Source organism: Heterodontus francisci, chromosome 38, assembly GCF_036365525.1.
Source record: "Heterodontus francisci isolate sHetFra1 chromosome 38, sHetFra1.hap1, whole genome shotgun sequence".
Taxonomy (NCBI): domain Eukaryota; kingdom Metazoa; phylum Chordata; class Chondrichthyes; order Heterodontiformes; family Heterodontidae; genus Heterodontus; species Heterodontus francisci.
In genome coordinates this window covers 33,161,323-33,305,501 of record NC_090408.1, presented here as the reverse complement: position 1 = coordinate 33,305,501, position 144,179 = coordinate 33,161,323, and the positions used below count along the sequence as shown (strand labels likewise).

Genomic DNA, 144,179 nt, shown 5'->3' with positions numbered 1-144,179 from the left:
CTCCAGGTGCGGTCTCACCAATACTCTGTATAATTGCAGCAGGATTTCTTTACTCCTGACTCAAATCCTCTTGCAACAAAGGCCAACATATCCTTTGCCTTCCCAATTGCTTATAGCATCTGCATGTTAGCTTTCTGTGACTCATGAACGAGGACACCCAGGTCCCTTTCGACATCAACACTTCCCAATCTCTCACCATTTAAGAAATACTCTGCATTTCTGCTTTCCTACCAAAGTGGATAACTTCACATTTTTCCACATTATATTCCATCTGCCATGTTCTTGCCAACTCACTTAGCCTGTCTAAATCCCCTTGAAACCTCTTTGCATCCTCTTCACAACTCACATTCCCACCTAGTTTTGTATCATCAGCAAACTTGGAAATATTACATTTGGTCACCACATCCAAACCAGTGATATAGATTATGAATAGTTGAAGTCTAGTTTAGAGATACAGCACTGAAACAGGCCCTTCGGCCCGAGTCTGTGCCGACCATCAACCACCCATTTATACTGATCCTACACTAATTCCATATTCCTACCACATCCCCACCTGTCCCTATATTTCCCTACCACCTACCTATACTAGGGGCAATTTATAATGGCCAATTAACCTATCAACCAGCAAGTCTTTGGCATGTGGGAGGAAACCGGAGCACCCGGAGGAAACCCACGCAGACACAGGGAGAACTTGCAAACTCCACGCAGGCAGTACCCAGAATTGAACCCGGGTCGCTGGAGCTGTGAGGCTGCGGTGCTAACCACTGCGCCACTGTGCCGCCCACAGTGCTTGGAAGACATCTTACTAATACCAAAAGTCTAAAAAATATAAAGACCAAAGGGGGTTATTTGTCACAATACTGGAGTCCTTTACACCTTTTAATACTCTTGCCAAGCCTAGCTATCAGAACTATGCTATATTTTAGTAACAACTCAAACTTTTAGCTATTCTTGGTTATAAGCTTTTGAGTTAAATTTATGGTTTTTCTTACAATATTTGAGCAGCAACAGTGATCCAGGGGATGAATAGTATCTAGAAACCTTTGTATTTAGTATTAACTTCAACAGTAATGCACCCCTCCAATCAACTAAAATAAATAAACATTGCTAGATTCTGACCGGAAAGGACTTCTTTCATAGCTTCATGCAAAGTCAGATTGTTTTCTTTACTTTTTCCTATTCACAAATGTATGGGCAAGCAGTGATCCTTGCAGTACCCCACCAGTCACAGCCTGCCAACCTGAGAATGACCCATTTATTCCTACTCTCTGTTTTCTGTCCTTTAACAAATTCTCAATCCATGCCAGTATATTACCCCAATCCCATGTGACTAATTTTATTTACTAACCTTTTGTTTTGGTCCGTATTGAAAGCCTTCTGAAAATCCAATTACACCATACACTCCTTATCTATTCTACTCATTACATCCTTAAAAAACTCCAACAGGTTTGTCAAACATGATTTCCCTTTTATAAATCCATGTTGACTGCCCAATCCTACCATTATTTCTAAGTGTCCAGTTATCACATCCTTTATAGCAGATTCCAGCATTTTTTCTTACTACTGATGTCAGGCTAACAAGTCTGTAGTTCCTCGTTTTCTCTCTTCTTCCTTTCTTAAATAGTGGGGTTCCACTATTTTTGCTACCTTCCAATCTTCAGGAACCGTTCCAGAATCTATAGAATGTTTTTGTTTCAGTGACAAAGAGGGCAAGTTAGAAGACAGACTAAACAGAGATCAGAGAAGAGAATAGGAGAAAAAAAAAGAGAAAAACACAGACGGATGGATCACAGAGAGAGACAGACAAATAGGAGAACAGGAAGAATAAGAGAAAGATACAGAGGGAGAAAGAGAGGGAGACGGATAGAAAGGATGAAAAGAGCTCAGATTGTTCTCATTGATCCATGCTGAGTACAGATTACATCTTTCATCTCATGATGCAGAATAAATCTATTACATCATTGTTAATTACAGTGTTTGAACAGTTAAAATGATTCTTTTGTTTGAATAGATTAATGGTGCAGATTTGCCAGCTTTTTTGTTTGAGAGTGGGAGACACAGTGATATTGTAGCTGTGTGTGACATGAAGTTACCCAGGAGAGAGGGGACTTAACCTATTAGAGGCTGATGCATTATGTTTGTACAATTTCAAAATCCTTTTAATCTGGAAAAAGTTGTCAATTCTGGTGAGAAGATCCAATGTCGAAAACCCAATAATCTTGTCCCTGGGATCTGTTCTCCAATTCTGTTGCTGTAAACTTTAAAAAAAAATTATTTTGGGTAATATTAAGACAGACAGGTGACACAGATCTCTCCAGAAAGGAGGTTTCTCAAAATATGTAAATTTTCTGTGTGTACGGAATCAAGAATAAAGTTCCCCAATGGCTCAATTGATAAATATACCACCTGATGTGGTATTGATTGATGAAGGCTTGAAGAAAAGAACTTGCATTTATATACGACTTGCATTGATATAGTACCTTTAACATAGCAAAATGTCCCAAAGCACCTCACAGGTGCAGTATCAAACAAGGTCTAAAGGAGCCACGTAAGGAGATATTAGGACGGATGACAAAAAGGCTTAGTCAAAGAGGTAGGTTTTAAGGAGTGTCTTAAAGGAGAGAGAGGTAGAAAGGTGGAGAAGTTAGGAAAGGAGTTCCAGAGCTTAGGACCTAGGTAGCTGATGGCAAGGCCATCAGTAGTGGAGCGATGAAAATTGGGGATGTACACATGGCCAGAATTAGAGGGGTGCAGAGATCTTGGAAGGTGATCGAGCTGGAGGAAGTTACAGAGATGGGAGGGGTAAGGCGGAACCCCCATCGCAACCCCCATCCTGCGGAACCCCTTCCGCCCTGACTCACCTGTGGCCTGGGTCCAGCACCTCCGGTGGGTCCATTACCGGCTGCTATGGTGGTGCTGCTCAGTAAAAGAGCTGCCGGCCTCTGATTGATCAGCAGGTCTTAGCAGGCGGGACTTCCGTCGCTGGGGTCCTTAATCCCGGGGAAGGCCTGTCGCTGTCCACTTAAGTGCCTAATTGGCATGTACTGCAGTGAGTCTTCCCCAGAGGAGGCGACACAGGGCTCTTGCCAGTGCTTCAGCCGATGGCTGAGACTCCCATCACCCATATAAAATAGTCCCCTGATGACTTATTTCCACGTCACGTTAGATTCAAGCATTGGATAAGTACTTGAAAAGGAAAAATTTATAGGGCTATTCCAAAAGAGCAGGGCAGTGGGACTAATTGGATAGTTCTTTAAAACAGACTGTACAGGCATATTGGGCTGAATGGCCTCCTTCTGTGCTGTATCATACTATGTTTTAGATCTGGCATTTTTCATGGTTGAGTAAAAGTGATAATTAAGTGTCTAGAGAGGTGGTATCTGTGTACATACTGACAGAAAGTCATGACTGGGTAGAATACATGACAGATTCTTTAGTTAATGAGTAAAACAAGACCTGGAACATTTCTGAATGGAAAATTACGTCAATCTTAAAATAAGCCAATTATATTTTTAAAGTCATTTCTTTAGAATAGAATGACTGTTCTAAAAGTAGAAAAGGAAGAGAGTACAATTTTTCCAAAATGATCCAATTTTCAAACACAAGGAGCAAACCAATTTTAAAAATCAAAAAACAGTTTCTCAAATGATTGTCAAGCTTCTGACAATGAAACAAGGCAAGGAGATTTGACAAAAAGCATTTGCTAATTTGTCTTGGAGATTTAGGTACTAAATACAGGAACAAAATGTTTTTTGTAATCTCTGCTATCTCTTTGCTTCTCTGCTTACCAATACTCTGTCTCTTAGCCACCTACTTAACCACACACTGTCTCTTTGCCCTTCATACACCAAATTTTCTTTTTCTTTGTCATCCATTCATCCACATTCCTCCTTTAAGAACCTCGCTGACCCCTTATAGTTTACATGTAGACTTCACATCAGTCAATTTTCATTTTGTTTGCCTGACAGAAAGCAGCGAGCCAGAGGAAATAGATATTTTTCAATTGGTGGAACATAGTTAGTAATGTCTCCTGAAAATTAGTGCTGGGACAAATTCATTCACAGAACTGGTCTGGTCAGAGGCATAAGACAAGTTATAGTGAAGTTTGCGGACATTACCAAATTTCAGCAGCATAGCAAACCCTGAGGAAGAATGCTGGAGATTGCAGGACAGAGAGTTTGGCAGGATGAGCAGCTAAGTGGTGAACACAGAGAAATATGACTTGGTACATTTTGGGAAAAAGAATGGTGAAAGGAAGCGTACCTTAAATAGTAAAAATCTTAATAAAGAAACAGAGTGATCTAGGAATGCAAATACATAGATCCTTATGAGTTTGAGGGAGAAAAGGGAAATGAGTTTCGGGTTTTTTTTATATATAGGGGCATTGAATATGAAAGCAAAGAAACAATGTTGAATTTGTACAAGAATTGATAGGCTGTTTTTGGAGAATTCTGTGCACTTTAGACAGTTCATTAGAGTGAGGGTATTAGAGCCATCAAAGGGGGACAGTAAAGATTCATAAGGATATTATCAAGGATGAAAGATTATAGTTAAGAAAGGCTCAAAAATGTTTTGGTCCACTGGAACAGAGAAGATTAAGGAGGTATTTAATAGAGATTTTCCAAATTACAAAAGGTTTAGAGAGGGTAAATAATGAAAGATTGTTTCCAATGGTTATAAAATTAGTCATAAATTCAGGATTATCATGAGAAGAACGGAGGAGGAAGTTATAAAAATGTTTTCAAACAGAGTTATTAGAACAAGAAATGTTTTATCATAAGTGGCTATGGAAGCAAAGACTTCATATAAAATGAAATTGGAAATTTGAGAAAGGAGAATACAAAAGACAATGGGGGAAGGGCAGGGAAATGGCAATACAGTAAATAGCTCCAGTTGAGAACCTACCATGACACAGGTCTCCTTCTTTGATGTAATTGCTATGTTGACTTATGAAGAAGGTCCTTTGGTCCTTTTGATCCCATCTTCCTGGAAAATCAACTGGACCATCTTCTCATTATGGCCTTTAACATGCAACTGACCTCGATTTAACCTGTCAGTTGAAGAACGCTGTACAATGCTGTACTCACTGTACTCGTACGGCACTGGGGTGATAATGTTGTTCTTCTCCAGTACTGCACTGGAGTGTTAACTTGGATTATAACCTTTGACCCAGAGGGAAGAGTGCTTCCAGTTGAACCAAGTTGACAACACACTTGGAATGAGAATGGAATTGCTGTTAGCAATTTCAGGTGAAATCTTCATTCAGAAGGGAACTCATTTCTTTCTTCTGCTTAACTTTGGTCCATTGAGCGACTACAGTAATAAGGATTTCAGAAGTCCAGGAAAAGAAGCAAGAATTGAGAAAATCTGAGCTTCAGTTTGTTCAGTCAGATGTATGTATCCGGAGCTGTGAGGCAGACTGTGATTTGTTGCCGAGTCTCATTTTACAACAACAAAATCACTAGTCTTCCACAAAGTGCCAGATGATTGATCAGTCAATAATGTACCACCCAAAGCAATGTCTGTTCTCTTTGACCTTTAACCCTCTGGGCCCATTGAACATTTGCTGACATAATGGAGGCTGAAAGAAACCAACATCCTATGAATTGGAACATATTTTCTATATTCTTGGCATATTTAACTACACATTTATGTAAATAGGAGACAGACACACACACATATACATAAACCTCAGAGACAACTGCAGACACATACAAAAACATAACAGGTGAAGACAAACACCACAGGTGTGTGTGAGAAAGAAAGAGAGATCAATCAGAGATCTCATAGAACATCACATGATTCTATTATCCCAGAAATAGGATTGGGTGCACTAGCCCTGAGTTAAAGATATAACGTGGACAAAGTGAAAGTAAATTTTATTTCCTTTTACTAGCAAGTTAAGAGTCCAAGATCCAACAATTCCGGTTTGCTAATTTTGGAAAAGTAGATGGAAATGTAAAACAGGGAACCAGTTCTTTATACTCATTAAAGTGAGGTATATCCCATGCTGGCCTGTGTGAATAAATATGAACAAAAACTGTTAGAGATAAACAAATGAATTTTCCCCCAAATTTTCACCATAAACATGTCATTTATTAGTTTCCATGTGATTTTTTTTTAAAAACAAACTTGGATTAATAATAAAAACTGAAAAGTTTTGTCTTTTAATTATCTAAGTGTGTGTGCTGAGCAAGGTGACATCTCCTTTCACTTAATAATTTCAGTCAATGGGCATGCTGTACCACTGGATGAGCATATCACCAGGAAAATGTGTCATTGTGTGCGCAACAGCCTCAATGACCTTGTGTGAGTTTAAAAAAAATTATTTCATTAGAGGAGGCTCATTTTCAGAGCCGGTCAGCTGAGTCACTGCACTTACTGCTCTCAGTCTTTTCATTTCAGTTGCCACTGACCTGGAAGAGACTGCTGATGAAATAAGATGAAGATCACCCACCTCCCTTCACATTCACCAAACCAGAACAATACACTGATTGATTTCCTGTGATGGAATCAGTCTCAAATTAATACCGCCTGTATTTTGTATTTAACAATTGTCTCATATAAAGGTAATAGAAAACACAGGCCCTAAGAATGCACTGGGGCATTTATGCTATAAATTTGCCCTTGAACTGAGGCTTGAGCTCACCATGACCCAGTGCTGACCCTGCCATAAATTGTGGGATCAGCTTACCTAAACATCCATTGGCGATTCAGTAGCACAAATGCTATGTGGAACAGGACTGGTTCATGGGGAAGGTTGTGGGAGCCTTAAAAAGCCAAGAATGGCTGAACATTAGAGAAGCTGCCGGTTAATGGAAAAATGTTTGGCTCAGTGCGAGCTGTATGCCAGGTAGCAGTAATGGATCCTGCGCATATGATTTTGTGCCACTTTTTTAAAGCTATCTTCAAGGGGAGGTCCTGCCAGAAGGGAGTAGGGCTGAAGGCTAGATTTCCAATGAGACTGACCCAATGAGACTGACACTCTTGGAGGAAATAAAACAAAGGGTCCCCATAGAAGGAAACTGCATGAAAATGTCTTGCACACCATTTGGAAGGAGGTGGTAATGGCATTGAATATGGCCTCTCTCATGCTCACTACTGCAGACCAGTGCTGGAAAAGGTTCAATCTCCTGGCAAGGGCAGGTAGTGTAACTCAGGGACCACTCTTCTTTCAATACCAACTATCTGTTCACTCGATAAAATTCATACATGCACAAGTAACCCTTCATACAGCACAGTGCTTAAGTGGAATAGTAACTCTGGATCTGACGATGTGTGCCACCATCTCCCCTAACAGCAATAACTTGCATGCAATCCCTACCTCCAATTTTACAGCAATATACCAACAGAAAAAATTACATGTCCTCAGAGGCTTCCCACTCAGTCATGTTGCAGAGGAAATTTGCGTGCTATGCCTGCTAGAGGTAAGGAATCTGAGGGGACATTCTGGAACTCAGAGAACTGACTCCCTAGAGAGAGTGAGACATGGAGTTGCAGGTGCTCTAGCCGTGGGAGAGGTGAGATTGGTGGGGTAATGCAGCCAATAGTTTAGAGGGTGCATGCCTACACATCCACTATGGGAACTTAGTGAACCACCAACTGTCTACCACACCCTCTCTGCCTCATTAGTCCCAATGGGATTATAGGGGAGGACAGAGGAGCAGGACAACAAGGAAGGTAGGAGGATAAGGAGGGAAGGAAATTCTTCCTCCAAGCCTATAACAATGAGGATGATGATTTGGAGGAAAAAGAGGTTGAAGATAATGCTACACTGGAGTCCCATGTTTCTCTACCATAACCTCTTTGATAACACCTCACCCACCCCACTATCATTCACTTTTTCAATTATGAAACACACGCTGTCAAGTACTTTCCTCCGTGGGAATTAGACAGTGTCCATGATGATTTTCAACAGGGGATTCATTGAGCACAAGGGATCTGGAGGAATGGTGTGGATGAAGATCTGCCAGCTTCCCAGCAGAGGCCAAAGAACCCATGGCTTTATAGTTGTGGCATCACACCTCATAGATGTTCACCTGAAAAGAAGGATGTGCAGACTCTGAGGACAGTCTTGGAAATGTACAACAACTGATGGCTGTGATTTGAGTCCATAGCCCTCATTTGTGTGAACATCAGGGAGTCTTGCGATTCCTTACGGGAATCAATGCAGCTGCATTGTAATCTGCAACAAGCCCCAGTTCAGAAATAGCCCAGGACCACTTAGCACCTCCATAGAAGCGCAGACTGCTGCCTAGGCGTGGGACAAATTAGACCTTTAATTTTTGCCTTCAAACCTTTGGTAGCTGTAATGTAGGCTGCTGTCTCTCTGGGCTTTCAGGATCAGATAGTTGTCATAAGACCAGCCAGCCTGTTGAGCAGTAGCGACACAAAACCAGGGCCCACTGAAATAGTGAATGTTGAAGGCATAAGCCTACCATTTCTCAGGATATCAGCTTGTGCCAGACATCTGGCCTTCTCCTCACAGCACCACACCAGTAGCACACAGCAGGTGACACCAAGTTGCCCAGGCAGAAACTCCAGGGATATTGCCAGCCTCTACAACTATGTAGGACACATGATCTGAAGCATGTTGCAGAATCCCTCCTGATTTAATCGAGGCAGGAAAAAGGCAAAAACGACAGACCGAAAAGAAATGAGAATCTTTGTCCAATTTAGAGGAGTAATTCTATGAAATTTCTGATTCATGAAATCATGTTCCCAAGGTGGACCCTCCATTGGCCTCGTATGGCCACCATTGGTGCAGAACACACACCCTAATTTCTGGCATGGTGCCTGCCGAGCAAGGTTCCACAGCAGGAGGGTGATCTTAAAAACCTGTAGACATCCAAAAGCTAGGCAAGTGGCAGCACTACAGACTTCATGGAATGAAAAGCTCCCTCATAAGTAGAGCTACAGAGCTTTAATTCTCTGTTTAATATCTATTTGTCAGAATGTTCAGCTCTTTCTCTCTCCCACTTTGAGTTTATCTCCCCTTTCTACCTCCATCCCCACCCTCACCCCCCTCCAGTTTCTCCCTCTATGCAAACCGATGCTATTTATCACACTGACTCAAACTTTACTCTCTAAAGAGAGATTCTGTGAGTGCTGTACACCCAGCAAGTGGCTGATAATCTTGAGCGTGAAGCTGTGACTACTGTAAGACAGGGAAGGAGTTCTTCCACTTACGGAGGCAGGAGCTGTTCCTTTGCGCAGCTGTCTAATTAATGGCACACTTATGTGCTTGCACTAAGGCAGAAAATTGGCTGGTACTCAACATGTCTTGTTTATTTTGCAGATATTTGTATTGAACGAAAATATCTAAACCAGCCAGGCTGATCTGTTGATAAATCACGTTAAAAGCAGGCTGCATATAAAAAAAAATTGGCCACTAATGCTTTTTGTGTTCCTTAGCAGTTTAGTTGGGAACCTGCTGTCAAACCCTCAGTTGCCCTGAGACTGCCTGCCTGTGGCCTCCGCCTGAAATGCTGTAATCTCTCTGCTCACAGTGTGGCTGCTTTCACTGGAGAATCAAAAGGTTTGGAATTAAATGGAAATTAAATACATTAAGAGCCACAGGCTAAAGCAAGGGATTAGCTTATTTCTTTTAATGAAGGAAGGATAAGAATAGAAAGGCAGTTGACATTTGGAAAATGAGTTGAATTTAAATACATATTTACTGCTGTAACGTATAAATGCTGCTAGATATGTGAGCAGATTTAATGCCATTTAAGGTTGGTTAAAAGGCCGTGCTTATGAATTTACATCACTTGTTCAGGTTTTATGTTTGGAAAGATAAGGCTGATATGAAGACTAAAGATGAGACTTGCATTTTGGCAGTGCCTGAACACACCAGCCCATGATATTCCATCTATGGAAAATCACTGGGATGCACAATGCCTTAATATTCGTATCTAGCATGTGTTAACAGTGGCCCAATGGAAAATCTCCCCTTATGCCTTGAAGACAAGTTAAGGGACCTCCCTCCCCAGTTTTCTCCCTAACTCCTACTAAAGATATGGACTGTCACTTGGGGTGGAATTTCATGTCATGGAATTTTAGCTTTCCTTCAGGAATATCAGGAGGACATTTGACAGTAGAGACCATGACAGCCAAGTCTGATCTTGTCCTCAGCTGGGGTGGTTTGTTCGGAGGGAGAAATATCATCTCTCCTCTAGGAGTAGCAAAGACATAAAAAGGACCAGGTCACCATTATTGCCCATTCACTGTTGACTGATCTGAGCAGACACTATATTCCATCCACTGTTTTTCATGTCCTCTCAGTCAATGTCAGCGTGACCTGGGTACTACCTGTGCGGAGTTTGCAAGTTCTCCCTGTGACCGCATGAGTTTCCGTCAGGTGCTCCGGTTTCCTCCCACAGCCAAAGACTTGCAGGTTGATAGGTAAATTGGCCATTGTAAATTGCCCCTAGTGTAGGTAGGTGGTAGGAGAATTGAGGGAAGGTGGGGATGTGGTCGGGAATATGGGATTAATGTAGGATTAGTATAAATGGGTGGTTGATGGTCGGCACAGACTCGGTGGGCCGAAGGGCCTGTTTCAGTGCTGTATCTCTTTCTGACCTTTGGATCCATTTGTTTGGATAAATTAAACAATTTTTTTTTAAGTGCATGTATTCATATTAAAATCTTACCATGGAAAATTTTTTTTCTCCTCCCACTCCAACTATTCTGACTCCTGACTGTACTGGGTGTTGTACGCTGAGCATCCACCTCTGTCTACCTCACTCAATCTTTAGATCTCTGATATTGTCATTGCTTAGGGAAATAAAGAGTGAATTTTAAAGGGGGAGTAATGGGTTAAAATTAACCAAAGCAAAAGGAGTCACTTTTTATAATTGTATAAAAATAAATTGTTCCTTTCTGCCCTCATTTTTCCCCTCTTACAGGTTTTCACATCAGTTCACAAGCTCCTCCAGCTGTGAACAAAATCAATCACTAACTGGTCAAAGCTTTGCCCAACTCAAATATAACGTTCTGCCTTGGAGTTGCCACCTAATTCAAAGCTGCATTTTAGTTCACTACGGATTTATGTACTGCCTAACTTTCTAGTTTTTCCAGTTACACTTAATGAATTAAGAGGAAGTAAGGTCATTGGGAGAAGGGAATTTTTCACTTTTACCCATGCTTTGTCACCCATTGTCATCACCAAACATTCCTGGTTAGGTATAAAACTGATCGGATGCAGATTAAAACACCCTCTACACTGTCCCACCAAGCACTCCCAAGTTACGTACAGCATGGGTGAGCTACAAAATAAATCTACAGAACAATTGTCACATCAATATACTTGAAACCAAATTCAAAAGAGCACAAATGTGATTTTACTTACAGTAGCATGTGAATCGGTGCAGAACTGGGGCCAGCAATATGCTTTTGGCCTCGTTACATTCAGGGTCAGGTTTGAGACTGGTTCTTAAAGCAGCAGATGGAGGAGATTTTCAGCCCATCTGCCCGATCTGCATTTGAATCTAAATCCAGAGATGGAAGATTCATGTTAAACTCACCACTGTCCTGAGTCCCCACCACCTTTCAGTTCTAGTGCCTGATCACTGGATGTTCCAGCCCTACTCATGTCAATGAAATATTTTGCAAAGCAGAGTGCTAGAACTGCATAAAGCAACCCACAGAGAGTCAGTTGACCTTTAGTGAGATGGGAAGAATTCACTCAAGCTGTCAATTCCTTTGTATCAATTAGAGACCCAAAATGTAGGAATAAACTTTCACACAACATCTGCATCTGGAAGTAAAATAACACTTACATAAAATATTTTTATATAAAGTCAAACAGTCAGCATCTGCTTAAGTCTCCACAACTATTAGCACAAACGCCAACATCTTAACTCTGACAAGAACAATTGGCTTCTAATGGGTTTTATGTCAGCATATATGAATAAATTAGCAGAACTACATCCCGTATTTTTCGAGTAAAAGTCGATCTCGTGTAAAAGTTGATGTTAGTTGTTCAGGAATAGTAGCCCAACACTTGCAAAATGCAGACAGAACACTCTAATCACACACTTGTATAAATACCCAAACGTTCAGCTGGGAATCCCACATTTAATCAACATGGCAAAAAGGAAGAACAACAAATACACAGCACAGTTTAAGCTGTAAGTAATTGGGCTGGATTTTGTTCTCCCCCAGGCGTCTGGTTCCGTGGCGGGAGGGCCTGAAGATGCCTCCGGGAGAGGGCGCCACGCACCCCAACGCCAGGAGAACACGGCCCAATATTACTGGCAGCGGCGAGGCCTTGTGGTGGCTCCCCCGCCACTTGGCGACAGGACCCCAATTTGAATATTTAAATAAGTTAAAGTGAATGAATGAACGAAACTCACATCGCCGCCTGATGTCCCACTGCGATCTGCGGCCCGGTGGCCGGTGGTATTCCCGTGCCTTCGGATCCCCGTCTGGGGAAATGAGGCGCCACACTGGTGGGGAGAAGGTTTATCTGTACGGGGGGGGGGTGGGGGGGGGGGGGGTGCAGAAACGGGATCAGATTAATGTCATGGATGTAGGGGATGGTGGGAAGGATTGGAGTTGAAAGTTTGTACAGTTTGGGTGGGGTTTGGGGGTGGGGGGGGTAAAACGGCAAATAACTAATTGAATTGCTATTCGAGGGGTGGAAGAGGGGCAAAAGAGATGTATTTATTTGTTTTAATTCCATTTCCCTTTAAATGTTTAAATTTCCCAGTAGGGCTGACAGCCCTTTAAAAATGGCCTCAGTGCCTGCGCACAGGCAGCTGAAGCCATTGCCAGGGACGGACAGCCCGCCCCCTCCATAAGATCGGGGGGGCGGCCCACTGCGGGGTTGCAAATGAGCCGCCGCATGGAAGTTTGCGGCCGCTCTGCGGCCATGTTTTTCACCCACCGCCAAAATCAGCGGTGGGCACATAAAATTCAACCCCTTGCGTCTGCAGAAAAGACGAATAACTGTGCAGCAGCAAGGAAATTCAAAGTATCAGAGAGAAAACATTCACCAGGGGAGTCGGCATGTGAGCACTAGCTGCTATGTGTCAATGAGTTGTGAATGCTTGGAATAAACTCAAAACCGACATTGTCCTGAAATCCTTGAATAAATATGGAATTTCCATTGCACTCGATGGTACAGAGGATGATTATTTGTGGAATGATGAAGCCGATGATGACATAACTGCTGCTAATGATGATCCATATAATGGTGTGGTTCCAGCAGCTGAGTATGAAAAATTATTCGGAGCTGCAGACGATGACGAGAGTGATTTTGATGGATTTTAATGCCTGTTCAGTGCTAATTACTTTTCATTATTAAATTGCCCCATGTACTGTAATAAAAATTGTATAAAATTGCATAAAAGTGTGTATGACTTTTGTTTAAATAAAAAGTGTACACTAATTATGCCTCTCCATGGTGGTTATTTTGTTAATAAAAGTTCAATATTAAAAACAAGAATAGAAGAAAAGCAAAAGGCTGACAACAATCCCATGGGCGTTGGAGAAAGGAGGAGCGAGGTGGTGTTGAGGGAAGGAGGGGGGAGTACTCCTACTGTTGTGATTTCTGTCTTGTCAATAGTCACATAGCCATCTCTTTCCCCCCCTGCCCCACAACATGCACCCCTCACTCTTTGGTTTCAATTGGGCTTTTCTTTCATATTTTGTGAACTCAAAATGAGCATGGATTTCAACCCCTTGAAACTATTACTCATGTAAAACTCGACACCCACCCCTCCCTAAAATTTTAGCCTGAACAAACTAATCTCATAAATTCAACCTTTACACAAGTATACACAGTAACTAATGTTTCACTTATTCATCCATAACTCTATTCTCCAGGCTTCTCCCCACCGCCACCCATACTACATTACAGCTCAATTCCTTCTGTTATATTCTCTCCTCTTCCCAAAGACATTCTATAGGTTCTCCTAGTTCCCAACTGTAACGCCAATGGGAGACCAGTGGAATTGTGAGACACTGAACAAATAGTCATTTGCATATTTTCTCCTGGGGGTTTCAGTGATCTCCCACCTAAGTTAAGGTGGGAATTTTGGAGAAGCTCACAGAATGTCCGCTCACTGACTCTAGCCGGGGTACAGTTCCATGAGTGCCAGCTGCCTCCCATTATCTTGTTCAAATGACCATTCTTCATGTGTGAACCCTAGAAAGTGAGTATTGATGGGCTTTTTGCATAGGGGTTATCAAAATGGGCCCTGATCCTGTCCTCATCAAATTCCCACACATTTTTCAACATGGGTCAATAGTAAGTGAGCAGGTGAGGAAACCTGCCTGATTTTCCCCTCCCGAATCCATTGGCACCAAGGTCAATCCTACTGCTCCTCTGACTCGGATGCACGATATCAGGAGACCAGGAATCAAAATTGGTTTGTGTGCCTCAGTATTGGACAGTGCATCCCAGCCCCAGATTCCATCGCCTCCCTAGAGGCTCATTTAAGTTTAACCTGATGGTGTGCAACCTCAGCGTCTTGCTTGATTTCAGCTTCAACTCCACTTTCAACCTGTCACAAAGACTGCCTATTTACTGACCTTTCCCATCTTCACCTTCCATAAATAAACTACAAGCCATCCAGAATACAAGGTTTAACACCCTCATCCACATGAAGGTCTGTACACTCATGCCACAGTCCATATTTGGTTCTCTGCTGTCCCAGAAGATCCCTGTGCTCTTCTTCAAATCCCTTCATGTCCTTGCCCTCCCTAGACTCATGGTCCTCCTCCAACTTTATGTTCCTGTGCATACCCTCTACCTGTGAGATTGGCCTGCTTCTCATTCCTTGTGCTCTCTGCAGCACCATCAGCAGATACCTCTTCAAGCATTCTGCCCCTGCCCATCTGGAACTCACCCACCTTCCTGAAAGGAGAGGAACAAAAGGTGAGGGGGAACGGACATCAAACAGGCACATGAACAAATGCTCTATAAAAACGTGATTCACATGCAACTGCTGCTCCCGTGGTGTTTGAATTTGCCTTTGATGCTAACACTTTCATTCTCAAATACAGAGCTTGTCCGTCTATCTCTGGCACCATTTCAGCCCCCGTTCCGAGTTCCCTAACACGCCACCACATCTCAGTGTGATTCTAGGCTGCAGTAATGCAATAATGCACATATTTCTCCACCCCTTTCAACCCAGTCTTCCGCAGGCTGTCATGCTCATACAGTCCTGAAGTAGATTCATGAAAAATGACTGTTTTAAAAAAAAACTGAAAAGGTTTTCCAGCACCATGGCATAAATCACAATGAAACACATCATTGTGTCACTGACGTGCAACAAAATTAACAATCGAATCTCATCTCCCAGGAGAAAATTCATTTGCCCAATCTTTTCCAATAAAGATAGCAGCCTTTAATATTATAAAATCAGTCAATAAATTCTTTAAATAGATCAATACATCAAAGGAAGAAAGACTTGTATTTATATTACACATCATCACATCCCAATCCTCTTAAAACACTTCACCCACATTGAATTAGTTCCAAATGCAGTGATTGTAAAGAAAGCAAATGTAGCAGCCATTTTGTACACAACATACAGCAATGGCCAGTCTATCTGTTTTTGGTGCTGATTGAACAAGGAATGTTGTTCAGGGCACCTGGAGCACTCCTTACTTCTCTTTGAACCATGCCATGAAATTCGTTATGCTCAACTGAGCCATCAGAACAGTTGACGAAAATGGTTAATCTCAACAAAGTAACTGCAGTTTTAAGAAAAGGTAGCGCCCCTACCTTTGCCTGCAAATTGTACCTTAAACTTGGCGCTATTAGTATACCTGGTTTATTGACTGAAATCCCACCTGCCCTAGGATGATGATGAATTGTCATATTATTTAATTCAACATCTATTGAAAGCCATTAATGGATTCATTATTGCCTTAATTTTAAAATTCTCATCCTTGTTTTCCAATCCCTCCATGGCCTCACCCCTTCCTATCTTTATAACCTCCTGCAACCCTCCACGATCTCTGCACTCCTCCAATTCTAGTCTCTTGTACATCCCTGATTATCATCTCTCCACTAATGGCCTTCAGCTGCCCAGGCCCCAAACTCTTGAATCCCCTCCCTAAGCCTCTCTTTCCTCCAGTGAGCCACTTCTTAAAACCTATCTCTTTGACCAAGCCTTTGGTCATCTGCTCTAATATCAGCTAATATGGCTCACTGTCAAATTTTGCTTTATGACCCTGCTATCAAGTACCTTGGAACAGTGTATTACATAAAAGGCACAAGTTGTTGTTGTTGATTATATTTTGTTAATCGGAATGACAATGGCAGTGGCTTCTGCCTGATGAAAATAATTACATTTTCCCTAAAACACAAGCTTTTAATTCAGAGATAACAGGCAGATCAGTAAGTGCCTCTGATGTTTGCATTGATTCTCTCTCCCTTTTCCTCTCTGCCGCAGGCAGTTTCCTAGGAAAATTTCTTGGCTGACTTTAGTGGAGATGTTAATTGCTCTCAGGTGCTATCGCACCTTTCACACTATTGCACATTATCAGGAGGAAGCCATGCCAGAAAACTACTGATTGCACCAATAATGAGGAAAACTCATGGCCAAGGAGCATCTGTTTGGCTGCACTGTTAAAACAGAATGAGAAGTCATGACTGGATCTATATAGCCTGCATTTATATTGAGAGTGGCTGCTTAACTCCTTTTGGATCAGCCTGTCCAAATTTCAAGGAAGCCACGCAAAAACTGTGATAAATGAAAATTAAACTATTTACAATTTCTGTCTATCTGATCGGTGCTGGTTGTGGGAGCTTGCTGTGCATAATTTGGCTGCACTACAACAGTACTTCACTAGCTATAAAGCACTCTGGGATGTTCTGAGATCATGAAAGATACTATATTAATAGAATTAACTTGCATCATTCAATATTTAATACTTGATTTTTAAAAAGGCTGTGCATAGTTGTGTGTCTGAAACAATCTTATGCTTCTGAAAAACATTGGTTTCAACTACGCAAGTGAGAGAAGAAATACCCTGCCTTGCTCTGGGTTTGTCCTGGAAGTCAGTTATAGCTCCAAATGTAGAATTAAACTGATTTTTAACTCAGATGATGGGTACTGAACTATTGGACATGGTGGCAAAACTAACTCCTCAAGTGAAACAAAAACAAAGTGCTGGAAACACTCTGCAGGTTGGAAATGAATTAGAGGTTTTGGGGGCAGGTGGAGAGATAATAAAATATTCAAGAACAATAGTCCCTCTGCTGTTGGGAGAAAGATCTATGATGGCATGTGGCCAGAGTTGGACAGTGGAAATGAGAAGCTGGATAAATATATCAGCTTTTTGTGGGATCAGGGAATATTTATACAGAGGTTTCCCTCAGGAGTTGAAATTGATGGGTCGAGTCCATGTGTGGGTTGATGTACATAGGCTTAGGTAGAAGATTAAATGGACAGTTAGAGTCCATGATAGGGTAGATCATACCCAGACTATGGAAGGAGGGCATTAGAGAGTCCATGTTAAGGTAGATGATACATTTGCTGTGGAAAGAGAAGGTTTGATGGGCTGAATTACTCTCATTCAATTCTTTATGCTGTTATATTAAAGCCCAAGCACAGAAAAGCAAAAACTAGTAAACAGTGTAAACAATTCTTCAAAAAATTTAACTTAGACATAGGACATCATGAAAAAAAAACTGCATTTTACTCTATCTGAATGTACTACCTGTTAATTGAAGCACATTATGCACCCTGACATACAAGAAGAGAAAAATGCAACCTCTCTTTCTTTGGTTATAATTACTTTGGCAGAGGCCAGCACATCAGTTTGCCAATTAGTGTATCTCAGTGTCCTGCAGGCCTGTGGAGATTCTGTTTAATGTGTTACAGCTGTAGCCAAAGGCTAATTACCTGAAGCTTCTTCCAGTCATTCATTGAAATACTGTCAACAACCACAAGACCTGTAGCAAACAAGGAAACTCCCCAATTCACAGAACATTGGCAACACAAGAAACATAAGAACAGGAGCGTTTAATGAGACTTAACTCAACGACATGCTCAATCCTTCAAGTAATGAATTTTCCTGGATTCTTTCTACTTAATGTCACCAGAGCTGATCCTGGATTGGAAGGCTTAATGTTAGCCTCACCTTCATCTTATTTTCCTTTTAACAGAAAGGCCTGTTCTGATCTCAGTCAGGGCACGAGAATTGCTTTCTGGAAAGAGAAAAATCAGCCAGGGTTCCTGCTCCTGATTCCTATTCAGAGATGCCCTGCTTGGAAATATTCATGTGTGGATGTCAGTGGGGACAGGGTCAAGTTTCGTCTGTGGTGCCTCTTCTGTGCCTCAGTGTCCAGGCTCTTCCATGAAGAATGGTCACTCGGGCAAAGTGCACGTGAGCAACCAATGCCTTTGAGACGCTCTCTGAGACACGTTCAGTACATTTGGAGAAAAAGGTCAGTAGGGAAAGCCAACAAAAGGGAACTTACAACTAAACCAGTCACTATGACTATTAAACTTTCATACATTGTCTTTCAGGGTTCCTAACGTGGTGCCAGATAATTGTTGATTTATATGCTATGAATTTAAGTCCACTGGGAGCTGAAACTCCTTTTAATTACAGCTTTCACCAGCCATCAACGAGAGGAGATTTCCACTTCATCTGCATGAACTGGCCTCAAACTCACGTCTGAGAGTTGGAAGGGCAGTGCTCTAAATCACCCAATTCCCCATGCTGCAACACAGTCTTCTTGACATTAAGTGTAATGCCAAGTAATACAGCAGTTTTATACAAAGGAATTTTGACGACTTGATTAAACCCCATCACTACTGATTTAACTCTGACTACCAAAAAAGAGAGAGTGAGAGAAACAGCATTAGACGAAGACAAAGACAATACAGCTTGAGATTGGCAGGTGAGATAGAGACTGGCAGAGACAAACAAAGAATGAGAGACAGTTACTCACACATGAGACAGAGAGAGTGACAAAGATAGAGGATGTAGAATGAGAGAGACAAAACAAGGAAGACAAAACTTTAACATACCTATTTGGCTTGGATTCAAATTATCTGAAGGAATATTTATCATTGACTGAAAGAATATCGATTGAATTATTTGAATACATCTACTTGGTTACAGTTTGAGAAATTAAAAACTATTGAATTTTGAACTCGTACCTCTGTGGCACAAAACTCTTGAAGGCAGTTTGTTAGCAGCAGCCTTGACTGACATTGAAACTTCTGCACCCACTCAACAAATCAGGTCCTGAAACAAAATGGCTCATGATGACATAAAAATGGCTGCTGGGTGGCAGGGATAGTGTTACTACAATCGGTGTTTCTCTCAACCTTCCTTTCTTTGTCCAGCTAAGCTTCAAATACAGCAATCTACACATTCTTGCTCCTCCTTGAATCCTGTGCGCATTGAAACCAAATCTCTTATTCTTTCCTAGGCCCTACTAAACTCTTTACTTCCCCTAGATACCCTTATACAATGTACCGGCTTTTAAAACCCATTCATCTAAACACTGCTCATTGTCATCTCTCCTATGCTTTTCCTCCTCAGCGGTGCCCTGCACTTTGGGCCTTGGCCTTTCACACTGACATCTCAATAAGAAAGCCTCAGTTTCCTATCTGGTACTGTAGCGGCAGTTCTGTGCAGTGCATCTTACACAACAGGGTCAGGATAGTGCAAAGTTCAAACAATAGGTGAAGTGGGAGCTGGTAGAAAGAACATGAACCCTTCATTGGCTCCTAAAAGCACAATCAGTCATCACTGATGTACTTGCTGCCTTGTTGTCTAATAAGGCTTGTGCAAATAGATTGGTAGCATGGAGAGGACACAGCGACAAGAACAAAGCAGTCCTAATTGAAGGTGTCCCTCATTTCACCAACCTGGCTGCAGGGGATGCAGTGAAGGGTAAGGATGAAGAAGTGGTTCTTGTGTTGCAGGAACCTCTTCATTGCCAATATATATGCCCTGTTAAAACAGATTTAGGAAATAATGCCACTTACCACTGCAGCTTTGCATGAAGTGTGGAGGGGAAAGTTATCCAAATGCACCAGAAGTTATAATTTCCATCAGCTCTCCTCTCTCTGAGCTTCTAACAATCTCAAACCAACAAACACCTTTTCATATCTGCAAGCATGCCGCTGTTATCATCTTTACACATATTTGGTAAGATTCTGCTCCCAGGCAGCACATTCTACTAGCCATCTGTTCTCTTATTTCAGAAGTTTCCTCATTGCTTTTTAAAAGACTTTTTCCGATAGAATGCTTCTGCCCGCTGTGTACTTTGGTTGTTCTATTTTAACATTGTAAACATATAATATTCCATAATAAACTTTTAATTAAGTAACATCCGATCTGAGTGAATATGGCCCTGGGTTTCTGATATCCTGTTTATATTGTGCAGACACACCAGTGGAAGTCAGTTCCTGAATTTGCTCCATTTATATTGTGGTAACAGTGACTAGCTACACACACGCACAAGATCGTGAAACCTTTCTGCCACCATCCTGTCTGACTGACTATATTTCTATTCATGTTAATTCAACTCCATCACACAATCAGGATCAGTAACTCTAGCTGACCAGCACCCTGTATTACTAACACTATCTTTGTTGCTGCCAATCCAGCACCCTCACACCGTCAAGTGACTTCTCCTGGCTCAATCTCGCTCCAGACAAGAATATTGTAAAATAGCAGAAATGAACAGAATTTTAAATTCCTGGGCATCATTGAACACATTGTCATGTAATAAAACTATTCTGGAGGAGTACTGAGATTGATGGGCTGCAGCCTTGAAGTGGTTTGTGCCCTAAATACTCCCAAATGGGTGTTGAGCTCCAATACGGCCGATATTTCAGGGTTTGCTCTCCATCTTTTCCATTGATCTAACATTACCATTCCTGTAAGACTCACGATTCTCAGGCCTTTACAAAGCTCTCTACTGCAATGCTCATGCCTTCAACATCTACCTTGCTCTCTGCCAGCGATGTCTCTGTCTTTCTGCAGGGAACAAAGGATTCAATATAATGTGGTGCTCACTCTGACAATGAGAAGACGCAGTTTCAATGTGAAATGTCTGTTTGCTGTGAAAGGTTTCCATTCTGTAGGAAGGTGGAAGAGGAAAGAGAAAATCAGAAATGCATTACACAAAGATAAATTACAGTATACTAAAACATCATTGTACAAATTAAAAATGCTCAGGGCCACTGATTACAGGGGCCACATTACAGGCTGAATGACCAGTCGTTAAATAAAGTGCAATCATCCAGTGCACTTGCTGTCTTTCAGAGCTGGGTCACTAATAGTCAAGTGAACTGCCTCTCCGCTCTCTCGTCTATCCCAGTTATCTCCCCTCCGCTTTTGGTGCGTGGACTCTGAGTCAGGTACAACTCCACAGCAACTGGGAACCAAGGGGCCATTCTTCATGTGTGAGCCTAGATGGTCAGGGAGGCATCACAGTCAGATCAGATCCTATCTTCAGCCACTGTCCATGCACACACACACACACATGCAAATATATTTCAGCAGGAGTCACCACTGACGCGCAATGGCAGCAGTGTGTACCTTATAAAAGATGTACTGCAGCAACTCACCACAATTCCTTCGACAGCACCTTGCAAACCCATGACTTCTTCCACCTAGAAGGACAAGGGCAGCAGATGCATGGGAACACCACCACCTACAAGTTCCCCTCCAAGCCACATGCCATCCTGACTTGGAAATAAATTGCCATTCCTTCACTGTCGCTGGGTCAAAATCCTGGAACTCGCTTCCTAACAGCACTGTGGGTGTAATAAAAACAAAAAATGCTGGAAATACTCAGCAGGTCTGGCAGCATCTGTGGAGAGAGAAGCACAGTTAACGTTTCAGGTCTGTGACCTTTCATCAGAACTGATACAGGGTCACTGACCTGAAACATTAACTGTGCTTCTCTCTCCACAGATGCTGCCTAACTTGCTGAGTATTTCCAGCATTTTTTTGTTTTTATTTGAGATTTCCAGCATCTGCAGTATTTTGCTTTTACTATAGCACTGTGGATGTACCTGCACCAGATGGACTGCAGCAGTTCAAGAAGGCAGCTCACCATCTTCTCTAGGGCAATTAGAGATAAGCAACAAACGCTGGCCTTGCCAGTGACGCCTACAACCCATGAAACAAATGAAAAAGAAGTCACTATAATCAGAAGCAGGAACCCCAGCAGATTTTTTTCTCCCCAGTGGCACTACTGTAGTGCCTCTGCTTCCCCATCTCACTAGCTGAGATCAGCTAATTGCACAAACTTGAGGTACAATCTGGCTCCTTTCTGCCTGGTCATTTCTCTACTCTCTACTCTACCCCTTGAATTACTGACAGATTGAATCTGTACTAATTTCACTCAAGCTGATGGCTGCCGCTGATGCAATCTGCATTCACTGCAATTTCTCCCGAACATCTATTTTTAAACCAGTGCTCTGGAAGCTGTCTCCATTGTCAACATCTTGCGCAGACCACGCAACATCCACGAGTCGGGAGATGAAGTCTTGGCCAATGGAACCAGCACACGCGAACAGCACCACTTACCTGCAACACAGACAACGAAATACAAGAACGCTCCCTCGTCAAGCATCTCTTGACAGGGTTACAATGGATGAGTCATCAAGTTTCAGAGCGAGTTCTTTGTTCAAGGGGCCTAGTTGCAACAGCCAGTTTTGTTTTAGTCACCAACACATCAGGCTGCAAGAGGCTTTTGTAAGGAATTTTACACTATTATTTGAATTCTTTAAAAAGTGAAGCACATTGAAAAGAAAATTTCTTGTAAATGAAAAAAAAAACTGGTTATCAAATAATTATATCAATTTGCCAAGAACATACAACAGCTCCTTCAGCTGATATATTGCCACAGCTGGTTCACAAGGAAGAATTGCAAAATATAAAATGTTACATTTAGCACCCCTAATGTTTATTGGTATACTGAGCCACACAGAGGCGGGATACAGATCAGCCATGATCTGATTGAATGAGAGAGCAGGCTTGAGGGATTAAATGGCCTATTCCTGTGTTTCAAGATCACAGAGGTCCCATGTACTGTGTGTGTGTGTGCGCGTGCGTGCGTGTGTGTGTAATGTCCAGTGAGGACAGGATTGGTGATGATTCTGATGCCCCCCTCCATGGTTGAAAAAACAATGCACCTAGTGGCCATGGAACCATGCCTAACCATTTGCAAAGGAGCGGCAGAGGAAAATTAAAATTGCCCAGGTATGTCCTGTCCAAAAAGCAGGATAAATTCAATCCAGCTAACTACCACCCCAGCAGTTTACTCCCAATCATCAGCAAAGTAATGGAAGGTGTCATCAACAGTGCAATCACGCAACACTTACTCACCAATAACCTGCTCACTGATGTTTAGTTTGGGTTCTGCATGACCAGTTGGCTCCAGAACTCATTAGAGTCTTGGTCCAAATCTGAGCAAAAGCACTGAATTCCAACGGTGAGGTGAGAGTGACTGCCCTTGACATCAAGGCTGCATTTGATCATATGTAGCATCAAAGAGCCCGAGTAAAATTGAAGTCAATGGGAATCAATGGGAAAACTTTTCACTGGTTGGAGTCATACCGAGCACAAAGAAAGATGGCTGTGGTTGTTTGAGGCCAATCATCTCAGCCCCAGGACATCACTGCAGGAGTTCCTCAGGGTAGTGTCCGAGGCCCAACCATCTTCAACTGCTCCCTTCCATCAGAAGGTCAGAAGTGGGAATGTTTGCTGATAATTGCACAGTGTTCAGTTCCATTCACAACTCCTCAGATAATGAAGCAGTCCATGCCCACATGCAGCAAGACCTGGACAACATTAAGGCTTGGGCTGATGTGTGGCACGAATGTTACTTGCCACTTAAGAGCCAGGTAAAAACCATCTCCAGCAAGAGGGAATCTAACTACCTGCCATTGACGTTCAATGGCATTACCATATTTCAATCCCCCACTAGCAACATCCTGGGGGTCACCATTGACCAGAAACTGAACTGAACCAGCCACATAAATACAGTGGCTACAAGGAAACGTCAAAGACTGAGTATTCTGCAGCGGGTAACTCACATCCTGACTTCCCAAAAACTTTCCATCATCTACCAGGCACAAATCAGGAGTGTGATGGAATAATCTCCACTTGCCTAAATGAGTGCAGCTCCAACAACACTCAAGATACTGGACACCATCCAGGACAAAGCAGCCTGTTTGATTGGCACCCCATTCACTACCTTAAACATCCTCTCCCTCCACCACTGGTGCACCATGGCTGCAGTGTGTACCATCCACAAGATGCATTGCAGCAACTTGCCAAGACTCCTTAGACAGCAAATTCCAAGCCTGCGATCTCTACCGCCTAGAAGAACAAGGGCAACATGTGTGTGGAAAACACCTGCAAGTTCCCCTCCAAGGCACGTACCATCCTGACTTGGAAATATATCACGGTTCCTTCACTGTCATTAGGTCAAAGTCCTGGAACTCCTTTCCTAATAGCACCGTGGGTGTGCCTACACCACATGGACTGCAGTTGTTCAAGAAAGTGGCTCACCACCACCTTCCCAAGGCCAGTTAGGAATGGGCAATAAATGCTGGCCTTGCCAGCAATGCCCACATCACATGAACAATTAAAAAAAAAATCAGAGGGAAAATAAACATTGCTTTTAGATATTTTCACTCCCATAAAGCCTTCCTTACAAGCATATGCCCTCTGATAGTGGGATGGACAACTTGCCTCCTCTGGTACTGTGTGCAGAATGAAGCTACATTCAGATGCCACCATCACAAGCAGCTTGGATTCAGTTGCTATGGAAGATTGCTCTGATCAAGTAGATTGTTTATTCTACACAACAGTTGCTTTTTCTGATGCTCTCTTCCTCCCCTGAAAGCCCTCTGGAAGGGAAGCAAATAGGTCAGTGGTGAGAGTGATGACCTCAGGATTGTGCTTTGTTTGAACATGGGCGCTTCCCAGTGGGGCTTTCAAAATCAAATGCCATCACTAGGCATTACCGAGTGACAGCTCTGTTGATGGTAAAGGGTTAATGCTGCACCCAGTTGTCCTGTAACGAGACAGAAATGAAATAGAGTGGGCTGCGTGTCACTCACTGGGTCCTGTGAATTTACAGCAGCTCATTAAACCCACAGAGGTCGGTGAATTGGTAACCATGGCAACAAGTGTTTTGCCAGGCAACACACCTTTGTACCTTTGGAAAGTGTTTCTGAAAGCTGCACGGGCCTATTTTCACATAATCATGAATAATTAATTTTTAAATTCAACATATCACAATTGCAGGCTATAGACCTGGGCACGAATATGTAGAGCTAACGTGACTAAAAGAATAGTTATTAGAAAGAATTATATTTATGCCAACTCTATGAATGTTAACACTTGGTAATTATAGTTATTCATGCAGGGGGTGATGACCCGTGCTTTGAGTTCCATTTTACCCAAGTGTTTTCACTCGATAAGTTGATGGAAATTATTTCTGACAACAGCTGAAATCCCTGCTCTTGCTCCCTGAAGAGAAACAAAAAACATGTAACTTCCTTATGAAAAAAAACAAGGAAAATTCCTGGTAGAGGGAGGGGAATGAACCTCCTCAGGGCAGAAACTTGCTTTGAGTGCTGCATCTAGAAAAGCTGAATTTAAGTCACATCTTCTCCCATGTCCCTCTGTGCCTCATGATATGGAGCCATTGGTTATTGATGTTCTCAAAGAATTTTCATTGGCAACAAAACAAAATGTCAGAACTCGAGCCCCAGTTCCGCTTCCTATGTGGCAAAAGTTGACCTGTGAGTAGTCAAAGACTATGGCCTCATTTGAAGTGCCCCAGCACACAAGCAAGTTACCAGTCTTAAAGACCCATCAATTCTTGAACATAGGGACAGAAAGCACAATACTTCTGGTTGGTGTCCCTCAGTGATCAGCTTAGGCCTAGAAGCTGATGAAGCATGCATAGATGCATTTAAGGGAATCTAGATAGGTACTTGAGGGAGAAAGGAATAGAAGAATATGTTAATAGGGTAAGATGAAGTAAGTTGGGGAAGAGATATAGTGGAGCATAAATACCAGTATAGACCTCTTGGGCTGAATGGCCTGTTTCTGTGCTGTAAAATTCTGTGTAACTGTTACGTTATAAACATTATGAAGAATGGAAAAATAGAAATAGAGAGAGGTGCATACAGGGACAGAGAGGAGGAGAGAGAGACACATGGTAAGAGACAGAGATGGAAAAACAGTCAAACACAGATACCAACGAGTCAGAGAAAGACACACAACAACACACACACGGGAGAGAGAATTAGGTAGACAGATATACATATGTACACAGAGATGAGGAGAAAGACAGAGAAGCACACAAACAGAAATATTAAAAAAAGAGGTAGTGAGATAGACAAAGGCAGAGAGACAGACATGGGAAAGGCACACACAGTGCGAGAAAGAAACATGCACTCAAGTGGGGGGTGGGGTGGGGAGGGGAAGAAAGACAAAGTGAGAAAGAGTCAGACACACACACACAGTCAGTGAGTCACAAAGAGGCACACACACACTCATCAATGCACTGTAAGGTGGTAGAGACAGAAATAATGCATTTGCCTAGAAGCTATTTGAATGAGTTAAGGCCACAGTGGTTGTGCAAGTGAGTAAACAGAGTCTTGGAAGCACTTTAGGCTGCATTCTACAATTAATATAAACTCAAACGACCCGATGATTTGAACATCCTCCCATGTCAGGGGTCCATATGTTAAATAAAATTCCCTTTGTTTACTTAGTGCAGAAAAGAAATGGTAATTTATGCTGCTCATATAACCCATTTCCCCCAACTCTCATTTTGCTGTTCCAGCACTTTTAATGTGAAAACATGAAGATTTTTTTACAAATAGAGCCAACTAATATTTAGCCGAGAAAACAAATCGAGCAGAACAGCATCTTGGAGCATCTTAAAACTGTGGAACTCCTCTTCCTCCTCAACCTTCCCTTCCACTTATAATTTTCAGGCTTTTAAAATCTAAGCATGTTTTCATTTAACTCACTACTTCCTTATTTACTTTGCTTTTCTCTTCCTCATTTCAACCTGAGTGATGTCCTGCATTGTGGGCCTCAATTCCCTGGTCGATTCCCTCCCTGACCTCACCCCTCCCTATCTCTGTAACCTCCTCCAGTCCCACAACACTCCAAGATCTCTGCACTCCTCCAATTCGGGCCCATTGAGCATCCCGGATTTTCATTGCTTCGCAGCCGGCCTTTCAGCTGTCTGGACCCTAAGCTCTGGAAGTCTCTCCCTAAATCTCTCACCTTTTAGATTGCTCTTAAACCTAACACTTTGTGAAGTTTTTGGTCACATGACCCAATGTCTTTTCATGAGGCTCGGTGTCAAATTTTGTTTGATAATGCTCCTGTGATAAGCCTTAGGATGTATTACTATGGTAAAGGTGTTATGTATATGCAAGTTGTTGTTAGGTCTTCTCAATAGAATACAGAAGCCCATCGCTACCTAATCCAACTGCCTTCTTTAAAAAAAAGGTACAGTCTATTTCTCAGTACAGATGATTCTCACCTTTGTGAATCTCTGTCTCCTTCGGTTATATTTATGAATTGGGTCCCCTTCCCTCACCTGCTTGTCCTCCGATAGCCCAAGAAACACTCTTGATAACATGACTCATTGTAACGCCCATACTTTTGCACAAATCCCAAGTCTAGCAGCTCAGAAATGGTAAGGTGGATTTATTTATTCTGTACATAGAGCCAGCAAAACAAATACAAATTGAAATTAAGAAAATCGCTTTCCCAAATATTCATTTATATTTTTTTCTAAATCGGCAAAACTGAGAAGTATAATATAATGGAACGACTTGGCATGGTGTCTGTTAAACAAATGCGTCATTGGTGCAGGGAGATTGCCGTGTGCTGGTTGCCAGGCGGTGAGGTTAAGTAGCTCATTTCTTTTATCAGTTGCCTCCGGCTGAAAATCCCAGTGAGCCGAGCCCTGAAGCACACAGCTTTTATCACAGTGTGCCTGGGATTCACAGGCCAGCACCAGAGAAACGCCAGAAACTGGCCAGCTTATTGATAGATGGAGATCTTTTATTAGAGGGGGCTGAACCACTCTTTGATCAAGATACACCCAAAAGGACAAGTAACTGGGTTTCTAATTATCCAGAGAATGTGAGTTCAAATCCTACCACAGTATAATGAGAATTTGAATTCATTTTTTAAAAATCTGGAAATAAAATGCTGATATCAGTAAATAGTGACATTGAAGCTGACATATAGGGAAGCAAACCGGTCATCCTCACTTGGACTGAGCTGTATGTGACCCCAATCCCATACCAATGTAGTTGACTCTGTATTGCCCTCTGAAGTGGTCTAGCAAGCGACGCAGTTGTATCTCGGGATGGACAATAAATGTTGGCCTTGTAGGTGACACCCACTGCCTGATAATCCTTTTTTTTTAAAAACTGAAGTTGTAGGAACTTTCAAACCCTGAAAAGTGTCCCTTATTCTATCCCCTGTTTGTGCTGAGCTCAGCTGGGATGACAGGTAGTACCAGTGTCCTTGGTCTAGGAAGAGGAAAACTGAATCAGCCAAGATACATTGATATCTCAGTGATCCCTACAAGAAACTGCATGGGTTGTCATTTGGAAGAGGTTAGAATCTGGGTCAGCTCTGATGTCATTTAAGGTTGAATGCCCTGCTCACACTTGCTGCCTATGCTCACAAGTGAAAAATGGCCACCTGAGTTGAGGTACCAGAGGGTCACTGGGACCTGCGGTCCCCCCAACCACAACAAGTCTATGTCTGCAGGAGGAAAAAGGGCTGAAATTGAGGGAGAATAATTCCTTTTCCTTGCAGGTACCCATACCTTGTTTCACAATGCATTATCAGAAAGCATGATATGAGAAACAGCCATTAAACATACTATATACAATCTACCCTATCATAGAATTCACCCTAGCCATTTAACTTCTTTCCATACGTGTACAATCCATCCTATCGTGGAGACTATTCCACAATATGCTGTGTGCAATCTACTTTATCATGAACTCTGTCCCACCAATTTAATCCCTTTCCACAGCCATATATAATCTATCTAGCATAGACTCTGTCCCACCCATTTGATCAGCTGAGAGAAAAATTGGTATAAATGCTTCCAGATTCCCAAACAGATTCAATCAAAACACCAGAATATTCATACATCCTCACATCTCTCCTAGTGGTCAGGCTGCCAAATACTGACAAACTCCCTGTTCCCAGCAGTAGCGGGTTCATCGTGCCCTGGGGAATACTTGATTATTTCAGTCAGTCTTCTTTGGCCTCCTTGTCTTGAGAGACAATGGGTAAGCGCCTGGAGGTAGTCAGTGGTGTGTGGAGCAGCGCCTGGAGTGGCTATAAAGGCCAATTCTAGAGTGACAGACTCTTCCACAGGTGCTGCAGAAAAATTTGTTTGTCGGGGCTGTTACACAGTTGGCTCTCTCCTTGCGCCTCTGTCTTTTTTCCTGCCAACTGCTAAGTCTCTTCGACTCGCCACACTTTAGCCCCACCTTTATGGCTGCCCACCAGTCAGCACTTAACCTTATAATCTCCCATCCCATCCCCACGCAGGTACTTCTGCACTGCGTTGTATTTGTTCAAAGAGCTATTTTTGCTCTACCAGTGCCCTCCACTGCAGCATGTTTACAAATTCTGCTTGGAACTAGGCTCAGTTGCACAGATCAACATTTTCAGAAAAACTATCTTTGAGATCTGGATCCTCTTTGGTTGCAACGTGTTAATTTATTTTCCACAGTGCCGCACTTCAGTCATATGTCCAGTATAAATTACCCATATACTTGCAAACAGGTGTCACTAGAAGGCAAACAGGAGCAAGTATGCTGGCTGTTCTTTTTCCCTTCTTGAACTGGGGTTGCGGGGGTGTGCGGTGCTGAGGCCAGTTCTAGTGTCTGAACCAATAGCTGTTATCAGCTAACTCAACACGGCCTAGTTGTGAACCTGGGGCCTATAACAAGTGTGAATTTTTTTTACCTTTTGATTCACAATTTTATCAACCCATTTTGCATTCTCAATCCATCACTGTAGCTCTTTTTCTGATCTCCTGTTGCTAAGGGGGAGACACAGGTAAGGTAAAGGTAAAAACAAGTGGAACTAGGAGATCACCGTTCAGGATACAACTGAATCTGTTAACAAAGCAATCGTTCCCAGACAGAAAATATTTCTTTAATTAGAAATATGACATGCGCTCGTACACGAGGAGGCCAAGAGGTATTAGAGCTGTGACTGAGGTTACCTAGAAACCAAGCAATGATAATTACAGCTCAAAGAGAGGAAAATGACAAAATATATTCAGACTAACCTTTACTGAGAGCATCAAGGGACCTCCTCCTAGCTGCATGGAGTCAGCTCCTAGAGCCTGTGAGCTTTAAAAGGGAAGACATCTGGTTACAATGGAATCAAACACACAAAATTTAAAAAGGTGGGAGGGAAAGATAGGCAGATGGATGCAGATACAAAGGAATACAGAGAGACACACAGACAGCAGGAAAGAAAAAGAGAGAAAGACATACAGGGCGAGAGAGAGTAATAACACATGCATACATACAGAGGGGACATGAAAGAGACAGACACACAAAGAAAGAGATACACAAACACAGGAGAAATAGAGATATACAGAGAGAAAGCACAGGAGACTTGGGAAAAAGAGAGAGATGTAAACAGACACAAGGAAAAAGACATACAGAGAAGGGAGAAAGGGGCCAGAAAACACACACAAACTGAGAGAGGGGGAGAGAGACACACAGAGACAAAAAGAATAAAAAAGAAAACAAAAGACAAACAACAGCGAGGTTGTTATTTTAAAGAATGACACGGTTACCTTGGAAACTGATTAAAAACAATTCCTACGAATCTGCAATGTTTAACCTCATTGCAGCAATTTTAACACTTTAAGGACTGTTGCACCAGACAGGCTTGTGAGACTTGTTGTGGGGGTGGGGGGGGGGAACAATAGAGATTATGAGGCCCTTCTGGGGGAAGGGATCATGCGAGGCATATGAGGCAACTGTTCTGCCATCAATACTAACAGTTGGCCAGAATAGCCCCGTTTACTGTGTTGTTCTTACCTTATTGTGTACTGTATCAATCTGCTTCTTTTTCCATCTCAAAATGCATTGTCCAACAGTGGTGCCTAGCACTGATCCCAAGTGCCACTGGAGAGGCAGGCCCCACTTCTCCGTGCGCAGTCCCTGAACCACAATTCTGTCCACATTCATTAGGACTGAGGTGAGGATAAACTTCTTCACTGATAGGGTTGTGAATCTTTGGAATCCTCTACCCCAGAGTGCTGTGGATGCTCAGTTGGTGACTATAGTCAAGACTGCTAGTGATATATTTTTGGGCAGAAAGGGAATCAAGGGATTTGGGTTAGGGTGGGACAGTTGGATTGTGGTACAAGTTCAGCCATGATCTTATTGAATGGCAGAGTAGACTCGAGGAACTGTATGGCCTATTTCTGCTCATATTTCTTATTTTCTTATAACCTCTGTTGTTTAGATTTGGGTGCAATGCACCTGATGGAAGGGTATTTTGGGGCATTATGCCTATAATTGATTCTGTTTATAAGAGAACATAATAGGACACAAAAAAATATCCCTTAATTATGTTTAGGATGGAACATAATTTGTAGGTGTTGGAGAGTGGGGTGGGTGTGATAGAGTGAATGTGGAGAATGTTTCTCATTTATAACCAGTTTGATGCAACTGCCTCTACAATTTAAAGCTTAGTTTTCTCTCTGACCACTTTATCAGGTTGGCGTGTTCCAGTGGGAAGGCAGTTTCTGCGACACTGCTCTTAACCCAATTTTCTCACTCTTTCTTTGCTAAACACTTGGTATTTTTGTTCTTTTGCTCAGGAACATTCTCATGCAGGCTCCGAGAAGAAGCATTGAAGGAGGGAGGAATCTCAACCCATCTAATGGTCTCGCTCCTCGTTAATAGGGTCGTTGAAAGTTCAGTCAGTGCTGTGAGCCGTATAACCCACACACACCCTTTGATGTTGCACATCACATGGCATCAACAGGAACCAAACACTGCTGCTGCTTTGAAGTTCTCCCTCTCCATCTCCCTCCCCCTGTCCCCCTCCCTGCTGCCAAAATCCTTAAACTGCATCCAATAATTAGACATTGGTCCCAGCAAACCTGTGGCCCTGATGAAGTAACCCTTCAAAGCAGAGACACGTGTTCAGATTCCAATGGGCTGAGTTTTCATTGGGGTGTGTGGAGAGCATTTTGCCTGTTTTTTAATTGCCTGCACATTGAGGAACATTATTCACTCTCTCTCCATGTCTTTAAAAATAATCCATGAGCGATTGGGTCAGAATCACATGTATTGAAAAAAAAACATTCTGGGGTGAGGCAGCTGGCCAATCAGAGTCACTAGGCACTGGGTAACTTTGAATTATGCTCCCATAAACTCCACTTAATGCTGTGTAAAGCGGTGGGTGCATCAAATGAGCAACAAACTCAAATAACACAATTTCATTAAAATAAACTTTAGATTCTTGATAACATTGACAAGAACACATTGTCTGCAGTTAAACATAAGGCCTCAATTTAAAAGCAAGACTGGCCTCAATTAGAGAAGTCATCCAATTTGTTAAACTTGCTAACAAAAATGTCTCAACAATTTCCAAAAGAATTATGGGAGCTCTAATGTTAACTGAAATAAAAATAATAATAATTGTGGATAATTCCAATTAGGCTTTGATTTCACTCATGTATGTGAGTTTCTTCTTCTTTAAAAAGTAAGTGGAATTAAAAAAACAGAAAAATGATCATTTAGCATGATAGAGGAGTTAGGGTTAGGGTGGCAGTTAAGAAAAGCATACTGGTGAAAATTAAAAGTTGTGTGAACAATGAAGAGGGAATAGAGAAAAAACCTTTTGTTTGTTAGCTAGGTATCTAACATGCACAGAAATCCATCACAATATTTAAGAGTCGCCAAATGAAGCTACTAAGAAATCCATGCTGGTAAGATTCTTGTATTCCCAATATGAAACATATACTCTCTGTCCATAGGGACACATCCCACTTACCAAGTCCAGACAGTTTAGGTGCAGGTTGGCAAGAGCCAAGGCTTAGGGATACCTAAAATGAGCCAGAGTTTAACCAGAGCATAGGCAAGATTCATGCTGTTCCCGCCGGGGCCACCTTGCCTATTAAGGCATTGCCTTTCTGGTGTTTCCTGTTGAAAAAGTAAAGCTTGGAACAAATAGATTAACTCTACTGACTTCACTAGAACAGGTGTGTTTAGTTCAAACACACATTGGTTTGATAGCCACAGGACTTGGGGAAAGTAATATAATTATATTGTGACTTTCTCTTTCTGTTACATTAAGATGCTCAGAAGCATAAGGCAAATTCAATGATGCTGTGCTTAGCATGTAGTCTCATTTGACAGGAGTATCAGTCACTGTTACTTCCCTTAACATTATGGGGCTGATTCTATGATCTGCACTCCGGTTGAGTGTGGCTCTGTATTAAAATTAACTCTGGTGTTGTTAAAAGTAAACAACAATTAATCTAGTATCAGTTTACCTCAGTTGGTAGCACTGAGTCAGTAGGTTGTGGGTTAAAGCCCCACTCCGGGACCTGAGCATTGAATCTAGATTGATATTTCAATGCAGCACTGAGGCATTGTGAGCGGTTCTGTCGTTTGGATGAGTCATTAAATCAAGGCCTTGTCTGTCTGTTCAGATGGATGTTAAAGATCCTAAGGCACGATTCAAAGAAAAGCAGGGTGTTGTCCTGATGAACGTTCTCCTCTCATGAGCAAAAATAGCTTATCTGATCGTGCTTTCATTTTCATTTTGTGAGACCTGCTGCATACAAATTGGCTGCCACATTGCTTATATAAGAACAGTGACTGCACTTCAGCAGTAATTCATTTGTTGTGAAGGACTTTACAACTTTAATTTCAGTCCAGGGCAATTTAAGTTGAATTTTCTTTTATCCTCATTACATAATGCTTGGATAATATCCAGCTAACTGTTGATTAAGTGCTGGTGCGTTAACTCACGAAACCAGAAGAGGAATTAGAAGCAATTTTATTTGTCTATATTTCTTGGCAGCCTGGGAGACATAAAACACAAAATGAAGGGGAACAACAGAGAAGCAGAAATCTAAGTAATAAGGGTGGGAGGGAGTATGATTATACAGCGTGAAAGGCCCAGAGAAAGAAAAAAAAAACAGATCAAGGGCAGAGAAAATACACCACCATGTTTTTGGAAGGCTTTGCAGTTCCTGAAACAGCAACCTGCTAAGGATCCAGTAAAAATGTGAGGAATAATGCTTCCAAAACTGATGGAATTAGCTATACTGCCTGAATTAGCAACATGTACAGTATTAGACACTGAACCATGAAATCACAGACTTTTTTTTATTCTTTCATGGGATGTGGAAATTGCTGGCAAGGTCAGCATTTATTGCCCATCACTAATTGCCCTTGAGAAGGTGGCATTCTTGAACTGCTGCAGTCCTTGTGGTGTAGGTACACCCACAGGTTCACATGCAAGATTCCCCTCATAGGACATAACAGAAGTGACCAAGGCCATTAATCACAAAGTAAACATCTTCGAAAAGGAGGGGAAATAAAGTAAAAACCCAGAGGCTCTTGCACTCTTGTTTAATATTCATGCCTAGTCTGTGTTTGCATCCTTTTAATTAATTTCTCTCTACTTATTTATTTTTCCTTTCACGTTGTTACGAGTGCTTCCAATTTTTGTTAAATTTTAGTTTAGTTTAGAGATACAGCACTGAAACAGGCCTTTCGGCCCACCGAGTCTGTGCCGACCATCAATCACCCATTTATACTAATCCTACACTAATCCCATATTCTTATCACATCCCCACCTGTCCCTATATATTTCCCTACCACCTACCTATACTAGGGGCAATTTATAATGGCCAATTAACCTATCAACCTGCAAGTCTTTGGCATGTGGGAGGAAACCGGAGCACCCGGAGGAAACCCACGCAGACACAGGGAGAACTTGCAAACTCCGCACAGGCAGTACCCAGAATCGAACCCGGGTCCCTGGAGCTGTGAGGCTGCGGTGCTAACCACTGCACCACTGTGCCGCCCCATTTAGTTTGGAAGATTTGTGTTTGAAAACTGAAAAGGAGTCCATGGATTTTTTTTTTTTTACAAGCGTGACTGAGAGGTCTGGATTGTAAACAGTAAATGGAAGGCATCTGTCTTCAAATAATTACCCAGCAAGGGTTGTTTTTGACTTGGGGATAGATGTTTACGAAGAAGTGACAGGTAAAGATTTATAAGGGTCAGGAGGCTTGACTCTTGTGACATTGTTTTTGGTTACACTTTGGACAGTGAGTTGGAATATGGACAATGGTTTGAAAAGACAGTTGGAGAAAACTTGCCAATGGGGCAAACCCTACCTCAGTCTGTTCCAGCTCTTTGAAAAAGCCTGCCAATTTTCCATCTCTTGAAGCTGAGAAGCAAGTGTAAGAAACTGCATGAAATTCCTGTTCCTGCATTTTTCCTGGAAAGCCTGCCCAAACTGATCTTCAACATCGCCTGACAAGAACTGTTCTAGTAAGATCCCAGTGACAGCTGTCTTATACGTACTTGGGATGCCAAACCAAAAAGGACAGCTGACATTTTTTCATATCTTCTCTTTTTTTCTTCAAGAATTATCAAGTATTCAGCCAACATATTTGTTTTTGGGTTTTTTGTACTAGAGCTCTAAATAGTAAATCTCTACTTTTTCAGTTAACTGGTGTGTGTGTGTATATGTGTGTGTGTGTGTATGTGAGGGGCTAAGATAAAAAGGGAACTTTTATATTTTGATCTGTGTGTTTATGCTTTGCTCCACTACTGGTTAAGATTTTTTTTTATAATAAACTGATAATTTTGTTGTTTAAATAAAGAAACCTGGCTGGTGTGTTTTATTGTAGGATAAAAATAGAGTCTATGATTGACTGTATCAGTAGGTGGGAAAAAATGTAAATATATGTTGTGACCTGTGGAGAAGAGAAATAAACATGCACTCCCCCCTCCTCAGTTGTAACAATGTTTCTTATTGCCCACTCCTGCTTTATTCGCTCTTGTTTTCTTTCAACTCCCTCAGTCTTTCCTCCTTTTAAATCCAAGACGGGACTGGCATTATGTACCTACTAATTTCTGATTTACCTTATTTTCTCTCCTCTTTTCTACCCTTGCTGCTGTCCTGTACTTTGGCCTTTCATTTGACTTTCTCAATAGCTGAATATAGAACTCCTGCTACTTTCTAACTTGGACATTCTCCTACTTTGCTCTCAGTTTCCTCCCTTGAATTTTCATTGCTGTCCATCTATAGCTTTTAGCTACTGCCATCATGTCTTTTGATCTATTATTCCAGGGCGTTAGTGTATTTTCATAAACATCCACACTATCACAAACACTTCCAAACAGCCCTGTACTTTGCATTGTATCATAAGCCAAGAAAGCATGTAAATTTCAAAAACTTAAATCAAAAGCATTGTATTAATACAGTACTGTGTTCCATATATGATGTTTTTACACCAAAGATCTGATCACATGTAAAAAAAAAGTATGATTTTATCACTTGTTTGTTACGTGGTCAGATACAGCTCATTGTTTAGATATTATGCAACACCACAAGGATGTGACAACAGGAACAGTCACCGTACATAAGCTAGTGGAACTATCCAACAACAGTTATTGATCTTGCAAATCCCTTGATACATAAATCACTCTGTATGTGGGAATATAATCACATCCTGATTAAGAAAGCAAAGGCCATTTACTCTTCCTAATCATATTCTCCAAATGCAATCTTCATTGAGTCAGATCATACTTTTATTATAATTCAGAAATGCTAATGCAATCTTCAAAGAGTTAATTGTTAACAAAATGCTGGCCAAGGATATGTTGTCAATGCACAAAGAAGATGAATTAATTTATAAGGGAACATAAGCAGGGTGGTCCTTCAGAGGAACAAATGTTGTACCAGAGTAATATACTGGAAATTTTATGAACACACAATCATTGCCGTCAACTCAAAATCCCATTTGTCTCAAACTGATCATATAAGGTATATGTGCTTGGGTTTCAGCATGAATTATTCCTTCAGAATGCAATGCATTCTGCTCTACACAGTAGTAAACAAAATCTCCTGTAGGACATAAACAGGATAAGAGCTGTCCAATGCTGGAGGGGTAAGAAGGCTGGACACAGGGAACAAGGAAATGGATACGAGGAGGTTTTCCTTAAATGAAGGCATCCAGGTGAAAGGCCAATGCCCATTGTACAGGATGCCAGCAATGTTGAAAACAGGTAAATCAGGAAGTAGTGATTAGGTTGCACCAAGCTCGGATTTTGAAAGCTTGTAGAATCTAGGAAGAAGACTAAAGGAGTTCCATCGTTTTGAGGCCCAGGGAAGGAATGAGTTGACTGAGGAATGGTGAGGTAGGTCTTCTTTCTAGCAGTAAATGTGTAGGGAGTGAGGAATGGTGTGCATTATTGTATTTTAGGAAAAGCCAGCCAGGGAAGTTCAGATCAGCGCTGATAGGGTAGTATCGGTAACATAGCGAGGGAACAATCAAAGTCACGATGAGAAACGAAATGTTGATGGCTAAAGAGGGATTAACCACCAGAGAACAAATTACTTCCGTATACTGGATTTAAAGATATTGAGCTGATTGATGGCTAGACAGAGGAAGGATGGACAGACAGATTGATTGGTAGTGGACTATTGGATGGTTGGAACATAGGAAGTAGGAGCAGCAGTAGGCCATTCGGCCCTGCCTGGATATAGAGTGGAGAGATGGATGAATAAAAAGAATGGATAGATAGATATTGGACTAATGGATAGATAGATTGGAGCAGAGAAATTGGTGCTGAAAACGGAGAACTGAGCTCGCCCCTGGGCGCTGTCCCTCTCCTGCCGGTGCTGAAACTAGCCGCAAACCTCGCCTTAAACCCCAGTATCAAGGCGGAAGCGCCACGCTGAGTCACTGCTGCACATCCCGGGTACCCCAGCATTCCCTCTGGGAATGTGGGATAATAACTAGAGCTCAGAACAGGGACTGGGGCAGGTCGGGATGTAAATTTAAAAACTCTAACTGCATCTTAAAATAATATTCAGATCCCTCAGTAAACGGCGTTTTACATATTAGCTAGCACGGTTAGTTGAGCTTGACCCGGATTTTTCTTGTCTAAATTCGCTTTATCTGATTTTACAGAGCTTGTGGCCGAATTATGGGAGTTTTATGGAACTCGTCGAGATGTCGCAGGTTTATGAATATGTAAATTGGGCAATAGAGAATAAGTCACTAGGAATCTAAGACTGAGACTCATTTAATGTTGCATTCAGGAGTCCCACTACCACCACCCCAACCAAAAAAAAAATGACTCACCCGTGAAGCACACCCACCAGAATTCGTGCAAGTTGCCAAGAGTTTGAAAAAACGAGGTGATAATAGTGGGGTTTTTTTGTAAGGCAGTGTTCCGGAGCCAGCCGCTGTGTAAGTGGACAAGAGTGTGTTTGCCTTGGACTCAAATGGATTCAGTTTGAACAGCTCAGCTCAAACTCTCAGTAACGGCGTTTTATTATTTGCCGAGAGTAATGAATGTGCGGGATTTTTTTGAAAATATCTGGATATTCTGACAGGGGTTTTTATTTTCTTAAATTCAATCAGCTTATGCTTTATGGATAGTATTCTAAATTACACATTTATTTAATTAGTGTAATACTACAAGAAAACAGCACCACAAAGTTAAAAGTTAGCAGACAAATCTAGCCAGATAACATGGTTTACTGGCCAAAGACAGACACATACAGATATCGAAGGAGACAGACAGACACGGAGAGGCACACACAAGCAGACTCGGAGGCAGTCACGCAGGCAAACATCCAGAAAACGGCTCAAACACACACACACACACCAAAGAGTGCACACATTTTCGGGAGACAGAGAGACACCGAGATACACATTGACAGACATCGAGACAGAGAGACGTATAGAAAGACACATCGACAGACAGAAACAGACACCCAGAGCAAGAGACACAGGTACAAAGAGAGACCCATACAGAAGGCTAAACACTTGGAGACACAGACACACAACGCATAGAACCACATACTAAACGGTCAGAGATCCAACTGGTATTTGGTGCTACTTGACGAACAAGAACTGCGCAAGTGAGAGCATCAAGTCTCCCGAACTAGCCAGTAGATCCTGCTCTGAGAGTGTAGGTCAGTGAAGATTCCCTGTACCTCTATCCTTTTAATATCAGACCCTAGCGTTTAGCTTGGGATGTGAGTATTTGTCTGGTATATGTCTCTGCGACTGAGTATGTGTCTCTCCAGCTCTGTGCGTGCATAGTCCTCTAATTTTATGAACATCTCCCCGGTGCCTCTCCATTCCAGGAATGAAATCCTGGACCATTCTTACAATAAACCACCAGCTAGTTAATCTCCGGGATCTTCCACAGATAGCCCTGTGACCGAATAGAAAAGTTAGAGTGCATTTAGTCCAGTGGCAGAACTTTTCTAGATTGTCACCTTTTCTCCAAGTTTCCTTGACTTGTTTTTTGCTAATACTTCCATGAACTTGTCGTCCACGTTGCAGATGAACTTTCCCAGTAACTGGGAGAAAGTTTAAGAGCTCATGGTTGGATTGGACAGCCAAAGGCCGGAGCTGGAGCTGGACCTATGGCGGCCATACAGAGAGTCGGTGGGCAATCTAAGCCAGAATGAGATGGTGCAATCCGGGCTGATTCAGAGTAAGACAGTTAGCAATCCATTCGAGGTAAAAACAAACGCTGGCGTTTTTGATATGTATATATAGCTTCGACTCCCTAATTTGCAACTACTTTCAGATTATAATTGGAGTGCTCTCTATCCAGTTACAATTACATTTCAACGATGTAAAATATGTGCATTTAAAAAATGAATGTTTGTGTGGGAAACAGATTATAATAATTAATTTAATGCCCGTTAATGCTGCAATACAAATAGTTGGCATGAAAGTTTGCATTGTAAACCCGCTGTCTGCAATTTACAGCCAAATGGAATTTAAAGACGAGACGGACTGTCCGTTTGAAGCCAGGGTATCAATCACCCACGTAGACATTCTATCAACACATTTGGTAAATATACATTGAATATGATTTGAATCAATCACGGTAGAAAACGAGTCCCCCCCCCCCCCCCCCCCTCCTTTCCTTACCTCATTAGAAGCATGTTCTTTTCGGTAACTCACCGTCCAGCCGCGGAGACAGGTCTCTCAATGTCTGTAAGTGTAAGCTGACTCAGGCACAGTGCTGCTGTCAGAGAACTGGAACTGTGCCCCGACAGCACAAGATTGCTGCCTCCTGCCCAGCCTCGCTCTCTGCTTGTCTTTATTAGCGGTGACAGAAGCAATTCAGCCAGGGGGACTGCGCTGGAGATGACAGCCTCCCTTATATGTTAGGCTGGAACAATAGGCAGGACTTTTTTTCCCCTCCCCACCCCCTTTGGCAAGGTACTGTCTGATGAAGCCCCTCTTCCTCCTAATCATCCCACAGGTGGTCTGTCAATTACACGGGAACTCATGGCGTCATCTTAAAGGGAGAATCTCATTTTCAAAAGAAGAGTCTCTGTGTTAAAGCCTCGAAATGCTGGCGGAAGTCCCTGGGTCGTGAACAAGCCGTTTGCCTGAACATTTCACTCCATCAATTGGAAGAATGAATTCAAACCGATGTGTGTGTGTGTGTGTTCTCTCTGCCGGATAACCGTCAAAAACAAGTCAAACAGCGGGCGTGGACTATTTACAAAGGGTGTTCCACACTTATTCTTGATTTTAAAAAATCTACAAAATGAAACCGTCCTGTAGTAATCTTATGTGACCTATTGTATATAATTGACAACTGTACTCATTTTAAGGTACCATTGAGTGTTATCCTTCACTAAAGCACGTTTCAGGGCAGTTCAATATATGTTTAGGGCATTTCAGTGTCAATATAAATCTTTTAATCACACCTTATAAGCTTAAAAGTGTTTATTAAACCAGAGTGACAGAGAAAGCTTGTCTTCTTTATTTTCAATTCTATATTCACATAAAAAACAAATATTCGAGCATGCATCTTATTTCTGCAAACTGCTGCTTCTTTTTAAGTTTGTCTTCGGCAGCATTTCGCGCCCACGCACCCGGGTGGTGCAGGACTAAATCATTCTCCAAAAAAACCACTGCTAAATAAATTCGTAAACCCTTTGGACTAGATCATTTGAGCTGTTTGAAACCTAAGTGTGAAATCCTGGATGCACGCATTTATATTCAGCCCTAAAGCAGAGCTGTGAAAATAATTTAGCACACAAACGTATTTTTGCAACCTGAATGGAGATTGCCCTCTCGCCAGTTCCAGTTAATATAAATCAGTATTGTGTGTGAATTCGATCAATAATCGAGATGTGAACAGGAAAATAATAGAAACCTTCTCTACTGCAAGCTCTATATTAACCCCCTTTTTGCATTATGTTTGTGCCTATTTGGTTGTTCTCAGCCGGAGGCACTGCAATTGACCTCAGCATCTCTAGTTTAGAGAACGGGAAAAATCAGCTAACTTCCCCACTCGGGAATGTTAACCTAACCCGCTGGTTAGGAAACTGACCGGATCGGGTGCAACGCCCGTTTTGCACCATTCCAGAATTTAATGTCCATTGAAGTCACTGGAGAGTAATGTTGGTCTGGGTTTACGCTGGATGAGTTGGTGGATCGCTGTCCACTGAGCATTTGCGGAAAAGTGCATCGGTGTGGGGTTTGGACAAGAGCAAAATAAGGCTTGGCTGTGGAGCCTCTCCTTCCCCATATTGCTCTCCTTCCCCATATTGCCAGTCTCCCAAATTGCCTCTGACCAAGGGCTCATGGTGACTTGAATATGTGGCAAATATGCCATTATGCTGCGGCATCAGACAGCCCCCGAACTAACTTCGTCATCCCTACCCTGCTAAATATAAGCAGGAACTCTACGATTCATGCAACAAGTAAAGGGTCAGCCCTTTACTCTTCCCGATTACAAATAATTACATGGAATATACAGCACAGAAATGGCCATTCTGCCCATGTCGGTGCCTGTACCCCACACAAGCCTCCCCAGACTTCATCTAACACTAGCTGGTTATGCTTCTATTACTCTCGCTCCCGTGTTTGTCTGGCTTCCCCTCAATAAAGCAAAATGTTTTGCCCTTGTCACTTTGAATAAAACGGTAACACGTCAACCGTTCCTCCAGGTTTATCTTATTTATAATAAAGGAGATTTTGCTCAATTAGATCCATGCCACTGCTTGGAGTTGCAGTTGGTGAAATTGCTTAAAACCTGTTAAATCAATTCATCATCATTTCCTGTGTGCACGGATCTCACAGGACGGCAACTCAGATGCTATAATTGGGCTAAATGCCCCTGAGCTAAAAAGGGCAAAAGTTGCCCAAGGTCCCTATTCCTGACCACTAGCCAGTGTCTCCACCCGTACCTGCATAAGAGTGAATATTGGGTGAGTAAAGGAACAAACTCGATCTGATCTCTCCTGTGGTTAACATTCTGTTCACACTCACTCTCAGGTTCACTAGCCTCCCATGGAACGATACCTGACCCGTGCCTTCCTGCAGGGAGCAGAGAAGCAAAAACAGAGCACGAAAAATAGAGCTCGTTGCAGTGTGCACGCTTCATTTTCTCTGAACTCATTTACGAAAGGACATTGGAAGCAAACAACGGCTGCATGACATTTTGGTGTTACTCCTCCAGCCTGCCACCAGCAACATGTGTATGTAACACTAACCAGTGCACACAGTAAGCTCTTCTCAGAAACTCAACATGCTTCTAATTTGATTAAACAGCAGACACACAAGGATTAACTGAACACCTGCTGCACTGTCTCTAGCTTTCCAGCCACTTGGACAGGTAGGGGTGGGGGTGGGGGCAGTGATGTGGTTTGGCACTAACAGGTAAATAAAACCACCATGTAGTTAATGCTTGGAGACAGCCATTGCGGAGTGTACTTGCATTTTATCAATCTAGCAATAAACACACAAATATAGTTCCCCTAGAAGATCTGTATCCAAAACATTAACTTATCTTGTCTCTTCTCCCTTGTGTCAGCTGTGGCTCAGTTGGTACCACTATCAGCTCTGAGACACAAGGTTCAAGCTTCACTCCAGGATCTGAGCACAAAAATCAAGGTCAGCACTCTGGTGCAGTAACTGAAGGGGTGCTGCACTGTGGAAGGTGCTGTCTTTCAGATGAGATGTTAAATCGAGGCCCCATCTGCCATCTTGGGTGGATGTACATCGCACTATTTTCAAAGAAGTCCAGGGGAGTTATCCCCAGTGTCGTGGCCAATATTTATCCTTCAATCAACATCACAAAACCAGACTATCTGGTCATTATCACTTTGCTGTTTGTGGGAGCTTGCTGTGTGCAAATTGGCTGCCGTTTTTTCTACATGACATAAGTACTTCATTGACTGTAAAGCGCTTTGAGTCATCTGGTGGTTGTGAAAGGCACAACATAAATGCAAGTCCGTCTTTTAGTCTTTTTTTCTTTCAGTTGCTCACAGTCCTGTAATGCTTTTCCAGCATTTTCAGTTTTTTTTATTTCCATACTGTATGTGGCTCCCCTGACGGCCCAGGGTAAACGTGGATCCCAAGCCTCAGAGTTGGCGCCAGCTAAATTCAGAGTGAACCAATTTTGAAAAGAGCACCTCAAACAGGTGTTGAGATCACGATACACAAAGGGCCAAATGTATGTTTCAGGCACAGGTTTTAGACTTGTCATTCTTCCCTTAGCAATATGGTGCAGAGTGTTGCACCCACCCTTCCTGCTTTGTTGAATGCTCTGGCGCCCATTTTATGCCTGAGAAAATGGGCATGGCATCAACCAATTTCTAGGCCATTTTGCCCATTTACCCGAGACTTAAAATGTATTCTCTGGCTCTAAGCATGTAACATCATTAACTTGGCTCAGGGCTCTGATTGACAGAACAAAAGCTTCAGGCTGTTTAGCAAAATACTGCGGATCAGATGAAATTAATCACTTTCTCAGATGAAACACACTGCCCTCAGGTCATCATTGTTACTTTGTTGATTTGCAGCCTAATGTTATTTCTCATGGTGTCACAGAGGCAGCTGATTAACACAATCAGCTTCCTGTTAAATACACCTCCCAGTCTGAAACCGACCTTGCAGTGTAGGCAGCTCCCAGATACCATCTCCAGTCTGCAATGAGTTGTGATCACAGTTGGGTTTCAGTTGGGGTACACTGATTATTTTAAATTGTGAGAGTAAGGTAAGTTACACTAGCCTAAAAATCTGGACATGTGATTTGTGGATTCATGGGTGGGGGGTGCAGTGGGGGGTACAGGGTGCGATCCTTGAGCCTGAATGTTGACACCTGAGAGGCCACAATAATGGGCTTCAGGCCTCGGAGAGTGAAAGGCAGCTCACCTGGTGAAGCATTGCTTAGGCTCAGACCACTGTAAATTTACCAGCATCCCTCGAGGGCAAGGGGCACAACCGGGGAAGCAATTGGTTGCCGAGAGTAGTGGGGCGGATGGGGGTAGTCAATAGCTGGGGGATGGAATCACTGACCAGGGAGGTGGTTCTCCAGGGGGAGTGGGGGAGTGAGGCAGGTGGGGGGAATGGAGGAAGTGGTTGCTGGCTGCAGTGGTTGGGGGGGGTGCCCCAATCGGTATCTTGAGGGGGGGGGGGGTAGGTGGGTGATCGGTAGCTGGAGGCAGTGGTGGGGGGGGGGGGTGCCCCAATCGGTATCTTGAGGGGGGGGTAGGTGGGTGATCGGTAGGGGGAGGGTGCCCCAATCGGTATCTTGAGGGGGGGGGTAGGTGGGTGATCGGTAGCTGGAGGCAGTGGTGGGGGGGGGTGCCCCAATCGGTACCTTGATGGGGGGTAGGTGGGTGATCAGTAGCTGGAGGCGGGGGAGAGATTGATCCTGGGGTTGGGGAGGAAGAGATTTGTGGTCAGGTTGTGGGGGAGAGTGTGATTGGTATCCAGGGTCGGAGGGAAAGTGCAGACCACATTCTTTTAATGCATGGTTTGGGGAAGCTCCTCCTGACTCCGTATTCAGGGAAGCTTGGGGGCATTTCTGCCAGCTTGTGCCACATTGAGATCTGTCACATGATGAGTGAAGCGCTGAGGTGTTCAAAAATCAAGGACAGATCCTGCAAGATGCACAGGATCCTAACTTAAATAAATGATTCACACCTTTGACTGACGCCACCACAACTATCTCTACTGGGTGGCAGATTTTCAACCAGAAATGTGTGTGTACATTCTGCCTGCCATATTGGAGGCCAATTGTGCACCAAAAACTGGCACTGCACAGCTGAATGTCTAGGCTCATAGATTCAGTCAAGGAAAAGCAAATTTAGGACACATATTAAGAAGCTATTCTGCCGCAAAGAGTGATTAACACCTGGAATAGACTCCTGAATAGGAGAGTGGAGGCAAAACTCCTGGAAACATTGAAGAGCCAATGTGTTGTTGTATTGGGAGGACATTAGGGTCTTTCTGAATGGATGCACTAACATCGGCAAATGGCTTTCCTTATCCATTACTCCCTTGTGATCCCAGGGATGGAAAAGTCAGCCAGGGTTCCTGCTCCTGTTCACTAACCAGGGATCCTTGCTGTTAACTGCGTGTGTGTGGATATCAGGTACAGACAGGATCAAGGTTAGGCCTGTGGGTTCTGAAGCCAATTGCAGTAGCTTAACCATTTTAAACCTGAGACCTTTCTATGGGTCACGGAAGGAACCCCAGCAGCAATGGCCCCACACCAGGCAAAGCAGCTGCTGACTGAATCTTTGGGGGAACTAGATGTAGCTGCTCCATTAAGTATGCAGCAAACCTAGACAGTAAGAAGATACAGCGGGCTAGATTTAGCAGAGGCGGCAGAGCTCCTTCAGTTAGGGCTGGAAGCTGGGGGAGGGGAGGTGGGGGGGGCAACCCACTTCGGCGGCGGCATGACCCAGGGCTGCATTTTGCTGGCAGCAGCCATTTAATTGGTTGTCACTGGGGCTGCCGCCCTTATTAAGGACAGCAGCCCACCCCCAGGAGTTGCCATCCCAATCACAGGGCCGGCAGCTCAGCAGCGCCACCACTAGTGGTGGCCACTGCTGGGGCTGCACCTGGAGGTTGAGGGCACATCAGTGGCCGTGCACCCTCAAAAGTCAGGTAGGTGAATCTGGGGCACAGGGACCAGTCAGGGAGGCCCCGACGAGGTTGTTGGGGAGGAAGGGGGAGGTCCCTGAGGGCACGTGGTGCCATTGCCACAGGGGCGGCCATTGCCACCAGTGCCCCCTCCGTGGTCCAAAGAGTGTCCAAAAAGGAGGCCCCCACCCAATCCTGGAGCCTGCTGGCAGGCTACCAGGGTTTACTTGATGGTCTCCCCAACGGAGGTGAGAAGAGACACTTAATTGGGCTCCCAGCCGGGGACACCTCTGCCAGCTTTCCCGCCACAGGCAAAATGGCATGGTAACAGGAAGACAACAGGCATGCCACCTGATGCCTTCCCACGCCATTTTGGCAGCCTTCCTGCCTCTCAGACTGTCCCCAGTGGGCTGGTAAAATTCAGCTCAGTGTTCCTCATCTGCTCTACCTGATGCAAAGTAACAAGTGCACTGCATACAATCAAATCTATTTCCTCGCTTTGATGGAAGGAGTTTCATCACTGAATCATTTCATTTCACACTGACCATGCTCCAGAGCAATTAGAACAGTCTCGTTCCTAACTCAATATGGAAACTCGAGCAGACTTTAAGTCTCCACCCATCAGATGGAGTCCTGCAGCACAGATAGATGTTCAAAGCAGCAATAAATTATTCTAAAATGTCATGTGAGGCCAGTGTTTATTTAAATAACATTTTTCTATCCCTTAAACAGTAGCAATTGTGTCTCGAAAGAATAAACTGATTCCAGCCAGTGGCTGGATTCAATCAAAACTTAACCTAAGTGAATGAGAGGTTTCCTGAAAAATTCACAGATCAATTCTAAATATAAATAGGATACATAAGACATAAGTTCCCTGTGTGGTAATGTTTTTTCACTAATTTTCTTCCCTGAAGCCACTCACTTTGACTGGGAATGTCTCCATGGACACTATGGCTCTGCAGTGCCTCAGCCAATTGGTTGTTGTTCATCTGTGAGCCTGAACCATGGGCATCTGAAAGTCAAGGACATTACAGTGTGACCCTGATCCTGCTGTGCACACACACATACTTCTCAGCAATGGTGGCCTGTTGGCAAAAAATGGTAAACTTCTATTGTATTCTCCCCAAAATTCCTGGTGTGGAGCTGGAAAACAGCTGCAGCATTGGGGGAACACTAACATTTTGCCTTCATCCAAAAGTCTGCTGTCCATTCTTTCAAAACTCTGCTGCTGGCATCCTAACTTACACCAAGTCCTGTTCATCCATTTCCCCCATGCTCACTGACCTACATTGGCTCCAGTTTTAAAGTTCTCATCCCTGCCTTCAATTCCCTCCATGGCCTTACCCTTCCCTGGGATGTTTTACTATGTTGAAGCTACTACATAAATGTTGTTCTTCTTGCAGGATCTTCAGGCTGGAACAAATGGAGTTGTGGGGTAGGGGGGAACAACTGGCTTTTGTTGTCACTCCGCTGTGTAAGTTTCTGTAGCATGGTTCCCAGATACCACACAGATTCCCATGTACACAGGAAAACTTCCTCTGCACCAGGGCATCCCTTCCGTCCCCCACCCAATCCCACACTTTGTGAATGTGGCCACTCTACCCCAATTGGGATGCATTGCACAGAGCGTCGTAAGAGCAAAAAATCACAGAGTGCTGGAAATGCACCACAGGTCCATCAGCCCCAGTGAAGAGTAAGGAATCAGGTTAATATTTCAGGTGTGGCCCCTCCAACTGACCTAATGCAGGAAGGAGAACTTCTGTTCTTCAAGATATCATAATAAATAGGAGAAGGAGTTGGGCATTTGGCCCTTCGAGTCTGATCCCCCATTCAATGCCTGACCAGAGGATCATAGGAAATAGGAGCAGGAGTAGGCCATTCGACCCATCGAACCTGATCTGCATTCAAACAGATCTTGCCTGATCATCTACCTCTACGCCATTTTTCCCCACTATCCCCATATCCCTTGATGTCATTAGTATCCAGAAATCTATCGATTTCTGTCATGCGCATGCTCCATGGTTGAGCTTCCACAGCCCTCAGGGGTAGAGAATTCTACAGATTCACTACCCTCTGGGTAAAGAAATTCCTCCTCATCTCAGTATTAAATGGTCTGCCCTATTCTGAGACTGTGTCCCCTGGTTCTAGACTCACCAGCCAGAGGAAACATTCTATCCATATCCACCCTGTCATGCCCTGTAAGAATTTTGTAAGTTACAATGAGATCACCTCTCATCCTTCGAAACTCTAGAGAATACAGGCTCAGTTTCTGCAATCTCTCCTCATAAGACAATTCTGCCATCCCAGGAAATAGTCTGGTGAGCCTCTGTTGCACTCCCTTTATGACAAGTATATCCTTCCTTGGATAAGGAGACCAAAACTGTACACAATACTCCAGGTGCGGTCTCACCAAGACTTTTACACAATTGCAGCAATACATCTTTACTCCTGTACTCAAAGCCCATTGCAATGAAGGCCAATGTACCATTTGCCTTCTTAATTGCTTGTTGCACCTGCATACTAGCCTTTAGTGACTCATGAACAAGGACACTCTTTAGACATTAACACTTCCCAACTTTCACTATTTAAGAAATACTCTGCCTTTCTGCTTTTTCTACCAAAGTGGATCACTTCACACTTATTCATATTATATTCCAACTACCATGTTCTTGCCCATTCACTTAGTCTGTCCAAATCCCCTTGAAGCCTTCTTGCATCCTCACAACTTACATTCTCACTTAGTTTTGTGTCATCAGAAAATTTGGAAATATTACAATTGGTCCCCATATCCAAATCATTTATATAGATTGTGAACAGCTGTGGCTGAAGCACTGATCCTTATGGTACCCCACGAGGAACAGCCTGCCATCCTGAGAATGACCTATTTATTCCTAATCTCTGATTTCTGTCTGTTAACCAATTCTAAATCCATTGCAGTATATTACCCCTAATCCCATGTGCTTAATTTTATTTACTAACCTCCTGTACGGAACCTAATCAAAAGCCTTCTGGTAATCCAAATACACCACATCCACTGGTTCTCCGTTATCTATGCTGCAAGTAATATCCACAAAAAACTCCAACAGTTCGATCAAACATGATTTCCCTTTCACAAATCCATGTTGACTCTGCCCAATCATATCATTATTTTCTAAGTGTCCAGTTATCTCATCCTTTATAATAGATTCTAACATTTTCCCTACTACTGACATCAAACTAACAGGTCGGTAGTTCTACGTTTTCTCTTTCGCTCTCTTAAATAATAGGGTTACATTTGCTACTTTCCAGTCTGTCGGAACCCTTCCATAATCTATAGAATTTTGAAAGATAACCATCAATGTGTCCACTATCTCTACAGCCACATCCTTCAATATGCTGGGATGCAGCTCATCTGGTCCAGGGGATTTATCAACTTTCAATCCAATTAATTTTACAAGTACAACCTCTTTATTGGTACTACTCACTTTCAGTTCCTCATTTTTACAGGTCCATTGGTTCCCTTGTATTTCAGGGAAATTTTCTGTGTCTTCCTCCATGAAGACAGACACAAAGTAATTGTTTAGTCTCTCCGCTACAAACTCTCCTGTCTCTGCCTGCAATGGACCCACATTCATCCCTGCTAATCATTGATCTTCTGTCTTAACTCCACCTTCCTACATTATCCCCATATCCGTTAATTCCTTTAGTATCCAAAAATCTATCAATCTCTGTCTTGACTATATTCAATGACTGAGCATCCACAGCTCTCTGAGGTAGAGAATTCCAAAGATTCACAACCTTTTGAGTGAAAAAATGTCTCCTCATCTCAGTTGGAAATGGCCGACCCCTTATCCTGAGAATGTGACAGTCACACTGTTTTCTTTTTGAACAGTTCGACTGTGATGCTTTCAAAATGTTTAATCTGCTTTCAGTGTTCAACAGACAGAACACAGGAATACTCACGCACAAACAGCTAGGAACACTGGAACTTTATTATAAATAAATAAAGATATATAAATATAAAAAACTGAGAGGGAGAAAGAGAATGGAAGGAAAGAAGAAGCAACATAGGAATGAAGAAAAGGAATAAAAGGAGTGAAAGAAGAAAAGAATGAAACAAAAGAGGGAAGAAATTCAGGGAAGTAGAAAAAGAAGGAATAAGGGAGGAAATGGCTAGAAGACAATTTCCTTCGAATTTAAATTAAAGAGTTAACATTTGGGAGGCACATTTGTTCATTTGGGGAGGGATTAATCAATATCGTTTGCAGCTGCTTTGAACATCAAAACCTGTTAAACAAAATTCTCTTGTTCTGGAAGGAGAACAATAAAGTAATTATTTCTGATTTGCACTCAGTCCGCTGCAGATGAAATACTGGCAGCACCTGAGAAACACGTGATTACCACCACTGATTATCACTGTTACTCTGTTCTTCTTTACTCAGTAAGGTCTTTGATATGGTTCCTCTGGAAAGGCTGGTACTGGAAGTGAAAAAAGCATGAATCAGTAGAAATACTTTAACAATGGATACATAATTTGTTGGCCGTTAGAACCCAGAGGATAGCAGTGCAGAGATTCTCCCTGGGACAGTGTTAAAGGTGGAGTCTTAGGATCTATTAGGTGGGGTGGGGTGAGGGAAGGAGCAGATTCTAGGGGTGAGGGAAAGTTCTGTGGGGGTGGAGCAATTCCTGGGGTGTGAGAGGGAGGAGCAGCTCCTGGGGTGTGGCAGAGGAGGGCAATATCATTGGTATATAATGTCATTCCTGATCCAGTTCCTCTCCCTCAGCACATAGAAACAAATTACAGCGTAAAATGAGGCTATTCGGCCCATTATGTTTGTGCTAGCAGACAGGATGAGCGTTTCTGCCTTTACCACCCTTTCAGACAGTGAGTTCCAGACCCTCACCACCCTCTGGGTGAAAAGATTCTTCTCAATTCCCCTTTAATCCTTCTACCAATTACTTTAAATCTATGCCCGCTGGTTATTGACCTCTCTGCTAAGGGAAATAGGTCCTTCCTATCCACACTATCTAGGCCCCTCGTAATTTATACATCTCAATTAAATCTCCCGTCAGCTTCCTCTGTTCCAAAGAAAACAATCCCAGTCTATTCATTCTTTTCTCATAACTAAAATTCCCCATTCCTGCCCCCCACCCCCGTTAAAAATCCTAAACACCTTTTCTTGCAGGTAGTGTCATTTCTAACTGACTGATCTTCGTGTGTTGGAAGAGCATTTCATGGTGATAAAATGAGTAGCTTTTCAGATGATTGAAGCAGAGACGAGGGGTCTTGACTGTAAAAATGCTGTTTGACTGGTTATCTTATTAAGATGTGTAAAATGGTGAAGAAAACAGAGCAAAAGTAAATGCAGAATATTACTTTAAGTTAAAATGCAAGATTGGGATAAGAGGACAGAGTTTCAAACCAGCAAATGACAAATTAAGATTGATACAAGGAAAAATTATTTAAAAGAAAGCATGATTCAGAATCATAGATGGTGTATTGAATCGAGTTGAGGAGGCAAAACACCTGAATTTTTAGAGAAACAACTGGATGCTGAATTGGGGGGATTTCAGTATCTGTGGATGGTTGAATTAAAATGGGCTGAATGGCATTCCCAATCAGTAGTGACCTTTTGAGAGAGGAAGTTGTTACACCAGGGCAGTTAGAAAGGCTGAAAATGGGACTCAAGGCATTTAATTTTAACAAAGCAGCATGTTCTGCCTCTCCCTGAGTGCCCTGCTGCATCCACGACAGAGACAATCAGATGAGCAGAAAATTTCATTTTGTTCTCATTGTTTTCTTTTTAAGTAGAGAAGCATGTAAATTGTAGCAACTGTCAATTGTTCATAAACTCGGTTAAAACCAATCTTCAGAGAATGGCCTGTGGGCTGTTTATTGAGTGGGTGATCGTCAAGGGGAGAGGAAGAGAGAAAAAAAACCTGTATGATACTTGGAAGCTATAATCAGATTAAGCAGGCAGCAAAACCAATGGGAAGGTCAACATTACCATCTTACAGAGCGCAGGGTCTAAAGGTCCAGGAAACAGATGTTCGCCTGTATCAGTGTTACACAAATAAAGACAAAATGGGCTCCTGTTTGTTTTAACAGATCATGTGTAATTCATTCTGTAAAGTAAGTGAAAATGTTTGATTTAACATGACCAGAGCAGTCCTTCACCACCCCCCTGCCCGCCCCCACCCCCCCTCACCCCATTGCACCATATTCAATTATTCAGTTAGAATCCAAACCTCTTTATGTCATTGCTTAATCAATTGATGTCTTTTACCTCTTCCTCTTATGGTACTGAGCCACATAGACTAGACATTCACCAGGTCCCACCCCTGGTTGGTACTGAGTTAGCTCACCTCAGTCATGTCAGCAGTTTTGGTGGGGTCGGGGGGGGGGGGGGGGGTGGGCGCGGGGGTGTGGGTGGGCTGGGCTAAAAGCAGGGAAAACATCAGACAGGGTGCCTGCTCCTGATCACAATCCAGTCGCCCATGCTTGGAAGTGCACATGTCTGGGGTGGGGGGGGAGTGTCACTGAGGGCATCCCAGAAGCTGATTTTAACAGCTGTGAGAGGCCCCTTTAAGACCTTTTCTTTTTGGGAAAATCGATAACGGCAGTCATCAGACGGAGAATTCACCGTCACACCTGTTGTTCATTTTTGGAGGAGTCACAATGTATACAGGAGAGCAACACTCACCCTGCCCTTGTGACACTGCACGACTGAAGAAGTCCTGCATTAATATTCTGTGGCTTCTCAATGATCTTTCTCTTAATAGCCTCCTTCCCCCTGAAGGTGCCAACTGTTGCTGGGGTTCGCACCCCACAGGAGCTGGCAATCCTCCGCTAACTGCTCAAGTGGCCATTCGTGGGTGAGCCTCAGTGGGAAATTCAACCAGGGAGGGCATCATACTGCAGGCCTCTCGGGCCCTGGCCTGCTGTGCACATGTGCACAGTGCATACAGTTATCAGGAGCAAGTGCCAACTTGGTTGGTTCCAGCACTGATATCGGCCACAGTGTGGGAATCAGACAGTGTTAGTTTTCCTGGACAAAATCCAATGTGTCCTGCTGGAAATGTCATGTCAGGACAGGATCAGGCTTGGCTGTAATGGCACAAATGGTAAAATGTTCTGCCCACTGTTTTAGGCTCTGTATCCCTAGCAAAGCAAGCAACTTCAGGGAAGAAGGGATACTATTGGAAAAAATGTAAAGAATACTCCTGGTTTGAGGCGAATTAGGGGAGTGGTGTTTTGACGACGAATCTGGAGACCCCATCAAACTGTGTAAGTAACTGCTTGCTCTGTGAAACACTCACATGACTTCATGTCTGACTTGTGCTCAGGAATATCATTTTCAATTATCAAACGCAGAGTCCCATACAGAAGGCACCGAGCATAATGTGCTTAGTTAGACACTTATTTTCAGGTTCCTGGCAAGCATTTGAATAGATTTCTCCAGCTCAGATCAGAGAATGATAAATAAGAGCTTGGAAAGGACGGATTTATCACTGTGCTTAACACCAGTGTCCCCTCCCCCCACCAGGACTAGCCAGATAAACTGTCAATCTGAGAATCACAATCGGATCTAATATCGAGTGTGTCTCTGGCCTTTTATGGAAACCCAATTACAGTAGAAGGTAATTTACTGTCAGTTGCACCCTGTGGATATTTTAATCTAGTTAGGTGATGCTGATACATTTTATGAATCTCAAATGATGAAAGCTAGCAGTATTGCGACAAACTTTATGGATGTGCGCTACCCGCAGGGAACTCTGCGTTCTTGGGTGTGCACATTGGGAAGATGTGCAAGTGCTTCCCTAATACTCAATCCCAAAGGGTAAGACTCCTCACTGAGAGTGTGCACTCATAAAATCACGCCTTAGATCTCAGCCCCTAAAACCGCACGTAAACAAACACAGACTAAGGGGAGCAGCGGAAGAGAGATATGAAATTTAAGAGGAAGGTTTTCTCTTCTCGCCATGTAAAGCAGAAAGGACTTGCATTTACACAGCACTATATTGGCTCTGTTAGAAATGTTACATACAGTTAATTACTTCGATGTGCTGTGGCCTGTTATGTAAGGAAGAAGTACTGTTGAAGTGTTGTTACTGTTGTAATATGGGAAAAGTGGCAGCCAATTTGTTCACAGCGAGCTCCCACAAACAGCATTGTGATGATGACAGGTGATCTGTTTTAGTGATGTTGGTGATGGATGAATATTGACCCCAGGACACTGGGGAAAACTCCCCTGCTCTTCTTCGAATGGTGCCATGGGATCTTTTATGTCCACCTGAAAGGGCAGACAGGGCTTTAGCTTAACATCTCATTCTTCCCTCCATCGTAAGGTCAAAAGTGGGGATATTTGCTAATGATTGCATAGTGTTCAGAATCACTGGTGACTCCTCAGATACTGAAACAGTCCATGCCAGCATGCAGCAAGACCTAGACAACATTTAGGCTTGGGCTGATAAGTGGCAAGTAACATTCGTACCATATAAGTGTCAGGCTATGACCATCTCCAACAAGATAGAATCTAACCATTTTCCCTTGACGTTCAATGACATGACCATTGCTGAATCCCCCACCATCAACATCCTGGGGTCACCATTGATCAGAGACTTAACTGGATCAGCCATACAAATACGATGGTTACAACCACAAGATGGTTACTCAGAGGCTGGGAATTCTGTGGTGAGTAACTCACCTCCTGACTCCCCAAAACCTGTCCACCATCTACAAGGCACAAGCCAGGAATGTGATGCAATACTCTCCACTTGCCTGGATGGATGCAGCTCCAACAACACTCAAGAGGATTGACACCATCCAGGACAAAGCAGCCCACTTGACTGGCGCCCCATCCACCACTGGCACACAATGGCAGGAGTGTGTACCATCTACAAGATGCACTACAGCAGATCACCAAGACTTCTTTGACAACACCTTCCAAACCCATGATCTCTACCACCTAGCAGAACAAGGACAGCAGACACATGGAAAAACCACCACCTGCAAGTTCCCCTCCAAGTCACATACTATCCTGACTTGGAACTATATTACAGTTCCTTCACTGTCGCTGGATCTAAAACCTGTAACTCCCTCCCTAACAGAACTGTGGGTGTACTTACACCACATGGATTGCAGTGGTTCACCACCACCTTCTCAGGGGCAACTAGGGATGGGAAATAAATGCTGGCCTTGCCAGTGACACTTGCATCCCATGAATGAATAAAAAGGCACCACTGACACTCACTCAGTACTGCTCTGAAGTGTCAGCCTAGATCTTGTGTTCAAGTCATTGGTGTGGAATTTGAAGCCACAACCTTCTGATTAAAGCAAGAGTGGTACAACTGAATACGTGTGACACCTAAACACCGTAGATATGGAAGTGATAAAAATGAACCATTTTTGACTAAGATTAAGTTGGGGTATGGGTGCCTATTATTGCCTCATTTTTTTTTCATAATAGATAATGGGCTACAAACCATGTTCACACACACACACACACACACTGTTCCAGTTCATTTTATTGCAGTTGTTGTAACACGCAGTCTGATGACAGGTGTTCTAGGGAGGGACCATTCAATTCAAATACAAACGTTCTGTTTGACTTTTTCAAATATGCATTTATTTGGCAACTTGTTTTGAATGTAAGACAATTACTTAAATTCTGCTTGTTCCTGGTCATTTTTGAAGCTATTTATCAGCCTGTCATTTTGAATTCAGTGATTCTGTCTGAAGACTTCAAAGAGAAATAGTCAGGCCAGATGGCTTCCATGAATGTTGAGTAAAAGAAAGGAACTACTAGATATAAATATTACTTTTATCATAGTTTAGCACAGCAGTTATAAACTATTTATGTTCCACTGCACAGGGAACTAGCTAAGCTTAATGATTATTAAAACGATCTGTTACATCACCTTCTCTATATTTTCTGCCATCTAGCGACCCTGACTGTCCATTTTGCATGAGCATGACTTACCTTTGATGTCCTGAATACCAGAACTTCAGGAGATGGTTTGAATGACACCCCTGTCTGTAAAATAATGAAACAAGCACTTTCTACACTGCTGGCCCCCAACCCCTGGAAACTACCCCTTAGTGCAACAAGCTGGGAGCTTCGACAGAACAGAACTCCTGTCTCCTTGCCGCTACTAGTTAACCAATTCACAGCATGACAATTGACCACTTGCAGTGAAGGAAAATTGGCTTCATTGCTTCAGGCACACGAATGAATAATTGCCGCTTAGGTGAGGGGCCAGAGGGCAGCTGACATCCATAGAACAATATCTTAGTGCGAGTCTGTGCCATTAGAGGAAGGGGAGGAGGGACTGGTGGTAATCACTTTATTCTGATTTTTAAAAAAATTGTATCAAGATTTTTTTTAAATGAGTCACGTTACAGATCCTGGTCTAGTATAGATTCTCTAACCACTGAACACTGGGAATTGAGTTTGCAGCATGAAGAGGTCACCAGATGGATGAGGTCGATTTATAATATTCAATGGACACCTGACGTCACTGTCTGCTAGCAGAGCTGTCCTTCTGATAAAATCTCAACACAGTAACGTAGCAATTTTGGAAAACAGCATAAAGCACTTAATTTAAAGTATCTAACCTTTTGAGTGGTTTATTACGCACTGCTCGAAGAGCTTTGCCTTTCGATTGTGCAGTGAGTGCTTTCCCAGTGAAGCGATCAGGCCTGTTTGTTCATTCTCAGTCTCTCCCCACTTTCCCACTGAGTCAACTCCAAGGTTCAATAGAAAGACAGCAAACTTCACAACATGCAGCCACACTTCAGGATGATTCATTGCCTAATTCTGTCTGCTCATCTGATTATTGATTTATAAATATTGCTTAAAAAAAAATTACAGCATAAAAGCAGGCCATTCATCCCTTTGTGTCACTGCTAGCCCCCATCAGTGCTATATGTTCTTAACCCACATTGTTCTTCATTGATTAAAATACGTTTTAAACCTTTTTTCCCACTCAACTCCCCTTTGCTTACCCTTCTCCTTTATCAGGAGTGATTTACTTATTGCTTGTTTATTGTCTACAGTTCTGTTTTTATTCTGTGTACGTTTATTTCATATATTTTATAATTCCTGAGTAATTATTAATTGGTAAATGGAAATGAATCCAGCATTTGGTTGCCTGCAGTGAAAGGGCCCTTATGTGTCTGTACAGCAATCGGTGTGGCTATGTGCAGTTTGATCTGTCCTGGTACTGTATGTCTATGCACACAGGTCTGGTGTCTGTCCATATACAGTTGATTTTGTCCATGTTTGTACATGACTGTGTGCAGGGTGTTATCTATGTGTACACATGGGACTTCAGGTTGCTTTCCAAAGTGAAAAGGGGAAAAAAAATCACAGAGAGGAATACAAGGATTTCAAATAATTAAAGTTAATTTCTATCTCTGAATTAAATCTGCTCTGAGACAGGCAAACAGGATTCAATAATCTGAAATGTAGGATTGTGTAAGATTTGGACAAAACAGAGAATCTGTCAGAGAAACGGCGATATTTGGAATAAATTGCCTTTGGCCTTTGAATGGGAAATCTGTACAATTTGAAGAACTGGGCAAAACATTGTTTAAATTAGCAGACTACAGAAGGATAGAAACAGAGTTCGAGAGGATCGGGCACATACATGGGTGCTAGAACGAAAGGTACTGAGGGGAATGTCCAACTATAAATCTATAGAATGAATACAATTGGTGTAAGAATGGGGGAGGAGACTGGGCTCAGACAGATCAATGTTCTTTTCTTAGTCTCTATTTTTGACTCTTTCTGGAAATGTGGACCTCTGGTTGAGGACAGAATCGTGATCGACTGTGATGCCTTTTGTGATCAAATAGCAACATAGTCTCCCAATATTCACCATCAATATTCAGGCATGAAAAATAATCGCTTCACTAAGGTACCAGATGGAGACCATGTCCACCAAACAGTGCTGCAGTTGACGTCAGCACAATAACAAAATTGCATTTATGTATCCTGGCAGGACAAAATCACAAATGCAGCAGTCCTCTCAAAGGCACTAATCAGACAGAGGCAGCTTTGGTGGATCGGACACGTCCGCAGGTTGGAAGACGGTCGCATACCCAAGGACCTTGTGTATGGTGATGTAGCCGGGGCCAGACGACCAGCGGGGTGTCCAAATCTCCGCTTCAAGGATGCTTGCTTGCATGACATGAAGGCCCTAAATGTTGACTATCGCACCTGAGAGTCACTAGCTGGTGAAAGAGGGAAATGGCGACACAGCCTGTGGACTGGTGTGCACTACCATGATGACCAGTGGCTACAGCAGCCAACGCTGAAAACAACAACTCACAGCGTCACCTGGCAGCTTCACGTGTGGCACTTGTGGCAGAACCTGCCTCTCAAGGATTGGTCTTCACAGCCATCAGCAAAGACGCACAAAGAGAAGACACCCCACCTAATAGGATTTTTTGCTGTGTGTCCATCATCTTTCATAGATGGAAGGATACCAACCAACCAGTGCCTTCAATGTAGTAAAATGCCCCAAGCCGCTTCACAGGAGCGTCATTAGACAATATTTGACACTGAGCCACATATGGACATATTAGGATAGGTGACCGAAAGCTTGATCAAGGAAGTAGCTTTTACAGCTCATAACTGACAGTCGCTGCTTATTAAAATGTAGACATTTGCATTGTTTGGTTTATACTATTTCATGATGCCACAAATGCACATTGTAAACCTTCCCACGCAGTGCTGTTCTAATGTTGTTTTTGAGTTTCTTCTGTCGCAAGCTCCCTTTTGAAAATGAACATAATTGGATTTGATTCTTGCTGCGAGCTGGTTTGTGCATTGAGTCTGCTTAGAGTACCTCACCGGCAGACAATCGCAGAAAGAAAATCATTTCTTGCAGATGGTTAATGAGAGGAAATACTTGCAAATTGAAAGCTGAAACTGCATCCTGTTCTCCGTTAAGACTATTGAATATGCCCTCAGCTTTCTCTGTCCTTGGTTCTTGTTTCCCCCTACTTTTTCCACAGTTCTGAAATAAATGCTGTCCTTGGACTCATTATTAACTTGACCCTGGACTGAGTGCCTGCACCGACCATAATATTCATCAAAATCCTTTGAGCAATTACATCAGGAGCAAGGTAGAAGGCATGGAGTTGAATTGGCTGCTCACTTCAGAAAGCATTTTGGGGTCCTTCTTTCATTCTCTCTCTCTCTCCCTCAATTTACTTAATGCAGGGGCTGAATGGATCTGAAGTGCAGTGAGACTCTCAGGCCATTGTCTGAGCAAAATGCTTTCTATTTATAGAGAGTGTGAAAGGGAGGGAGCCAGTTAAGAATGCCCACCATCACACAGCAGCAGAACTACATGGCACAACATTCGTGTCCAGAAGTCCTTTAATAGGTAGCTCTCAGCCTCAGCCAAACTGGTAAAAGGTGCATGAGGTGGAGAGAGAACTTCTTCTTTGGCCTCCTTATCTCGAGAGACAATGGGTAAGCGCCTGGAGGTGGTCAGTGGTTTGTGAAGCAGTGCCTGGAGTGGCTTTTAAGGCCAATTCTAGAGTGACAGGTGCTGCAGAAAAATTTGATTGTCAGTTACACAGTTGGCTCTTCCCTTGCGCCTCTGTCTTTTTTCCTGCCAACTGCTAAGTCTCTTCGACTCGCCACAATTTAGCCTCACCTTTATGGCTGTCCGCCAGCTCTGGCGAACGCTGGCAACTGACTCCCACGACTTGTGATCAATGTCACAGGATTTCATGTCGCGTTTGCAGATGTCTTTAAAGCGGAGACATGGACAGCCGATGGGTCTGATACCAGTGGCAAGCTCGCTGTACAATGTGTCTTTGGGAATCCTGCCATCTTCCATGTGGCTCACATGGCCAGAGAACTAAGCAATGAATAAACCAGCCCCAACCCCAAATTTCATCCCCTCTGACTACTAATATTTCTAGGCACAGTTCCATGGGTACCAGTCACCTCACCCCGCTCACTGATGATGTGGCTGTGCCCCAGATGAGTTGATCTTGTACCATAATCAGAAGTTGGAATCAAAAATGGGTGGAAAGGCATGTTGTGATGAGGACACCAAGAATCTGCAAAGGGATGTAGGTAGGTTAAGTGAGTTGGAAAAAACTTGGCAGATGGTGTTCAATATGGGAAAGTGTGAGGTAATCCACTTTGGTAGGAAGAATAAAAAGGCAGATTATTATTTAGATGGAGAAAGACTACAAAATACTGCAGTACAGAGCGATTTGGCTGTTCTTGTACATGAAACACAAAAAGTTAGTATGCATTGCAGCAAGTAATTCGGAGGGCAAATGAAATTTTGGCCTTTATTGTCAGGGGTTAGAGTTTAAAAATAAGAAAGTCTTGTTACAACTGTACAGGGTGTTGGTGAGGCCACACCTGTAGTATTGTGTACAGTTTTGGTCCCCGTATTTAAGGAAGGATATACTAGCATTGGAGGCATTTCAGAAAAGGTTCACTAGGCTGATTCCTGGGATGAAGGGGTTGTCTTGTCAAGAACGGCTAAACAGGTTAGGCCTTTATTCAATGGAGTTTCGAAGAATGAGAGGTGATCTTATAGACACATATAAGATTTTAAGGAGACTTGACAGGGTAGATGTTGAGAATACATTTCCACTGGTGGGGGAATCTTGAACTAGGGGACATAGTTACAGAATAAGGGGGCACACATTTAAAACTGAGATGCGAAGGAATTTCTTCTCTCAGAGGGTGGTGAATCTCTGGAACTCTCTACCTCAGAGAGTTGTGGAGGCTAGGTCACTAAATGTATTTAAGGAGGAGGTAGATAGATTTTTGAAATCTCGGGAGTCGAGGGTTATGCACAGCAGGCCCGAAAGAGGAGTTGAGGCCTGGGACAGATCAGCCATGATCTTATTGAATGGCGGGGTAGGCTTGAGGGGCTAAATGGCCTACTCCTGCTCCTATTTCTTATGTTCTTATGCTAACCCCAGAGAACGTTGAGGAACTCAAAAGGGATTACAAAGGTTGGAGAACCGTGAAACCCCTCTTTGAGTCTCCAGTTCAATGGTAGGAGGCAATCAAGGAGAACATCAAGAGGTTCTTTATCTCCAAAGATGTTCAGTGGGCGAGAGAGAGACAGAGGGAAATGCCCTGACTCCAGAAAAGAATGCAAAATCTGCTCCGGCTGCAGTCAATGGGGGTCGAGGTCAAGGAGGACCTCCAAGAGGTGAAGAGCCAGCAGGCCTCGCTGTTTGCCACGGAGGCCTCCAAGATTATCTTCCGGTCCAGAGTCTGCTCCGTTGAGCAGGATAAGATGTGCTCGTGTTTCTTCTTCCAAAAGGTACAGAGAGAGAGCCTGAAGGAAGAGGATGGCTCGGTAACATCTTTGCTGTCCGACATACTAAGGATCAGCAAATCTTTTCATGCTGGTCTGTACAACGTGAAGCCCAAAGACTGCACGGCCTCCCAGTTCTTCCTGTCATCTATCACGGAGGTCTTAGATGACAGCATGAGGGAGAGATTGGACAAACTGCTAACTCTGGATGAGCTGACAAATGCTGTCAGGTCCTTTGAGACGAGTAAAACTCGCGGATGCAAAACTTGGCAGATGGTGTTCAATGTGGGAAAGTGTTGAGTTGTATTCGGCTGTGTGGGACTGGATTGGCCCAGACGTGCTGGAAGTATATGAGAGTATGCTTCTGGCTGACAGCATGTCAGAATCCATGAGGAAAGGCATCACCCCCTCATCTACAAGCGGAAGGGGGAGAGGGCGGAAATCAGAATTGGCAGCCCATCTCACTGCTTTATGTAGACTACAAGATTCTGTCCAAAGTCATCACCAGTTGGGTCAAGTCTGCTCTGGAGTTGGTGATCCACCCTGACCAGACCTGTACTGTACCCGGCAGGAAGATCTCTGATAGTCTCACGCTACTCAGGGATACGATCGCCTATGTACGGGACAGGAAGGTGGACACCTGCCTCATCAGCTTGGACTAGGAGAAGGCTTTTGACAGGATATCACACACCTACATGATGGATGTGCTCTCCAAAATGGGGTTTGGGGAGGGAATCCGCAATTGGATCCAACTGCTCTACACAAACATCAATAGCGCAGTCTCAATCAATGGGTGGGAATCAGAAAGTTTCCTGATCAAATCTGAAGTCAGATAGGGCTGTCCTCTCTCCCCATCTTGCTTGTTTGCTGTATCGAACCTTTTGCTGAATCCATTACGAAGGATGTGGGCATAAGAGGGGTTACAATCCCAGGCAGTGGAGGCACTCAGGTCAAAGCCTCCCTGTATATGGATGATGTCGCCGTTTTCTGCTCGGGTCCGCTGTCTGTTCGCAGACTGATGAGCATTTGCGGCCAGTTCGAACCGGCTTCGGGAGCCAAAGTTAACCACGGCAAGAATGAGGCAATGTTCTTTGGGAACTGGGCCGACCGATCCTTTGTCCCCTTCACCGTCAAGTCAGACTACCTAAAGGTGCTGGGGATATGGTTCGGAAGGACTGGGGCATGCGCCAAAACCTGGAAGGAGCAAGTCGCCAGGGTGCACCACTGAGCATGTGGGAACAGCGATCTCTCTCCATTGTGGGTAAGAACCTGGTCATCAGGTGCGAGGCGCTCACATTGTTGCTGTATGTGGCGCAGGTCTGGCTCATACCCCACTCCTGCGTCATGGCAGTCACCCGAGCCATTTTCCGCTTTATCTAGAGATCCAAAATGGGCCGGGTCCGGCAGGACACTATGGTCAAACCTCTGGATAAAGATAGGAACAATACACCCAAAGTCATCCTCATCCTGATGCCCACTCTCGTGTGCGGCTGCATCAAGCTGTGCATAGACACCAACTGTCATTACATACTGAGGTTCTATCTGTCCCCGGTGTTGCGAAGGATGGGTCTGGCCACATTCCGTGGAACGCTCCATCCAGTTGGACCGTGCCATACCACCTATCCTTCGTGGAAAAGTTGCTACGGAAAACACCTTTGACCACCAATCTATCAGGCTGTGGTCTGCACAGAATGTCCTCAAGGCAAGGAGATGGTGGATCCTGTCGGATGGCTCCCCGAGCAGACTGCCAAAGTCATTTGGCAGAATGCCTCATCACCAGAACTTTCAAACAAACACCAAGACATAGTTTTGCTGGTGGTGAGAAGGGCCCTCCCCATCAGATCCTTCCTGCACGCCTGGAGTCTCACCCCCTCCACATGCTGCACTCGAGGTGGCTGTGGTGGGGAAAAGACTGTTGCCCACCTCCTTCTGGAGTGTGTCTTTGGAAAGCAGGTGTGGAAAGAGATGCAGTGGTTTTTGTCGAGGTTCATCCCAAGCAGCTCTGTAACACAGGAGTCTGTGCTCTATGGGCTGTTCCCAGGGATGCACACCGAGATAAACATTAACTGCTGCTGGAGGGCCATCAATTCAGTGAAAGACGCTCTTTTGTTTGCCCAAAACTTGCTGGTCTTCCAGCGCAAAGAGTTGTTCACGGCCAAGTGTTGCAGACTGGCACATTCCAAGGTCCAGGACTATGTGCTGAGGGACACACTAAAGCTTGGGGCAGCCGCTACAAAGGCTCAATGGGGAAGGACCACTGTATAAGCTCCTCCCGTCATAGTGAACTGAGGGGCTGGATCCATGGGAAACCCCTCAGGCTGTATACACCAAATATGGGTTTGCTGTAAAATGTACATGGCATGTAAAATGGAATGGAAGGGTTGTGAGGCAACTCACTCCTGTATTGAAGAAAACTGATTTCCTTTGCACTTTTTGGAATGTCAACTTGGTGCTGTTTTGAACTGTTTTGTAATTTTTATTTACAGATCTTTATGAATAAAGTATATTCTTGGGAAAAAAAGTAGTTCCAAGTCAGGATGGTGTATGGCTTGGAGGGGAGCTTTCAGGTGATGGTGTTCCCATGCATCTGCTGCCCTTGTCCTTCTTTGTGGTAGAGGTCACAGGTTTGGAAATTGCTGTCGAAGGAAACTTGGTGCGTTGCTGCAGTGCATCTTGTAGATGGTGCACACTGCTTCCACTCTGCATCTGTGGTGGAGGGAATGAATGTTTGTGAATGGGGTACCAACCAAGTGGTCTACTTTGTCCTGCCTGATGTCGAGCTTCTTGAGTTGGAGCTGCACTCATCTGGACAAGTAGAGGGTATCCCATCAAACTCCTAACTTGTGCCTTGTAGACGGTGGACAGGCTTTGGGGAGTCAGGAGGTGAAATACTCACCGCAGGATTCCTAGCCTCTGACCTGCTCTTGTAGCCACGGTGTTTATATGGCTACTCCAGTTCAGTTTCTAGTCAATGGTAACCCCCAAGATGTTGATAGTGGGGAATTCAGCAATCGTAATACCATTGAATGTCAGGGGGAGATGGTTAGATTCTCTCTTGTTCGACATGGTCATTGCCTGGCACTTGTGTGGTGCGAATGTTACTTGCCACTGATCAGCCCAAGCCGGGATATAGTCCAGGTCTGGCTGCATTTCTACACAGACTGCTTCAGTATCTGAGGAGTTGCGAATGGTGCTGAACATTGTGTAATCATCAGCGAACATCCCCACTTCTGACCTTATGATTAAAGGAAGGTCATTGATGAAGTAGCTGAAGATGATTGGGCCTAGGACACTACCCTGAGGAACTCCTGGAGCTGAGATGATTGACCTCCAACAAACAGAACCATCTTCCTTTGTGTTAGATATAACTCCAACCAGCGGAGAGTTTCCCCCCTGATTCCCATTGACTCCAGTTTTGCTAGGGCTCCTTGATGCCATACTCAGTGCTTGCCCTTGACATCAAGGCAGTATTTTACACTTACACTCTTGAGTTCAGCTCTTTTGTCCATGTTTGAACCAAGGCTGCAATGAGGTCAGGAGCTGAGTGGCCCTGGCGGAACCCAAACTGAGCGTCACGAAGCAGGTTAGTGCTAAGCAATTGCTGCTTGATAGCACTGTCAATGACACCTTCCATCACTTTACTGATGATTCAGAGTAGTCTGATGGGGCGGTAATTGGCTGGAATGGATTTGTCCTACTTTTTGTGGACAGGACATACCTGGGCAATTTTCCACATCGCTGGGTAGATGTCAGTGTTGTAGCTGTGCTGGAATAGCTTGGCTAGGGGCATGGCTAGTTCTGGAGCACAGGTCCTCAGTACTATTGCTGGGATGTTGTCAGGGCCTTTGCAGTATCCAGTGCCTTCAGTCATTTCCTGATCGCATTGGCGGAAGACTGGCATCTATGATGCTGGGGACATAAGATGGATCATCCACTTGGCATTTCGCAAATGCTTCAGCTTTTTCTTTTTCACTGATGTGCTTTGCTCTTCCATTATTGAGTTTGGAGATATTTGTGGAGCCTCCTCTTCTGGTTAGTTGAGTTGTTTAATTGTCCACCACGATTCATGACTGGATGTGACAGGACTGCAAAGCTTATATCTGATTCGTTGGTTGTGGGATTGCTTAGCTCTTATCTATCGCATGCTACTGCCACAGTGCGCCAGCAGTTGTTATCAAGGTCAACGGCAGGGGTGCAATCAAGCTGACTTTATCCTGGATGGGATTAAGTTTTTTGAGTGATGTTGTGGCTGCACCATGCAAGTGAATGGGGAGTATTCCATCATGATGTAACTTGAACATTGTAAACACTGCAAAAGCTTTGTGGGGTCAGGAAGTGAGTCAGTAGTCACAGAGTACCCAATCTCTGCCTGACTATTGTAGGAAACACAGGATAGAAAGTGTTACATGCAGTCTGTGTAATACACTGGATAATACACAAGCTGGAATATATTGCACACTGGATATGAATGTAACACCTCATTAACATATAGCTGAGTATATTACAACTAGATAACATACAGAGGAAGCATCTTGCACAAAGGATGGGGTTTGTTGCAGACAGGATAACACATTGGCTGGCACTACACAATGGCTGACAGGCTGGAGTGTACAACACACTGGATAATGCACAGAATGGAGTGTATTATACACTTGATAACTCACAAGATGGGATTAAGCACTGGACAATGCATAAGTTGGGAGGGTATTACAGAGGATAACACAAAGGCTAGAATATGTTGCACATGATAACATATAGGATGGAGTATGTTATGCACAGGATGATGTGCATTTCAAGCTGCCTCACAGAATGGTGTGTTACAGGATAATGGGCTGGCTGAGTGTATTGAACACTGGATAATGCACAGGATGGAGTGTTACACAGGGGATAATGCACAGACTGGTACAGGGTATTGGTAGGGGGGGGGTGTTTTCATGAGGCCATTATTGGCGCTTACCCTGTGGTATCCTTTTAAAATTTACAAAACAACTGATTTACAATTCATCTCATTTTTCTAATTAGTGTTTGTTGGGTGGCCTGAGTTTAAGTTTGTAAGCCTTGAAAGTGATGAGAGAGACATGTTTTGGTTCAGCAACTGTTGAAATTATAACTACATTGTTATTATTATTGTTGGACTCTCAGCTTGGTTCAATTGGTAGATCTGTCACCTCTAAGTTAGAAGGTTGTTGGCTTGAGCCCTGCTCCAGGACTCTAGCTCAGTGCAGTAGTGAGAGAGCACTGCATTGCTGTAGCTGGCATCTTTTTGAAGCAACGTTAAATTGAAATCCCACCTGCCTGTTCTGGTGAGCCTTCAAACTTTTAACAGGGAAGACAGCAACAACAACTTTCATCTGGAAAGTGTGCGTAATATGGAACAATGTCCTAAGGGACTTCTGAGGCAGAAGGAAAACAGACACCAAGCCAAAGAAATATTCAGAGGGGTGACCAAAAGCTTGGTCAAAAAAATATTTCCAGCATAGTCTTAGAGGAGGAGAGAGCGATGGAGTGGCCAAGGGGTTTAGCGAAGGATTGACAGTGAAGGAGATGGGGGAATGCACGAAAAGAAAGCATTTTCCAGTTATAGGGGGCTGTAGGAGCTTAGCGATATGGAGGAGTAAAGCAATGAAGGGATTTAAGTAAATGGTTAAGAAATTTAAATTTAAAGCACTGGGAGATTGGAAGCCAATGTTGATCAGTGAAGACCGGAGGTATGGGCAAGCTGGACATGGTGAGGATGAATCAAATGACCTTCTTTGTCTGGACCAATCATGTGAATGCTGTCATAGTTGCTTCGTACTAGTGTGGACAGAGAAATGAAAGTGTTACATTAAAGTATAGCTTCCCATTATGTGTTAGTGGCTTTATCCAGTGAGTAGCTGCACCGTAAAGGCCAAATGATGTCATGTTTAAACGCTATCCTGAGTGCAACCAAAAGTAAAGGCTGCAATAGGCCTCAGCACCTCCAGGGATCCTTGTCCTGTTCATTATCCAGTTACTCCAGGTGGGAAGCGTGTCTGAATGAAAGTCAGGGTGAGGGCAGAATCAGACCAAGTCATCCTGCCTCAATGGCCAAATATCCTGATGACACCCATTGCTTGCTCATTCATGAAAATTGTCACTTGAGTGAGATTAGAAAAGTGGGGAAAAGGGCAGGACCATGCAAATAAGGTTTCTCTACAGGCCGAGCGAGGCCAGTACAAAGTGAAACTCCCTCCATTCCCGGAAGCGGTGCAGTGTGGGATAGGCCGCCTGACTCCCAGAAGCGGTGCAGTGTGGGATAGGCCGCCGAGCGCCGGCTGACTCCCGGGAGCGGTGCAGTGTGGGATAGGCCGCCTGGCTCCCGGGAGTGGTACGTTTTGGTGCGGGACGGGCACCGTGAGTTGGAATTGGTGCGGAGCCGGGCAGCGAGCGGGAGGCCTGGCTCTTACACCGTGCGTCAGGTGAGTGTGGGCCTGCGTATGGAGCCCGAGAAATCACAGGCACTCTCAGCAAGGTCGAGGCAGAGAGATAGACCGGGAGCCCTGACAACAGGCATGGGGACATCTGGCTGTAATACCATGAAGTTGGGGTCCGGCATTGTGAGCCCCAATAAATGAGGCCGCGTGTATTTAAGCGTCATTAATTCTGCTATTACTGCCCACTTTCTGTTTAAAGTGTTAATTTGAGGTTAGACTTCAAGCGTGATACAAGCTTCACTATTTTGCTTCCAAACCGTGCTTCTGTCTGCCCATTTTTCAATGATCATGTAAAAATACATTACAGAACAGTTCAAATTTGACATTCCATGAAGTGTAATAAAGATCAGTTTCTTTTCAACACAATACATGAAGTGTCTCACTATATTTTCCATTACAGGTTATATTTACAGTGTACATTTACATTTCGTGTCAAACATTCTCTGGTTCTGATGAGAGGTCACTGACCTGAAACGTTAACACTGCTTCTCGCTCCACAGATGCTGCCAGACCTGCTGAGTATTTCCAGCATTTCTTGTTTTTAATTTCAGATTTCCAGCATCTACAGTATTTTGCTTTTATTCTCTGGTGCATGCAGCCCAAGGGGTTTTACATGGGTTCCAGCCCCTCAGTATATTATGGCAGGAGGGCCTTACACAGTGGCCTTTCTCCATTGAGCCTTTGTGGGGGCTGCCCCACATTAGTGTGGCCCTCAACACATAGTCCTGGACCTTGGAATGTGCCAGTCTGTGACACTCTTGACAGCTGTTCACACTGAAGAAACTGCAAGTTTCGGGCAGACCAAAGTGCGTCTTTCACTGAGTTGATGGTCGTCCTGCTGCAGTTGATGTTTATTTCACAGTGCATCCTTGGGAACAGCCTGTGGAGCACAGAGCCCTGTGTTACATAGCTGTTTGGGATAAACCTCGACAAAAAACAATGCATCTCTGAATAAAGTATAGTTTTGTAAAAAAAATTCTCAATACTCATGTTCCCAGAGTACTAAACTAGATGGCTTGAAACAGCTGCGGCAGTACTGCTTATTTGCAGGGATATGTCTCTTACTGTCGTACTATATTAGTGCATGTTAATGTACTTGGCTGGAGGGGTGCATGTGCTTAACTAGTGCCAGTGTTTGGTGTCCTTTGTTGTCATTCATACATACCTCAGTCATTGTGAGTAGCTCTGCCCTAAAAGCCATTACTATCCCATTCATACATTTCCTTCTGCATTCTACAGGTAAGTTTCTATGTTACTTTTCTGCCAAACAGGCTATGTTGCAGTGTCTTCAGCACAGCAGTTAAATTCCGAGTGAGGGTTGAAAAAAGTACTAAAGGAAAAACAAAGTTTCAGATCAGGCAATGACTTATTGGCTAAGGAAGTTAAGGTATTGGGTTCAGATGAACTCCATCTACAGGGATCATTAGTGACCAAGGAATATAAAGTAGCTAATATAACACCAACTAGGAAAAATCTTACTTAAACTATTTTAGTGTTGTGTGAGATCTTTCTCGTGTGATATTCTTAATCAATCTTCTCAATGCATCCTTAGGGAGTGCACCTTGACATGATAGGAAGGCTTGCATGTTGTTGGAAGTATAACTCCTGGTAGGGCCACTCAAGCCAGACAGATGGAAAGGTAGGAGCTGGACTAGAGGCAGTCCACTGGCCCTCCTGGTAGGGGCTTGAGAGTCATGCTAATGACTTGTCCACTTAAAAATGTCTTTCCTTGTGGAAACCAGTCTGTGACAGGTATAAATATTAATATCAACTGTGGAGATTCTTGATGTGCTGGATGTAGGGCAAAGTAGTACAATGAAGTCAAATATCTTGGACAGACAGCAGTGGAAGAAATGGATTGCTGTATATGCCACTAGGCACCGGATACTCTAACCTCATTGCTGCTGCCACCAGAGTTATACCTGTACCTCACTCTTGTATTATACTGTTCAAAATGCTTCCTTTGGGAACAATCGAAGTTTAGGAGGACTAGAATTTATAGTTGTCTTATTTTACAGTTCAAGTGGACAAATTTCGAATGTCCACATGTACTATTTTATTAAATCCTAAGACAACATCAAGTATGAAATATATAGGTAATCAATAAATAAATAACTCTGGCAATAATTCAGTGAAAATCCTGCTTGTAATGATTTTTTGTGGTACTGTGAGTACTGATCCAGTGGAAGACTGGTCTTAACTCTCTGCTTTTCAATGTTCTGTGTGCTGTTGCAGAGACAACATGTGGTGATGGCTGAGAATGGATGATGACGAACCAACCATCAAACCCCGTCGAATTGAGAATCAGAATGTTGTTTACCGTCTGGAGCGGCGAAGAATCTATTCGGGCAAGCCTGGTGCTCACTGGTACATGGTGCGTTGCCTGCACCAGAATGTGTTTCCCAACTTCACTGTTGTTAACGTAGAAAAGCCGCCATGTTTCCTGCGCAAGTTCTCTCCTGATGGACGCTACTTCATTGCGTTTTCCCTGGACCAGACCTCGTTGGAGATCTATGAGTACCAAGGCTGCCAGGCAGCTGAGGACCTCCTCCAGGGGTATGATGGCGAGATCATGCTGAATGGCGCCAATGACCTGCAGTCCGTTAACATCCGCGGCAAACTCTTTGAGCGTTTCTTCGTCTTGCTGCACGTTACGAGCGTCGCGTCGAATGGGGAGCACCTGAATCGTGAGTGCAGCTTGTTCACTGATGACTGCCGCTATGTCATCGTTGGCTCTGCTGCTTACCTCCCCGAAGAACCACATCCCCTCTTTTTCGAGGTTTACCGAAACAATGAGTCTGTTACGCCAAACCCTCGCTCTCCGTTAGAAGATTACTCTCTGCACATCATTGACCTGCATACAGGGAGTCTTTGTGACACGAGGACCTTTAAGTGCGACAAAATCATTCTCTCGCACAACCAAGGGCTTTACCTGTATAAAAATATCTTGGCTATTCTCTCTGTTCAGCATCAGACCATTCACGTGTTCCAGGTTACCCCGGAAGGAACATTCATTGATGTTCGAACCATTGGGCGCTTCTGCTATGAAGACGACCTGCTTACCGTCTCAGCTGTCTATCCTGAGGTGCAGGGTGATGTACAAAATGCCACATCTCGCCCCTTTAAGGAGAAAACACTGAACTCTTTGAAGCACAGGCTGCTGGTGTACCTGTGGCAAAGGGCAGAGTATGATGGGAGTGCCGCGGCTAAGCGCCGCTTCTTTCAGTATTTCGACCAGTTGCAGCAACTGCGCATGTGGAAGATGCAGCTTCTGGATGAGAACCACCTCCTGATAAAGTACACGAGTGAGGATGTGGTGACCCTCCGGGTCACGGACCCTTCCCAGGTACAGAGTCAGCGTATGCTGGTGAACAGGTTGCAGCTTTTAACTGCCCCAGTATAATGGGGCTTAAAATGATCAGTGGAGGGAAACATGCAATTGTTGATGCACAGGCCCTGGTGGTGGTAGAGGGCGGGTGAAAGATTTCTAGGCCCAAGTTTTGTCCCTTTTTAGCCCTTTAGGGGAAAAGCCTAAAATAGGTAGGTGCATGATAATATGTATTTCTAGCAATGCTGGTCTCCAGGGACATCTTGGAGCAATCAACTGATCACTGACTAATCAATGTATTTCCAAATCTGGCAGAAAGGCACCAGAGAAATTTTAAAAAAGAAATTGAGGTACCTCACCAGAGTCCAGCAGGACTGCTGATGCTGCAACAGTGTGTCACAGGTTAATTCATCTCTTGCCACAATCAGATGGGTGCTGCAGTTGTGCTGAAAACGGCGCTGACACCTGCCCTTAACGTTTAAATGACCTTGACCCTGGGTTTTCTGATGGGCTCAGTGACACTGGCATCGTGCAGTTGGATGTTCCGCTCTACCCAAGATCTGTCCCCAGGAATCTGTGGACTGGAGTGTTGTCAGCATTCCAAATATTTTATGCATTCATTCTGCACAAGCCTTTGGGTTCCTCAGTAGCCTGATGCACTACCGATCTGGTGGGACGCCACATAGATTCCTCTGTCTTGCCTCCTCCTTCCCTGCTATAGAAACTGAAATCTTTCTTTTTGATCCTGCCTACAGGCTTCCCTCAATCTCTCTGGTTTTCCTGCTGCTCAGTGTTTACTGTGAAGTGCTCTGAGACGACCTCTTGTACATGGAGAGTGCTGTAGAAATGTAGGAGATTGTTGTCTGAGATTTACTGCGTGGTTTGTGTTCAGTCTGTGATGAGTTATCTGATTCACTTTCCTGTTGGAAAGTGTTGCTGTCTGAGGAAAAGATCGAGCTCAGCCTGCCAGCATTGACTGTTGTGGCTCAGCTCAAGAATAGACAGGTGGGCAAGATAACAGAGGCCATTTAAACTGTACCCCAGCCAGAGTTAGTGCCTTTGGTGGTGGGGAGGAAGGGAGAAATCTAAACCATTCATAACATCCTTCATTTACTCCTACCCCACCTTAGTAACATAGTCCAACATAATTGCTCTGGGAACATTTTCAGTAGCTCATCTGTAACATATGCTGCAAAAGTAAAATCTAATAGGATAATTTATCAAAAAAAAGTAGCACTCAGCTTGAGAAAAGTGCATTATGCAGATTAAGATGTCGGAAATAAAAACAAAGTGCTGGAAATACTCAGCAGCTCAGGCAGCATCTGTGGAGAGCAAAGCAGAACTAACATTTTGAGTCGCTTCTGATGAAAGGTCACAGACCTGAAATGTTAACTCTGCTTCTCTTTTCACTGATGCTGCCTGACCTGCTGAGTATTTCCAGCACTATCTGTTTTTATTTCAGATTTCCAGCATCTGCAGTATTTTGCTTTTATTGAGATGTCAGAAGATGGCTATCTTTTATAGAAACAGACTGAAACCATCCCTATGTATAAATTAATGCTTTTACTGTGTACCAACATCCGTGATCTCAAATCATTGGACGCTGCATTGATTTGAATAACCACAGTCTGGCTTTAATATTCTCTCTCTTGGCATTTCTTCGTGGACGAAGATTTTGGGAAGGTTGCAGTCATCAGTTGCAGGCCCACTGGTGGCTAGTCAGGCCTATCCGTGCCCGGCAGATTCTCCCACTGTGGGTACAAGTGAAGGTGTAGTTGCTGCTGGGGGCAATTGGATCTATCCTTCTCCTCCTATTCTCTTTCATGCTGGTTCTTCGCTCAGTCTCAAAGGTGTCTGTAGCCCTCCTGATGTAGCATCTCCAGGCATCACGATCGATGGCCTGCGCTTCCCACTGGTGATGGTCGATGTGACATACAGAGAGGGAATTCTTCAGGGAGTCACTGAAATATTTGCATGGGGCCCCTCTGTTCCTTTTACTCGTGGTCAGCTCGCCATACAATACAATCTTGGGACAGGTGACTGTCGTCTATCTGGGTAACGTGACCCGTCCAACACAGTTGGCTTTGCAGGTGACGTTGGCTGTTTCTGGGACTTCTGTGTTTGAGATGCGGTTCTGCCAGCAGATCTTGAGGATGTGGCGGAGGCAGCGCTGATGGAAACACTGTAGAAGGCATACATGATGGTGGTATAGGACCCATGACTTGGCGCCATACAGAAGGTCAGTGAGGACTATGGCTTTCTACACTGAGTTTGGTCTGTGCTGTGAGGCTGTGGTTGCTCCACAAACGTTTGTAGAGTCTGCCGAATGTACTGTTTGCTTTTGAGAGCCTATTTTCCACTTCCCTGTCTAAAGTGGCATCAAACGAGATGATGCTTCCCAAGTAAATAAGCTGCTTGATGGCATTCAGCTCGGTTGCCTCGATGACGATGCTTGGTGGTCTGTATTCTTCTTGGGGTGCAGGCTGATGCAGGACTTCAGTTTTCTTTAAATTGATTTTTAGTCTGAAGAGTTGTGCCGTCATGGAAAAATCTGACTGACTGTGGGCCAGGAGAGCACATTCGTCGGCGAAAAGAAATCATGGATGAGTTTTTGTTGTGCCTTTGTATGAGCCTGAAGACACCCGAGGTTGAAAAGGCCTCCATCGGTCCGGAAGCGTACATAAACTCCCTCCTTAAGGTCTTCCGTTGCCTGCTGCAGTATCATGCTGAAAAAGATGGTGGGTCGGGGCCAGCACACATCCCGGCTTCATGCCATTGGAGATACGGAAGGGGCTTGAGAGGTCACTGTTTTGCTTGACTTGTCTGTACTGATTTTCATGAGTACTGCTTCACCATGGCCAGGAACCTGGGTGGGCATCCAAGTTTTTCAAGGATTTTCCAAAGTCCATCTCTGCTCACAGTGTTGAATGCCTTGGTGAGGTCTGCAAAAGTAACGTACAGGCCTTTGTTTTGCTCACGACGCTTTTCTTGTAATTGTCTGAGTGCAAATACCATGTCTGTGGTGCCTCTGTTTGCTCTGAAACCACGCTGGCTCTCTGGGAGGTTTTCTTCCGCAATGGTAGGCACAAGCCTTTTCAGAAGTATTCTAGCCAGGATCTGCCCAGCAATAGAAAAGAGGGTGATGCCACAGTAGTTGGAGCAGCCTGATTTTTCTCCTTTGTTTTTGTACAAGGTGATGATGATGGCATCACGACGATCCCATGGAATCCTGCCCTGTTCCCAGCAGGCCGTGAAAAACTCATGGAGCTTAGTGTACAGGGCAGGGCCACCATGCTTCAAGGCTTTGGGTGGAATTCCATCGGCTCTGGGGGCTTTGTTGCTCTTCATCTGGTAGATGGCGGTCACAGTTTCCTCCAGAGTTGGGCTGTCATCCAGTTCTTCTTTGACAGGCTGTCATTGGATGCGATTGATGGCAGTATCATGCACTGTGCACTTGGTGCTGAAGAGAGTTTCAAAGTGCTCTGACCAGCGATCCAGGACTGACTCCTTATCGGTGTGTAGGATCTTGCCATTGGCGCTCCTCACGAGGTTTTGGGTTTGATATGCTGGTCCATAGACAGATTTTAGTGCTTCATAGAAACTTCTTGTGTCGCCAGTATCAGCGTACAGTTGAGTTTTTTCCGCAAGTGCAATCCATCAGTCATTTTGGATGTTCCTCAGTTTACATTGAGGGGTGCTGCACGCTTGATGACAGATTGTCTTTTTCTCTTGGCTGACCGGCTGAGCCTGATGAGCTGACCTTTTTATTTCTTAGCAGAACTTGAATTTCCTTGTCATTTTCACCAAACCAGTCTCTTTCTTCTTGGTGCTGGGCCCCGTGACCTTGTTAGAAGTATCCAGTACTGCAGCTTTGGTGTCTTCCCGGTGTTCTTCTGGAGTGGAATCAGCAGTGAGATCAGGATGTTCCAGTCTAGTCTGTAAGGTTGCTTGATATCTATCTCTGAAAGATGAGGTTTGCAGGTTGCTGACTCGGAATTTCTTTGATGGATTATCACTAGGCCTGTTCTTGGGCTTAGGCTTGAAGTGGAAGTTTAGCTTTGAATGAACAAACTGATGGTTTGTATGACAGTCATCACTGGGCATGTCCTTTAGGTCACACTGGCGCAACAAAATATAATCTGTCAGGTGCCAGTGTTTAGAGCGGGGATGCATCCATGTGGTCTTGAAGTGATCTTTTTGTTGAAAGAAGGAGTTGGTTATGGACAGCTGCTTTTCTGCACAGAGTTCCAAGAGTAAACGTCTGTTTTCATTATAGTTTCCAACTCCATGGTTTCCGAGCACTCTCTTCCATGCCAGGCTGTCACAGCCTACTGTGGTGTTGAAATCGCCAAGGACGTCAATTTTGTCCTTGGGACGGGCATTCTGGATGAGTTCACGGAGATCTGTGTAGAACCTATCTTTGTCAGCTGAGTTTGCCTTCAGGGTTGGAGCACAAACATTGATGAGGGTTGCATGCTGCTGGTGTTAGAGGGGCAGGCGCAAGGACATGATGTGTTCGGAGTGGCTGATTGGCAGGCTTGAAAGTTTAGTGGCGATAGTCTTCTTTACCATGAAGCTGACACCGAAGAGGCGTTGTTCACCTTGAGGTCTACCTAACCAATAGAGGGTGTAGCCAGCGTTGTATTCTGTTAGGCTGTCTTGCTCTGAGAAGCGGACTTCACAGTGCCGCTATATCAATGTCTAGTCTGAGCGTCGTTGAGGGCGGCTGTTGTCACCAGAGTGGAGCATTGTTCTCATGTTCCAGCAGGTGAGTTTCAGAATTTTTCTTTCCCCACCTTTTGAGGTGAGGTTAGGAGTTTACGTTTCCTTCTCTGTCGTGGTTTGACCACATTAAGAGATGCCCATTGACCGCGGCAAGCCAACTGGGTAGTAGGGAGATGAGTATTTGTTAAGGCCACCTTTTCTAGGCCCCTCTCCAATTCAGGAGCAGCGGTGCTGTCCTTCAAAAAGGCTGCTCGGTCGCTCAGGGTGCTACTGGCTGATGATGTCTCTAGGTCATCATCAAAATGAACAATATCTTGAGCTGCCTGCATGCAGGATTGGAACTGTGGCTGCCAGTGCTGTCTTGCACCTGCCGTTTTCACTACTTTTCTCTTTGCTACAGGACTGACTTGTTGAGTTATAAAAGCAAAATACTACGGATGCTGGAAATCTGAAATAAAAACAAGAAATGCTGGAACCACTCAGCAGGTCTGGCAGCATCTGTGGAAAGAGAAGCGCAGAGTTAACGTTTCGGGTCAGTGACCCTTCTTTGGAACTGACGAATATTAAAAATGTCAGGTTATAAGCAAGTGAGGTGGGGGTGGGGCAAGAGATAACAAAGGAGAAAGTGTAGATTGGACAAGGCCATATAGCTGACCAAAAGGTCATGGAGCAAAGGCAAACAATATGTTAATGTTGAGTTATACTTGGGGTGGATGGATTTCCTTCCTTCCTGTCTGCGCAGTGGTGCTTTAAGGTGGAGTACAGTTTGCGCTGACTGACCCCACCCTTTAAGCCTGGAGCTCATCTGTCGTAGCCCAGTGAACTGGGACGGCGGTGGCGAGGTCTCCAAGCCGTAGGTTTGGATTCAGAGTTTCCCTCTCCTAGGTGGGTTGCCGACTAAGGCTTGAAGGGACCCTCCTTCCCTTGCTATTTTATCCATAGCTGGTATACCAACAATCGTAGCCCACGCAATATGGTGTGGTACGCCTTTGGTCCAGAACACGATGGTCACTTGAGCCGCTTGGAATCCTTCCACCCTGGCCGTTACCTTTATCAAGAAAGACATCTGCCCAGGGTGGTGTCGGGTTCATAACTTCTCCCCTCACTACGTTTTGCCCATCAGCTGAGACGGTGTACCCGAGTGTGGCGCTTGGAGCCAGCAGTGAGAGCTGGGTGTAGATGAGGACCAGTGATTCCAGTCCATCTTACAAAATTGGATGCAGCTGACTGAAAATACAAGGGTGCTACCTCTACCTGAACACCCCATTTCTACATTAATATAAATACCATCGCAATTGCACGTTCAGAGTAATTCAGAAAAATGCTCCTCCGTGGGAGAGAGAAATCAGTTTATTTTTACTCTTAGATTCTGAAATTAAAATACAAAATGCTGGAGATGCATAGCAGGCCAGCTGGCATCTTATGGAGGAAAGTTTTGATCCTTTAGAAGTTAACAACTTCCCCCTGGATCAGTCTAGGAAGATTTGTGCTGAATCAGTTGATTTCAGTCAGGGCAATGGTTAAGAAAACAACTGAACTGGGTGGGCAAAATTAGTTGGGCTCCCATTGCTAGAAAGTATGAATTTAGATGTCAGGATTTGACTGGGAAGCCTTCAGTGGTTGGTAACTTGATGTAATGTTCAATCCTGAGGTGAGCTTTTAACCCCACATCTTACCCATTTCCTTCTGTCTGCATACATTGCCTATCTGTGCCCCTGCCATAGTGTCTTTCGAGCTGAAACACTTATATAGGCCTTTGTCACTTCTGCTGTTCTAATGCTGTCTTCATAGGCACCCATCACAAGCTCCAGATCTGTCCAAACTCTAACACTTGTCTTCTGTCTTGTGTTAAGTTTTTTTTTACCCTATCCCCCAATGTAGTAACTTTAAAATTCTTGTCTTTCTTGCCAAATACCTGCTTGAATCCTAAAACTTTTCACAAATACTCTATTCCTCTGATTCTAGATTTCTCTTCATTCCCTACATCGCCCAGCCATTGGTCACGCCTTCAGTTACATTGGTCTTGTTTTCTGGAATTCTCTTTTTCTAAGATTCTTTGTCTCGCCATTTCTCTTTCCGCAATTAAAAACCTTCTCAAAATCTACCTCCATCCTTTCCACCTTATCATTTAAAATATCTTTTCCTGGGCCTATTCCCAACACCCATCTTTGTAATACCTTGGATCATTTTCTATGCATCTGTAGTGACAGCTATGGCTCAGTTGGGAGCGCACTCGCCTCTGAGTCACAAGGTTCTGCTTTCAAGTCCCACTACAGGGATTGAGGACAAAAATCAAGGCTGACGCTCCTGTGTCTGCACTGAGGGAGTGCTACAGTGTCAGAGGTGCCACTTTTCAGATGAGACGTTAAACCGAATTCCCATCTGCTTGCTCAGGTGGATGTAAAACATCCCATGGCACTATTTCCAAGAAGAGCAGGGGAGTTATCCCCGGTGTCCTAACCAATATTTATCCCTCAAACTACATTACAAAAACAGATTATCTGGTCATTATCACATTGCTGTTTGTGGGAGCTTGCTGTGCACAATTTGGCTGCCGTTTTTCCTACATTACAACAGTGACTACACTTCAAAAGTACTTAATTGGCTGTAAAGTGCTTTGAGACGTCCAGTGGTCATGAAAGGTGCTATATAAATGCAAGTCTTTTTGCATTACACAAATTCTAGTTGTTGCTATCCTGCTAACACTGATTGTCTAGCTTTGTACAGGGGTGAGATCCTGGAAAAGCGGAACAAAGTTGTTAGGGGCGGGTGAGCGAAAACCTTGCATTTTAAAACAACATTTTAAACTGGTTGCAGGCAGCTGAAACCTCTCCCTTCCCCCTGCCACTCACGATTAGAGTCAGTGTTTGAGGCAAGTGTCACTGAGCTATTTCCATACACTGACCAGATTTTCCATGCCACCAGGTGTTGCAATTCCCTCCAGACCATGTCCCGCATTAATAGTTGACTCTGTGAATGATCATTGATTAGTACATAGCTGACCTCAGGCTCATTTTCCCTCTCTTTGTGCTGTTTTACCTCTACTCCCTGCAGCCGTCATTTTTTGTCGTATACAACATGGTGACCACCCGGGTTCTGGCTGTGTTTGAGAACACTTGTGATGAACTTTTACAGCTATTTGAAAATTTCTGTGATCTCTATCGGAACGCTACACTGCACAGCGAGGCTGTGCAGTTCCCCTGCTCAGCATCTAGCAATAACTTTGCCAGACAAATCCAGCGAAGGTGAGTGAGCCTGCTGCGACCTGAAATGTTTCACTTTATATTTCACATTCTGTCTGTATTTGTTGGCTGACTGCCAGCACTGTGTACATATGTGTTATGGGTTATCTTTGGAGATGTTCCCTTGTTTCCCAGGTGAATTCACTCTGGTCTGTTTACATAAAAAGGAAAACCTGAAACTCCTGGAAATCTGAAATTGAAACAGAAACTGCAAGGAATAGACTGTTGATCAATCAACATCTATAAAAGGAAGAGACACGCCTTTGATGTTTTTGGTGTGTAATGCTTTATCAGAACCTCTCCCTGCTTGTACTCTGTCCTGACTGACTCTGCCTTGCATACAGAATCTGCAGTACAACAGCATGCATTTATACACAGTACAGAGTAAAGTTCTTACTGGTACAATGCCACACTGCAGCAATGCTGTAACGTAAACCTCACTCACTACTAGTTGTGTGGGGGAAGAGATGCTCACTTGACAAGACCAACATATGTGCTGAATCTTCCTGTGCAGCAGAGTTGGTCGCAAAGAGTTTCACTGTTGAGGTGACTATGCGACTACTGAGAATGAAGGCAGTAAAGAGAAATGTGAATGCTCATTGTGTTTGTTTGTTGGTTTGTCTGTTTTATTTCTGCTTGGATGCTGACTGCTGGTGATACCATGGGAACAAATTGGAGCAGTTAAAGTACCAGATAATACGAAGGGAGTGAATTAACTAACATACATGCACATGCCCCCCTGTATGCACACATCTTTGTACAAACGTGCACATTCAGGTGTAAGTTGCGCACACAGCTGATGTAAATTCCGCTAGTCCACACTGTCTCACTCTGATTGCCCAGATGAAGTCAACAGTGCCCACTGCTTAAACAAAAAATATGGAAACCACAAATATCAAACCGGGATTCAAATTCATTTTAATTCTTTGAAACGTTTTAGGTGAAAATCGGCTATGCAATTGTAATAAGCATGCTTGTTGAAAATTTATTTTCCTGTTGTATTAATGAAAATGTCAATAGAGCATGGGACTGTCACTAACTTGTTCATACATCCATGACTAATAGTGTTGCTTCATCCTTTTAAAGGGGTCCTCATGGAGATTCTCTCTAATATAATTTCAGGTACAAAACCATTCTTAATCTACAGTCGAAATTTAGCTCCTTTATAAGTAAAGAAGGTGATGTTAGGAGATTCAGAAACTTGCTCAACAGAAATGTTGACATAACAATTTCGAGTGGTCAAAATTGGCAACCAAAAATTGTGACACTATGAAGTCTGTGGTCAAGAAGTGTGCCCTTCAAGCAAGATTTGTAAAAAAATATATAGATTGTGATGCTTTTTTAAATTTGTGGCTTCCTGTTGTTTTTGACATTGTAGCTGAAAGAAGACAGGCATTTTGTTTTTTTACTAAACGTAGCTGAACATGTTTTAAATGTTAACGCTGAACAGTTTGAGTGTGACTGGGTGTGCTGTATGAATGGAGCCAGCTTGGAGGTAAGGTGTTTTAGTAGCCGAAATTCTGAGGGTTCCAGCTTGACTCCTGTCAGAACGCAATTGTCATGTCCATGTGACCACTACTTCTGAGAAATTCAGACAATTCTAGATACCGCTTGTTGGAGAACTGTCAGACAAAGGTAGCCAGAGACCTGGATTAGGGGAAGACATATAATGTGCTGTTTTGTTTGGGAGGGTGTCAAAAGGCCAGAAAAAAGGAAATTCTCCTTGTGTCTTGGCCAAAATTCTTCATTTATTCAACAGTATCAGAAACAGGTTAACTAGCAGGATTGGCAACTCTGGATAGACCTATTACTGAAGGTTTGGTCACATGACTTCTAGTAACGTGATTTATTAATTCATTGTACATTGTAACATTGTACAGCAGAAATGAATGGCCTACCTTTAAATGTCCATCATATTTCTTTCCTCATTTGGGTTTTATCATTACAAGTTGTCTGCTGGCCATCAGAAACAATTAGGTTTATCACTCACTTCAGCATTTAAGCTAAATTCAATTATTCTCTCAGCTGCCTGCATGGTATGGCAGATTTATGTGACAATGCACTCTGCTTCATAGTTCATGGCTTTAAACATTTATTGTATTATATCATGGACATGGGACACTGTTATGGATAATAACCTTTTGAGACATTCTTCATACTGAGCAGTTAGTTTTATCACCGTGTGTGTATATTTATGCCAAATTGCAGGACAGAATATTCTGGAATACTTTGTTCTTGAGTTGACAGTTTGGGGTGTTGCAGGTCTAAACCAGAACATGGGATTTTCTCCTGGGTTGCCGGTAGCAGTGCCCTGGAGATCAGTCATCCATTCTGGGAGAGCTGGCGACCCTATAAACTGGCCATTCATCTCTTTGCTGTTTGTGGGATATTGCTGTCACAGTATGGTAAAAGCATTTGTCTCTGTAAGACAGTCACTTATATTTCAAAGTGATTCATTTTTTTTGTGAAGCTGTTCGAAATGTTTAGGAGAGATGTAATAAGGAGCTATGTTTTCTCATTCCCTTCCTCCTTAATCCTTGCTGGTAATGTAGCTGCTTCAGTTCTGCTGGTGACTTTGACTGAATCCAGTAGTCAGCCTTAACAATGGGAATGTGTGTCCATCAAATTCTCAGCAGCAGAGAGTTCATGTTCACAACTTTGCATGACTTTGGATTTTTTGCTCAGTGCCCATCGCACTTTAAATCCATAGCGTGTGGCAGAGAGGAGACAAGACATTCATCAGGTCAGTATGGACTTTGTACAAATTGTAGCACCTGTTCCAATTGGTGAAACCTTGTCTTTTATTTGCAGGTTTAAAGACACAATTGTGAATGCCAAATATGGGGGTCACACTGAGGCCGTGAGGCGACTCCTCGGGCAGTTGCCTATCAGTGCGCAGTCCTACAGCAGCAGTCCATACCTCGATCTCTCGCTCTTTAGCTATGATGACAAGTGGGTCTCTGTCATGGAGAGGCCCAAGACTTGTGGTGATCATCCCATCAGGTAATGTAATCCATCATACTTGGGCTAGGGGGAACATCAGGTTAAATTGATATTTGCTGGTTGGATGTTAAGCGGACATGCACCGTTTTTACTTTTTCCAGGTACTGGTTTTAAATTTCGAGTCTGCACATTCTGTGGAGGGTTACAGTAGGAGCAACGTCTGTATATGGAGTCACTTTCATGGAATTTTGCAGTGCAGAAGAATCAGTTCAACCCATTGTACCTATGCTGCCTCTCTGAAAGAGCTACCCACTTGGTCCCATTCACTTATCCTTTCCCCATGTCCCTTTAAATTTTTCTTCAAATATTTCTCCATATCCCTTTTGAAAGGTAATATGGATTCTACTTCCATCATTGTGTTTCTGGTAGCGTTTAACATTCCCCTATACGTATTATTTTTGTGTCCTCGCCCCCTAAGATTTCTTCCTGTAGTTGTTGATTTGCTCAAGATGTAGTTTCTCTCCTTTAACTTCATCCAACTGGTCATTCTTTACTTGTTCTCACCCAACATCCACACGCACATGCACCTTTTCACATGAGTCACTGGATAGTGATCAGGAGTTGGAACCCTGAATGATTGTACCTGCCCCCCCGCACCCCTCCCCCAACCCAGGGCAGCCAGTCATAGCAGCACAACTGAGATCAATTAACTCTGCACAGACCAGTGAGGGAAGCGATGAACTTTTGGTCTGTATAGTTCAGTACCATGCAGGATGGCACAATTAGTTGTCTGTATGGCTTAATGCCCTCCCGGTGGGCACTTAGCCCCTCACGTCCCAGCTCCATTTATTGTTGAAGTCAAAGCTGTGACTAATATTTCAAGCACTGTGTTGCTAACCGACTGCTGCTGAAGTTTACAAAAAAAAAAATTGTTTTTCTGCTTTTAGATTCTATGCTCGGGACTCAGGTCTACTGAAGTTTAAAATTCAAGCAGGGCTGCTGGGACGGCCAATTAACCACACGGTGCGACGCCTGGTAGCTTTCACCTTTCATCCTTTTGAACCATTTGCCATATCGGTGCAGAGGACTAACGCAGAGTATGTGGTTAGTTTCCACATGCGGCACACATGTGTGTGAAGACATTGTGCAATCTATAAGCATTTGTGCTGCTCAGATTCACTGTGTACTTTTTGTTGGGCCTCATGAAGGGATCCTAATAAAACTGAAATTACCAAAGGTAGAAGTTTGAACTTCGGTCAAAAGTGGTAATACTCCAAGTAACTACGCCTTAGAGGGCCATGCCAGATTTAGGCCTCTGATTCATCTTTGACTCCTAACCTGCTGAATGATCAGGAGCTTTAATGCAGCAATTATCTCAGACGAAAAGGTAAACCTTATGCGTGTGGTGCGTCTGGACTGTTGTGCATCTGTTATTCATTTTCAGTTCATTATATGTTAGATGTTAAAACAGTGGCATTTGACTGGTTAACTGCCAGGTAGAAAATGATGGACTCTGTGCAATAAACTTTGTTCATAGTTTTCCATTTGGGGGAAAAGAAGTCCCATTTTAAATTAGGAACCACTGATAAAATGAGTCTTGTGATGATTCTGGGGGTGGGGGGAGCCTCAGAATGCTGGCATAATCAGTAATAAAAACAGAAAATACTGGAAATACACAGCAGATCAGCTGATTTAGGAAAAGAGGAAATCCAGATTGACAGCCTTTCATTAGAAGCTTCCAGTCATTGGGTGGATCTTATCTAAAATATTAACCTGTTCTTTATTTCCCCAGTATTTGACTATTGTGTAAGTGAAACTGGGTGTAAAGTACCAGCTCTGTCCACTTTAAGGTACTGTATTGTCTTTTTATTTCACCAGTGATGCGAATTTATTGTACCAGATTTAATTTTATGTGGATGTGTCCTTGGTGCAATGCAACTCTACAATTTTTTTTATTATATAAGATTATTGTATGATGGATTTCTAATTTTACAAATGAAATATTACATGGGCTTTAAACTTATTTTTTCATATGAACGCTACATTTTGAAAACACCTTTTATGTATGAACTTATCACATCAATTGTCAATCAAAGTTTTTAGAAAATGATGTGTTTGGTTTTCTGCTGATTTCTTATTTCACTGCTGCACATGCACTCGTCACAGTATAGAGGTATATTAGATACATTATAGGAATAGGACAGGAACACATGCCTGTGGGTGGTAACACTCTGTGGACCAGTGCCAGAAACCATTAAATGTTCAATCTACTCTCCGAGCCTCTGTTTCTGCAAAGGAAGGTGCTTTGCAACGTCACTAAAACAGATTATCTGGTTATCATATTTCTGTTTGTGGGACCTTGCTGTGTGGAAATTGGCTGCTGCTATTCTTACATTATGTAACAATCAGGTGAGGAGGGGTCAAAAGGTTCCCCTCTTGTCCCTCTCTTTGTTTGACCGCAACATGATTTATTCCTTTTTAAACAGTGGATGTGTTTACCAATCCATTGAGTGTATAAACTTTTATGTGCAATGATCATAAAAGAACTGATCAGACAGGTTTTCTTGAGTTTAAACAAGAAAGAGGTTAATTTATTGTACTTAAAATCAAATCCCGATCTAAGTAAAAATCATAAACTACGCTCCAACTTTCTCACACACGAGAATCATGCATGCGCACAAACAGGTTACAAAGTGATGAAGAATAGTTTTGTTGGATTAGATAGAGTCCAGAACTAATAAAAATAATATACAGTCTGTGGGGTCTGGTAATTCAGTTGTCTTCTGGCTGAAGTCGTGATCCTGAAGTTCCTGGTTAGTAGAAGTGGCTCCTTTGGTTCAGGGTTTACTTGGGGACAGTGATGTAGAAGCAGTGATAGACTTGGATACTCCACAGTCACAGACATGGTTCGTAACTTGCAGTATACTGGAAGAGGGGGAAGAGAGACAGCCCCATTGGGAACCTGCACTGATTCACTCTCAAAGCTTGTCACACACATTGGGGAGACTTTCACATGATTCTTTCAGTGTATTTGTTTCACTAATGAGAATCAAAATCTAAGAATTCCAACTCACTCTCAGGTCTTATTGTTTCAACGTTTAGCCTCTGGGGGTACATCTCCACTTGTGTGAATGCTCCAAGATGGCTTTAAATATCTTGTTAATGAGGGCAATACCAGATAATTTACTTAATTGTTCAAGCCATTGTTCTAGTTGCGAGCTATTTAGACATGCCTCTCCACTTCGATGCCTTGGAATGTGAGGCATTTCAATGCAAATTATAGTGGCAATCTTAACTGCCAGCATTTTAAAAGTTGCATGTAGGATTCCAGCTTTCCTTTTAAAAATTTAATGTAGGTTTCCAACCGATTTAATTAGAAAGCATCATTCAATATAGCACGTTTTCATGACAATTACAATAGTGACTACACTTTAAAAAGTACTCCATTGGCTGTAAAGTGTTTTGGGACTTCCTGAGGATGTGAAAGGTACTATATAAATCACATTTCTTTCCATTTTTGTGTTGGTATTGAGTGCCACCAGGACACGTCGAAAAGTAATGTTTTCTCTGTTCTGCTCCAAAAGCCATCTTGTGACCTTGAGTGAGATCATCAATTTAATGCCACAGTCGGGTAGTTTTATTCTTTGATCCATGCACATTAGGAAATGGATTGAGTGTTCTCCTACATCTTACATAGGAACTTTACAGCCAATTTCCCATCAGATGTTCGGGCAATCTCAGTTGAACTCCTAGTGGGCATCAGTCTACAGCTCCAAATAGCTAATGTGGGACAAGGAAAATTGCAACAGTACAGAAAGAGGTACTGTTCTGAGATTGGGGTTGACGCATGAGGGGAAAAAAAGTCTTTCCACACCAGCCATCCCATGACCTCTAAGTGAGATTGGCCCCTCCCTAATTAGGGTGGAGGCGAACTGTAGTGCTCTTCAGTTATATCCATCTCTAATCCTGTTTTCCTGCCATGTTTCTATATCCTTTAACAATGAGTGGGAAGAGTTGCTGCTTTAGAAAGAAAAGGTGATTAATTGAAACTGGAATGCACAATATGAGAAAGTCTGCCAGTCAACCTTCAGTTTAATATGTTAATTCATACAAAGACCTTTTCTTAAAAAATGAAATTTTCCATGCTTTGTTAGGTTAGAGGATGGGAGGACAGTCTGGGGTTAATGAAACCAATACTGAAAGGTAAATTAACAAAATTTCCATCAATTAGGCAGGTTTTCCCCTTGAAGTTAGTTAAGTGTTACTATCGAAGTTACAGTTAATGCCTATTGCTCCCCGATGGTTCAATGAATGAATGCTTTACCTGACGTGGTATGAGCTGGAAAGACCAGGAAAGTCTCTGGTTCCGGTTCTGGTCTGTGCTGAATGTTATGGTCCTTAAAATATATATGTGCTTGATCTTTTATGAACACAGAACCAGAAAAGACGATTGTGATCGATGATATCAGTCCCAAAGTTCAATAATCCCATAGTCTTAGAACCACATAATTGCCTTTCCCTCACTAAAAAGCCATCGCAATCCCTTTTAAAATTTCAGACACTGTCTCCTTGGGCAGTTCCACACATTCAGCATCCTTTATGTGAAGTAGTTAATCTGTTGCCCTCTTTTAGCTTGAATCAGTCTCCCCAATTGAGTTTGAGGCCACTTCAAACTATTTAGAAGCTCAAAATCCTCACTAAGGCTTCCCCTGAGTTTTCCTTTTTGAAATAGTTTGTGTGTGTGTGTGTGTGTTGCGGCAAAGGGGAAAAAGCACCAAGTAACTGCAGTTCTTGTGTCAAGTGAGGAGTTAAGAATGACAAAAAAGCTATGTTCTGCTGACAGGCTTAATAGAATCTAATGACCTGAGTGACTAGCTAGACTCTTCCTGCTTTTTCAGAATTCAGCAGCCTACTAATAGCTTTGTCTTGGCAACCCAGAGCAGTGTAATGGAGATTGTCAAAACGATTTGTTTGCTTCCTCTGTTTCTGTAATTAAAAAATAGAAAATTGCCAGAAATACCTAGAATCTGGAAATAGAAGACAGAATAACATTTTAGGTAGAGATTTGTCTCCTAATAAATGGCCTCCACTTGAATCAATAACATACCGTTTATTTTTCCAGCTCTTAAGAGATTTTCTGTTTTTATTACACATTGTTAACAACCCACTTTTCTCTTTTTAATTTCCCAATTTTCTTTATGCCGTGCGAGGTCTCATTCAGCACTGGGACATATCTAGTCTTTAACCCATTGTGAGTTTGGTAATGAAACTAATTGTCCTGTGTTTTTTGTTACTGTCAATTCCTTTGAAGTAAAAAGAATGTTCAGTAAATTGTAGAATTTATTGCACAGGGGGAGGTAATTCACCCCATCATACCTGTGTTGGTGCTAGCTCTTCAACTGGAGCTATCTACTCATATCATTTCCCTGTATCCCTTGACAGTAACTGGGAAGAGGTCCAGCTTTAGAAGTGATTAATTGAGGCTGCTGCACATACTGAGCCTGTGTGAAACAGTCTCCTGTAATGACCTCAGTGAGATAGTAAACGTGAAAAATACCAGACGTAAACACCCAGACCAATTTAAAGAATTACAAGACAAGATTCCATGTTTTCAGTTCTTACAACATCTAAACTAAAAGAAATCCCTATTAACTTAATGGTACTTTGTATGTAGCTGATATTCCAGATTACAAAGAAAGGTATTTTCTTTTATTAAAATACTTGAAAACCTCACACCACACTTATACATTACAGTCCTTTTTGATGGTGAAATCCTTTGCGATTAAAATTCGCAAACTGCTCCCAGTAGCAATGGGTTGGATTTCCCAGACCATTTCAAAAATCAATGTCCTTTTCGCTTACTTCTCTGAGCATTTCTGATCAGTGAATAAGGCATGGTGATCCCGCTGGTCTTCTACTTCTCCGCAACCTTCAGCTTTAATAACAGGTTCAAGTCTTCACAACCTTTTGCTGTCTCAGGCTTCTTAGAGCAGGTGTTCTTTCTCTGGAGGCCACAACTGCTGTTTTTTTCTCTTACAGCCTTACTGTCTTCAAAAGAAATTTATGGCTCTGTACCAATATTCAAAGTCCAATTACACAGAGCCACCTGGGCCTTCCATTGTTTCCAGGTGTTAACAGCTGCCCTGGTACATTTGCATCTGCAAAATCACTGACCCCGAGTTTTACAATCTGAAAGTCTGGGAGGATGAAACCCATTGTTCTTCATATGTTACCCCTTTGTCTTTGATCTGTGTTCCCTGTTGTCCTGAAAACCGAGATTTCTGTCTTGTCCTTTTTAAAACAATCATATTACAAAGTCCAGCATTCATAACACAGCTAATTAGTTGATGAAAAGAGTTTAAAACAAAATTTACACTGAATTTTCCCATGTTCTGCAGTGAATTTTTTCATACTTAAAAAGGTTTGTTGGGCTAATTATAAATAACATCTGTTGCACCTCTGGTTCAGTGGGTGAATGCACTGCCTGTTGTATTTATCCATAGAGGCCCAGAAAGACTTACGCATTAAGCCTGCCTCATGCCAGCTCTTCAACTAGAAATGTCTCATCCCATTTCCCTGAATCGTTTTACAGAGACTGGGAGGAGATCCAACTATTCTGGAATTAACTTCTCTTGACCTGGTACAGTCATGACGACAATATAAATTCCCTCATTGCCCCTACTGCTGTACCAGGAGAGGTTCGGAAGGAGGAAATTGGCCTGGGTTCCCACTCCTGCTGGAAAGTATGTCTGGAAACAAGTTGAACTTTGCCTTAGATGTGATGGCCTCCACAGAGGAATAGGCCGAGGATACTCCGTTTAGGCTCTTATGCGAAGAGTGGCCAACTGGGTGGATTGCCAGAGGGTTCAAGTGGAACAAAACTGCACAAGTCAGCATTTTTTGGAGAGGAAGGGATTAAAGTTGATAAGGGGGGAAAAAATTAAAGTAAACAAATAAAAACAGAGAGCATAGTAGAGCTAACGAAAACTGCCAATGCTGGAAATCTGAAATAGAAGCATATTCACTTAAATATTTGTACTGCTTGTTTGTGAAATGGGAACCATAAGTACATTAAAAGCTCACTGAACATTAAGCACCTTTTTTTGTGGGTGCATTGGCTGTCTGTAAAGCTAAAACCTACTCTGCAATTTTGTGCACCAGGTATTCAAGTACAGTCTGCCTAACATGAGCTGAAAAGGTACTTTAATTATCAGGGAACAGACAGGATGAAAAGCTCTAAGTGCACTTTGTAGTCTAAGTAAATTGATCCTTGCCCTTTTATTTCCTTTTTTTTAGGCAAATACATGTTTGGGGGAGGGGGGAGCACAGGAATATAAAATACAAAGGACAAGGAGAATGAGTTAAGCTGCTGTTCTGGCTATTAAGCCGCTATTATAAACTTTACAGTGAGCATTTCAAAAGTGAGTACTAATTACGCAGACATAATGCTAAATGAAAAATGCATTATGTAAACACCAAATTCAATGATTGCAGTGACATTGTTCTTCAGAACATAATACTTGAATAATTTCAGAATGTTTCTCTACAGGAGTACAAGTGACAAAACACTTTTATAAAGCATCTGATGGTAAAGTTTTCAGGGGGGGCGATGGGGGGGAGAGGGTTGTTTACTTGGTCCCTCAGGTGCTGCACTGTTATATGGTCTACACTGCACCAGCAATCTCACAAGAATGCTCCGATTGCACTCGTGTGGCATTTTTCCATTTCCCGCATTACCTGTTCACTGCTGAATTGTGGTTGGGGGTGACATCAATGTTCCAGTTAAAATTTAGTTGTTATGCACAGCTAGATTTTAAAATTCGTAGTCCCTTTAATTCTTTTTGCCCAGCAGTGCACAAGCGTTATCACAGAATAAGGCCTGCACAGTACCTTCCAGGCTACTGCATAGCCACACAGCTTAGCAGGAACATTGGTTTACACTGCCCAAATCATTTCATGTAGGACTGTTACAGCCAACGGTATGGAATATTAACCCAAACTATTACATTTTTTAAAACTGGGAAATAAATTCAGTAAAGTAGATAATGCTCGAGAAAATAGAACAGTAAAAGCATAATCTATGGTTAAACTGGCATTCCAGTCAGGTACTCAGCATAGATCCCAAGTAGTTGTTTTTGGAACATAATTACAACAGAAATGTTTTTGCTCACTTGGGTACTACATGCCTATTGACTTAATACCAGCAGGTAGCAGGGTCCTTGGACCCTTTTACAACTTGGTGTTTGGATTAAAAAAAAATGTGCTGGAAATACTCAGCAGATCACGTAGCATCAGTGAAGACAGAAATTGAGCTAAATTTTCAGATTGCTGACCTTTCATCAGAACTGTGTGGCTACAGCGTGTAGTGCAGCAACCAGCACTAAATGGCCACAATTAACACTTACTTAAGGTCAAAAATGTGGTCCCAATGCTGCTATCCTTTGCTTCATCTGAAACAGGACATCATCTAATCTGCAACTGAAATCATTGACAGTAATTTAGGAACTGGAGGAAACATTTATTAATATCTTTAATGTATTTATGAAGGTTTTGCATATAAGTGGCAAGTTTGCTGCGATAGAATGAATCTTTGCAGTCAACAGCTCCCCTGCTGAATGCAAAGATGAGCTTTAATTAATAATAAAGGTTTTTGATGAACAATAAGCCATTCACACCACCACCTGAAATCAATATGAATGATGTTGCTCTGAGCTGAATTAGCTCTTCTTGCTATTCAAATCGCACTGGGAACACATTGAACATTAACAGATTACAGCTGGACACACGCACAGGGTGGTGAACAACAAACCAGACTGTTGGATGAATCTGATTTTAATCCATTTCTACGAAACTTGAATCAGTCTAAAATCTTTCTTCAAATTATCAGTGTTAATATCGCAACCTTCCCCTTTAAAAGGGCACTGTCATTCAGATTTGCCATGAAGAAATTAATAACCAGAAAAAAACAGGAAGCTGTACAATGTTTATTTTATCACAAATTTTTGTGATTTTTTTTGTGCTCATTACAGTGAGTTGTGTTAGTGCTGAGGAACTGAACACTTCTTCTGGGCTGTCAATACGTACATAGAAAATTGCCCCTCAGCATTTACTCAGCACAGTCAGTTTTAATTGCGATACTTTCCCTCTGGTAACAGGTTAATTTGAACTCAAACATTCGAATGTTGCTAGTGTCGATATGTGATGAATGGGGACATTTTGGAATAAGTGTTGACCTGTTGATTCCTCTTTATTAGTTACACATCGTGACACTTCACATCCTGCGGGCTTTCCGTGGTCGACAGCCATTGTGAGGGATAGGAGTGTTGTCCGTGATTGAAACCACCTGGAGGCCACCCATGCTTAATCCTTTTATGGCAGACTGCAATGGAAAATAAATGGGGTGAAAACAACATTGAAGTTGCTACACTCATCCTCTTTTAAATTTTTTTTTAACATTCTATCAAAAACAATGCTCCCTGATAATTCAGTGAGTTTATCCTAGCAGTAGCTCTGCCTCGAAGGTCCAAAGTTTCCACCCAGATCTCACCTGAGGTGGCAGTAGGAACACTAAATGGATATTGGTTCCTTTGGGTTAGGGAGGGAAAGAAAAACCATTGGGTTCCTGCTCCTGAACACTATCCAGTGACCTCTTGGAAAGTGCACGTGAGGTTGTGTCAGGAGAGGACATGATCAGCATGTTGAGACTTAAAGCCACGGCTTAGAAATGAAGGTCAATTGGCAGACATGAAATTGCACCCCAGTTAGAGCTATTGCCTTCAGGACAGGAGAGAAAACTAGGGAGGGAGAAGTGTACAAATGGACACAGTGTAACACCAATTAGACACAGAGCAATGAGATTATAAAGTAGCATCAATTGGAAGAGTAACAATCGGACAAGTGTTAATACTAATCAGAGGCACAGTAACACTAATCAGATACAGAGTAACAACCATGGAATGGTAGAAATTTACAGCATGGAAGGAAGCCATTCAGACAATGGTGTCCACACTGACCAACAAAGAGCCATGCAGCCTAATCCCACTTTCTGGCTCTTGGTCTGTAGCCTTGTAGGTTACGACACTTCAAGCGCATATCCAAGTATTTTTTAAATGTTAGGGTGGTGGAGGCAGAACCCTCATTTCAGGCACTGCATCATCCGCTGGGTGAAAACATTCCCCTTGAATACCCTCTAAACCTCCTACCTCAAATCTATGCCCCTGGTTATGGACCTCTCAACCAAGGGGAATAGGTCCTTCCTATCCACTCTATCTAGACCCCTCATAATTTTATACACCAGTTAAGTTTCCCCGCAGCCTATGTTCCAAAGAAAACAACCCTAGCCTTTCCAATCTTTCCTCAACTAAAATTCTCCAGTTCAGGCAACATCCTCATAGATCTCCGTACCCTCTCTGCTGTAATCATATCTTTCCTATCCTACAGTGATCAGAATTGCACGCAGTACTCCAACTGTGGCCGAAACAGTGTTTTATACATTTCCAGCAAAACCTCCAGGCTCTTATATTCTATGCTTCAGCTAATAAAGGCAAATATCACATATGCCTTCTTGACCACCTTATCTACCTGTCCAGCCACCTTCAGGGATCTGTGGACATGCACTCCGAGGTCCCTCTGTTCCTCTATACTGCTTAGTATCCTAACGTTTATTGGCTGTTCCATTGCCTTATTAGCCTTTCCCAAATGCATTACCTCACTTCTCCGGATTGAACTCCATTTGTCACTGTTCTGCCCATCTGATTAGTCCATTGATATCTTCCTGCAGTCTACAGCTTTCTTCTTTATTATCAGCCAATTTTTGTATCATCTGGAAAACTTCTTAATCATACCCTCTATATTCAAGTCCAAATCTTTGCTAAGGCGGTGCAGTGGTTAGCACTGCAGCCTCACAGCCCCAGCGACCCGGGTTCAATTCTGGGTACTGCCTGTGTGGAGTTTGCAAGTTCTCCCGGTGTCTGCGTGGGTTTCCTCCAGGTGCTCCGGTTTCCTCCGACATGCCAAAGACTTGCAGGTTGATAGGTAAATTGGCCATGAGCAATTGCTCCTAGTATAGGTAGGTGGTAGGGAAATATAGCGACAGGTGGGGATGTGGTAGGAATATGGAATTAGTGTAGGATTAGTATAAATGGGTGGTTGATGGTCGGCACAGATTCAGTGGGCCGAAGGGCCTGTTTCAGTGCTATCTCTCTAAACTAAATACCACAAAAAGCAAGGGACCGAGGGTTGAGCCCTGTGGAACCCCATAAGGAAACAGCCTTCCAATCACAAAAACACCATTGACCATTCCCCTTTACTTTCTGCCTCTGAGCCAGTTTGGAATCCAACTTGCCATTTTGCCTTGGATCCCATGGGCTTTTACTGTGACCAGTCTGCCATGTGGGGCCTTATCAAAAGCCTTGCTAACATCCATATAGACTACATCAAATGCACTCCCCTCATTGACCTTCCTTGTTACCTCCTCAAAAATTCAATCATGTTAGTCAGACGGCTTTCCCTTAACAAATCCATGCTGACTGTCTTTGATTAATCCTCGTCTTTCTCAATGAAGATTTATCCTGTCCCTCAGATGTTTTTCCAATAACTTTCCCACCACTGAGATCTGGCCTGTAATTACTCGGTCCAAATCTAACTTTTTAAACAATGGTACAACATTAGCTGTCCTCCAGTCCTTTGGCACTATACCTGTGGCCAGAAAGGATTGGAAAATGATGGTGAGAGCATCTGCTATTTCTTCTCTTGCTTCGTTTAATAGCCTCAAATACATTTCATCCAGGCCTGGGGATTTATTCACTTTCAAAGATGTTAAACTCCTCTATACTTCCTCTCTCTATATATTAATTTCATCTAACATTGCACACTCCTCCTTCCTGATTGCGATGTCTGTATTGTCCCACTCTTTTGTGAAAATGGACGCAAGTATTTATTAAGAACCATACCCACGTCCTCTGCCTCCACACACACACACGTTACCCTTATGGACCCTAAAAGGCTCTACTCTTTCTTAAGTTATCCTCTTGCTTTTTTATGTATTTATAAAAAAAGTCTTTGGATTTTCCTAGCCAATACTTTTTCTTGCCCTCTCTCTGCTTTCCTAATTTCCTTTTTAATTTTGCTCCAACACCTTTTATACTCCTCTAGGTTTTCTGTAGTATTGAACCTTCGGTATCTATCATAAGATAATAAGAACTAGGAGCAGGAGTAGGACGTCCGGCCCCTCGAGCCTGCTCCGCCATTCAATAAGATCATGGCTGATCTTTTCATGGACTCAGATCCACTTACCCGCGCTCCCACCGTATCCCTTAATTCCTTTATTGTTCAAAAAGATATCTACCTTAGCTTTAAAGACGTTTACTGAAGAAGCGTCAACTACTTCACTGGGCAAGGAATTCCATAGATTAACAACCCTCTGGGTGAAGAAGTTCCTTCTTAATTCAGTCCTAAATCTGCTCCCTCTAATCTTGAGGCTATGCCCTCTTGTCCTAGCTTCACCTGCCAGTGGAAACATCCTCTCTACTTGTATCTTATCTATTCCCTTCATGATTTTATATGTTTCTATAAGATCCCCCCTCATTCTTCTGAACTCCAATGAATATAATCCCAATCTACTCAGTCTCTCCTCATAAGCCAACCCCCTCAACTCCGGAATCAACCTAGTGAACCTCCTCTGCACCCTCTCCAGTGCCAGTATATCCTTTCTCAAGTGAGGAGACCAAAACTGCACACAGTACTCCAGGTGCGGCCTCACCAGTACCTTATACAGCTGCAACATTACCTCTGCTTTTAAACTCAATCCCTTTAGCAATGAAGGACAAAATTCCATTTGCCTTCCTAATTACTTGCTGTACCTGCAGACCAACCTTCTGCGATTCATGCACAAGGACACCTAGGTCCCTCTGCATAGCAGCATGCTGCAACTTTTTACCATTCAAGTAATAATCCTTTTTCCTGTTCCTCCTACCGAAATGAATGACTTCACATTTACTAACATTGTATTCCATCTGCCAGACCTTTGCCCACTCACTCAATGTATCTATGTTCCTCTGCAAAGTTTCACAGTCATCTGCACACTTTGCTCTGCCACTCATCTTAGTGTCATCTGCAAACTTTGACACCCTACACATGATCCCCAACTCCAAATCATCTATATAAATTGTAAATAATTGCGGTCCCAACACCGATCCCTGAGGCACACCACTAGTGACTGATTGCCAACCAGAATAGCACTCACTTATCCCCACTCTCTGCTTCCTGTTCGTCAACCAATCCTCTATCCATGCTAATACTTTACCCCTGACGCCATGCATCCTTATCTTCTGCAGCAGCATCTTGTGCGGCACCTTGTCGAAGGCCTTTTGGAAATCTAGGTACACCACATCCACTGGGTCCCCATTGTCCACCTTGCTCCTAATGTCATCATAGAATTCCAAAAGATTTGTCAAGCATGACCTGCCCTTCATGAACCCATGCTGCGTCTGCCCAACGGGACAATTTCTATCGAGATGCCCTGCTATTTCTTCCTTGATGATAGACTCAAGCATCTTTCCCACTACAGAGGTTAAGCTAATCGGTCTATAATTCCCCATCTTTTGTCTACCTCCCTTTTTAAACAGTGGCGTCACATCTGCTGTTTTCCAATCTGCTGGGACTACCCCAGAGTCCAGCGAATTTTGGAAAATTACCATCAGTGCACCTGCTATTTCTCCCGCCATCTCTTTTAGAACCCTGGGATGCATTCCATCAGGGCCAGGAGACTTATCAATCCTTAGCTCCATTAGCTTGCCCAACACTACCTCTTCCGTAATAATGATTGTTCCCAGGTCCTCACCTATGTTCGTCTCTTTGTCAATTACTGGCATGTTATTAATGTCCTCCACTGAGAAGACAGATACAAAATACCTGTTCAATGCCTCGGCCATTTCATCATATCCCATAACTAAATTCCCCTTCTCATCCTCTAAAGGACCAATGTTTACTTTAGCCACTCTTTTTCGTTTTATATATTTATAGAAACTTTTGCTATCTGTCTTTATATTCTGTGCTAGCTTTTTCTCATGTTCCATCTTACTTTTCTTTATAGCTCTTTTTGTAGCTTTCTGCTGACCTTTAAAGTTTTCCCAATCTTCCAGTTTCATGCTGCTTTTGGCCACTTTGTTTGCCTTCTTTTTCAATTTGATAGCCTCCCTTATTTCCTTAGACACCCATGGCAGATTACCCCTTTTCTTCCAGTCCTTCCTTTTCACTGGAATATACTTTTGCTGAGCGCTTTGAAAGTCCTCCACTGCTCGTCAACTGTCCCACTGTAAAATCTTTGTTTCCAGTCCACTTTAGCCAAGTCCTCCCTCATTCTATTGTAGTCCCCCTTGTTCAAGCACAGGACCCTGGTATTGGATTTTATCTTCACACTCTCCATCTGTATTCTAAATTCAACCATACTGTGATCACTCCTTCCAAGAGGATCCCTAACCATGAGGTCATTAATTATTCCTGTCTCATTACACAGTACTAGATCTAGGATAGCTTGCTCCCTCGTTGGTTCCATTACATACTGTTCAAGAAAACTATCACGGATACACTCAACGAATTCCTCCTTAAGGCTACCCTGACTGAGCTGGTTCGACCAATCTACATGTAGATTAAAATCCCCCACGATAATTGCCGTACCATTTTTACAGGCATTAGTTATTTCTTTGTTTATTGCCCGCCCCAATGTGATGTTATTATTTGGTGGCCTATAGACTACGCCTATCAATGACTTTTTCTTCTTAGAGTTTCTAATTTCCACCCAAATGGATTCAACCTCATTCTCCATAGAACCTATATCATCTCTCAGCAGCGCCTTGATGTCATCCTTGAGTATCAGAGCTACACCACCTCCCTTACCTTCCTGTCTGTCCTTCCGAATAGTCTGGTACCCCTGGATATTTAACTCCCAGTCGTGATCAACCTGTAACCATGTCTCCGTAATGGCTACCAAATCATATTTATTCGCGATGATTTGTGCCGTTAACTCATCAACCTTGTTACGAATGCTACGAGCATTCAGGTAAAGTGCCTTTATGCTAGCTTTCTTACCCTCATGATTCCCAACATCTCTAATAATAACTCTTGAGTTATCCTTCCTTTCTGCTTCTTTCATCGTCTGCCTTGAACCTAAACCCTCCTGCACATGTTAGCCTGCTGCTTACCTTTTTATTTATCGTCATACTCCCTGTAGTTTTCCCTTTCCCCCCCGAGTCACTAGTTTAAAGTCCTAGAGAACACCCTATTTATCCGTTTCGCTAGAACACTGGTTCCAGATCGGTTCAGGTGGAGACCGTCCCATCGGTACAGATCCCCCCGGTTCCAAAACTGATGCCAATGCCCCATGAAATGGAACCCCTCTTTCCCACACCACTCCCTTAGCCACATGTTTACTTCCCTAATATTCTTATCCCTAAGCCAATTTGCACGCGGCTCGGGCAGTAATCCGGAGATTATGACCCTCGAGGACCTGTTCCTTAATTTCGATCCTAGTGCTTTATAATCCCCAAACAGGTCCTCCATCCTAGCCTTGCCTATGTTGTTAGTCCCAACGTGGACCACAACAACTGGATCCTCCCCCTCCCGCTCCAATATCTTTTCAAGCCGGTCAGAGATGTCCTGCACCCTGGCACCGGGCAGGCAACACACCATGCGGGACTCCCGATCCGGCTTGCAAAGGATACTATCTATCCCCCTAATTATAGAATCCCCTATAACTACCACTTGTCTTTTTGCTCCCCCCTCTTGAATGGCCTTCTGTGCCATGGTTAGTTGGCTCATCCTCCCCGCAGCCCTTTTCCTCATCCACACAGGGAGCAAGTATCTCATACCTGTTGGATAAGGTCAAAGGCTGAGGCTCCTCCACTCCTGAACTCAGGATCTCCCTACCTGCCTCACTTGCAATCACACCCTGTTGTCCCTGATCACTAACTGAATTTGAATTACTTAATCTACCAGGTGTGACTGCCTCCTGAAACAAAACGTCCAGGTAACTCTCCCCCTCCCGGATGTGCCGCAATGTTTGAAGCTCAGATTCCAGATCATCAACTCTGAGCCGGAGCTCTTCCAGCAACCAACACTTGCTGCAGATGTGGTCCCTGCCGTTCACAATGGGGACAGCTGGCTCCCACATCATACAGCTACAGCACATCACCTGCCCAGCCATCTCTACTTAGTTAATTACTTTATATAAATTTATGAGTTAAATACTTTCTGATACTTCTCTCCTATGGTCTTTTTCAAATAACCAATAGATAAGTAAAAAAAAGAAAGTAAATGTTTAACCAATCACACGATACAGAAGAAATAAAAAAAAAGCTTCCATTTTTTTCTTTATCCTCTTCCTAAGCCCCCTGAAATCCAGAGGCTCTGGATTTGTTAGTCCTGCCCTTTTTCTTTAAGGTAACATACTTGTTCTACCCTCGCTAACTCTTCCTTGACTGCCTCCCACTGATCTGGCATTGACATACCTTCAAGTAGCTGTTTCCAGTCCACTTTAGCTAAATTACATCTCAGCTTAGTAAAATTTACTTTTCCCCAATTGAGACTTTTATTCCTGGTCTATCGTTGTCCTTTTCCATAACTACACTAAATTTAACTGAAATATGATCATTTCCACCAAAGTGCTCCCCAACTGATACCCCTTCCACCTAACCAGCTTCATTCCCTAAAACTAAGTCCAGAACTGCCCTCTTGTTGGGCTTGCTACATACTAGCTAAAAAATTCTCCTGAATGTGAAGGATTGTGCTCCTTCTGTGCATTTCACACTAATTCTATCCCAGTTAATATTAGGGGATTGAAATCCTCCACTATTGCTGTCCTATTTTGCACTTCTCAGAGATTTGCCTACTTATTTGCTCTTCTATCTCCCTCTGACTGTTTGGGGGTCTATGGTGTGCTCCCAGTAGTGTGACTGTCCCCTTTTTGTTCTTTAGTTCAACCTCTACGGCCTCATTTGACAATCAATCTACCATAGCATCCCTCCTCACAATTATAATTGTTTCTTTAATCAATATTGCAACCATCCCTCTCTTTTTTTACCCCTCTCTATCTTACTGTAACCAGGAATGTTGAGAACTGCCAATTCTGCCCTTTCAACCATGTCTCAGTAATAGCTATAATATCATACTCCCACGTGTCAATCTGCGCTGTCAGCTCATCTGTCTTATTCCCTACACTTCTTGCATTGAAGTATATACCAATTAGCACCGTCAAACTCCCATGTTGTGAACCTTCTAGCCTTTGTTTCCTCTGCCTTCCAAACATGCTAATTCTTGCTTCCATTTTCAATTTTTCTTCCTTCTGAATATACTCTCAGGTTCCCATCCCTCTGCTAAACTAGTTTAAACCCTCCCCAACAGCACTAGCAAAACCCTCTTTGAGGATATTGGTCCCAGCCTTGTTGAGGTGCACCCCGTCCCACTTGTACGGGTTCCACCTCCCTCAGAAGCTGCTCCAATGCCTGAGGAATCTAAAGTTCTCCCTCCTGCACTATCTCTGCAGCTATGTATTCATCAGCTCTATCTTCCTATTTCTGTACTCACTCGCACATGGCACTGGGAATAACCTGGAGATTATTACCTTTGAGGTCCTGCTTTTCAATCTCTCTCCTAACTCCCTAAATTCTGCCTGCAGGACCTCATCCCTCTATTTCATTGGTGCTGATATGGATCACCACCTCTGGCTGTTCACTCTCGCCCCTTAGAATTTCCTGTAGCCGCTGAGTGACATTCTTGACCCTCGCATCAGGGAGACAACATACCATCCTGGTCCACGTCTGTGGCCGCAGAGGTGCCTGTCTGTTCCCCTCTCTATCAAATCCCCTATCACTATTGCTCTTCCACTCTTCTTCCTCCCCACCCTGTGCAGCTGAGCTATCCATCATGCCATGAACTTGGCTCTGCCTACACTCCCTAGAGGAACCATCACTCTCACAAGTGTTCAGAACTGAATACTGGTAGGAGAGCTAGATGTTAAGTGGGGACTCCTGCATTATCCGCCTGGTGGTCACCCATACTCTCTCTGCCCTTCACTCTCTTAAACTGCAGGGTGACCACATCCAGAAACATGCTATATATGAAACTCTCAACCTCGCAGATGCATCGTAATGAATCTAGCTGCCACTCAAGCCCTGAAAAGTGGAGCTCTAACTGGCGACACTTCCTGTTAAATTACAAATAAGAATTAAATCTTCCAATAAATTTGTACAACAAAGGCTCTGTGAATAAGTACAGAACCATCTCAGGGACTGCAAAGGGCAAATTATCTACAGAAGAAACAAAAAATGTATTTGCAGTTTGTGAGCTGTTCTAGCCTAGAGAGCTGAGTCACCATCAAATAATATTCAAGGTAAGAATTTACACAGTTACTGAGCCCCACTGATCCTAGCTTGAAATATCATAGACCAACGGTGTACACTTATTAACATGTGCCATGTCATGTGGTTTCCTCCTCACCTCTCCCCCAATCACTGTTGGGCCTGGCACTGTAGATCCACCCAGTAACATGAAACACAATTATAAATGCAACCTTGCATCATGGTCAGATTGACATATCCATAAGACAGAACAAGCAGGAAGACCACAGTAACTCACAACTCACATCGGCCTCAAACTGCCCATACTACTAATCCTAATCTTAGCATTACACGATGAGTACTTATGTGGTAGAAAAGACTAAGGGCTGGATCAGGGCCTAAAACCAATTGGTAGACCACAACATAAGAATTCCAGAACATCTGAAATTATTTTACTTGTGCCAACTTATTTTAGGTGCAGGAATTAATATTCCCTGGAAGTGAATACATGCAACAGGGTTCACTCCAACCTGCTCTTCCAGCACTTTACTCGTTTAGACCACAGATGAAAATACCAGAGAACAAAATAGAAGAGAAAGACCCAAAGCTGTCTATTGTCTATCCACGATGCAAGTATACTTCTGAATAGTTCACCTCCCAATTTTGCCTCCTGTCACAGTCTTAATGCTCTCATACCAATAAACCCAAGAGGGAATTAGATAAACACTTGGAGAAAAATATTGAAAAGGTAATTGTGATTAGCGTACAAACCACTAAAATGGAACAAGCATTGGCACAAGCACAATGGGGTAAACAGCCTCCTCCTGTACTGAAATTTCCATAATTTCATACTGCAAACTCCAGCAATTATCCCACAAATCAGTTATACAAACAAACTAGAGGACATCAAGTGTTTGAAGGATTACATCAGGAAGGAGAGACTAAAACTCAGCATGGAGACAGCAGTGAGATCATACAGTGAGCAGCCTAATGCCAGCAGTAGATGCAGCATCAGGTCTGGTTTTCCAAATAAATGTCCCTCCAGGTTGATTTGCTAAGAACTAATCTCTGGGACGCCTGTGGGATAATAATTATGAATAACTGTTTGCATGCAGCGTTCTGAGAAGCTCTCTCAGGGATGCAGGGACTTCAACAAACTTTTTGAGGCATCAGGGAGCGTAGGGAACAGGCTTATTGAGCCATATGTATTTTCTTGCTTCATGCTTTCTTACATTAAACTTTCCCACTCCTTGTGGCATAATTTAGTGTCTTTCAGCAGCCCTCCCTGATGACACAGGTGATACTGGTTAACTGCAGCTGTGATTCTATGCCCTCCCTGACCAATATGTGCATTTTCCACATTTCATAATTTTAGTATTTCTAGTGAAATCATAAATACGCTTGAATGTAGTGACTAGAATAAGTACGCCTTCACGACACAAAACTAATGTTTCTTTCAGTAATGCTCTCTTTTTACATTTGCTAAACTTTTGTATTAAGAACCAGTGCAGACCCATTTTTTTGTTTCTTTAATTGTCCCATTGCCTGCCCTTTTAGCCTTGCACCCATTATTTAATCACTCGGAAAGGATACCAAATGTTCGGGTTACTGTGTTGGTAGGAATATTTTGTTTGCAAGCTGACAGCTTTTCATGGTTTACTGGATGGATATGGTAGTGCAGTGTCAATGTTACTGCACTAGTAACCCACAGCCCTGGAGTAATAATAATGCTGAGTTCAAATCCCATCATGGGAGTTTGAGAATTTGAATTTGGTTTAAAAAAAATGTCTGGATATAAAATGCTGTCATAAAAACCCAACTGGTTCACTAATGTCCTTTAAGAAAGGAAACTTTACCTGGTATGACCTGTATCTGACTCCAGTCCCATAATAATTTGATTAATTTCCTTCTAAAGTGGCTGGGCAAGTCACTCAGTTGCATGAAACTACTATCATGGAAATCCCTACCTAACAGCATTGTGGGAGCACTGTTAACAGACTGCAGTGACCACCTTTTTTGTGGAAATAGTTGCCAACAACGCCCACATCCCAAAAATGAATATTTAAATCTAAAGTTGATTGATGTGAAAAAAAAGTTTCCTCTCTGCTGGTTGTGAAGATTTTCTCAATCCAGTTCCTATGGCGAGGGTTTTCACAAGTCAGACACCATATGCTATAAATGGAAATGGTTCCATTCCCCAGCAATATCATCCCGCACCTCAACGAACACAAAACGTCTGGCAATTAAGTACTGTCTCAGAAAATGTGAGAGATTTAAACTTTTGTCTGCTTAATTTCTTTCTAATTCTATACATGCTTCAATGAAGAAATCGAGATGGCCCATGTGAAACAGTGGCAAAAGATCACTTAATATCTACAATTAACCTCAGAACCCCTGAGTTAGGGAATGAAAACTTCTGACTGCTATCCAGTGCTTCTGGACTTAGGGAGGAGGAAGTCAGACAGCGCTATTCAACTGCAGAATACATCAAGCCAAGCCTGCTGCTGGCCCCATCAGAGATCACCAAGTGCACATGTGAACCTCAAGGGAAGACAGCAGTAGGCTTCATTGTAATGTCCTTTGTGGTTGAACAGCTTATGCATACAGAATGACCACTCAGGCAAGGTACTGGAGAATTTCATCTAGTAAGAAGTACATTCAAGAAAGGAGTGGAGAAAACAGAGGGTTGCAGTGAGATTTTAAAGTATATACCAACAGATCTTCAGTGCAATGCACAATTCCTTATTTTCAGTTCCTGGACTATATTAGTTCAAGATAAGTTTTGTTTCAAAGTCCTTAGGACTCACTATTTTTCAGTGTAGATCAGGCTTGGTTGCTGTCCAGCTGGAACAGACCCATGGAGTTAATCTTGCATTTTACTTTGTCCATTGGTGGACATTACAATAAGCACTTCAGTACAAATATTATTCAAAACTAGCAACAGCAAATATCTCAGGGATATGTTAGTGAAACATTTTCCTTCACACCAGAGCTGCTGCACGAGACACACTGGGTGACACCAATCAAGAGGTGCAAAGAGAACAGCAGGATCCATTTCAGCAGTCTGAATTCTGTAACTCACCAGTCTGCCAGGTCCCAAACCCTTCACCACCACACGAACAAAGGATATTCCCTGATCAGTCGCTTTCTGCCAACGAAAGAAAAACAGCAACATTTTATTTCGGATTTTGCTTTTTCTAAAAGTAATGATTATGCTTTTAAAAGTGTTATTTCTCTCCTGCCTACTGCTCTCCCTCATCAGCGGCGCCACCTTATTCAATTCTGCTCGGATATGGCTTGGAGTTGCGCAACAGCAGCTTTTGAAATTATCTCCCTCTGATTTTTTTTCTCTCTAACACTAACCAATCTGTTACTGCCTGCTTAGCTCAGTTGGTAGCACAAGATCCCATCTGCCGATTAAAGATCATACGGTACTGTTAGAACAGCAAGGAAATTTTCCCTGTATCCACTTGGTTGAAAGTGGGCTGACCTTGCAGTGGCTTCTGGCATCGGCCTGATTACAATATTAATGGCAAGCTTTGGGTGTTATGAACACCTCGAATAGGGAGCTCATCATTTGGATGGACAGTGGGGTACAAAGGTGCTGTACAATTTAAAAGGCCTGCAGCAGTGTAAAGGGAGTAGCACACCCGAAATTGTTCAGTCAGGAAATTTAAAACTTGAATTTTAAAGAATGTCTGAGAGATCTGCAGCAGGGCACAACACTCTGTGATTCACAGATGAAGCAGTAGAAGTACTTCATGAAGTTTGGCAGAGGAGCGAGGCATGGCTTGGGCCAGAGATCCCAAGGAAAGTAGCACAGCAGCAGGTGACCAGGACAATCAGTGCCAATATGACCGCGGTTTCTGTTGCTGGACCTTACACATTTTCTGATTCCTGTGCTAAGGTATCTTCTGTTAATGGTGTAGTTTCTATGTATATTCCAAAAGACTGGCTCCCTTTTATTTGTTTAAAACAATTGATGGAAGAAATTTACATACCGTTAAATGTGACAGAGAAGCATGACACAGGAAATGTTACAAGAAGTAATCTTACACACAATTTTTTTAAATTTATAAATTACCAGCAAATCACAGGATATGTTGTTATTGAGTGACACAAAGATTATACGAAAGTACGTGCCCCTAAGATTACAGAAACTCTGAGTTAATTCAAACATTAATTGCTGTTGATGCTGGAGATCAGAACCCAGGCTTGGTTTGTAATTAAGAGCCTGCAGACGTCGTTGCTCCAATACTGTGTGTTCCAGGAGAGTTTTCTGCACCTTTCAAATAACTGTATTTGTTTATACTCAAGCCAATTCATGAAGGGGACAGGTCATGTGGTTTTTTTTGAGAAAACAAGCAAGACTGAGTGAATCGAGTGGAATTTGCTTTGATTGTTTACTTGCCATTTGTAAAATAAACCAGTTTCATGATTCATATCTGGCTTCTTCTCAGTCCATTTTCAAAAAGACTTGAGAAATGCACAAGGGTGTAGGTGAAAGACATACAATCCAGTTTTATTCGAGGGTATGGGGGTCCTACTATTACACTCTGGTAAAATTAGAGATTGAACAGTACTGGGCATGCTCCTGAACATTAGGCACTGACTGCTTACAGGAGTGAACAGCACTACTGTACTCAGAAGAACACCTATCACAGACCTGAAACTTGCAACGGTATGCATAAATAGATATGAATTAATATTTAATTTTGTACTGTTTAGTGTGTGCATTTTATATGGTAATAGCACCCCCTGCTGGAGCTATTCCTTCATATGCAATATTAAACCTGTCATGTCCCATCTTCAAAGTTCATACCAATGAAAGAAGCACAAAAATATTTATCGCAACATTTCAATAGATAAAAATTTCAGCTAATTGTCTGAACACATTTTAAAACTTTTAGTGAAAAGTTCATGGCTGCTATCTGGTTGGGGCCAACCATGACTCATGGCCCTCCTGCCTTGGGCGCTATGGCATTGGAAGGATGAATGAGAATGGACAGAGACTGCTTGATTTGTGTACCGATCATAACCTCTGCATCACCAACTCATTCTTTCACACTAAACCCTGTCACCAGGTTTCTTGGAGGCACCCAAGATCACGTCGTTGGCACCAGCTGGACCTCATCGTCACAAGGCGAGCCTCTTTAAACAGCGTTCAAATCACACGCAGCTTCCACAGTACGGACTGCGACACCGACCACCCCCTGGTGTGCAGCAAGGTTAGCCTCAAACCAAAGAAGCTGCATCACTCCAAGCATCAAGACTAGCAGAATTTCTCATTCACAGCTGTTACGTAAGTTTCTAAATTCACTTGAAAAAGCCCTTCAAAACACTCCCACAGGGGATGCAGGGACCAAGTGGGCCCACATCAGAGACGCCACCTATGACTCAGCAATGACCACCTATGGCAAACGTGTGAAGCGGAATGCAGACTGGTTTCAATCTCACATTGAAGAGCTGGAACCTGTCATAGCCGCTAAGCACACTGCACTGCTGAACTACAAGAAAGCCCCCAGCGAGTTAACATCCGTAGCACTTAAAGCAGCCAGATGCGCTGCACAAAGAACAGTCAGGCGCTGCGCAAATGACTACTGGCAACACCTATGCAGTCATATTCAGCTGGCCTCTGACACCGGAAATATCAGAGGAATGTATGATTGCATTAAGAGAGCTTTTGGGCCAACCATCAAGAAGACTGCCCCCCTCAAATCTAAATCGGGACACAATCACTGACCAACGCAAGCAAATGGACCGCTGGGTGGAACACTACCTAGAACTGTACTCCAGGGAAAATGTTGTCACTGAGACTGCCCTCAATGCAGCCCAGTCTCTGCCAGTTATGGATGAGCTGGACGTACAGCCAACAAAATCGGAACTCGGTGATGCCATTGATTCTCTAGCCAGCGGAAAAGCCCCTGGGAAGGACGGCATTATCCCTGAAATCATCAAGAGTGCCAAGCCTGCTATACTTTCAGCACTGTACGAACTGCTTTGCCTGTGCTGGGACGAGGGAACAGTACCACAGGACATGTGCGATGCCAATATCATCACCCTCTACAAGAACAAGGGTGACCGCGGTGACTGCAACAACTACCGTGGAATCTCCCTGCACAGCATAGCGGGGAAAGTCTTTGCTCAAGTCGCTTTAAACAGGCTCCAGAAGCTGGCTGAGTGTGTCTACTCTGAGGCACAGTGTGGCTTTCTAGTAGAGAGATCCACCATTGACATGCTGTTCTCCCTTCGCCAGCTACAGGAGAAATGCCGTGAACAACAGATGCCCCTCTACGTTGCTTTCATTGATCTCACCAAAGCCTTTGACCTCGTCAGCAGATGTGGTCTCTTCAGACTACTAGAAAAGATTGGATGCCCACCAAAGCTACCAAGTATCATCACCTCATTCCATGACAATATGAAAGGCACAATTCAGCATAGCGGCGCCTCACCGGACCCCTTTCCTATCCTGATTGGCGTGAAACAGGGCTGTGTTCTCGCACCTACACTGTTTGGGATCTTCTTCTCCCTGCTGCTCTCACATGCGTTCAAGTCTTCAGAAGAAGGAATTTTCCTCCACATAAGATCAGGTGGCAGGTTGTTCAACCTTGCCCGTCTAAGAGCGAAGACCAAAGTACGGAAAGTCCTCATCAGGGATCTCCTCTTTGCTGATGATGCTGCATTAACATCTCACACTGAAGAGTATCTGCAGAGACTCATCGACAGGATTGCGGCTGCCTGCAACGAATTTGGCCTAACCATCAGCCTCAAGAAAACAAACATCATGGGACAGGACGTCAGAAATGCCCCATCCATCAATATCGGCGACCACGCTCTAGAAGTGGTTCAAGAGTTCACCTACCTAGGCTCAACTATCACCAGTAACCTGTCTCTCGATGCAGAATTCAACAAGCGCATGGGAAAGGCTTCCTCTGCTATGTCCAGACTGGCCAAGAGATTGTGGGAAAATGGCACACTGACACAGAACACAAAAGTCCAAGTATATCAAGCCTGTGTCCTCAGTACCTTGCTCTACGGCAGCGAGGCCTGGACGACGTACGTCAGCCAAGAGCGACGTCTCAATTCATTCCATCTTCGCTGCCTCCGGAGAATCCTTGGCATCAGGTGGCAGGACCGTATCTCCAACACAGAAGTCCTCGAGGCGGCCAACATCCCCAGCATATACACCCTACTAAGCCAGCTGCGCCTGAGATGGCTTGGCCATGTGAGCCACATGGAAGATGGTAGGATCCCCAAGGACACATTGTACAGCGAGCTCGTCACTGGTATCAGACCCACCGGCCGTCCATGTCTCTGCTTTAAAGACATCTGCAAACGCGACATGAAGTCCTGTGACATCGATCACAAGTCGTGGGAGTCAGTTGCCAGCGATCGCCAGAGCTGGCGGACAGCCATAAAGGCGGGGCTAAAGTGTGGCGAGTCGAAGAGACTTAGCAGTTGGCAGGAAAAAGGACAGAAGCGCAAGGAGAGAGCCAACTGTGTAACAGCCCCGACAACCAATTTTATCTGCAGCACCTGTGGAAGAGTCTGTCACTCTAGAATTGGCCTTTATAGCCACTCCAGGCGCTGCTTCACAAAACACTGACCATCTCTAGGCGCTTACCCATTGTCTCTCTAGACAAGGAGGCCAAAGATGAATGCACCTTTCACGCCTATGGTCTTGTGTGTATGTGTGCGTGGAGAAAGTCTCCTATAAATAGCAGCACTTCCCCAGGAAATCTTGCAAATTCTGAAATGCTACTGTGGAGTCACTTACGCAGTTTCTGCAAGACAGTGGCTCATACCCAAGGGAGAAAAAATGCTAATTTATATACAGAAACAGAGATAACTTGCTAGTAAGCAAACATGATTTAAAAATCTATGCTTTACACCAACAGTGACACAGAAATAGCAGTGAGTTTCTTTTTTTTGGCAGAGTTAAAGCATTAATGAAACAGATTACCATGCTAAAAGGCAGACGCTGCTGCATAGATTTTATAAACTATTTTATGACTTGAATAAAATGGAAACAACAACACTAAACTATTAAAATGTTAGAAGTTTGTGTTTTTTTTTTAACATATATAAAGTGAGTAAGTCTTGCTGGAAAATGAGCTAGTGCAGGAACAACACAAAACTAAACAGCTGAGGACACCGAAGCAAGAGTCTTTCAGCTGATCCAGATCACTATCATCCAGATCCTGTTTTAAGGAACACTCTAAGCACATTTAAAAAAGCACTGGCAAATGGAGCTTCTCACTTCATTGAAAAATAGTCACATTCATAATGCTCTGACCAGAAGAACTGATCAGATTGCAGAAAGCCAGCACCCATCTCTAAATGGACTTAAAGCTAATTATATACTTATTGTGACTCTTCTCATATTTCCATCAGATCAATTACATGTCTGAGAGGGCCTCCAATGAGATCTTTAAGAATCAGAAGATTTTATTTCAAGATATTAAGTCACCATCGTAACAGATAAACACCTACCCATGTTAATCTCAGTCTTATTGCAGTACATATGGATGGTTGAGTGGACCTGTCCAATATCACATTTCATTTGAGTTTAATTCTTTCCCATCTGCCAACTTTTTACTGTGGGTTCCCTGGTACCTTGCAATCTAGGTTAGGTTTAAGATTTTTCGGCTTGGTTGCTGGTACAAAGCTATTCAACATAGCAAGGAGACTGCCTACAATTTTGTGGGGTTAGCTCATCAGAATAATTGTTATCAGCAGACTCACAGATTTAGTCTTGTGTAGCGAGATAGCCTATTCTGAGATGCACAATCTGGCCATCAACTCAAATTTAAAGAGGTGTGAACACATAAAAGCTAAGTGGTTGCTTATGAGGACAAATACTGTTTCAGACTTAACAAAACTACACATAGAATTTTAAATACAACAGCCTTTGCCAAGTCTGATTTGGGGGACTGGGGGTAAGAAACAAGAAAGAAGTAAAAGAAAACTCAATGTGGAGGGACAAAACTGAGCCTGTGGGCCTATAACAGACTTGGTGTTTGGTAGCTGGCCAAGTGGGTGGTGTGCATTGGTATTGTGTGGGTGCAAGGAGGATTGCCTTTTTGGAACTTCAGGGCACCCTCCCCAGAGTTCAGCAGTGCACCATCCTGGCAGCAGCTATTAATCCTGTTCAATGCTATGCACACTATCTATTGGAGCTAGGAATAGATGCAGAAGGTGAGAGCACATTTAAGGAAACTGGTAAGGCAACATGACAGCACCAAGTAGATGGCCCCAGCTTGCATGCTATCAAGAGTTGCCTGTCACTCTGTTCCACATTTACAGCTCACTCAAGCCAAGTCCTCACACAAACATACGGCTTTTTTGTTGCATCTCACACATATGGGATCAGGACTACCGCTCATGTGGAGAATAAACATCAACACTAACTGACGGGCCAAGTGACCCGTTTCCATGTTCTAATTTCTATGTAATTCATAAACCACACATTCAAGATGGAAGGTACAATTGAAAGTGTTGCCACACAGACATCTTTCAAGAGTGTTACATCTCAAGGTATCTTAACACAGCTCTTGTGTGGTCACTTGCTGATACAAGGTTGACTTGTAGGTTGGGTGCAAGTCTGTCACTGTGCATGTGCCCCTTCAAACTGCTAGTTTGACTACTTTTTTGCTTGTGCAACAAAAAGTCACAATCCAGGACAGAAGCCTCCATGGAGTATAGGTTACAAAGTCACATCTCCTCTGCCATACAAGTAACTGTAATAGCGTTTACAGACTGGCCTCCAGGGTTAACAGTGGCTTGGGGCAGATCACATCAGATGCAGGCAGATCTGCCTTTGCACATTCTTAACCTCCAACTCAACTGAGGGCAAGGGGAATTCCCATCTTCCAAGCTGAGGGTGCTGAAATAGAGTTCAACTCCCTGCAATGGTAGGTGTAGAAAGAAATTGAAAATATCTAAAAAAGCAAAATAACAAAGATTGACCAAAAACAATACAGCCAGCTAAGTGCAATGGAAACCCAAAACAGATCAAGATATGTTGCACCTTCCAAAACCAATCCAACAGAACTCCTCCAATAGAACATCATTAATATCCAGAAAGTGAGGTTTGAAATGCACCTATTTTTGTTGAATGTTACTTCTCTGGGGAAAACCACACAAAATGAGGGCTTGGGAGCTCCTGTTGTTATTTACATATTTTTCAAACCTGTAATGAGCTTGCACTGCGCCGCCAGCAACAGCATCGTAGTGCAAAAACCGGATCTGAGTGATCTCAGTGCTAAGTAGGTAGAAAGGCTATCCCGGAGCTTTTCCCCTCACTTCTCTCTGCACTTCACATAAGCGTGTGCTCAGTGCACCCGTTCACAACATTTTCTCGACAGTGAGTTCAGGGTAGTCTTACATCAACACAGCTCCACCAAACAGGGCCCCAGAAAACAGGATTGGAATATAATTTTAGAAAAAAATATTGATAAATTATACAAGGACCAGGCTTTTCTGCTTCTGAATGGCAGAAAATCATAGGCTGAGGAGCATGGAAGTGAAAAAAACTGGGCAAAGTCTCTAATCGATGGCTTGGTATTTCCCCATAGATGGAAACAATGATCTAAATATATAATGCATGGATACAATTGGCAGATCCTATCAATTATTGCTGAGACTCAACCTTCCATCAACCAGAAAACTGTATGGGGGTTACATAGAGCCACTCTGCATGGGAGTAGGTATAGAACAGTACCTGATTCTCGTCAGGAAAAGGCCACTTGTTATTGATGAATTTATGTGCTCAACAGACACTCAGGAATGGAACCAGTTTCAAAATCAAGCGTTCCCTGACAAGGCAGAGAATAGGCTAGATTTGGAGTAAAGCTCCCTCTACACTGCTCAGTCAAGCATTTCTAGGGCACATCAACTCCATCTCTCCTATGGTAATGATATACCAATGCAAAAATCAAAGAGAAATCCTTACTACACCAGTGTTACATTTTCATTTCTCATACCAGCCATCTTTGCGGCTTCTCTAAAATCACTGGTTGAATGCCAAATTGGAGGCAGTTTGGTCCTGTGTGAACATGTCTACTATTAACTGGATTGAGACTGCCTAAACTTAATTCATGTACAGCCAGCAGAGAGAGGAAACTATCACATCAGTTTGTGTTGATTGGACTCTTCAGCTGAAAGGCAACCATTTAAAATCACAGTGCAATTGAGCCCCTAAAAGCAGTTTAGTGAATCATGCACATGGGGATTAATAAAGCTAAAAGAAAAAAGAAAAGCAAGAAAAGGTTTCCCAGATGCAGTGATGAAAAACAGAGCCAATTTGTTGAACGGGTTTAAACTAAGCATTTATACTGGAAAAGGAATGCTGTTTTACCACTGCTGCTGAAATGCCGGCAGTCTGAGCTGCAATTGGGGTCCCCTTCTTTGCATTCTTAAACCCTTCGGTACCACATGAAGTCCGCACCATGCTCTGCCCCTCCTTGGTAGTAACCTGAATGTGTGTGCTTAGAACAAAACAATAGTGTGTAAGTGACAGAAAAAGGGGGGCAAAGAATCACTGGAAATTTGTTAATCATCTTTCAGTTACTACACATTTTGTTTAATTGGTGTTCATTGAGGTAAAGAATGTTAGTGCTGATATACAATTCCATTTGGAACAATCCCACGTCAGATACAGCAAGATTACATGCAGACTAAAGATCTCTCCACTCTGCCTGGGTCACAGAAGAGCCCCATATCCCATACTACATTGTGGCATTTTTCCCGTAAACCTCACACTAGCCTCAACCTCCTTGGGCAAGATTGCCAATTACTGCCAAACTAGGGATAGTTTAGTGCTGTGGGTACATTATTTTTGGGTAATGGGTTGAGATGACCCCAATGTCATTTCAGCTAGTAGAGGAGATGTCCATCTTGACAGTCTGAGCTGTATTTAAACTTAGATGTCAAAGACCAGTATCCCACTCACTGCTCCATCCAGTCCTCCCCATGGAAGAATATTTCAATTTTTAAAAAAACTACAACAAAAATCTGTATTTACACAGCACATTTATCATTAAATAAAACACCCCAAGGCATTTCAAAAAGGCATCATCAAACAATGGACGTCACAGGAAAGAAGGATATATTAAGAGGGATGACCAAAAATTAAGCCAAAGAGTTTTAAGGAAGGTCTTAAAGGAGGAGATGTGAAAAGGCAAGGGGTTTAAGGAGGGAATTCCAGAATATGGGTCTATGTGGCTGAAGGGACAGCTGCCAATGGTGGGATGGAGAGGAGTGGGGCAGGAGCGGAGGTGGGGAGGGGGATGTGCTGGAGTCAGAACAATAGAGATTTTGTGGGGGAGAATTGTAGGGCTGGAGGAGGTTACAGAGATAGGGAGGGATGAGGCTACAAAGAAATTTAAATATGAGAATGGAAATTTTAAATTTGAGGTGTTGGGAGACCTGGGCTCACTGTAGGTTCTTAAGGACAGGAGTGATGGGTGAGTGAGACAGTGCCAGATAAGATGAAGGCAGAAAGGTTTTGGATGACCTAAAGTTTATGAAGGGTGAATGATGAGACCAACCATGACAGCAACAGAATAACTGGATCTGGTGATGACCGGCCTGGATGATGGTTTCAGTGGCAGATGGGCTAAGGCAGTTTATGTTATGAAGGTGGAAGTAGGTGGTATTTATGATGGAGATAATATAGTGTTGGAAAATCAGCTGGAAGTCGAATAGGACATTATCTAAGAACACTGTGGTTTGGTCTAAGACCATGGTTGGGGAGGTATTTCAATTGGTGGGAAAGGCACAAAGTTTAGGGTGGGGTCCTAAGATGATGACTTTGGTCTTCCCAATGTTTAGCTAGAAAAAACTGTGACTTATCCAAGATTGGAAAATGCAGAGGCAGTGAGAGATTGAGAGAGGTGGTGGCGAGAAAGACTTGAGTGTCATCAGCATACACGTGAAAGCTGGTACCATGACTGTGGATGATAGCACCAAGGGGGAAGCATGTAGATAAGGAAAAGGTGGAGCCAGGCAGAGGTCTTTGGGCTCGCCAGAGGTAATGATGAAGCAGTGGGAAGAGAAACCTTTCCCAGAGATGTTCTGGCTACAATCAGATAGGTAAGAATGCAACCAAACAAGGTCAGCCCATCGAGCTAGACAATGGAGAGGCTTTAGAGGATGCTGTGGTCAACCGTGTCAAATGTTGTGGAGTGGTCAAGGAAAATGGAAAAGGATAACGCACTATGATCAGTCAGAGGATTTTTTAAAAATTCATTCTTGAGATATGAGCATCACTTGCAAGGCCAACATTTATTGCCCATCCCTAATTGCCCTTGAGAAGGTGGTGGTGAGCTGCCTTCTTGAACTGCTGCAGTCCATGTGGTGTAGGTACACCCACAGTGCTCAAGTCTGCAGCAGTCTGATGCAACTGAAGGGCTTGCTATGCCAGTTAAAGAGCCAACCACACTGCTGTAGATCTGGAGTCCAGACTGGGTAAGGATGGCAGATTTCCTCTCCTGGATGTCATTAGTGAATCAGATGGGTTTTTAATGACAATCTGGTTCATGATTGTTAATGAGTAAGCATCAGATTTATGAGTTAATTGAATTTAAATTCCTCCAGCTGCTGTGGTGGGATTTGAACACATGTCTCTGGAGCATTAGTCCTGGCCTCTGTATTACCAGTCCAGTAACATTACCACTATGCTATCGTCCTTCTCAAGGTCTCTTGTGACTTTATCAGCATTTTGGTACTGTGGCAGAGGTAGAATTCTGATTGGAGAGATTCAAACAGGGAGTTATGGGAAAGAGGGCACAAATTTAGGAGGTGACAGCACAGTCAAGAAGTTTGGAGAACAAAAGGAGGTTGGAGATGGGGTGGCAATTTGCCTGAAGGACACAGGATTCAAGGGTGCTCTTTTGAGTCGAGGACTGTTGAAGATGGTTTTAAATGGGAGGGGAACAGTACCTGAGCAGAACAAACTGTTCGCAGTCAGAGAGAATGAAGGTCACAAGGGAAAATTGGGTAGCCAGCAGTTCAGAGGGAATGAGGTCAAGGGTGCAGGAGGTGGGTCAGAGGAACTAAACAAACTCATGATGGGGGGGGGGGGAAAAGATAGGAAAAGAAAGACTTGCATTTATATGTCAAAACCAGCCCAGTCGACCTTGCAAAGTCCTCCTTACTAACATCTGGGGGCATGTGTCAAAGTTGGGAGAGTCGTCCCACAGACTAGTCAAGCAATAGCCGAACAACGTCATACTCATGGAATCATACCTTACAGACAATGTCCCAGACACAATCTTCACCATCCCGAGATATGTCCTGTCTCACCGGCAGGACAGACCCAGAGGTGGCGGCACAGTGGTATACAGTCGAGAGGGAGTTTCCCTGGGAGTCCTCAACATCGATTCCGGACCCCATGAAGTCTCATGGTATCAGGTCAAACATGGGCATGGAAATCTCCTACTGATTACCACTTACTGCCCCCCCTCAGCTGATGAATCAGTACTCCTCCATGTTGAACATCACTTGGAGGAAGCACTGAGGGTGGCAAGGGCGCAGAATGTACGCTGGGTGGGGGACTTCAATGTCCATCACCAAGAGTGGCTCAGTCGCACCACTACTGACCGAGTCCTAAAGGACTGGGTCTGCAGCAGGTGATGAGGGAACCAACAAGAGGGATAAACATACTTGACCTCATCCTGCCTGCCGCAGATGCATCTGTACATGACAGTATTGGTAGGAGTGACCATCGCACAGTCTTTGTGGAGACAAAGTCCCGTCTTCACACTGAGGATACGCTCCACTGTGTTGTGTGGCACTATCACCGTGCTAAATGGGATAGATTTCAAATAGATCTAAAGTGCAAAACTGGGCATTCATGAGGTGCTGTGCGCCATCAGCAGCAGCAGAATTGTACTCAACTGCAATCTGTACCCTCATAGCCGGGCATATCCCCCACTCTACCATTACCATCGAGCTGGGGGATCAACCCTGGTTCAATGAAGAGTGCAGGAGGGCATGCCAGGAGCAGCACTAGGCATATCTCAAAATGAGGTGTCGAACTGGTGAAGCTACAACCCAGGACTACTTGCATGCCAAATAGCGTAAACAGCATGCGATAGAGCTAAGTGATCCCTCAACCAACGGATCAGGTCTACGCTCTGCAGTCCTGCCACATCCAGTCATGAATTGTGGTGGACAATTAAACAACTAACTGGAGGAGGTGGCTCCACAAATATCCCCACCGTCAATGATGGGGGAGCCCAGCACATCAGTGCAAAAGATAAGACTGAAGCATGTGCAACAATCTTCAGCCAGAACGGCAGAGTGGATGATCCATCTCGGACTCCTCCTGAAGTCCCCAGCATCACAAATGCCAGTCTTCAGCCAATTCGATTCACTCCGCGTGATATCAAGAAACGACTGAAGGGACTGGATACTGCAAAGGCTACGGGCCCTGACAACATTACGGCAATTGTACTGAAGACCTGTGCTCCAGAACTTGCCACACCCCTAGCCAAGCTATTCCAGTACAGCTACAACACTGGCATCAATCGACACAAAAAGCAGGACAAATCCAACCCGGCCAATTACCGCCCCATCAGTCTACTCTTGATCATCAGTAAAGTGATGGAAGGTGTCATTGACAGTGCTATCAAGCAGCATTTGCTTCGCAATAACCTGCTCAGTGACGCTCAGTTTTGGTTCAGCCAGGTCCACTCAGCTCCTGACCTCACTGCAGCCCTAGTTCAAACATGGACAAAAAAGAGCTGAACTCCAGAGGTGAGGTGAGAGAACCTGCCCTTGACATCAAGGCAGCATTTGACCATGTATGGCATCAAGGAGCCCTAGCAAAACTGGAGTCAATGGGAATCAGGGGGAAAACTGGTAGGAATCGTACCTAGCACAAAGGAAGATGGTTGTGGTTATTGCAGGTCAATCATCTCAGCTCCAGGACATCACTGCAGGAGTTCCTCAGGGTAGTGTCCCAGGCCCAACCATCTTCAGCTGCTTCATCAATGACCTTTCCTCCATCATAATGTCAGAAGTGGGGATATTCACTGATAATTGCACAATAGCACCATTTGTGACACCTCAGATACTGAAGCAGTCTGTGTAGAAATGCAGCAAGGCCTGGACAATATCGAGGCTTGGGCTGATAAGTGGCAAGTAACATTCGTGCCACACAAAGTGCCAGGCAATGACCATCTCCAACAAGAGAGAACTTAACTATTTCCCGTTGATATTCAACGGCATTACGATCGTTGAATCCCGCACTATCAACATCCTGGGGGTTACCATTGACCAGAAACTGAACTACAGTAGCCATATAAATACCGTGGCTACAACAGCAGGTCAGAGGCTAGGAATCCTGCGGCAAGTAACTCACCTCCTGATTCCCCAATGCCTGTTCACCATTTACAAGGCACAAGTCAGGAGTATGATGAAATACTCTCCACTTGTCTGGATCGGTGCAGCTCCAACAACACTCAAGAAGCTCAACACCATTCAGGACAAAGCAGCCCGCTTGATTGGCTCCCCATCCACGAACATTCACTCCCTCCACCACCAATGCACAGTGGCAGCAGTGTGTACCATCTACAAGATGCACTACAGCAACACACCAAGGCTACTCAGGCAGCACCTTCCAAACCCACGGCCTCTACCACAAAGAAGGACAAGGGCAGCAGGTGCGTGGGAACACCACCACCTGCAAGCTCCCCTCCAAGCCACAAACTATCCTGACTTGGAACTATATCACCGTTCCTTCACTGTCGCTGGGTCAAAATCCTGGAACTCCCTTCCTAACAGCAGTGTGGGTGTACCTACCCCACATGGACTGCAGCGGTTCAAGAAAGCAGCTCACTACCACCTTCTCATGGGCAATAAATAGGATAGGCAATAAATGCTAGCCTGGCCAGCAACACCCACATCCCATGAAACGAATAAAAAAAAAAGCACCTTTCACGACCACCGGACGTCCAAAAGCGCTGTACTGCCAACTATTTTTGAAGTGTAGTTAATGCTGTAATGTAGGAAACGCAGAAGTCAATTTGCACACAGCAAGCTTCCACAAACAGAAATATGTTAATAACCAGATAATCTGTTTTTGTGATGTTGATTGAGGGATAATTATTGGCCAGAACACCGGTGATAACATAATAATAAAAGCAAAATACTGCAGATGCTGGAAATCTGGAATAAAAACAAGAAATGCTGGAAATACTCAGCCGGTCTGGCAGCTTCTGTGGAGAGAGAAGCAGAGTTAACGGTTCAGGTCAGTGACACTTCATCAGAACTGGCAAATGTTAGAAATGTAATAGGTTTTAAGCAAATAAAGCGGGGGTGAGGCAAGAGATAACCAAAGAGAAGGCGTTGATAGGACAAGGTTACAGAGAATAACTGACCAGAAGGTCATGGAGCAAAGGCAAACGGTATGTTAATTGTGTGCTGAAAGACAAAGCGCTCGTGCAGAGAGAGTGTTAATTGACAGAAAAATGAACAGCTCTGGCCCAAACATGAAAAAAAACAATGAGTAGGCACATGGTAAAAAAAATGATGAATGAAACAAACTGAAATAAATAAATAATAAAGAAAAGATAACTAAAAATAAAAAGGGGGGCCCCACCATGCTCTGAAATTATTGAACTCAATGTTCAGTCCAGCAGGCTGTAGTGTGCCTAATCGGTAAATGAGATGCTGTTCCTCGAGCTTGTGTTGATGCTCACTGGAACAATGCAGCAATCCCAGGACAGATATAGAGGCATGAAAGGAGGGAGTGCGTTAAAATGGCAAGCAACCAGAAGCTTGGAGTCATGCTTTCGGACTGAGCGGAGGTGTTCCGTAAAGTGGTCACCCAATCTGTGTTAGGGCTCCCCAGTGTAGAGCAGACCACATTGTGAGTAGCAAATACAATATACTATATTGAAAGACGTATAAGTAAATCGCTGCTTCACCTGCAAGGAGTGTTCGGGGCCTTGCATATTGAGGAGAGAGGAGGTAAAAGGGCAGGTGTTACACCTCCTGCAATTGCATGGGAAGATGCCGTGGGAAGGGGACGAGGTGCTGGGGGTAATGGAGGAATGGACCAGGGTGTCGCAGAGGGAACGATCCCTTCGGAATGCTGACAGGGGAGGGGAGGGACAGATGCGTTTGGTAGTGGCATCACGCTGAACGTGGCAGAAATGGCGGAGGATGATCCTTTGGATGTGGAGGCCGGTGATAACATCTTGCTCTTCTTTGAAATAGTGCCATGGGATTTTTTACGTCCACCTGCAAGGGCAACGGGGCCTCAGTTTAACATCTCATTCGAGAGATGGCTCCTCTGGCAGTGCAGCACTCCCTCAGTACTGCACTGGAGTGTCAGCCTTGATTTTTGTGGTCAAATCTTGGAGTGAGACTTGAATCCAGAAACGTCTGACTCAGAGGTGAAAGGGCTACCAACTGAGCCACAGCTGACACAGGACAGAAACCAGAGAGAAATGTAGGTTCAGGGCTAGTTACAGTTACAGTTACAGAGATACAGCACTGAAACAGGCCCTTCGGCCCACCGAGTCTGTGCCGACCATCAACTACCCATTGATACTAATCCTACACTAATTCCATATTCCTATCACATCCCCACCTGTCCCTATATTTCCCTACCACCTACCTATATTAGGGGAAATTTATAATGGCCAATTAACCTATCAACCAGCAAGTCTTTGGCTTGTGGGAGGAAACCGGAGCACCCGGAGGAAACCCACGCAGACACAGGGAGAACTTGCAAACTCTACACAGGCAGTACCCAGAATTGAACCCGGGTCGCTGGAGCTGTGAGGCTGCGGTGCTAACCACTGCGCCGCAGAAGTACCCTGGATAGAGGGGAAGCAGGAGAAAAATATTAATTTTTAACCTCAAAATCATAAAATAATAATTTCCATATCTAAATATAGGACTGCTTTGGTTGCTTCGGAAGGAGTTATTGGTATTTTCATAAAATTAACTTACTATAGTCTGAATGTATTGATTTAATTTTTAAAAAATCAAAAGTTAATAAGCCTTTCAAGGCTTCGGGTATTGCTAGTGCTTTATATATTTTGTACAGATCTAATTCTAAAATGTAATGCTTTCTGCATCACCTACTTCAAATGAATTATTGATTTAATTCGAATGTTCACTCTAGTGAGAGACACTGTTGACATTGCAGCATCTACACCTGCTTTAAGGCTGCAGCCCAGCAATCTGATTTTTCACTGCCATTTTTTTCTTCCTCTATCAAGCTTCTCTCCCGAAGGCAATGACCAAGTGACCACTTTTTACGTGAACAATGAGTGTCTCAAAGCTATTTGATCATATGGTCAATCAAAGTCATGCCTAATCTTGTCCTCAACAAACATTCACATGTGTACTTTCCGGCAGGAATCAATGGATATGGGGTCAGCAGTCAGCTAATTTTCTTCTGTTTCTTAACTCAGGAAAGTGAGGCCAATTATACTGTCCCAACCACTACTCAGCTCAAACTAGCGAATCCAATATTAGTCACTAAACATCACCGCATCGAATACTTACTTATTATATGTTGCCTTGATATGCACTATGTGTAGCTCTTCATACTTTTTGCCTCCCCAGCATAAAGGGCTCTCCTGTCCTGGCATTGGAGGTAGGATACTGTGAGCAACAGATAAATAATAATCATTCTACAGTATAAATAATAATAAAGCCTGAATTTAATCTCCTGTTTGGAAATGTCATCAGTTTTATCAATATCCAGTAGTCTACTGGACTGCAACGTTGGGTCTTTTAATTGGGTATACTGCTCTTACAAAGGCAGTAGGTCCATCATGGAACAGCATTTTTTTTTGTCCCTCATGGTAAACCCAGTTGGCCTGAGAAATTGCAGCATTCAGTACCATCTGTGACCATGACCCAGCTTTGCCTGTTTAACTGCAGTTATTAATTCATGGAAATGAATCTTCTGATCTATACAATAGTTAATGTTTTGTGAGGAATTTGTAAACATGAAGTGAGAGTTTTACAACATCTACCATAAAGCTAGGTGGAAAAGTTGAGTGTGATTCACACAATGCTTTCAAGTCACACCAGCAGATAATGAGTCTGCTCAATGCTTACCAGACACAACAGCAGATTCCTTACTATGCTCTCCCCAAATATCCTCACCTTAAGACATTGATTCTTCTTGAAGTATTGTTCCATGGACACAGGTAGCCCTCTGGTTCATAATGTTGCTGGCCATTCTCCATACTGGCAGGTGGCTAAGTGATAGCACATTCACTTACATGGCAGGTGAATGGAGTTGAGGTACAGATCAACCACCATCTAATTAAACGGTGGAACAGGTTTGAGGGGCTGAATTATCAGCACCTATTCCTAGCACACTCACTTCTGAATCAGAATTCCATTGCCAAACTTGACCACATAATGTAAGCTGTACGTGTGGAGGTGCTGCATTATCAGAGGTACTGTCTTTTGGATGAGACATTAAACCAGCCCCACCTGCCTGTTCAGGCAAATATTGAAGATCCCATTGCACATTTTCCACAGATGGGCAGAGGTTTTCCCAGTGATGTGGCAAAATTTCTCCCTCAACAAATGCTGCCAAAACAGATTAACTGGTCACTATCCCACTGTTTTTGTAAAACTTTGCTGTGTACAAATTGGTTGCTGCGATTGCCTCCAAAACAGTGACAACAATTCAAAAGTAATGTATTAGCTATGAAGCACTTTAGGATGTCCTGAGCACAGTTTGTTCTCCTTTAGAAAGTGATTGTCAGCAAGCCATTTGACTGACAGTCGAGCTCATTCCTGTACTCACCCAATGTCGACTTTTAAACCAGGTCAGTGGATAGTGAGCCTGAACAGGAGCCCTGGCAAATTTCTCTGCTCTCTAGCCTCGAAAACAATTGTAGTACAGCCTACTATACATTTTAGATTTTACAGCATTAAACAGAGGCTATCTGGAAAAGTTCTGTACAATTACCAGACAGGAAAAGGTGAAGCACTTTTTATCCATTTTAAAGGCAGACTGGGCAACTGAAAAAGATTGTTTACTTGTGTGAACTAGTCTGATTTCGAATTTGCAAAATGGGACCTGGCTCCACGTGAAAATCATTTTGCTTGTGGCCTTTATTGAGATCCTGTCTCAGAAAACAGGATTTCCCAGTTCAGTTTTCAAACATCATAATTTTTGGGTGGCCATTCCTGAAATTGGACTGACTCGTTCAAAATTCGACATTTGGTTTCCCCCAACAGATATCTAGTTTAAAACAGTGTAACTGACAAAGGAGATGGAATACCTGAAATCTGCTGAATGCCTGGCGTGTGTTAGCTCTGTGGAGTTGCTCTCCTTTTCTGCTAGCTCCTGCAGCTTCTGTAAACTTGCGTGTACCAGACGACACTGGCTCTCCACTGAACTAACATGAGAACTGGGAGAAGAAGTGTAGGCAAGTTAGCATGAATACAAATAAAACTCAACACAATAAAGATTTAAGCAAAGAAAATAGAGTGAATTTACTTTAATATCTGCAATATTCAGAACTCATACTATGGCCCTGTGACAGTGAATATTTTACCCCATCGCTACCCTTCTATGCTACTGAACTCCTGGTTTTAAACCTGTTACTTTGGTTAAGGATGTGGAGGCCAAAGATTTGCATTTTTATATATATCAGTACTGGGTAAGTTTTGGGTAAGAGATTGGATAAGACTGGTTTTCTTGGATGAGAAAGAGGAAGAGGAGCAGGGAGGTTTCCATGCCCTGGCCAACATTCTTTCTCAAACATCAACAAAACCAGATTAATTGGTCATTCAACAACAACTTGCTGTTATATATTGTTATACTGTGCTAGGAAATAGTTATGTGTAAGTGTTCCAGTGGGACCACATTCAAGGCTGCAATGGAGTGTCATGTGATATGTAACAGAAACCATTCTGGTCAGTCCGACAGCAGGCAGTATGGTGGCTGACCAAACAAATAAGTGAAAAGCTCAAGCTTCTCCAAGTTTAAAGTGTGATTATTTTCAACACCTGGGAAACAGAAAACAACAAGAAGATGTACCACTTGCATTCAAGTAGTATCATTTGAATTAGGAATAAGGAAACTGATGCTGAGCTAGGAGGGGAAGGTTAGGAGGGGTGGGCAAAAGTTTGGTCAAAGAGATGAAGAGCTTCAGAGACTGAATGCTAAGAATTAGGATTGAGGTGGTTGAAGGTGCTGCCACTAATGATGAGATAAATGGAAGGGAGGTGCCTGGAAGGCTAGAGTTACAGGTATGGAGTGTTTAGGAAGCGATGTAGAGATTAAGCAGATTGCAGAGAAAGGGTGAGGTGATGCTTTGGAAAGATTTATGGAAAAAAACAATGCTGACAGAGGCTAGAGTCATACAGTTATACAACACAGAAACAGGGTCTTCGGCCCATCGTGTCTGTGCCAACCATCAAGCATCTATCTATTCTAATCCCATTTTCCAGCACTTGGCCCGTAGCTTTGTATGCTATGGCATTTCATGTGCTCACCTAAATACTTCTTAAATGTTGTGAGGGTTCCTGCCTCTACCACCCCTTCAGGCAGTGTGTTCCAGATTCCAACCATCCTCTGGGTGAAATTTTTTTTTCCTCAACTAGGAACCAAGTCAGTCAGGACGGGGTTTGGGGAGAAAGTGGGACACCATATTTATGTATTTTTGGACAAATTTGGATTTATAGAAGATGGGGAAAAAAGACTCAGATTTAGGCAGCACCTTTCATGAATTTTTGCTGTGTTTCCTTCATGACTAAACTTCAGTCAGTTTGCACACAGCAAGATCCCACAAATAGCAACGTGATAATGACCAGGGGAAACGATCACTGACCAACGCAAGCAAATGGAGCGCTGGGTGGAGCACTACCTAGAACTGTACTCCAGGGAAAATGTTGGCACTGATACCGCCCTCAATGCAGCCCAGTCTCTGCCAGTCATGGATGAGCTGGACGAACAGCCAACAAAATCGGAACTCAGTGATGCCGTTGATTCTCTAGCCAGCAGAAAAGCCCCTGGGAAGGACTATGCTCAGCATAGTGGGGAAAGTCTTCGCTCGAGTCATTTTAAACAGACTCCAGAAGCTGGCTGAACGTGTCTACCCTAAGACACATGCTGTTCTCCCTTCGCCAGCTACAGGAGAAATGCTGCGAACAACAGATGCCCCTCTACGTTGCTTTCACAGATCTCACCAAAGCCTTTGACCTCGTCAGCAGACGTGGTCTCTTCAGACTACTAGCAAAGATCAGATGTCCACCAAAGCTACTAAGTATCATCACCTCATTCCATGACAATATGAAAGGCACAATTCAGCATAGTGGTGCCTCATCAGACCCCCTTCCTATCCTGAGTGGCGTGAAACAGGGCTGTGTTCTCACACCTACACTGTTTGGAATCTTCTTCTCCCTGCTGCTCTCACAAGCGTTCAAGTCTTCAGAAGAAGAAATGTTCCTCCATACAAGATCAGATGGCAGGTTGTTCAACCTTGCCCATCTTAGAGCGAAGACCAAAGTACGGAAAGTCCTCTTCAGGGAACTCCTCTTTGCTGATGATGCTGCATTAGCATCCCACACGGAAGAGTGTCTGCAGACTCATCAACAGGATTGCGGCTGCCTGCAACGAATTTGGCCTAACCATCAGCCTCAAGAAAACTAGCATCGTGGGACAGGACGTCAGAAATGCTCCATCCATCAATATCGGCGACCACGCTCTGGAAGTAGTTCAAGAGTTCACCTACCTAGGCTCAACTATCACCAGTAACCTATCTCCCGATGCAGAAATCAACAAGCGCATGGGAAAGGCGTCCGTTGCTATGTCCAGATTGGCCAAGAGGGTGTGGGAAAATGGCGCACTGACATGAAACACAAAAGTCCAAGTGTTTCAAGCCTGTGTCCTCAGTATCTTGCTCTACGGCAGTGAGGCCTGGACAACGTATGTCAACCAAGACTGACATCTCAACTCATTCCATCTTCGCTGCCTCCGGAGAATCCTTGGCATTAGTTGGCAGGACCGTATCTCCAATGCAGAAGTCCTTGAGGCAGCCAACATCCCCAGCATATACACCCTACCGAGCCAGCGGTGCTTGAGATGGCTTGGCCATGTGAGCTGCATGGAAGATGGCAGGATCCCCAAGGACACATTGTATAGCGAGTTCATCACTAGCATCAGACTCACCGGCCGTCCATGTCTCCACTTTAAAGACGTCTGCAAATCCGACATGAACTCCTGTGACATTGACCACAAGTCGTGGGAGACAGTTGCCAGTGATCGCCAGAGCTGGCGGACAGCCATAAAGGCGGGGCTAAGCGTGGCGAGTCGAAGAGACTTAGCAGTTGGCAGGAAAAAAGACAGAAGTGCAAGGGGAGAGCCAACTGTGTAACAGCCCCGACAACCAATTTTATCTGCAGCACCTGTGGAAGAGTCTGTCACTCTAGAATTGGCCTTTATAGCCACTCCAGGCGCTGCTTTACAAACCACTGACCACCTCCAGGCGCTTACCCATTGTCTCCCGAGACAAGGAGGCCAAAGAAGGAGGAGGATGACCAGATAATATTTTTTAGTGATTATGGTTAAACTAGCAAGGACAGATGTTGGAATGATGGAGTTTAGAGGTGACAGTGGGCTGTATAAAGATTTCAGCGGTATTGGAGTGAAGTCGGGCGATGTTCTAGAGATGCTGCTGACTGAAAGTGTGGGACTCAGTGAGCAGCCAGCCAAGGGGCCGAGCGGCCTCCTGTCAACGAAGGGCGGGGCGAGGGGCATCTGGTCCCCATGGAAATGTGACCTAGCAGGCGCATCTACTCACCAGCCGCCTGTAGCCTGCAGCAGCCCACAGCCCAGCCTGCACAGCACACTCCGTACCCCTAGCATCGTGTATGTGTGTGCGGTTAAGCGCCTGCGCTGTAATCGAGTTCCCAGGCCCGGTTTCCTTAGAGTAGGCCCAGGCTCACAGATGCCACCAACACCCAAGGGGGGGGGGGTGCTTATCTACACCAGTGTATGTATTTATTCACTAAATGAAAAACTACAAAGGAATTTAACAGCAGATTATATTTATAATATCTTGTAACCATTCAGGTTTATGAGTGCGTAATTATTTTTAAGAATTTGACATGAGTAAACAACACATCCCTCTCCATACAGCACATGGTATCGTCCCGCACTGGGCTCCGACTGTTCCATTTATTTACTCATGGGGGATGGAATAACAATTTCCAGTGGAATGCGCTGCGGTTTTAAGTTGTTCTCGTTCTGTGATTGCCGACAGGCTTTTTCTTTGTCGAGTTAAGCACAGTGTCAGTGTGAGATGTTGATTTAACGGGGGTAAACTGATCGTGGTTGTTGTTGCCTCCTCTATCCCCCCGGGTGCGTGTGGTAGTGGCGCTGGGTGGAAGATGGCTGCGACGTTGGGTCGCCTCCTCCCTGGGCTTCGGCTGCTCACCGGCCCGAAGCTCGGAGTCAGGCACAGGGGGGCGATGGGAGGTTCGGCGCTCCATTCCTTGCGGGTGACAGGCGGCCCAAGCCAGAGCCCGAGGGTGTCGGGTTGGCAATGCTGTGGCGCCGTATGCCTGCAGCGGGCGGCCGTCCTGTCGCGGGAGAAGAACCCGATGGAAAGCGCGTTCGCGCGGCGGCTGGAACAGGTGGGTGCGTGCACGCGCAGTGCGCGGGGGCGCGCCCAGAGAGCACCTGCGCACTTTATGCTCTTCATTGATGCTGGAGGAAGAGGAGTTGGCCATTCAGCCTCTTGAATCTGTTCCAACTTTCAGTTAGATCATGGCCAAAATGGTCTGCACCCCCAATCAGTTACCTGTGGATTGCCTATAGTTTTGCCCATTGAAAGTCAGGAAAGTAGGGCGGCGCAGTGGTTAGCACCGCAGCCTCACAGCTCCAGCGACCCGGGTTCAATTCCGGGTACTGCCTGTGTGGAGTTTGCAATTCTCCCTGTGTCTGCGTGGGTTTCCTCCGGGTGCTCCAGTTTCCTCCCACATGCCAAAGACTTGCAGGTTGATAGGTAAATTGGCCATTAGAAATTGCCCCTAGTATAGGTAGGTGGTAGGGAAAATATAGGGACAGGTGGGGATGTGGCAGGAATATGGGATTAGTGTAGGAATAGTATAAATGGGTGGTTGATGGTCGGCACAGACTCGGTGGGCCGAAGGGCCTGTTTCAGTGCTGTATCACTAAACTAAAATAAACAAGGTGAATTTCTCTCAGAGTGCATTTGTAATTTATAATTAATAACTTGAGCACATCATCTAGGCTGACACTCCAGCACAGTACTGAGGGAGTTTTGCACTGTCCGAGGTGCTGTCTTTCACATGAGAATTTAAACTGGAATCCCTTATGCTCTTTCAGGTAGATGTAAAAGGTCCTATGGCTGTATTTCAAAGAAGAGCAGGGCAGTTCTCCCTGGTGTTCATCCCGTAACCCGCATCATTATAACAGATTATCTGGTCCTTGCTGTCTGTGGGAGCTTGCTATGTGCAAATTGGCATTTCCTATGTTGCAGCAGTGACTCACTTCAAAAAGCTCATGAAAGGTGCAATATTAATGCAAATTCATTTGTTCTTTTTTCTGTTTTAGTGCAATCATTGTGATGAGCAATGTTATTATGACATTTGTTTAGTGATGTTGGTTGAGGGATAAATATGTTCAATATTTACTGATGAATTGACTGTGGGATACAAAGGATCTTAAGAAATAGGTGCAGGGATAGGCCATTCAGCCCCTTGCACCTGCTGTGCCATTCAGTAAGATCATGGCTTATCTGTTTGTGGCTTTAACTCCACTTTCCTGCCTGCCTTCGATAACCCTTGGCTCTCTTGTAGATCAAAAATCTGTCCAACTTAGCCTTGAATATATTCAATGACCCAGCTTCCACTGATCTCGGGAAGAGAATTCCAAAGATTACCGACCCTCAGAGAAGAAATTCCTTCTCATCTGAGACCCCTTATTTTGAAACTGTGCCCTCTAGTTCTAGATTCCCCCACAAGAGGAAACATCCTCTCAGGATCTACCCTGTCAAGCCCTCTTAGAATCTTATTTGTTTCAATGAGATCACCTCTCGTTCTTCTAAACTCCAGTAAGTATAGATCCAATTTGCGCAACCTTTCCTCACATCTCAGGAATCAGCCTAGTGAACCTTCTCTGAACTGCTTCCAATGCAAATATATCTCTCCTTAAGTAAGGAGACCAAAACTGTACGCAGTACTCTAGGTGTGGTCTCACCAATGCCCTGTACAGTTGTAGCAAGACTTACTGACTTTTATACTCCATCCCCCTTGCTATAAATGCTGACCTTCCATTTGCTTCTTAATTACTTGTTGTACCTGCATGCTAACTTTTTGTGATTCATGTACATGTACCACAGAATTCTGCAGTCTCTCTCCATGTAAATAACATTCTGCTTTTCTATTTCTGCCAAAGTGGATGACCTCACATTTTTCCACATTATACTCCATCTGTCAAATTTGTGCCCACTCACTTAACCTATCTTTATTTCTTTGCAGACACTTTGTGTCTTCCTCACGACTTGCTTTCGTCTTTGTCTTTGTATTGTCTGCAAATGGAGCTTGCCAACCTGAAAATGCTCCATTTATCCCAACTATCTGTTTCCTATTAGTTAACCAATCCTCTATCCATGCTAATATATTTCACCAACACCATGAGCATATGTCTTTGAGTTCAAAGTTCCTACTTTCTAATAGCATTGCATACTAACTTGTTCACATACGGCATAAATCCCTGGTGGATACTGTTTAAGCATTGCCTATAATAATTAATTTACCTGCGTTGGTACAGTCTATCTTGTGAAAATTGTTCATGGCCTCTAACATAAGTCACGGGTGTGTAGTGAAATAACCACTGTTTCACCAGCACAATGGAACAATTGTTACCCTGTCTTATATACTGATCAGTCATAGCTCATGACAAAGTAAACTTTTTTTTTGAATTAGGCCTAGCATGGCACAATACCATCTGTCAATCAGGTTTCATCCTTGTCTGTGCTGTCAGTAGTATGGGTGCTGCTTATGATGTCTGGTAGAAAAAGCATATATGTGTAAAATAGCAAACCTTACTGTGATAACTTCCAAAATTAAATAGCTTTCCGGCATTCAGTGTATCTAGATACACATTTGAAGAATGGCTGAACAGATAAGGTACAGGAAGGCTGCTGGTGCATGAGATACTGTACTCCATTGAGTCAGTATCATCAAAAAGAGAGAAAATGGGATTTATTTTAAAGTGACTGATTAAAATGCCTAGTAATGTGCCGACAATGAGGATTTTGAATCTCAAAGTTGAAGCAGCATTAGTCCTACTCTAACATTTGAATTGGGGAGATCTCTGGCTGTGTAGTGATGGTTCTGCCAAATTTTTTTTTTAATGTTCCCCACGAGTGCTGGGAGAGCGCCCTGAATCATTCTGTCGTTTTCTAAGTTTTTTTCTGCTTGCAGAACACACAACCCGGAGGCTACTGTTTAGAAAGCCTAATGGTACATTTAGCCCCTGATGTGTTCCTGAAGTGCAAGTGATCTCTCCTGCATTTTACAGATAGAACTAGAGAAAAGCCTCTACTCCGATCATGAGCGCCGAGTCTTTGAAGATGAAGAAAAAATTCGTTGGAGGCAGGCAGACGATTACGATTCGGATGAGGACGAGGATGTTGGCCAAGACATTGTGACTGCCCAAGATCTGGAAGATGTGTGGGAACAGAAGCTCAGACAGTTCAGAGCTGCTGATAGAGTACTAGGTCTGTGTCTTTTTCTGCTCAATAGTATTCCATCTTATTTGCCATAAAGTGCTCCAAGTTCTTTGCGTTCATTAGTTACCATGTTTCCTGCCAGGAATGAGGCATATTTCGTTCAAAGTTTTTCATTGATCGAAAGTGAATTGCCTTTGATTCAAAGTCTATAGAGTTTCAAATGATTCCTGGGATGAAGGAGTTATCTTCTGAGGAAAGGTTGGGCCTATACCCATTGGAGTTTAGAAGAATGAGAGGTGATCTTATTGAACCATATAAGCTTGTGAGAGGACTTGACAGTAAAGGCCTGCTCGGGTCTGCAAAAAAAACCCCGACCCGAGCCTGACAGAACCACATCCGACCTGAGCCCAAGTCCTTACATTTTTTTCCTGCGCCTGACCCGACTCGACCACCGCTTTTCATTTTCTTGCTGATCTGGACAAGCTTAAAATAACTGTAACAAAACCACCTTTCTAGTCAAAAAATTAAATTAACAGTGGAGCTATTTACCTGTGATAAAGTGTGTCCGACCCGGCCCAACCCGAGCCCGAATGCCGGACCCGGAAGTGCGACCCGACCTGTCGTCAGGTCTTGTTGGGTTCGGGTCGGGTAGCAGGCCTTTACTTGACAGGCTGTATGCTGGAAGGATGTTTCCACTCATGTACGAGACTAGAACTAAGGGAAAAGTTTCAGAAGAAAGGGGTCTCCCATTTACGATGTAGATGAGAAATATTTTCTCTGAGAATCATTAGTCTGTGGAATCTGCTTCTTCAGAGAGCAGTAGATGCTGGGTCATTGAATATATTCAATGCTAAGTTAGATAGATTCTTGATCGACAAGGGAGTCAAGTGTTATGGAGGCGGACAGGAAAGTGGAGTTGAGGCCACATTCAGATCAGGCATGATCTTATCAAATGGCGGAGCAGGATTGAGGAGCCGAATGTCCTACACCTGCTCCTAATTCGTATGTTCATTACATGATCACTCCATTTCTTACCTCAGTTCATTTTCAGAGCCTTAAAACTGTAGAATCCTTACTTCCTCCAGTCTTTCCTTTATCCTTACAATCCTGACTTTTACAATCAAAGCTTGGTGTCATCCAACTACTTTTTCTTCATTTATCTCAGTGCCAACTATTTTCACCCTAAGTGGTAGGGTAAGATTGTGATAGATGATAGAAAACATCCAGTGCATTGGAATGTATTCTTGGAATATCCAACATTCCATCTTTACTTGTTAAAGGGTTTTGGTGTTTTTAACATTTCTTAATTAATTACAATTTGTGAGTCATTAGTTTGACTTTATTAAAATAGTCTGTATAGTCATATGTATTCACAAACAAATTGATCAATTCTCCAAGAATTGCCATTTTGACAGGCCATTTCATCGTGCCAGAATCATTTGATCCATTTTCCCATGAAACCTAGAATTTCAGTGTTAACCCTTCAGGTTTTCCGGAATAAGTTAGTATGGTTCTGGTGCTACTATGCTGCAGTGTACTGTATTGAGGTCTTGAACCTTTACCTAGGTATTTCTGTAATTAAAAAAAAAGATTGTCAGGCAGCCTGCTTGTATTCGAGAAGGCAGTTTAAAGTGGCTGGTGTTCAACAGAATGTGCCTCTTGATGTTTGCATTGCAGTCACATCTTGCTGAGTTTGGCAAACTTTAAATTGCCATTTCACTGATCTTTCACAATAATTGCCTTGGGGAGAAGGCTGCAATGTTGTTGAATTTCATAACTGCATTCCAGCAGGAATTTTATTTTGAGGTGAAGGAACTTTCAGCATTAAGTAATTGTGTGTGCGTGTGTGTGTCTTATTAGGGCTTATTTTCAGGTAAGGCTACACATATTAAAAGCTGTCTTCTAAAAGGCCTTTCTGAAACACAGTTTTGGAGTTTGCAACCAGCCTCTGCTGACAGAACGATGTTGGTTGTGGAATCCATCCGCGAGTAATATACTGTTCATCATTGTGGATTTGTAATTTCGGTGGTGCTCGGGACAAATTGTAATAATTTATTTGGCTTTTACAACTGTCTCTGACAACCATGGAATGCTTTTAATTTAATTCTTTCATTCAAATGTTATGAATAACTGCATCAGAGCAGGGCAAGTGCTATCATTTATTATAGAGAATACATAGAACCATAGAACAATTACGGCTCAGAGGGAGGCCATTTAGCCCATCGCGTCCGTGCCAGCCGAAAAAACTAGCCGCCAATCTAATCCTACCTACCAGCAGCTGGTCCATAGCCTTGCAGGTTACAGCACTTCAGGTACATGTCCAGGTACCTTTTAAAACAATTCAGGGTTTCTGCATCCACCACCGTTCCTGGCAGCGAATTCCAGACACCCACCACCCTCTGGGTGAAAATGCTTCTCCTCATGTCCCCTCTAATCCTTCTAACAATCACCTTAAATCTGTGTCCCCTGGTAACTGACCTCCCCGCCAGGGGAAACAGGTCCATTCTGTCCACTCTATCTAGGCCCTTCATAATTTTGTACACCTCAATTAAGACTCCCCTCGGCCTCTTCAGTTCCAGGGAAAACAACCCTAGTCTATCCAATCTTTCCTTATAGCTGCAACTTTCAAGCCCTGGCAACATTCTTGTAAATCTCCTCTGTACTCACTCCAGAGCAATTATGTCCTTTCTGAAATGTGGCGACCAGAACTGTACGCAATACTCCAGTTGTGGCTGAACCAGCATTTTATACAGTTCCAGCATTACATCCCTGCTTTTGTATTCCATACCTCAGCCAATAAAGGAAAGCAATCCATATGCCTTCTTCACTCTATCTACCTGTTCTGCCACCTTCAGGGACCTGTGGACATGCACTCCAAGGTGTCTCACTTCTTCTACCCCTCTCAATATCCTCCCGTTTATTGTGTATTCCCTCGCTTTATTTTCCCTCCCCAAATGCATTACCACCTGTCTGGATTGAATTCCATTTGCCACTTACCCGCCCCCTCAACCAAACCATTGATATCATTCTGGAGTCTACGGCTGTCCTCTTCACTATTAATGACACGGCCAATTTTTGTGTCATCAGCAAATTTCCCAATCATGCCTCCCACATTTAAGTCCAAATCATTAATATATACCACAAACAGCAAGGGACCCAACACTGAGCTCTGTGGAACGCCACTGGAAACAGCTTTCCATTCGCAAAAACTTCTGTCGCCTACTACCCTTTGTTTCAGAAAGCAGTTGAGGCCAAATCATTAAATATATTCAAGAAAGAGTTAGATATAATTCTTAGGGCTAAATGAATCAGGGGATACGGGGAGAAAGCGGGAACAGGGTACTGAGTTTGGACGATCAGCCATGTTCGTATTGAATGGCGGTGCAGGCTCAAAGGGCCGAATGGCCTACTCCTGCTCCTATTTTCTATGTTTCCTGTCCCTGAGCCAATTCTGGATCCAACCTGCCACATTACCCTGTATCCCATGGGCTTTCATTTTACTGACCAGTCTGCCATGCGGGACCTTGTCAAATGCCTTACTAAAATCCATGCAGACCACATCCACTGCACTATTATCATCAATCCTCCCTGTCACTTCCTCAAAAAACTCAATTAAGTTAGTAAGACATGACCTTCCTCTAACAAATCTATGCTATCCCTGATTAGTCCATGCCTTTTTAAGTGGCAGTTTACCCTGTCCCTCAGAATTGATCCTAACAATTTACCCACCACTGAGGTCAGACTGACTGGCCTATAATTCTTGGGCCGATCCCTCGCACCCTTTTTAAACAATGGTACAATGTTCACAGACCTCCAATCATCTGGTACCTCGCCTGTTTCTAGTGAGGATTTGAAGATGATCCTCAACGCATCTGCTATTTCCTCCCTGGCTTCCTTGAATGATCTGGGATGCAATCCATCTGGTCCTAGCGATTTATCAACTTTCAAGGATGTTCAGACCCTCTAGTACTCCCTGTCTCATTATGCTTATCGTATCTAATATTTTACACTCCTCCTCTTTAACTATAATGTCTGCATCAACCCTCCCCTTTGTGAAGACAGAGACAAAAAACTCATTAAGAACCCTGCCCACATCTTCTGCATCCACGCATAAGTTCCGTTGTACATCTCTGATGGGCCCGACCCTTTCCTTAGTTATCCTCATGCTCTTAATGTACTGATCAGATATCTTTGGGTTTTCCTTGATTTTACCTGCCAATAATTTTTCATGTCCTCTCTTTGCTTATTTAATTTCCCTTCTTACTTCATCCCTGCATTTTCTATACTCCTTTAGGCTTTCTAAAGTATTAAGATATTTGTGATCGTCATAAGCTTTCTTTTTCTGCTTTAACTTACCCCGTAAGCTTCTAGATAACCGGGGGCTCTAGATTTGGCAGTACCACCCTTAATCTTTCTGGGGACATGCCTACACTGTGCCTGTAGTATCTTGATTTTGAATGCCTCCCACAGGCATGGATACTGTTGAAGTGTTCTGATGTCACATACAACTTCAAAAGCAACCTCTCTAAGTTATTGCAAATCTAAAATGTCTTGTTACATTTTTCTTCATGATTGTATCTACTTTAAATATTTTTTCTTGCACTTTCACAATGTTGGAGTTTATACAAGAAACAAACTACCTTGAGATTTATGGTGGAACTCTGAACAATGTGATCGGAAGTGGAAGTGCATACAATAGCGTACCAGGCTTATAATGAGGGCAGCAGGCAGGAAAAGAAGGCTGTACTGAGGTTCATAGCTGCATCATTTTAAATATAGTGGGTTCCCTGATGGCTCTGTGAGCAAATAACACTGCGGTGTGGTATTGAGCCATATAGACCAGGAAGGTACCAGGTGCATCTATAGCTTGTGCTGGGTTAACTGTTTGTCTGGGGTGGCAGTAGAGCTGATACAATTGGCTTTAGTGCCCCTGAACTAGGGAGGAAAAAAATATTCAGTGTGGTCCTGCTCCTGAATCCATCGCAGTACACAAGTAGATGTTGACTGACTGCCAGATTAGACTTTTCTGCAATGTACTCAACAGTTGAATATCTTGTCACTCACTACTTAAGCTTATGCATAAAGAATGACCGCTTGGAAAAGTTAATGGAGGGCGACCAGCACTTGTGAAACTACCCCAGCAACAGTCGGAAAATTGGCGGTGGAGAAAGCATTCCTTTTCCAACAGTGCATTGTATAACATTACTCTCTGCTGAAGTGGAAAAACTTCTTTAGTTTTACTTGTTAGAAGTGGAAGTGCAATAATGGTAAAGGGATATCATATCAGTTCCCAGGAAGAAAATGGAACTATTCATGATCAATTTATGATTTATTTAATGCAAATGCACCCTTCCTGTATCGGGAAAAGATCCCAAGGAGAAGTTGCTGAATTGTTTCTTGCAACAGTGTCGATGGCCGTCCAGACAGTTATTCAAAATGTGTTTTTTCTACCTGTCTCTTAGAAGCTGAAAAGAAGAACGACAGATCAACATTGAACAGGCGATTGGAAGAAAAACTGATATTATTAGTAAAAGAAAAAGTGGGGGATGAAGAGATCTGGTTGCTGCCACAGAGTGAGTGGAAGCCGGGGGAAACAATGAGGCAGACTGCAGAACGCACCCTGTCTACGCTTTCTGGTAGCAGCATTTTTGGTAGTTTTCTTATACATAATACTGTATTCAATTAGAATCATAGAATGATAACAGCACAGAAGGAGGTCATCCAGCCCATTGTGCCTGTGCTGACTCTTTGGCAGAGCTATCCAGTTAATCCCACTCTGCTCTTTCTCCATGGCCCTGTAATTTTTTTCCTTCAAATATTTATCCAATTCTCTTTTGAATGTTACTGTTGAATCTGCTTCTACCATTCTCTGAAGCAGAGCATTCCAGAGCACAACAACTTGCTGCTTTTATTTTAAAAAATTCTTTGTCATGTCACCTCTGCTTCTTTTGCTAATCCGATGTCTTTTCTCCTTAATTATATCTACTCCTGACATATTTAAATTTGCTTCCTCTCACAATAATGATAGCCACCACCTGTTGGAAAATCATTTTTTAATTATTTTTTCTTTCACCTTTTAAATTTTGTAGGAAACGAATTGCAAGCTGTTTTTCTGGGCAATGCTCCGGTCGGCTTCTATAAATACAAGTATCCTAAGGCCATGCGAACTTCCAATGCTGTGGGGGCCAAAGTGTTTTTCTTTAAAGCCTTGCTGATAAATGGAGACCTCAAGACAAGAAGGAAGGGAGACTATGTGTGGGTAACAAAGAGCGAACTGAAGGACTATCTCAAACCAAAATACTTGCAACAAGTCAGTCGCTTCATCTTTGATACCTCGGCAATGTATGAGTAAAAAATTTGTTTTTTTTTTGTTACAATGGAATCATTGTGAAAATTAAATTATATGCTGAATTTTGCATTTCTCCCATGTCTCTCAAATCATATTTTGGGGAGCTCCTGAAACTTCTGTTACGTTCTTTTTAAGATCAAAACTCTGACTGGAATGTCCCACATTTAAAGCCCGGTTTGCACAGTTAATTGCAGTTGGGATGCTTTAATTAGCCTTGGTTAGGGAGGGAAACCTCTGCTGGAAAGAATGCATATGGATATCAGTTTGAAGACATGATCAAACTTGCTGTTTAACCACTTGGGGAAGGTTTGCTACTGCCTGTTGAATCCTACCTAGAATGGAATCAACATTTTTGGGAAGGAGGGAAGATAATTGGAGGTGGGGGGGAGTGGGGAGGGGGTGTGGGAGGAATCCCAAGTCAAGGACGTCATTCCATTTCTGTAATTTGTCTGTACACAGCTCACGCTCACAAATGTGTAATCAGGGACCAGCTGTTCCCAGCCATCGGGTAGTTCCCCCACCAGCAAAATCCCAGGCCTTGAGACTAGCTTCAAATTGAGCAGCACACCACCACCTTCTCAAGGGCAACTCGGGATGGGCAATAAATGCTGGCATAGCCAGTGACACCCACATCCCATGAATGATTTTAAAAAACCTGATTTTGAAGCGCAAAAATTGTTTAAAAACTGTATTTGCTAAATGGATGTCAGAGTATGATTGGCAAGTTCAGCAATCATGAATGTTGCACTTAAAAATAGTTTTTAGGCTGAAGGTTACTTTCTCTGGAGTTCACCCAACTCCATTGCTCCCAGATCCCATTGATGTATTTCTGGGTTTTTATGGAAGTGCTTCTTTGTGGATTCCTATCACTGCCCATGCTGATAAACAGATCTTGAGACCCACGTGAACCAAAGAGTGTATTTCCCAGCCTAAATAAATGTACTGAGACCCAGGGGTTGAATAGAGAATCCTTGCTTATTGGAATATATCACATGCCACAGTGATCTCTACTTCATGAGATGGAAATGTATACACTGCATCAGACTGAAATTCTGGCTATAAACTAATAGACAAATTTACTTAATGTGAAACAAGTAAATGAACTGTATTTAATACAAATGATTACAGTAATTACAAACTTTACTAAGCTTCTCCATCTCAAAATAGGAGATACTGCACCTTCACCAACCTTCAATATTAACCTGATCTTTGAAATATGGACCTTCAGTTATTACATGGTGAAACACTGACAAAGGCCCCCAGTAACTCTGCTGGTTTCAGACTGACTGCAGAATCAGAAAAAGTCAGCTGCAGTTGCACCATTCCGAATCCTTTGAAGATATAGTGAAAGACTATTTCTCTCAACTATATTGCAATTACAAAGGATGTTTGAATTAAATGGAATGGCTTGATTTATTTTTGAATACAATGGATGGTCTGTTGGACAGCTCGTCATTCAAGTAGAGTGGCAGCAATCAAACCAAGCAAAGCACGGCTTCTGAACTGATTTCTTTCTGCCCATCCTGAGTGCAGCATGCATGCTGTGCAACTTTCAGAAATAGCTAATAACTGTTTGTGTTTTGACCAGGAAGAATCATTTAATAAAAACATAACAGTTTTGTTGCACTTCTATCCACTTCCCAATGCTTCAAGATCCTGGAATATTTCCCCTTCTACCCCCATTCTTTGACAAGGTCCCTCATGGCAGACTGGTAAAAAGGTGAAGTCACACGGGATCAGAGGTGAGCTGGCAAGATGGATACAGAACTGGTTCAGTCATAGAAGACAGAGGGTAGCAGTGGAAGGGTGCTTTTCTGAATGGAGGGATGTGACTAGTGGTGTTCCGCAGGGATCTGTGCTGGGACCTTTGCTCTTTGTAGTATATATAAATGATTTGGAGGAAAATATAGCTGGTCTGATTAGTAAGTTTGCGGACGACACAAAGGTTGGTGGAGTCGCGGATAGTGATGAGGATTGTCAGAGGATACAGCAGGATATAGATCGGTTAGAGACTTGGGCGGAGAAATGGCAGATGGAGTTTAATTCGGACAAATGTGAGGTAATGCATTTTGAAAGGTCTAATGCAGGTGGGAAGTATACAGTAAATGGCAGGACCCTTAGGAGTATTGACAGGCAGAGAGATCTGGGCGTACAGGTCCACAGGTCACTGAAAGTGGCAATGCAGGTGGATAAGGTAGTCAAGGCATACGGCATGCTTGCCTTCATCGGTCGGGGCATAGAGTATAAAAATTGGCAAGTCATGCTGCAGCTGTACAGAACTTTAGTTAGGCCACACTTAGAATATTGCGTGCAATTCTGGTCGCCACACTACCAGAAGGACGTGGAGGCTTTGGAGAGGGTACAGAAGAGGTTTACCAGGATGTTGCCTGGTCTGGAGGGCATTAGCTATGAGGAGAGGTTGGATAAACTCGGATTGTTTTCACTGGAACGATGGAGGTGGAGGGGTGACATGATAGAGGTTTACAAAGTTATGAGCGGCATGGACAGAGTGGATAGTCAGAAGCTTTTTCCCAGGGTGGAAGAGTCAGTTACTAGGGGACATAGCTTTAAGGTGAGAGGGGCAAAGTTTAGAGGGGATGTGCGAGGCAAGTTCTTTACACAGAGGGTGGTGAGTGCCTGGAACTTGCTGCCGGGGGAGGTGGTGGAAGCAGGTACGATAGCGATGTTTAAGAGGCATCTTGACAAATACATGAATAGGATGGGAATAGAGGGATACGGTCCCCGGAAATGCAGAAGGTTTTAGTTTAGGCAGGCATCAAGATCGGCACAGGCTTGGTGGGCCGAATGGCCTGTTCCTGTGCTGTACTGTTCTTTGTTCTTACTTTCCCTTAGCTCTTGGAGCCCCTACCCAACACTATCAGACTGAATGTATTTCACCAGTACTATCAGACCCTATCATCCCAATACCACAATAAGTGCTACCAGGTCCTGTTACGTTATGCCCAAATGCTACTTGACCATATCACCCCCCCCCCCCCCCCCCCAGTAGTGGCATACCCTGGGATTCTGTTTTGCCCAAATGTTTCCAGAGACTGGCACCCCTTTTGCTGTGCTGCCACCCCATTGCTGCTAAGACTGGAACCCCCACCTCAATACTGTGAAGTCCCAAGGACCATCCAGTAAAACAAACACCAAATTTTCACCCCTTGGCGCTAGTGAGATCCAGATTCCTACTCTACAATCCGGCTGGGCGAGGGAAAATCAAGGCATAGGATACCAGTCATTGGGCTGGAGAATACAAGGCAGTGAACTGGCCTGTCAGCAGCTGTTACTACAGTAGGTGAAATGAAGAGGGACTGCAGCCAATTGGGGAGGGATTGGGGGAAGGGATTGGTAGCCTGCTGGTGAGTTAGAACAGTCATTGCAGCAAGTGAGGGGAGGATACTGGCAGCATTGAATAAATGGGAATTTGAGTACAATCCATGATTTGCTACTCATGGAGTAGGGTGGATCCATAATTCTTGCTGAGTGGGGGAGGGGCTCTATGTCAGAGGGAGAGGTGCAGGTACTGGGTGGGAGGTTTTCTATCCTGCTTCTTCACCATGTCAAGTCTTATATGATTGCTTAATACTTGGGACTCAGTGCCTTTCAGCTGTCATCTACCATAATCTTTGATGCATGTTTTGTGCATGAAGGGGTGAACATCTTCGAATCAATGGCGGGGATAAGGGGACAAGGCTGCAAGGTTGCTCAACTTGGACGGGGGGGTGGGGTGGGGGCAAAGATTTGTTGATCTGGGAGGACAACCTGCTCAGCAAGGAGGGGAGTTGGTGGTCAAATATTTGCTCACGTTTGTGGATGATGAATCTCCACCGTTGTAAGAATGGTTCATGCAGATGTTAAGTAGCTTTTGAGATGTTTCTTCAAAAGATCTCTCTACCACTATTGGGCCACTGACATCCCTGTCTATTATTAAATGAAATATCTCAATTTCCCCACCTGAGGTATTTCCTTAGAGCTCTTTTTCCATTTCTGGCTCAATGTCAATCTCCCTAGGGTCCTCTACTTTGCATTATTTCCTCTGTTCTGTGGCTGTCCATGGTTGGATTCAATTGGTTACTTTACAAATAAAAGGGGACTTCGACTGTCATTTTCTGTTTCTGCCACTTACTCTGCTTAGAGCATTCACGCATGGTCCCATTGGGGCTATCATATAACAATAATTATACATTAAACTCACATAGCATGCACATGCTGTGTCATGCTCTGACAACACTTTCCTATCACACTTTGTTGATTGGCTCAAAGTTAAATTAGAAATAACAAGTTAGGGAACTTGTGTATCAAAGGCATGAAAAGCGGCTATAAAAACTACCATTGAAGAACCATTGAAAATAATCAATTCTGAATGAGCAGTTCGGGGGAACTATGATTAAGAGAAAGGATAAGCCATTCAAATTGCCACATAAAAACTTGCAAGCGCATTTTGCTATTTATCCTCCATAGTGTTCTAAACAAAATAAAAATGTCAAAAAAATGTTTTGCAATACTCTGATTGCATTTACTAATCCAAAGATCTTCTGTCGCTTTTAATATCTTCACTGGAGTCTTCGCTGTAAAGTCTTGGTCTGCCTCAAAAGCCAAAGCTTCAGGTGGATTTTTTTTTCTGCTGGAGTGGTGGAGAGGTATCACCACTACAATTTGCAGTTGGCAGATTTTCTCTGAGTTGTAACAGAAGGCAGTCTCTCTTTATTCTGTGAATGTTTAATGCTCTTTTCAAAACAATATCAGATTTTTTTTAATATATCAGATAAGTTGCACATTGAAAATATTGATTGCTCCTTTTCTGGTATAAATTGCTCAATTTTTAACTTTTGGGTCAGGCAGCACTCATAATTAATATGTTTTTTTTTGTTGATATTTTGAGAGTGAAACTAAGACTGATTATTGAGCAGGGATTTCTTTTCCTCAGCAGCCAGTCAGAATATTTCAATTTGGTTTTTTTTCAAAGGATTTAAACTAACTGGAAGAGGAATTTACTTATTGGTTTCCACTGCTTAGCTGTTAACCATGCCAATCACAATGAAAAATCTCTTGTGGGGATAAATGAATGGAAATTGAATGGAAACCTGGCAACTGCGTGCACAAGGAAGTTTTGAGCCGTTAGAAATAATTTGTGAATGGAAATGTATATTCATTACTGTATAACTCTGTAAATGCAGTTATAGTGCACTAAATGCTTTAGGTAACAACTTGCATTTATATAGCAACTTTATCATAGTAAAACATCCCAAAGTGCTTCTTTGAGGTGTAATCAGGCAAAAATGGAGAACAAGAATGAACTTAAATAACTAGGAATGAATGAATGGGCTCATGGACCCCAGAATGGGCACGCTATGGGCGGAGGCTGACAAGGCAGGAATATGGTGGGAAGGGATATGGACCAAAAGACGCCATAAGTCCTACTTTTGTGGACCTCCCTCCACCTGCTCAAGCCTGTCAATAATCCGACTAATATTGCTGGACCCCAGATCTCCCATTCCTTGGTCTCTGACCTGGAAGCTGCTCTCAGATATCAAGACTGCCCTCCCTGTGCTCAGAACCTCTGAACCTCCCTCCCAGTCCTTGTAGATTCCAGGATCCCTTCCTAATGCTCTAGATCTGGACTGTCCTTAATCCTTCCAGACTGCAGGACTTCCTCCCATTGTTACCACGTATAACTAATTGTATTAACACCTACATATATAAATGTAATTGTATGAATTTGGAAAATATTACATTTATCTTTTATACTCATTCTCTTACAATTATGGTCTTTCAGTGTCAAATTTTCTTCTTTTGTCATTATTTTTGTTGCAAATTGTGACCCAAACATCTGAAGTTATGTCTAATAGTAATGTCCGTCTACATTACTTTCAATTGATCACACCTCTTTTTCTATACTTATCTTTCAGACCTCCTACACTAGGTGACAATGCTACCTCTGTTCATGCCTTCAGTTTCCTAAGCATAGACCACACCATTCTGCCTGCTTGCAGCATGTACAAATTACCAGGGAAAGCACTTGGAACCTTTAACTGCTATTTGGCATATTACTTCCAGTCAGATTTTCCCTGGCCTTTATATATGCTTCAGGCTTCTGAGAAAAAGTAAATAAATAGGAGGATGCCATTCTACAACCTGGCCTCTTGCTGTGTGTGAAGAATGTAAAGAAAATATTTGGATCCTTGAGGAGACTTAATCCTTAAAGGTATATTGTTATGGCCAGGTGTGGAGGGGTCTCAGGCTCCCCTTTCCAGAATAAATGGAATTTAAATACAGTTTTAAATCTCAAATCCTCAGCTGAAGTTGTACTCCTGAAGTCCTCGTTGGGCCACGTGCACGGTGGTGGGCTTCCTTTTCTCAGGGCTCCTGAAGGCAGAAGAGGGGTTCAATCCTTGTCCCCTGGTTGCTGGCTGTGGCAGTCTGTAGGCTTGTGGGGCTTTAACAGTTGCAGTCGGGTCTTCTCTTGATATTTACTGGAGAGAGAGAGAGAGAGACCTGCTTCCTTGATGGTGTTTCAGTTATTCCTATCTGCTTTCTGTGTGACAAAGTTTACAGTCTCTCCAGAGCTGTGCAGGCAGTCACATGACATTATCAAGCCCCTTTGTTGTTTTAAAAAGGTCTTTCTGCAATCTTCTCTGAGATTCAGGGTGCTATACCTCAAGCTGTCCAATCACACCTGGAAGGGGTTGGCTCCTTCAAAGTCAATGGGTGTAGATGGCCCCTGACGACCATGCTGATAAGGCCATTCCAGATAATTTAATCACCGAGAGCACTCCATTGTCTTGGCTAGGTTGAGTCAGATGGGTCATCTCCAGTCTGGTCTTTTGGTGTTTCAAATGTAAATTGCAGTGGCCATCTTGGCTGCCAGTTTACTTAAAAAAAAAGTTACTTTAAGAATTTCCAGTAAAAGTCTAATGCAAGGTTCCAACTGATGAAATTAATATTTCCCATTTGGCATAAAGGGTTTTCATGACAATATGATTTTCTTCTGTTCGGATCTAATAGTTTGGTGCCTTACATATGTAAAATGGCTCCTGCTTTCTTTTTATTCTGGTTAAATAAATAATTAATGTGGTGTCATTTCAGCTACTTGTTTCTGGCAAGAAAGGACTTCCAGCATTACAGGAGGCTTTTATGTTTCTTCTTCTGAAGTTTAGATTTAAATGTGCTCCCGCTCCTGATACTTAATTGGGGCAACAGCATTGTGGCTGTGAAATTAATACATAAGTATGTGAAGGAAGATGCATAATAATCATTCATGGTTTACAGAAAAATGGTCAAAGTTGCAAAGTTCATTGTCTAACGTATCAGTAAAAATCAGATTACTATGTAAAATTGTCTTATTAGGTCATTACAAGGCATTGATCCTGGTATATGTTCTGCCACCCTGACTCAACATGAGCAATACCATTGGAAATCTGCAATTTTAAATATGCTTGAAAATACCAGCTGATCAAATAAATACTGCTGTACCTCTGCTAATATTGACACACTTTTGGGGACCTGGTGCAAACATTGACATGTTCCTGGGGACCCCCTACAAACATCGATACACTTCTGGGGACCCCTGTCCTAACAGCCAAAACACAGGCCAGCTGCTCAAAGGGAAACAGTGCGATTATAGCAGAAAATGTGTTTTATATTTGCATACATCAGTCGAAATCGTGCTAATATGTCAACAAAATAGAGAAAATAAACAGAATACAGAATTCTCAAGACCCAATGCTCATGGTGCACAGTGTGCCTGCCACGAGATATATAGAAATCTAATGACCATGTGTACCTAGGGGCCATAAATATAAAATAATCACTAATAAATCCAAAAGGGAATTCAGCAGATACTTCTTTACCCAGAATGTGGAACTTGCTACCACAGGGAGTAGTTGAGGTGAATAGATGTATTCAAGAGGAAGCTAGATAAGCACATGAAGGAGAAAGGAATAGAACAATATATTGATGGGGTTAGATGAAGGGGGTGGGAGGATGTTCATATGGCATGGACCGATTGGACTGAAAGACCTGTTTCTGTGCTGTAAATACTTTGTAACATCCCATGTTGAAAACCTGCACTGTACAGTTGGAATATCTGGTAATGCCCTAGTTTGGAATTATTTGCTGCTCAGTTTAGTTTTAATTTCTGACTAAAATGCTACATCCAAAATTCTGGAACTCATTCTTTCTTGTGCTGTTCTGCTCACCTACCATCCACGTCCCTGTCAGTCTGTAATGGCTTCCTGCCCCATGTGCATTGATTTTAAAATCCTCATCCATCCTCAGAGCATTCACTCAGTGTAGGGTGAGTGAGGTTAGAAATGATCTTGCTGCAAGAGGTTCTGGCAGACATTTGCTGAAGACGAGAGAATTGGAGCCATCGTGTGTTGCTGCAGGAAGTGTCAGCTTGTAGTACAGGAGGAGAGCCTCTGCTGTCAAATGCTATTAAGGTTGGCGAAAGAAAGAGCCAGGAAATTAAAGTGTCAGCCCTGTCAGTGTTGCATTCATCTGTGTCAGTCAATGGAACTGTTTGCTGTGGTGGTAACCATGTGCACGATGATATCAAGGCTCTTGATTCTGTTAAACTGTAATGTTCCAGGACTCTGTTCGCAACTCCAGTAGCTTTCTATGATCTGCAAA

General features: G+C 43.3%; 3 protein-coding genes across 5 annotated transcripts; 2 read left to right on the top strand and 1 right to left on the bottom strand.

The window, feature by feature from the left end:
* Nucleotides 1-67,715: 67,715 nt before the first annotated feature.
* det1 (DET1 partner of COP1 E3 ubiquitin ligase) lies at nt 67,716-84,271 on the top strand. Its single transcript, XM_068018055.1, has 5 exons — nt 67,716-67,908; nt 70,159-71,269; nt 79,031-79,221; nt 82,030-82,221; nt 83,109-84,271. Exons 2-5 carry the CDS (start codon nt 70,184-70,186, stop codon nt 83,296-83,298), a joined length of 1,659 nt encoding a protein of 552 aa, XP_067874156.1. The 5' UTR covers nt 67,716-67,908; nt 70,159-70,183; the 3' UTR covers nt 83,299-84,271.
* A 6,859-nt stretch (nt 84,272-91,130) lies between these two features.
* Nucleotides 91,131-125,452, bottom strand: mrps11 (mitochondrial ribosomal protein S11). Its single transcript, XM_068018054.1, has 6 exons — nt 125,294-125,452; nt 121,769-121,897; nt 120,024-120,122; nt 111,853-111,982; nt 103,576-103,641; nt 91,131-91,540 (listed from the first exon to the last, which is right to left on the bottom strand). The coding sequence occupies exons 1-6, from the start codon at nt 125,356-125,358 to the stop codon at nt 91,433-91,435; spliced, it is 597 nt and encodes a 198-aa protein (XP_067874155.1). The 5' UTR covers nt 125,359-125,452; the 3' UTR covers nt 91,131-91,432.
* A 251-nt stretch (nt 125,453-125,703) lies between these two features.
* Nucleotides 125,704-135,615, top strand: mrpl46 (mitochondrial ribosomal protein L46). 3 transcript variants are annotated; one of them, XM_068018053.1, is made up of 4 exons: nt 125,704-126,128; nt 129,043-129,241; nt 134,656-134,766; nt 135,283-135,615. In XM_068018053.1, the coding sequence occupies exons 1-4, from the start codon at nt 125,883-125,885 to the stop codon at nt 135,543-135,545; spliced, it is 819 nt and encodes a 272-aa protein (XP_067874154.1). In that variant the 5' UTR covers nt 125,704-125,882; the 3' UTR covers nt 135,546-135,615. The 3 variants fall into 3 exon arrangements, with proteins under 3 accessions (XP_067874154.1, XP_067874151.1, XP_067874153.1); XM_068018050.1 differs by having other exon boundaries at nt 134,656-134,844; XM_068018052.1 differs by having other exon boundaries at nt 125,713-126,128; nt 134,656-134,829.
* The last annotated feature ends 8,564 nt before the right edge of the window (nt 135,616-144,179 follow it).

Excerpts from the sequence above, each read along its gene's own strand:
- det1 (XM_068018055.1), top strand. The coding sequence starts at position 70,184 with ATGGATGATGACGAACCAACCATCAAACCCCGTCGAATTGAGAATCAG. Across the intron at positions 71,270-79,030 it reads GGGTCACGGACCCTTCCCAG|CCGTCATTTTTTGTCGTATA; the intron begins GTACAGAGTCAG and ends TACTCCCTGCAG. Across the intron at positions 82,222-83,108 it reads TGTGGTGATCATCCCATCAG|ATTCTATGCTCGGGACTCAG; the intron begins GTAATGTAATCC and ends TTCTGCTTTTAG.
- mrps11 (XM_068018054.1), bottom strand. The coding sequence starts at position 125,358 with ATGCTAGGGGTACGGAGTGTGCTGTGCAGGCTGGGCTGTGGGCTGCTG. Across the intron at positions 111,983-120,023 it reads ATCAAGGCAACATATAATAA|CACACACATTCAGGTTACTA; the intron begins GTAAGTATTCGA and ends TTTTGTTCTAAG. Across the intron at positions 103,642-111,852 it reads CCGGCATTTCAGCAGCAGTG|AAAGCGACTGATCAGGGAAT; the intron begins GTAAAACAGCAT and ends TTTCGTTGGCAG.
- mrpl46 (XM_068018050.1), top strand. The coding sequence starts at position 125,883 with ATGGCTGCGACGTTGGGTCGCCTCCTCCCTGGGCTTCGGCTGCTCACC. Across the intron at positions 126,129-129,042 it reads TCGCGCGGCGGCTGGAACAG|ATAGAACTAGAGAAAAGCCT; the intron begins GTGGGTGCGTGC and ends TGCATTTTACAG. Across the intron at positions 129,242-134,655 it reads AGCTGCTGATAGAGTACTAG|AAGCTGAAAAGAAGAACGAC; the intron begins GTCTGTGTCTTT and ends CCTGTCTCTTAG.